Source organism: Perognathus longimembris, chromosome 7 (genome assembly GCF_023159225.1).
Source record: "Perognathus longimembris pacificus isolate PPM17 chromosome 7, ASM2315922v1, whole genome shotgun sequence".
Lineage (NCBI taxonomy): Eukaryota > Metazoa > Chordata > Mammalia > Rodentia > Heteromyidae > Perognathus > Perognathus longimembris.
In genome coordinates, this window is record NC_063167.1 from 9,782,914 (window position 1) to 9,906,630 (window position 123,717).

The window sequence follows — 123,717 nt, forward strand, 5'->3', positions numbered from 1 at the left end:
CAAATTGCGATCCTCAGATCTCAGCCTCCTGAGCAGCCGGGATGACGGGCGGGAGCCCCCGGAGCTCAGCTAAGAGGAGCCTAGCTCCATCTCCCCCTTACGGTCCCGAAGCCTGGGTCTCACCTGGCACCTAGAGACTCCAAAACCCGGGGTGTCAGCTGGTCTGGGTTCTAGTCCCAACGCAGTCACTTCCCAGCTGGGTGGCTCTGGACAAGTTACTTAACCTCTCCTGCCTCCTTCTCTGTGAAACGGAGGTAAAAACCGAGCCTCCTTCAGAGGGCCTTTGTGTGGTCTCGGCGAGTTCACATGAGGGTTCCGGACCAGGCGGGGCAGGGGTGACAGCTTCCTAAGCCTGTGCTGACATTATTACTCAAGTGTTTGCCTTACACATTCATTAATTCGCTCATGCACTCCTTATTCATTCACTGATTCACTGGCTTATTCAAGCCGCCACTCACTCCCACGCGCCTTCCTCCTCACCAGCCATTTGTTGGGCAAGCCCCAGGTGCCAGCCACTCCTCCTGCCTCCCCAGCCCCTCTGCCAGCCCCAGAGGGTGCCGCCACCGAGCTGTTAATGACTGCGCCAATTTCCTGAATTCCTCCAAACCCCAAACAAACACGAAGCTGTCTGGAGCACGGGGCGCGTCCTGCCAAGACCAGCAGGGGGCGGGCTCGCGGCCCCTGGGATGGGCTAGGGGCCAGGGGCCCGCGCTGGAGAGCCCCGGAGAGCCTGTCGGGGCCCTTGCTGGGGAACCTGTTCCTCTCAGGGGAAAAGGTGCGCTGGCGTTGGGACTCAGGGCTTTGTGCTTGCCAGCCAGGCGCTCTACCACTTGATCTACGACCCCAGCCCTTTTTGTTTGAGCTCATTTTTTTTGTGTGCTGGTCCTGAGGCCTGAACTCAGAACCTAGGCCCTGTCCCTGGTTTTTTGTGTTTTTTTTTTTGCTCAAGGCTGGCTCTCTACCACTTGAGCCACAGCGCTACGTCTGGCTTTCTGGTGGTTCATTGGAGAGAAGAGTCTCACTGACTTTCCTGCCTGGGCTGGCTTTGAACCGCAACCCTCAGATCTCAGCCTCCTGAGTAGCTAGGCTCATAGGCATGAGCCACCGCCATCTGACCAGTTATTTATTTGTTTCCGGTTAGTTCTTGACCTGATGCCTGGTCCAGCCTGGACCAGGTTCTTCCTACCTCTCATCCCGAGCCGCTGGGATGACAGGACTGCGTATTGGGCCCTCCCACGTCCCCACCCCCTTCCTCACCCCTCAGACTTCCTGAATTCAGGGGGTCCACATACATTTGGTACCTGGGCCAGCTCTGCCAGAGCCAGGGGCCCTGAGCTGGCTGGAGGGAACCCCAGGACTCGGGAGCTGGGTATGGAGCCCAATGGCTGACTGTTGAGTCATTGCAGACAGCTGAGCAGAAGAGCCCCTGCTTCCTTCTTCCTTCCAGGCGCTGGAAGAGCAAGTCATGTTGGGGAAGACCCTGCTGACGTAGAAAGCCACTTCCTGAACCCCCTCTTACCCCGGGCACCAGTGCTGGGCACTTAGTATTCAATCAGCAGTTGGGGGCAGGGAGGGCCTTGCATAGCACCCATGAGGAAAGCTCAGTTCAGAGCCGTCAAGGGACTTGCCCGAGGACACACAGCCAGGAAATGCGGTCCTGCATTCAAATCCGGACTGCTGACGCTCCCTGTGGGCCTCTGTGGAGTTGGCGGGCCACTGGGCGGGGTGTGAGGCGATGTGTGGGTCACAGGGTGGGGTGGAGGGGAGAGTGAGAGACAGTGCCCCGCAGGAGCCAGGGCGCAGGGCGGGCCACGGGAGCCACGCCAGGCCCAGGCCCCTGGAAGCAGCAGGCTCGGCCTGCAGAGCCACCCGGGCGATACCAGCCTGGTGCGCTGACTCAGCAGCCGCCCGGGCCTTTTCCTGGAAATGCCGCCTGGTGGGGGTGCACCTGCCAGGGAAGAGGGGCGCAGCCAGCTCGGCTTGTCCGGCAGCTCCTTCCCCCAGCCAGTCTGCCTGCCTGGATCCCCCCCCACCCCCCGAGGGTCCAGGAGCCTCTGCTGAGCGCCCAGACCCAGAGCCGCAGCTGCCTCTGGGGCGCGTCCCCACCTGCCTTCGCCCGGCCTGCCCAGCCCCACCCTAGAGGGGACCGGGGTCGCTGGCGTCGGGGTGACACCGCTCCCAGCCTCCTTCCCGGCCCTCAGCACCACTGGACCATGGGTCCCGGGGAGCCAGGGCTCTGGGGGACAGGGACGGGCACCCCCGCCAATGGGGAGGGAGGAGAGCAGCCAGGGTCACGCCCGGCCTGGACACAAGGCGCCTGTCACAGCCTGGGAGAATGGGATCGGGACTCCGCAGCAGCAGCACGAGGCCCGGGGAGAGGGTGCAGCCCCTGCTCAGGCAGCAGTGGGTGACAAGGGGCCCTGGAGGAGGGCGGGGAGGGCCGGGAGAGCTGACAGGTGACACTCCCTGGGAGTGGGCAGGGGGAGCTCAGGGGACACTGGCTTCTGTGGTGTAGGACTCCCACCTCGAGCAGTTCCCCATACCACGGGGACGTCCTCAAGCGTGATACTGGGGAGAATTTGTTGTTGTTGTTGTTGTTGGTCATAGGGGGCTTGAACTCTGGGCCCGAGCGCTGTCCCTCTCAGCTCTTCAGCTCAAGGCTAGCGCTCTACCCCTTGAGCCACAGAGCCACTTCTGGTTTTCTGGTGGTTCATTGGAGATAAAGAGTCTCCCGGACTTTCCTGCCAGGGCTGGCTTTGAACCTTGATCCTCAGATCTCAGCCTCCTGAGTAGCTGGGTATTACAGGCCTGAGCCACCAGCACCTAGCTAAGAACTATTTTTGAAATTAGCTTTTCTTTTTTGGTGCCAGTCCTGGCGCTTGAACTCAGGGCCTTGCCCTCTCACTTGGCTTTTTTTACTCAAGGCTAGTGCCACAGTCTTGGAGCCACAGGTCCATGTCCAGCTTTTGGCTGGTTAATTGGACATCACAGTCTTGTAGACTTTCCTACCCAGGCTGGCTTCAAACTATGATCCTCAGATCTTGGCCTCCTGAGTAGCTAGGATGACAGGCGTGAGCCACAGATGCCTGGCTAATAGTAGCATTTAAATGAGTTGTACCTGGGGGTTTCATTGTGACATTTCCACATATATGGACAATGTATCCTTATGAACACCACCCACACGGAAGAACTCTTCTTCTTGAGAGCTGGTCTATGCAGATCCCAGAGCAGCAGAACAGACAGCGCTGCTGCATTCTCCCTGCCCTTGTCCACCTCCCCCTGCCTGCCTGCCTCCTGGTGCTGGGGTTGGACACACATGCGCTTTGTGAGCTGGGAGCCTGGAAGGGGTGGAGGGGGTGGAGGTCCTGGGCCAGATGGGCCTGGGTTCAATCCTTTGTAAAAATCGGGTAGGTACAAACAGGATCTCTTCATAGGGCTGTTAGAGGGATTAAGGAAGTAGTACTGATGAACCGGCAACTCTCAGTACTTGGTACTGATTTTTTTTGGGGGGGGGGAGGGGGGTGGTGGTGGTACTGGACTTGAACTTAGGGCTTTGTACTTTCTCTTGGCTTTTGCTCTCATAGTTGGTTCTCTACCGCTTGAGACATGACTCTAGTTCTGCCTTTTTGCTGGTTAATGAGATAGAATCTCATAGACTTTTCTGACCAGGCTGTTTTTGAACAGTGATCATCTGGATCTCAGCCTCCTGACCCATGAGCCAATGACATGTGTTTGTGATTTTTCCAACTGTCCCACCATTCTGGTAAGAAATTAGATAGCATCTCCAGTCTTGGGAACCCGAGGCCATGACTGGAGTCTGTTCCTGCCCTTGTCCAGCACGCTGACCCATGGACACACAGCTAATCAGAAAGACTTAATACATAAAAAAACCTAGAGTGCAGGTCCCTGGACCCCTCCGTTCCAGCTGGGGCTCTGCTGCCCCCTGGTGGCTGGACAGGGAAGGGCCTGTTGCTTCCCCAGGGGAAACCAAGGAACAGTAATTACCATAAAAAGACCAAGATACTGCTCATCGTAACATGGTTTGCAAAGTGCTTCTTTAGTCTTAGGGTGCACAGGACAGGGTAGAGGGTCTGGTCTGAAGTCAGATGGGGATTTAAGTTCTGGGTCCTTGGGCAAATCACTTCTCAGGGTTTGGGGTCAGGTGTGGGGACACACTCCTATAGTCCCACATTTGGGAGGTTGAGGCAGGAGAATCAAGAGCTCAAGGCCGGCCTGAGCTTCATAGCAAGAGACTTCCTTGCTTAGATGTTGGAGAGATTGTTACCTAACACCTGCTCAGAGATGGGATAGAAGTCAGAAACAGCTACCACTACCTAAGGACATCGGCCAGTCTGTCCTGGAGACAAGTCCCCTCTGCAGTCCTTTACCAGCTGTCTTCTCTATTGATTTGTTTAGACAGGGTCTCTCCATGAAGCCCAGGCTGGACTCCAAAGTGCAGACCCTCCTGCCTCAAAGCCTCCTAAGCGCGGGATTAGAGGCAGGAACCACCATACCAGCTAGTCTCCTCTTGGAGTTTACACTGTTTCCCCATTTAACAGATGAGGAAATTGAGGCCCAGAAAGAAGTAACTTCCTTGTGCATCGGGTCTCATAAGCTGAAGGCAGACTCCAGGGTGGTCTGCCAAGTACAATCCCAGCTTCCTCCTTAACAACTCACCCTGGACACTGCAAACCTTTTTTTTTTTTTTGCCAGTCCTGGGGCTTGAACTCAGGGCCTAGGTGCTATCCCTGAGCTGCTTTTGCTCAAGGCTAACCCCCTACCATCTGAGCCACAGCGCTACTTCCAGCTTTTTCTGTGTATGTGGTGCTGAGGAATGGAACCCAGGGCTTCATGTATGCTAGGCAAGCACTCTACCACTAGGCCACATTCCTAGCCCTGCAAACCTTTTCATAATCTCATTTCTTTTTTTCTTTTACTTCCAGTCATGGGACTTGAACTCAGGGCTAGGGCACTGTCCCTGAGCTCTCTTGCCCAAGGCTAGTGCTCTACCACGTTGAGCTACATCTCCATTTCTGGTTTTCTGGTGGTTAATTGGAGATAAGAGTCTCATGGACTTTCCTGCCTGGGCTAACTTTGAACTGCAATCCTCAGCTCTCAGCCTCCTGAGTAGCTAGGATGACAGGCGTGAGCCACTGGCGCCTGGCTTAACCTCATTTCAACGAAGCCCACCCAGCTTGGTTCCCCCTGAGCCCCCGTCCGCTCCCCGTCCAGCCCTCAGTGCTCGGGAGCTCTGGGGCCAGGATGTTGCAGGAGGCGGCCGTCCACCCTCCACCCCTCCCAAGGACATAGTCGTCTGTCCTGTTCTTCGTGACAGCCAGGGCGGAGACTCCAGGACTGGTGACAGTTCCCACAGCCAGCAACCTCTACCCACGTCTAACCACAGTCCCACCTGCTGCTGCCTCAGCCCATTTCCTTTTGTTCTTCCAGTAAGGTCAGAAATACAATCTGGGAGGACACCTGAGAAGGGGAACCTGGGACAGGAAAGGGTCACTTAGGGACAGGAAGTAAGAGCTGAGCCCAAGTTCAAACTCAGGTCAAAGGGGCAAGAGTGCCCAGGGCAGCTCAGCCCAATGGGCCAGGGTCACCTACCCCACAGCCTGGGGACCCCAGGCCACGCACCATGGGGAGGGGAGCAGCGGGGGTCTGAGGGGCGATGAAGAGCTCAGGATTCAGGCAGATCAGCGCTCTAGACCCCGAGGCCACAGCCGGGCGGGCCCCTGTGCTCCTGGGTCTCTCAGCCTGAGGGGAGGCCGCGGTGAGGAGGAGACCAGCGAGGGACTGAGCACCAGGGAGACCGGAGGCCACGTCCATGAGGGTGGTCGGGGAGGCCTCAGAGCAGGACATTGGAGACGGGGCCTGACTTGCGGAGAGAGCAAGAAGTGCAGCTGGAGCTGCAGGGAGAAAACACCAGAAAGAATGAACTTCCCAGAACAACAGCCCCACGGGTGGAAGGAGCTTGGTAAGGCTGACACGGCAGCCTTTCGCTGAAGGAGGGAGGGAGGGAGAGGGAGGAATGGATATGAAGGAATTGGGGAGAAAGAGGTGCAGGGGACTGAAGAAAGCTCGAGAGGGGCTGGGGATATGGCAAGAGTGCCTGCCTCATATGCATGAGGCCCTGGGTTCGATTCCCCAGCACCACATATACAGAAAATGGCCAGAAGGGGCGCTGTGGCTCAAGTGGCAGAGTGCTAGCCTTGAGCAAGAAGAAGCCAGGGACAGTGCTCAGGCCCTGGGTCCAAGCCCCAGGACTGGCCAAAAAACAAAAGAAAGAAAGCTCGAGAATGTCCAGGGGATAGCATTTCCCGGGGCAGCGGAGCATGGCGGGGATCCTGTCCACCACCCTGAAGTCTGAGCATATTTGAGAAGCTAGCAAGGGAGAGTATTCTATCTTTTATGTTGACTTTGTCTGTGCTGCTGGGGGTAGAACCTAGGGCCTCGGCTAGGCGAGCTACATCCCTAGCCCAAGGGGGATTTTTGATTTTTTTTTTTAAAGAAAAAAGACAAACAGGATGAAGGTTGCATAAACATATTTTGAAATGATCATTTTAGGACTCAAAGGATCAACACTAGGGGTGGTTTCAGTCTAAACTCAAGCAGATGGCATCTAGGGAGGGCTCCTGGCCCTGCAGACAGAGGAGTGTGAGGCTCTGGTGGTGGTTGTGCAAGGCTGTGGTTCGGACAGTCTTCTGCAAGCTGCTCCTCACCGCGCACGCAGCAGGAGATCCCCGCACAGCCTCCTGCTCTGCCCTGTTGGTCTTCTCTGTTATCTAGCCACCTGTCGGTTTGTATCCATCCACCCATCCATCCAGCTAGGCCATTTACTTTATTTTTGTTGGTCCTGGGGCTTGAACTCAGGGCCTGGGTGCTATCCTTTCAGCCTTTTCACTCAACTTGAGCCACAATGCCACTTTTGGCTTTTTCTGAGTAGTTAATTGGAGAAAAGAGTCTCACAGACTTTCCTGTCCCAGCTGGCTTCAACCCACTATCCTCAGATCTCAGCCTCCTGAGTAGCTAGGATGACAGGCATGAGCCACCAGTGCCTGCCTGTTTATTTATTTGTTTTGGGGCTTGGACTCAGGGTCTGAGCACTGTCCCTGGCTTCTTTTTGCTCAAGGCTAGCACTCTACCACTTGAGTCACAGCGCCACTTCTGGCTTTTTCTATATATGTGGTGCTGAGGAATCGAACCCAGGGCTTCATGTATACAAGGCAAGCACTCTACCACTAGGCCACATTCCCAGCCCTTCTGAAGCTGTTGTGCCAGTGTGTATAAACCCCACAGAGGCAAAGGCAGGCAGGTGCCTTCCTGCTGGGGCCAGGCGGGCAGGGGCCTCAGGAGACAGAGCTTCAGAGAGAAAACTAGGGGCCTGGGAAGAGGGTGGGCGGGAGGGGGGGGTGAAGCCTACAAAGGAAGGGGGGAGGGAAGCCTACAAAGCAACCAGTGCTGTGCCCTTCGCTCTCACTCTCGCAGCTGGGGTCCAGCTGAGGCTGGATGGGGCTCGGTGATTCACACGGAAAGCTCAGGGCTGTGCCCTGGAAGTAAGCAAGGGAGGAGGCCCAGGGTCTGGGTGAGGGAGGGCGGGAAGCCCGGAGGCTGCTCCTAAAGCCTCTGGGCCTGAGGTCTGGAGGTTGAATGGCAGACAGCCCGGGGGGGCTAGATGTCCTACCCGGGTGTACCCCCCAGTGCATCTCCTGTCCTGCCGATGACACCCCCCTCTGCCTCCTGTAGCAGGCTGGGGCGGGGCCCCGCGTCCTTGGTGGGATGAAGCGGGGCACCCTCTCACCCTGCGCTGGCCCGGGTCTACCCACAGGTCAGGGGGCAGGGAGGGAGGGGACGCGGGCTGGCCCTCCCCGGGCAGCACACCCCAGTGCCAGCCCCCGGGCTCCTAATCATCCATCCCAGACCTGGCGCCAGCCAGCAGCCAGATGTGCCAGGGCAGGCCTGGTGCCTGCTGCCAACCGCGGCACTCCTCCTGCAGACTCAGGAGTGGAGGCCGTGGAGAGGCCTCAGTTTCCACTTGGGCCTCCGTTCTCAGACTGTCCAAGGGCCTGACATCCACACAGGATTGTTGCCTGGGCTGGCCTTGAGGCCACAGACCTCCTGATCTCCACCTCTGAGTGGCTGGGATTACAGGCGTGAGCCACCATGCCTGGCTAGCTGGAGTGGTTTAAGCAGTAAACACCATAGTACTAGGTTACAATGCCAAGTACAAAATGAATAGATATGTGAGTCCATGTTGACAGAAAAGAAATCACTGACTGAGGGTAAAGGGCAGATCTTCCTGGCGGAATTAGAAATGTACTCGGAGACACGCCCTCCAGCGGCGGAGCCGGCCCCGCCCCTTTCCCCAGGGTGGCCTCGACTTGCATCCAAAGAAATGGCCGGCGTGCAGCTTAGTGGTGGAGTGCTTGCCTAGCATGCACGAAGCCCTGGGTTCGATTCCTCAGCACCCCATACATAGAAAAAGCTGGAAGTGGCGCTGTGGCTCAAGTGGCAGAGTGCTAGCCTTGAGCAAAAAGGAGCCAGGGACAGTGCTCAGGCCCTGAGTCCAAGCCCCAGGACTGGCAAAAAGAACAACAACAGCAAAAAGTAACTATCCCTCAGACCCCAAAAGAAATTTCCAAAGGAAAGGTCAGCTGGGTGCCGGTGGCCCACACCTGCAATCTTAGCTGCCCAAGAAGCCGAGAGCTGAGGATCTAAGTTCAAAGCTAGCCTGGGCAGGAAAATCTGTGAGACTCTCACCTCCAATAAACTACTAAAAAAGCCAGAGGTGGCGCTGTGGCTCAAGTGCTAGCGCACTAGCATTGAGCTTCTCAAAACGCTCAGCGCCCAGGCCTTGCGTTCAAACTCCAGGACTAGCGCGCACACAGAAAGGGACACCCGCAGCCAGGAATCTGTTTACCTCTGTGGCATTCTTGCATTCTCCCCCAAAGCGCAGCAACTCCTGTCTAGTCATGAGAAAAACATCAGCTACGCCCAAATTGAAGGCTAGGCTACAGAGTACTGACCAGAATGCCTCAAAACCGTCCAAGTCATGAAAACCAAGGAAAGACTGAGCAGCAGCCACAGACCAGAGACCACGAAGACGGGATGACCCAACGCCAAGTGGGATCCTGCGCCCGACAGAGGCCTGTGTGGGGGAACAGCTCTGCGGGTGTCACGTGTGCACTCCGGGCACACGTGGTATTCGTGAGCACACCGTCACCAAGGAGGATACCCAGGGGCACGGGGAGGGGGGGAGGGGGTCACAGCCCTGCACTGGTTCTAAGTCTAAAATTATTCAAAAATGAAAAGCTGCGGGAGGTAGAGAAGAGGATCATGAGTTCAAGGCCAACCCAGGTGACATAGTGAGACCCTTGTCTCAAACAAAACCAAACAAAAATAAAAAGCATAAGCAAGGCTCTGATGGCTCATACCATAATCCTAGCTACTCAAGAAGCTAAGATCTGAGGATCAGGGTTCAAAGCCAGCCTGAGTAGACAAACCTGGGAGACTCATCTCTAATCAATCAGCAAAAAGACAGAAGTGAAGCTGTGGCTCAAGTGATGGTCTTGAACAAAAAAGCTCGGGGACAGGCCTAGGCCCTCAGTTCAAGCCCCAGGAGCAGCATAAAAAATACCAATAAATAAAAATTTAAATTTGGGCATGCACTTAGCTGTAATTCCAGCACTTGGGAGGCTGAGGCAGGACCATCTCAGGTTTGAGGCCAGGTTGGGTTACTTAATATGTTCGAGACCAGCCTTGGTTACATAGTGAGATTCTATCTCAAAACAACTAAAACAACACAGAACAATTAATAAATACTAAATAAAAGTTTAGTCAGTGCTGGGCACCAGTGGCTCGTGCCTATAATGCTAGCTACTCAGGAGGCTGAGATCTAAGGATCAAGGTTCAAAGCCTGTGGAACTCTTGTCTCCAAGTAAGCACCAAAGAAGCCAGAAGTGGAGTTGTGGCTTGAGTGGCAGAGTGCCAGGCTTGAGCACAAAGCTCAAGGACTGTGCCTAGGCCTTGAGTTGAAGCTTCAGGACTGGTTGGCACGTGCACACGGGTGTGTGTGCACACACACAGACAGACAGACAGACAGACAGACAGACACAGTTATTTATTTGAGCATGGTAGCTATGCCAGCTGCTTAGGAGGTAGAGGCAAGAGGATAGAAATTTCAAGGACAGCCCAGACAATTTAGCAAGACCTTGTCTCAAAACAAACATTTTAAAAGGGTTAGGAAGGTGAGGTGTGGTAGCTGACACCAGTAATTCCATTTATTCATCATCAGAAGGCAGAGAGTATTGTGGTACTAGGCCAGCACAGGCAAGACCCAATCTCAATCAATTAGCTGGGCATGGTGCTTCATGCTTGTCATCCTAGCTGCTCCGGAAGCTTAAGTAGGAAAACAGACCAGGCTGGTCCAGGCAAAAACTGCAAGACCCTATTGCAAACCTAATTTAAGGAGCAAGAGTTGGAGATGTGGCTCAAGTAGTAGAGCACCTGTCTAGCAAGTGTGAGGCCCCCAGTTCAAACCTAGTACCACAAAAATAGTGAGACAGGGGGTGGGGGAGAGAACTGGGGTAGCTGGTGACAGAGCTGATCTCAGTCCTCAGCCCCGCAACCAATTACAACAAACAGAACCACACAGGGGAACTAGGATGCTGATGAAAGGCATCACGTCTCCCTAATCCAAGTCATTTCCAGGGCCGAGGGGTGTGGCTCAAGGCAGAGTCCTGGGTTCTATCCCAGCCCTGGCAAAACAGAAAGAACAGCCATCATCCTGGGGACACCTGCGAGGGTCAGCTCCCCACGCCTGCCCCGTGGTTACCCTTGCTTCCTCTGTCCCCGCCTCCTTGTGAGGACCGAAGGCTTCTAGTCCCGGCTCTGTCCATTAGGATCTGGTCCCGGGGTCCCAAGGATGGAGCCCATGACAGCATGACGTTTTGTGTCTTGATGACCTCAAGGCCTGTGGGCGAGGGCTTGTGGGGGCTGGTGGAACATTCAGCAGCTAGGAATGGCTGGAGGAGGCTAGGTCATTGGGGCATGCATTGAAGGGGATAACGGGCCCCTGGCCACTTCCCATCTCTTCTCTGAATACTCGCACTGCGACCGTCCGCGCCGTCACCGGCCCAAAGCACCAGGGGCCAGCGGCCACGGACTGAAACCTCCGACCCGGGAGTCAGAAGAGTTTTTCTTCTTTGCCGGCACCTGAGTTTGAATTCAGGGCTTTGCACTTGCTCTGCTTAGCTTTCTCATGGCTAGTGCTCTACGTCTTTAGCCACCCCCCCCCCCCCGCCAGCTCTGCTTTTTGCTGGTTATTTTGGAGATAGAGTCTCATGTATTTCTCTGCCTGGGCTGGCTTAGTAGCAAGATCCTCTAGATGTCAGTCACTAGGATTACAGGTGTGGCCCACCAGTGTCTTGCTGTATTTTGTTTCTTTTCAAGTTGATTATCTCAGGTATTTTGTCCCAGTGACCCCACTAACATACTTAATAGACTCAAGCTGAGCCAGGAGCCAGTGGCTCACGCCTGTAATCCTACTCAAGAGGCTGAGATCTGAGGATCACCGGTCAGAGCTAGCCCATGGAGGAAAGTCTGTGAGACTCTTTATCTCCAATTAACCACTAGAAAATGAGAAGTGGCACTGTGGCTCAAAGTGGTAGAGCACTAGCCATGAGCAAAAGAGCTCAGGGACAGCACCCAGGCCTTGAGTTCAAGCCCCACAACCTACAAGGGGGGAAAAAAAGGGGGGGCCCACAATTGTCTAATCAAAGGGACTCTTGGGGCTTCAGCACATTTTCCTTTTATGTAGGGTCTGAATGAAGAAGCCCATGGAAGCTTTAGCAGTGAGGTCACACCAAGGACAAGAGTAGAGAAATGGAAAGAGCTGGATCCTTAGTGACGTCAATGAACTGCCGGAACAAGCCCTGCCTGAAGCCCACTCGCCTCTTCACTTTTATTATAAGAACTGTGGGATTAAGCTAGGTGATGGTGGCTCACACCTGTCATCCTAGTTACTCAGGAGGCTGAGATCTGAGGATCACAGTTCAAAGCCACCCTGGCAGGAAAGTCTGTGAAAGTCTTATCTCCAATTAATTAGCCACTAGAAAACTAGAAATGGTGCTGTGGCTCAAAGTGGTAGAGCACTAGCCTTGAACAAAAGGGCTCAGGGGCAGCATCTAGGCCCTGAATTCAAGCCCCAAAACCAACAGGAAAAAAAAAAGAACTGTGGGATTTTTTTTTTTTTGCCAGTCCTGGGGCTTGAACTCAGGGCTTGAGCACTGTTCCTGGCTTTTTTTTTTTTTTTGCTCAAGGCTAGCACTCTGCCACTTAAGGCACAACAGCACTTCTGGCTTTTTCTATATATGTGGTGTTGAGGAATTGAACCCAGGGCTTCATGTATATGAGGCAAGCACTCTACCACTAGGCCATATTCCCAGCCCAGAACTGCAGGATTTATCTAGATGGGCTCCAATACCATGATAGGGGTGCTGGAAATATGGCCTAGAGGCAAGAGTGCTTGCCTCGTATACATGAAGCCCTGGGTTCGGTTCCCCAGCACCACATATATAGAAAAGGCCACAAGTGTCACTGTGGCTCAAGTGGCAGAGTGCTAGCCTTGAGCAAAAAGAAGCCAGGGACAGTGCTCAGGCCATGAGTCCAAGCCCAGGATTGGCAAGAAAAAAAACAAAAACCCATCATATGTTCATAAAAGAGGGGCAGAGTTGTGACACAGACACACAGAAGAGGCAATGGGGCCACAGAAACAGACCAAGAACAAAGTGGCTACAAGTCAGGGAGGCAGCAGTGCCCAGAAACTGGCAGAGATGGACAAAGGAGCCCGGCCCAGTGGTGCTATTTATTTCTCTATTCCTTTTACGTATTTAGGTTAACTTAGCTACCTTTTCTTGCAGTGCTAAACACACTCTCATGCTAACTCTGCCTACGCTGACCTTGAACTCATAATCATCCTGTCTCTCCCCTCTGCCTAGCTGGGCTTACAGGAGTGGACCACCCTACCCAGCTCATTTCCCTGGTTTCATATTATCCAGTGGGTGGCGAACCGTTACAGAACCCAGAGGCCACACACACAGGAACCAACATCTCTTTAATATTTAAGCCTGCTTGAATCTGCTATCTCATTACTTGTAGCCCAAAGCAGCCCAACTGATACACAGACCCACCCCCCACCCCTGGGGTCCCTCCTGAGGAGAATTCTGGAAAAAGGCCACCTCTACAGGGAGACAACCAGCCAGACGCCTTGGGATCGGAGGCAGAGGGACATGTGGGGCAGGGTGGGGTCCCAGCTCCGATGCCCAGCAGGGGTGCCAGGAGTTTATTTACAGAGTGACCACACACTGGCACCCTGTGGGCTCCGGCTGTGGAGGTGGCAGAGAACATCGCGGCCACCCGGAGGGGCCAGCACCCGCCAACCCCAGTACCCACCCCACTGCCTGCACAATAGATCAGGTGGGCGGAAGGCACGGCCTTTGCCAGGGGTCAGCAGCCCCCCGTGTTGGCCCTCAGCCCTGAAGTGTGGGTACCAGGGAGAGTAAAGGCAGGAGAGACCCCTCGGAGGCCCGGCGCCGGTGTCCAGCCCCCCTCCGGGGCACGGAGCGACTGAGGACCCTCTGGATTGACCGGAAGCCAAGCCCGGCGCAGCCATTCCAGGCGACGGCCACCCTTCAGGCGGGGGGCTCCTCCAGCTTGCTGCTGGCGCTGGTCACCCGCTTATTCTCGCGGAGGTTGCGGAGACGGGCACTGAGGCTGCTGATCTCCTCCACGTAGGCCTGGGGCACCCAGCCCTTCTCGCCGTCTGCCAGGCGCACCCCCTCCAGCCAGCCTAGGGACACATGGGCGCCGTCACTGGTGGGGCCACCAGGCCCGACATCAGCCCCTGACCCCCTGCCTCTAGCCGCTCGTCCATGACCTTCTGGCCCTCTGAGGTCATTTTCCTCTCCACCAGCTGACTGCTGAAGTTCCTCTTCTTGTCCAACCTGACTCTCACATGCTGTGACAGATCAACTTTCAAATCTTTCCAAGGAGCTGCCCAGTCCCGCCGGGAGATGGCTCACCATCGTTGGTCCGGGTCTTCACCGCCAGGATGTCGGTCTTCTCCAGGGTCAGCTCATCCGGCTGCAGGGCCTTGTAGGTCCTCACGCACTGGACCTGGGGGCGGTCTGATGGCCAGGGAGGGTCAGGATGGGCGGGGGAAGGCAATAGAAAGTAGGACGGGGGGGGGGCACAGGGCTTGCTGCCCTTCCCAGGCTCCCGTAGGCCTCTGCGCATGCCCAAACCCTGGGTGAACCTGACCCCTCCTGCTTCGGCAACTACTCTGGCAAAGGACCCTCACCATCCCAGCTCAGTTCAGCTCCTTGGCCTCCAGACCCCCACATCCAACCACGCCTGAGGGAACTGCCGCCCTTCACGTGCCCTTGATACCCCAGGGCCCTCCAGGCCCTCATTCTCAGCTGCCATGTCAGCTACACGACTCCCATGGAAACCCACTGAATTTTCCATTCCTCTCAGCACCCAGAGTCCTTGCAGGCCCAGGCGGCCCTGCTCATCTGGCACGGAGCCCTTGCTCACATCACCTCCCTGTCTTTGTCCTCCTCCTGCTCGTGTAGCTCTAACCACTTTCTAGCGTCCTTCTACCTCAGGAACTGGCTGTTCCTTCTGCTAGGAGTTCCCCTGCCTCAGCCTTCAAGGCCAAGTGTTATTTCCCAAGAGCCTTTGCTGGCCACCTGTCAGGAGTAGGGGGATTAGATCCAGCTCTTGTGGGACCCCTGCCTAAGCTAGAGGATCTGTCTCATTTGCAGACCCTTCTTCTCTAGACAAGCTGGGCTTGAGCATCAAAACCCATAGCTTGGGCTGGGAATATGGCCTAGTGGCAAGAGTATTTGTCTCGTATACATGAAGCCCTGGGTTCGATTCCCCGGCACCACATATAAAGAAAATGGCCAGAAGTGGCGCTGTGGCTCAAGTGGCAGAGTGCTAGCCTTGAGCAAAAAGAAGCCAGGGTGCTCAGGCCCTGAGTCCCAAGCCCTAGGACTGGCAAAAAACAAAAACAAAAACAAAAACAAAAAAACCCCATAGCTTTGGGGACCAGATCTGGCTGAATCTCAACTCTGCTGCCTATTGGCTATGTGACCCTGGCCAAATCACTTAACTCTGTGTGTGTGTGTGTGTGTGTGTGTGTGTGTGTGTGTGTGTGTGTGTGTGTGTGTGTGTGTGTGTGTATGCAGGTATGTAAGTCCTGGAGCTTGAACTCAGGGCCTGGGCACTTATCCCTAAGATTTTTTGCTCAAGGCTAGCACTCTACTATTTGAGCCACGGCTCTACTTCCAGATTTTGGTGGTTAATTAGCAACAAGAACCTCACAGACTTTCCTGCCCAGGCCGGCTTTGAACTGTGATCCTCAGATCTCTGCCTCCTGAGTAGCTAGGATGACAGACGTGAGCCACTAGCGCTTGGCCTGCTTAACTTTTCTGAGTTTTGCTTTTTCTCAGATATGAAAAATGAAGACATCAAGTCTAGAGGAAGATCAGGAGAATGAAAGAAGAGGAATGCAGAGACGAAGGGACGGGCCTTGGGTCCGGCACGCAGCGCGTGCTCCATGGAAAGGAGGTCCCTTTCCTGTGCACATCTTAGCCCCACCTCCCCGCCCACTAGAGAGGTATCCACGACGAAGCTGCCGCCTGGCTCACCAGCCTCGGGTCACCCCTAAGGGAGACACTCTGTGCCACCACCCCTCCCCCCCGCTCACCCCACTGTCCTCTTTTTAGCCCATATACAGAGACAGATGTGTGTGGCACATCCCGTCCGGACACTGTCACAGTCCAGCCAGTGATCTTGGGCAGGTCATCCCCTCTCCGACACCTGTGCCCATGGCCACCGTGTCCAACCCCGAGGGGTCCTCAGGGCTATTCTGGGCACTTCAGGGCGCTGGCTCTGCTTCCCTGAAGCCCTGGGCCGCACAGTATTGGGGGGAGGGGGGCAAGGGGGGAGTGAGCGCAGGGCATGTGGGCAAGGCGGGGTGGCAGAGACTACCTTCTCCCTCGCTGATGGCCTCCTTGTCTTCCTGGGCACTGGAGGGGCACAAGGCTGAGATCCACCGCTGCTTCTCACTCCTAAGGAAGGGAGGAAGGTGGCTGTCACGACATGCAAATGACAGTTGCCAGGGCAACTGCGGGAACAAGAGCGGGAAGCAGGAATGAGGTCCAGGCCTGGGTCCCAGGCTGAGTCCGCTTCACTCTGCAGATTGATTCTCCAGACTGTGTCTTTTACATCTAGATGCCAGCTCGGCCTATAACCTGCCTCATGCTACTGCCCTGAAGCCAGAGACAGAAAGGCCCAGTGGCTGACACCAAGATGTCCAGAGCCTGGGAGGTGGGAGGCTCCTTTGCCTACCTGTGTGACCTCTGCCCACCCCATCCTGCTCTGTGCCCACGTGTGCTGTCAGAATCAGGAGAGCCGGGCACCCGGGTCCCCTTCACCGGCTTACTCAGTGCGGGCCCTCAGCAGGAGCTGGTGCTTGGCACGCTGCCCGTGCAGCAGCCGCAGGAGGAACACGTGACCAGGGATGCCCTGGAGCTTCAGGCTCAGGTCCCGCACCTGCAGCTCGGCCATCCGGGCATGGACGAAGACGGCGAACTTCCCGAGCCTGCAGGATGGACAGGGTCAGCCTGGCCTGGACCCGCAGCAGCGCGGGCAGGACCAGTGTGCTGATGGGAAGGGAGAAGAAAGGGCTCTGCCGCTCCAGACACCCTTCCAGTGAGATCAGGGTACCTCCCTCCTACCAGAGGGGCGGGGGGTCCACTGGTGGAGGTTGCAAGTGGTGGAGGCCAGTCCTCAACCCCAGGCGTGCTTTCCACTTCTCTCTGTACCCCCTACCCAGCTCCTCTCCCAAAGGGCCAATCAGACACTTGAGGCCCTGCCTGGCCCCGAAGGGAAGGAAGATTCGAGGCTAGGCAGAGGCCCATAGCTTCTTTATCTCAGCTCCCCTGAACAGGACCCAACATCTCCTGCTCCCAGCCTGGCCCCTTCTCTTCCTGCACTCCAGGGGCCCATCCCACCACTGGGCCTCCAGGAGCTCGGCAGTCATGCTTGCCCTTCCCTCCTGGGCTCCGTTCCCAGGAGAGCCACACCCTAGCCTCCCTCCTCTTTCCTCCGGACTGGGGCAAATACCTTCTGAAAGCATCTGCTACCTGTGGAGGGTCCAAGCTCACCTGGGCCTCCAAGAGCTCCCGGCCTCAGTGATCCCTTGCTCCCCACCCACCAGGTGTCCTCAAAACAAGTCTCACCCGAATTCTCCCGCCCTGTTCCCCAAATCCAGGCAGTCAGGCCAGGTGCAGATGGCTCACGCCTGTAACCCTAGCTACTCAAGAGGCTGAGATCTGAGCATTGCAATTCAAAGCCCGCCCAGGCAGGAAAGTTCATGAGACTCTTATCTCCAATTAACTACCAGAAAAGTGGAAGTGGTGCTGTGGCTTGAAGTAGTAGAGCAGAGAGCTAGCCTTGAGCAAAAAGAGCTTAGGGACAATGCCCAGGCCCTGAGGTCAAGCCCCACAACTGAGGAAGAAAAAACCCACAAGAAAATCCCCCCCCCCCCGCCCCAACAATATGGTTACAGTATGTATTTTTCACTGGTTCAGGGAGGGAGGGTGTCTGTGAGCACAGAATAGGGTGTCAGTCATAAATTGATATCCACAGCGTCCAGCAGAGAACATGGTATAGAGCAGGACTATAGTACCAGACACTGTGGGAGTTCTGTTCCTGTGCCATTAGTTCTACCTTGTGGTCTGTGTTACAGGTGATAGGATAGGGCAGTGGGTGGGAGCCTGGAGCGTGGCATCGGGCAGAGCTGGCCACCTCCTGGCTGGCTCCCAGATCTTGACATGACAAGGGAACCTGCGTCCCAGGGAAGCATGTGCAGGGTTGAAGGGAACAAGCCACACACACTGGGTGCTAAGCAGCAATAGGCAAAGGCCGCTGTTCCGGCTCTGACAGGCTGGGCAGGACTGGGGTCCCTCATCTGACCTCACAGAGCAGCTTCCAGCCCTCCACACAGTCCAGCCCTTGACTGTCCATCTGGACAGCCATCAAGAGCCCCCAAGAAACCAGCTGGGGCTCCCAGACCCAGGGCAAGGGCCTAGGCGGTGAGCCCAGGGGGAGGGAAGAAGGAAGCCTGGTTCTAATGTACACACACACACACACACACACACACACACACACACACACACACATACACACTCACTCCTTCCTCCGGGAGAGCAGAAGGCAGTCATTGAAGAGGTGCAAGTAGACCGCCTTGCTGGACAGCTTCAGCTTGGCAGGTGGGGCTGCGGGCAGCGGTGCCAGCTCCATTAGCTCCCCATGCCGAACCAGCCAACGGGCCTGTGAGATCAGCGGGAAGATCTGGGGGACAAAGTGGACAAGAGAGAGGGCAGGCGAAACTCAGAGGCATTGGCCTAACACAGGATGGGGGATGGGAACAGTGATGGATGGGCCTGAAGGCCGGGAGGGGGAGGGGCAGGGAAGGAGGGAACCAGAGCTACCCCTGCGGGCCCCATCCCACCAGCTGCAGTCCACACCTTGCCCTCAAAGTGGATCTTCTTGCTCAGGTGGATGAGCTCCTCCGTCCTCTTCATGGATTGCACACTGGCGTTGCATTCCTGTACCAGCTGGGGAGGCCATCGGATGTCACCTGCAGCCCCCCCCCCCAACTTGGCCTCCCAGCCCCCTACCTCTGACCAGAGGTTCTGTGGCTGAGGGGCCCTTTAGCAGTACACAGAGTCCAGGCAAGCCTGTTGGGCACCCCAGCCTTGCCCTGCCGAGCTCACCTCTTTGAGTGCATTAAAGGCCTTGGTGGCCATGTCTTCGTCTTGGGAGCCCTGTGTGGTTCGCTTCAAGATGTTCTGAAGGGTGACAGGAGCTCACTGAGGCAGGTCACCCTCCCCCCATGACCTGTCCACCTTTGACAGGGACATCTCCACCAGCCCTCCCCTACAGAGCCTGAGCCCCCAGTACCTCCACCAGCATCTTGAGCCGCGTGATCCTCTGGAAGGGCAGGATGAGGAAGGAGGCGAGGGGCAGCCGCTGGCACGCTGGAGACTCTTCCAGACGGGCCAAAATGCTGGGGAACTTGGGGTTCTCCAAGCTATGACAAGACAATGGGATGGGGGGGTGGGTCTGGAGTCACAGGTGGACCTAAACCCCAGGATCTATTACCCCTGACACCCCACTGGTCTCCATGTGCCCTCTTAACACCTGCTTCAGCCCCCAGGGGTCAGGTCACACTGAAGGTACTTAGAGCCCCTTTCAGGGAGGCTCCCCTCCCAGCCACCCAGCCTCATCCTCTCCTCTCTGCCTACACCTGCCCAAGCCCCCTCCGTCCCCTCTTTCAGACCCCCCCTCCCCCGTACAGCAGGCGCTGGTAGGTGCGCTCCTGGTAGGCCTGGTTGGTGACATAGGGCAGGTAGACACGGCGGAAGGCGGGGCAGTGATACAACACCACATCGCACACGCTGAATCGCAGCACATCGGCCTCCAGACGCTGCTCCAGATCCTGCAGGAACCTGAGGGGCGGGCCAGGGGCCAGGCCCGGGCTAGTGACCCCTGGCCATTTGGAAGCTGCCCAGCCAGAGGATGGGTTTCCACCCAGTCAGGCTAGACCACTTCTTCCCCTCCACCTCTTTTCCTCTCCCCTCTCCCCTCCCTCACCTCTCGCTGGTGCTCTTGACCTCGGGGAGCTTGGAAAATAGCCACTGCTTGTCCTGAGCGCCCAGACACTCACTCAGCTCGACAGAGCCCAAGAAGTGCCCCACGGCCACAGACAGGCTGTGGATGTACGAGGCCTCGGAGGTGATCAGCTCAAACTTGGCCTACACAAAGGGGGATTGCAGGGTTGCCAGTCCACCTGGGCAACTCACATCATCTGCCCCTTCTCCAGCCTCACCCGGCACCAGGTAGACCCGGGTTCCCGCCTCCAGCCTGGGCCCTAGACGGCGCGCTTTCCTACTGCCTGCCCACCGGTTCCTTTCACGTTATCCGGTCCCATCCTCACGACGCCTCCCCCCCTCGGCCCGCCCCTGTCCTTAGCGCCGCCTGATCCCGCCCTCCCACGGCTCCGCCCCTGACGCGCCCTGGGCCGTGGGCCCCTCCGGAGCCCCAGCTGTTTCCAGGCCCCCCACCCCTCCACCTGCTCAGGCCCGCCTTTCCCAGGCCTGTGGCCCCGCCCCGTGGCGCGCAGGCCCCGCCCCCGGCCGCCCACCTCCTGCAGCTTGCAGTCGCGCAGGCTCAGCGTGGCCAGGACGCCGCTGCCGCGCACGTCGGGGATGTCCTGCCACAGCGAGAAGGTGGAGCCTCGCGCCGATCGCTGGGCCCGGAAGGAGCTGCTGGGAGAGAGGTTGGCCCGCGGCGGCCCGGGCCCCTCCTCCGCGCCCTCCGCCTCGTCCCCGGGGCCTTCCTCCTCGCGCTGCTGCCGCCGCAGCTCGCGGGCGCTGGCCACGTCGCTGTATTCCTGGTAGAGGACAGCTGGGCGGGCGGAGAGAGGGGCGGGAGGACCATGGGAGGACCGAGGTGCTGCGCCCCAGCCCGGCTCCTCCTGGGGGGAGCCCCCACCCCCTTAATCCCGTACAGTGGCTCCCCTACGGGGACGCAGCGCGTGCATTCGTCCATCCGCCCTAAGTGAGCCTCCGCCGCGCGCTAGCCCACCTGTCAGCCACTGAGCCCCACCCCTGCCCCCTCCTCCGGGACCCTCCCGACGCCCCTCGGCGCGTACAGTTGAGGAGAAACCGTGACTGGCGCCGCTCGTTGGGACCCGGAGCTTCTTCCTGCGTGTCCAGCCTAGGGAAAGGGAAAGAGGGTCAGTACCCTTCTTTGCAGCCTGCCCCAAGCCTGGGTGCAGAAAGACGAGGATACCTGGGTTCCAGCAGGCTACCCAGGCCCTCGCTTGGGTCACCAACAGGTGCTGGCAGCGGCGCACTGTCCACCCTCATCTCCACACTTTGCGCCTCCCTTCCAGGTGCTTTCCCTGGAGGGGGCGAGAACGAAGAACGCGCGGATCAGAGGCTGGCGCTGGCACCGCAGCCCAGCCGACTGGCAGCCAGTTGCAGACGTTCCGTGGGTGGGTTATGCCCCACCCTGTACCTGGCGGCTATGTTCTCAGGGCCGGGGGCAGTGGTTAACAGCTGGTACCTGCTCCAGTGCCTGACCCCGAGGTCAGTGCCCGGGCTGCTGAACTCCGCCCCAGGCGCAGAGAAGAGTGGAGCCGGGTCATGAGCTCCGAGGCTGAGAAGCGCCTCCGCTCCGGCCCTTCCAAGGCTCCTCGGGTGGTTCCAGACAGTTCCGGCACCCTTGGCTCCTCTGTGCTCGCGGTCTGCTCCTGCACTGTGGGGCCCGGCTCCAGGAGGCCAGGGTGGGCATCAGGGCTGCTCGTGGCCTCTTGGCGCTGGTACACCCGCATCTTGCGCCCTGTGAGAACGCAGGCTGGCATGCACAGGGGTTCCTTGTAACATCCTCCCTGCCGCTGCCCTGTGGCCCTGAGCACCCCCCCGGGGGTGGGGGGGGGCCTGGTATTATGCCCGAGGGACTGGGACCCACTAGAAGAGCTGAGGGGCCAGCTAGACTTGTGTACCCCTAACTAGTCATTGCCCTATGTGTGTACTCCCTAAAATCTACCACTTATCCTGAACTTAGGAAAACTCTGGGTTTGAAGAGGAGCCCCTCAGCCCCTCCCGTCTGCCCCAGTGGGGCACCCTCCCCCCCCCAGGGTGACTCACAGGCTGACTTCTTCTCTGAGCCGTGGCTGGCCCTGCGCTGCGGTTGTGAGTGCTGAGGACCCCAGGGTCTCTCCAGAGTTGGGGGCTGGGCACCAGGACAGTGGGGCCAGCTGCCAGCCCTGCTTGGCCGCATCCCTCCACTGGTGGTCTCTGTGTCTGGGCCTTCTGGGGACAGTGGCCATAGCAGACCTTGGAGGGGAGCAGGGGTCCCCAGGGACCAGCGGCTGCCAGGAGCCCGTGGCTCCTCCGGGCTGACAGGGAAAAGGTCCAGACACACAGGGCTCAGGGACTGCAGGGCGGGCAGCTCGATGAAGGACAGGCTCTCCTGCTGGCATACAGCGACTGGGCGTCGAGCAGTATCGGGTGGCCCAGCCAGGTGAGGCTGGAGGGTTGCTGGTGGCCCACAGTTCATTCCTCCTTTGCTCTGCCACCCACCCGGGCCTGTAAGGGAGAAAGGATCAGATCTAGATGCAGGACAGCAAGGTTGGGCAGTGGCCTGGACAAACCCTGTGTGCACTTGTGCACACATGTCTGCACACACATTGTACATGCCTAACTGAATAGCCAATACTTATAGCCAGTGCTTACTTGGCACTGGTGAACGGCCGCCAACTACCTGCCATATATCATCTCATCTAATCCTCACTGTTATCACCCCTGACTTGTGAATGAGGAAAATGAGCACCGAGAGGCTGTTGTGTGGTAGGTGGGGGAGCCAGGCTCCCCACACACAGGCCGCCCAGCTGTGGCTACCTCCTATTCTCGAACTCACTGACGTGCAATCAGATAGATGGATACAGGCATTGACACAACAATCCCTGTCCCCACACGTTTACCCACGTACACACACACTGTCAGACAAATACAAACTCAGGTTCACAAACCACAAGGTTTTTTACACAGTTACACAGACATTTTCTTCTAAACATATGCACTGATCACTAGAAATTTACACACACATACCAGAGACTTGACACACTCAGATACGTGCACATGCCAGGATACAGACACAAACATGGGCCCCTATGTCCTTGCTGGGGTGTTACCCACCCCCTTCCAGACACAGAGCTGTGGCCTCAGCACTGAGTGATACCCACACCCATGCCAAGCTGGCTGGGAGGGTCACGGACCGGCAGACAGGCCCCACCCAGATCAGGCTAGGCCCTCCCAGGGAAGGGCAGGGAGGTGACCCAGCCCCCCAACTAGTGGGGAGAAAAGGGGTTTCTCCCCATCCCAACTCCTAGCCTCTGGGCCAGGCCAGACTGAAGGGGTCCTTTTTGGGCAGGACGTCATTCTATGGGAGCCTGCCAGGTCCAAGCCCCCAAAGCCTTTGCTTTAAGGTGGTCTGTCTGTCCCCCTCCGGCCCCTCACCTCTCTAGCCTCGGCTGAGACCAGTTGCTGATGCTGTTATGTTGTTCGGCTGCTCCCGGCAGGGGAAGCCCTCTCTCTGCCCAGCTGGCTGGGGAGATCCCACCCAGACAAAGAGTTTGATTCATCAAACCCTGCGGTGTGGCAAGCAGGAGGGAGGGAGGAGAGGAGGGAGGGAGTAGGCAGCAGGCTGGGCGGGGGCCTACCCTAGCCTGGCCTCGTTGTGGGCAGGCTGGGCAGCAAAGACCACCCCCCCTCAAGTTCCTCAGGCCAAAGGGGCAGTGCCCAGCCTGGCGGGGCCAGGAGACAGAGGCAGAGGGAGACCCAAAGATGGAGACAGAGTCAGTGACACTGAAAACTTCAGACAGTCTGGATAGGCAGAGACAGACATGAAGCCCACAAAAACCCGGGGAGACAGATGGACAAACAATTCATGCCCTGTGGGGTTGCCAGTCTAGTGGGAGAGCCAAAAACAAAAGTAGTTATAATCTCAGTTGGCAAGAACCATGGCAGAAGCTACCGTGTGAGTAGGGTGCTGGGCCGGAGGCTCCCTGGATTTACCGAGAAGCTTCTCGGAGGAGGTAACAATAGCTAACTTCTACATGGCTAAAATTTCCAGAGACCCAGTGAACTTAAACGAGGGGGACCCCTGGCCTGAAACAGTTGTGACAGTGCCTGTGACCCCCGAAGAGATGACCCAGTGGGAGGATGGCTGGTTCTCAGTACAACCTACCCCTCAACAACTTCTCTTCTCGTGTCCCAGCCTGGAAGAATGTAGAGGGGCTGGCTGAGCGCTCCCAAGGAATGATACTTTCTTTTTTCTTTTGCTGCTCCTGGGGCTTGAACTCAGGGCCTGAGTGTGGCCCTTGAGCTTTTCTGTTCAAGGCTAGCACTCTACCACTTGAGCTCCACTTCTGGCTTTTTGGTGGCTAATTGGAGGTAAGAGTCTCATGGACTCTCCTGCCCCGGCTGGCTTCTAACTGCCCTCCTCAGATCGGAGCCTCTTAAGTAGCTAGGATAGCAGCGGTAGAAGCCACCAGCCTCCAGCCAGGAACTGTACTTTCACACCTCCATCCTTCAAGCCTCCCTGAAACGCAATATCCTCATCTGGTTTGTAGGACAGCTGCAGCAAGCTCATACTTACTGTGCGAGTTAACAGTGTGAGCATAAACACCTAGGGCAGGCCAGGTGTCGGCGGTACTTGTCTCTAATCCTAGCCCAACTCAGGAGACGATGATCGGAGAATGGAGTTTCGAAGCGAGCCTGGACAGACCAATCTGAGAGACCCTTCTCTCCATGTAACTAGCAAAATACCCGAAATGGAGGTGTGGGGCCTGGGAATATGGCCTAGTGGCAAGAGTCCTTGCCTCATATACATGAAGCCCTGGGTTCGATTCCTCAGCACCCCATATATAAAAACGGCCAGAAGTGGTGCTGTGGCTCAAGTGGTACAGTGCTAGCCTTGAGCAAAAAGAAGCCAGGGACAGTGCTCAGGCCCTGAGTTCAAGCTCCAGGATGGGCAGAAACAAGACAAACCCTGGGGCAGAGTGGAAGCGAGTCATTGATGGTCAGTCCATGGGTTGAAGGGTTATCGCTGCTCTCCCGCCAGTGGACAATGGCTTGGGCCATCACCCTGATAAGGAAGATGAGGACACCCCACATGGCAGGAATGTGAGGGGACACACCCCCTGTCTGTCTACCAGAAGTCACATGTACATGTACACTGCCCCCTGCTCCCTTCTATTCTGGAAGATTCTCTGGACTTGGGTTCCGGAAGCCCCTGGAAAGAATAGACACGGTGGGGCGCCGGTGGCTCACGCCTGTAATCCTAGTTACTCAGGAGGTTGAGATGTGTGGATCTCGGTTCAATGCCAGCCCAGGCAGGAAAAGTCCATTAGACTCTTATCTCCAATTAACCAGCAGAAAACCAGAAGTGGCTCTCTGGCTCAAGTGGTAGAGCACTAGCCTTGAGCTGAAGAGCTCAGGGATAGCACCCAGGCTGAGAGTTCAAGCCCCACAACGGACAAAAAACAAAACAGAGTAGACACTGCCTCCCCCATCATATACAGGGGTAAATAAGCAAAACACTAAGCTCCTGGGGGAAGCAGCACCCCAAATAAGCCCTCAGAGAAGACTGAAGGAGTTGGCAGAGGACAGGAGGGGGGACTGAGGTAGAGGTCAGGAGTGACTGTACCTCCACCTCTACCTCTGCCCAGGTCATGAAGACATGGAAATGACCCACTTCACTGAGAGGCCAGCCCTGTGGCCTTCTAGGAATGTGGCCCACCTGGCCTCTTTGTTGGGGACCTAGGAAGGCCAAAGCTGGGTTTATATTGTATATAGTTCATCTCTGTTCCAGGGAGGGAAAAAAGAGGGGAAAAAGTAGGGGTGGGGGGCAAAAAACCTCAGGAAGAGGTTGGTCCCTGGGAGCAGAGACATTACCTGTGCAGGACATGCTCACAGAAGCGTAGTGCCCACCGGGCAAGGGGCACACTAGACCTCAAAGGTATAAGTTCTGCCCAGACTCGAGATCAGTGTTGACCCTGACCAGCTCCGTGTGGCCTTAGGCAAGTCATAGCCCAGGCCTGAGCCTCAGGATCCCCACCTTGTAAAATGACCACCCTCGCAGGCCCCCAGAGGCTCTTTCTAAGACATCTGTGTGGTCTTACCTGTGTCACTGCAGGCCCAGAGAGAGCCTTGTCCAGTGGGCACTGCTAAGGCTGTGGGTCCACTGGTAAGGCTGGCAGAGCCCATCCCTGGATGCTTCCATGGTCCAGAGAAAGCACCTCAGGCCCCCGCACCCAGCTTTTCCCTGACCCTTGCCTAGTGCCCCTTGCTCTGCTGCCCAGAGGAACAGGGTGCCTCCCAGAGCTTGTTTGCCCCACAGGAGACAAAACCAAGTGGGAAATGGTAGCTGGCAAGGGGCCCAAGGCCAAGGAGCATTTGCAGAGCCCAGGGGGCGGGGGGGGGGGGGGTCAGGGGCCGGAGCAGCGGCCCAGCAGGCAGCACAAAGGGCTCCCTTGGGGAAGACTGGTGGGAGGATGGGCTGGCACCGGGTCGGTCGGGCCCTACCTCAGCCAGGAAGCTCCGTCCAGCTGCCGGCACAGTCCAGGACTCCAGGCCCCCCTGGGGGCTCTGGGGCTGCAGACAAGTCCTCAGAGGGCGATGTCAGCATGGCCCCGGAGCCAGGCAATGCAAGCGGCTGGGCATTGTGCGGGGTAGGGAGGGGGGGAGACGCAGGCGGAGGGAACCTCAGAGGCAGGCGGTTGTCTCAACGTGCCCTGCTCCCCGCCCCCCTTCCCCAGAACCGGTTTGGCTAGTCTAGGGTAAGAGAGGGGGCTGGAACAATGGGAGTCCTATGCCTGAGAGAGGCAATGAAGGCCCCCAGACAGACCTCCGAAAGATGCAGGAAGGACTGTTCGGTGCTGGCCATCTCTCTTCTGGAGTCTCCCTCCCCCCCCCCCCCGGCCCCCATGTAAGATTTGTTCAGGGGACTTCTTGGGACTGGGGAGCCTCCTGGGAACTTCATAAGATTCCTCAGGAACCTTGAGACCTCTGCTCCCCCTCTCTGAACCTGCTGCTACATCTGTAAATTGGGACTGCTCAGCTGCATGTCTGGGAGACAGAAAATCTGCCTTGAAAATTGGCAGTGTACCATGCGGCATAAGCCTCCATTGCGCTCCCAGCATAGCTGCTCCTTACAAATGACCCACCCTTTCCCAGTAACCTGAGAGCTCCAACAACCTCCTCCACCATGAAGCCCACCCAGACTCCAGTCCACATTGACTGAGCTCACAATAAAACAGCTTAAAAGGGCAAAGGCAGGGTTAGAGGCATGGCTCAAGTGGTAGAGTGCCAGCCAATGAGCAAAAGCAAGTCTCAAATAGCAAGTTTGAGTCCTGACTTCAGACCAAAGGAAAAAAAATAGCCAAAGTTCAATCAGCCCTAGAAAGAGGGCTGCTCTATGTCTGGCATGCAATTTTTAATTTTATTTTTATATTATATTATTTATTTACTTTTCCCAGCCCTAGGGCTTGAACTCAGGGCCTGGGCACTGTCCCTGAGCTTCTTTTGCTCAAGGCTAGCACTCTGCCACTTGAGCCACAGCGCCACTTTTGGCTTTTTATGTATATGTGGTACTGAGGAACTGAACCCAGGGCTTCATGCATGGTAGGCAAGCACTGTACCACTAAGCCACACTCCCAGCCCTTGCTATTATTATTATTACTAATATTGCCAGTCCTGGGGCTTGAACTCAGGGCGTAAGCACTGTCCCTGGCTTCTTTTTGCTCTTGGCTAGCACTCTGCCACTTGAACCACAGCGCCACCTCTGGCTTCTTCTATATATGTGGTGCTGAAGAATGGAACTCAGGGCTTCATGTATGGGAGGCAAGCACTCTACCACTAGGCCATATTCCCAGCCCCCCTGCAATTATTTTTATAGTTATTTATTTGGGTCAGTGCTGGGGATTAAATCCAGGACCTCAGACTTGTGAGGAAAATGCTCTACTACTTGAGGTATGTCCCCTGGCATACATGCTCCTGGCATGTAATCTTTATGAACCTGTGGGAGAAGAGGTTGCTTTTCCATAATACGACTGCCATTTACTCGGGCATTCTGCAGTTTTCAAGGTTGAATTAATAATGAGTAGTTTACAGACTCTAGTACTTATGCGGCTCCTAACTCACATCGTGTGCGATGTGTCAGGGCTGATGTGAGTGCATGCACTTCCTTGCTCAGCCTCCACCATGACCTACAAGGCAGAGCCTGTGGCTGCTGTCACTTAGCACGTGAGTCCGTGACACTTGTACAAGTCAATCATGCATAGTACCCTCCTTGAAGTCCTCATTAGTTCTATGAAGCCTCTATTTTACAGAGGATGAAGTTGAGATTCAGAGAGACTAAATAACTTCTACAAGGTTACTCAATTGACGAGAACTAAATCAAGCACTGCTAGTTCTTATCATTCTAGCTACTCAGGAGGCTGAGATCTGAGGACCGTGATTCAAAGCTAGTCTGAGCAGGAAAGGCTATGAGATTTTTATTTCCAATTAACCAGCAAAAAAGTCAGAATTGGAGGTGTGGCTCAAGTGGTAGAGTACCAGTTTGAGGGGGAAAAAAAAATCCAAGCAAGAGCTTGAGGCCCTGATTTCAAGCCCCAGTACCAGCAACAAAATTAGAAGTGGCATTGAAATAAGGTCTGTCCCTACCACTAACCTATGTGTTTAACCACTGCCTGATGCCTCAGGCCTTTGGGAAGTATAAGTCTGCTAGGAGGTATCTAGCTGGCCTAACAGAACCCTTTTACTGTTGTTCATACAGGACAGGCCTTGGTGAAAACACACAGTGGGGATGGGGAGTCTGGGCCCAGACCCCAGTAAAATCTTCCTCAGAGTAGTTGCTTTAGCCATCAACTGATGACCACTGGCTTCCGAGTGATGAAGCCCCTCTGTTCCCTGGAGTCTACTCTGCCACTCAGAACAGTATCATGTAGTGAGGGGACAGTGCAGAGGTGGGTGCTAAGGACAGGGGTACCCTGGGACACAGAGGTTTATTGCTAGCATAGCAAAGACAACAGGAGGCAGAGAACTCCAATTTCTTCCTTGGCAAAAGCACTGCCCAGCACCCTAGCTGGAAACTCAAGGAAATCCAGCCGAAAGTGCATCTTGAGTTGGGCACAGGTGGCGCATGCCTATAATCCTAGCAACTCAGGAGGTTGAGCTCCGAGCATCATGGTTCAAAGCCAGACCTGGCAGGAAAGTCCATGAGACTCTTAGCTCCAATTTACCACTAGAAAATGGGAAGTAGCACTGTGGCTCAAGTGATAGAGCATTAGCCTCGAGCCTTGAGCTCAAGGATAGCACCCAGGCCCAGAGTTCAAGCCCCATGACTGACAAAAAAAAAAAAAAAAAAAAAAAAGAACAAAGCAAAGCAGCATCCTGAAGGAGCTGAGGCCCTTACTTGCCCCAGCATCATGAACTCCGGAAATAGCACCAACTGAAAGCAAAGTTTAGTAGGAAGTTGACCCTCAACAAGAGGACCCCCAACCCCAACCCTCAAGATTATGACAGTGAGAAGTGGGTGGGTGGGTGGGGGGAGTCGGTAGATTTAGGAGATTGGGCAGTAACTGTAGGGAATTTGGCCAGTCCTTTTGTCTGGGCCAGGAGTGTGGGCTAGAGGGCTGAGCTATAGCATGGGGCTGGGGCAAGGGGTGTGGACAGATGGGGAGGATCTGGGAAGAGAGCCTGCAGCCTTGCAGAGAGGAACTTGAAAATGAAGGCATCCTCTTGGGGAGTCTAGATTCTGTGTATCTCTGGGCAAAGGGCAGAGTTGGTCAGAGTTCTACTGTGCAAGGAGACAGCCAGAGCCTATTGGGTCAGCCCCTATCTTCCTGTATCGAACCCATCGTCCTCTAAAGCCAACCATATGCCCCTGACTACCAAGACTGGAACGGAAGGTAGTTCTGCCTTGGGCTTCCAGTTCCCATCTGACATAAATAGCCCTGCAACCCACAGCTTCACTCACTCCATCTCTACTCACATTGCTCAGTCAGTGAGGTGTGAGCCCAGTCCAAAGGCAGGATCCGTGACAGGCTGTCAGCCTGGGCAGTGACAGGCCATGGCTGCGTCCTCTCACAGGGAAGGGTTGGAGGAACCTGAGCAAGCCCACACTGCATCTGGAGCAGAGAACAGTGCCCCTATGCGCCAGAGACCCCTCACTTGGGTATTCAGTGTGGAACATCCAGTTGCTGATGACGCCATGGTGAATTATGGTAGACCCCCAGGGATATCATTCCCCACCCAGTGCTATGGCTTGAGAGGCAGGGTGTTCTGAGCAGGGGTGGACCACCAGGGTTCCAGCATAGCCTGGAGGAGCCAGTCCTCCCAGAACAAGGGCCCAAAGCCCTCTGGTGAGGGTTGCAGAGCCTATAAGTAGGTGGGGAAGACAGGTGCAGTCGGGGAGGGGGTGGGGAGAGGAAGTAGGGTCCTTTAGGGACATTGCTGGCTTCTGGGCCATCTGTAGGGTCAGGAATATACAGCTATGTGGCTGGCATCTCAACTGCCTTTTCCTGCCCAGGGAGCTTCTGCAAGTACAGGAATGAGACTTGATTCATTTTTGACTTTGCAGGGCCTTTTCCTTCAGGGCTGGTTAAGACTGAGAATGGTGGGTGGGTGGGCAGATGGAAGCATCTGTCCGTGGATGGCTGGATTGGTGGATGGATGGCTAGGAGACAGGAGGGTGGATGAATGGGTGAGTAAACAAATGGATGGGCATGTGAAAAGGGCTTAATAGACTGACAAATGGGTGGGCAGGAGGCAGGAAATAGGTGGTTAAACTAGACAAGCAATCCATTAGTGAATCACTGAAAGTGGGCCCACAGTGGGTAGGTAGAAGGCAGACGGGTGAAGGATGGATGCACGGATGGATGGCTAGGTGGTTAGAAGTTGGAAGTCTGCATGGTGGTCGATGGGACAGATAGCCACTTTGAGGAGATGACATTATAGCTGAGACCTAAAAGACAGAAAGGTGCAAAGTATGGGGGCAGCGTTTCATGGAGAGGCTTGGTGGGCTCTTGCTACTGCAGAGGTTTGGGCAGACACAGGGGCCACTCCCTGGAGCTCCGAGTCCTGGTTGTTCCCACTTGGGAGTGACAAGCAGGGCCACCAGTGTCCCTGGAGACCCTACCCTTAGGCTGACCAACCTCCTTTTTCCAGCTGCAGCAGTGCTCAGCGAGGGACATGCCGAGTATGCCGGCATCGCGTAGCGGCTGCTCTTTCCCATTTATTGGGCAGCTCTAGCGTGCCAGGCCCTGGGCCCATTATACATCACAGCCCTTTCATGGGAGACACTAGGAGCAAATTCACTTCACAGAAGAGCTGATTCAGACAGTCCACGAAGCTGCCCCCGGCATGTGCCCCTCCTAGCAGAGCAGCCTGTGCACAGGTCACCAAGTCTTCCGTCCCAGAGGTAAGAGGTAAGGGTGCCAGAGCAAGCTTACAGGAACCTCCTTCTCCTCATCCCTTGCTTCCAGCTCTATACCAGGGGAGGCCCCTGGAAGGGACTAGGGGAGCCAAGGAGCCCTGAGATGGTGGTGCTCTAGGAGGGCACTGTTCACCTCTAAGTTTGGGGTGAAGGTGGCTGAGGGGTGTAAACTTTGACCAGAGCTAATCATGAGAAACCTACAAAACAGCTGGCCTTAAGGTGGGTAGACCTGGATTATTCTTCCCAACCAGCTTCTAGCTCTTGCCTGCATTGGTATCCTGGTGAGTGGTAAACCCAGGGATAACTGGGGGAGACAAGCTAGCTGGTGCTTAAAGCTGCCCTAGTGGCCCATGCCTGTAATCCTAGCTACTCAGGAGGTTCAGACCTGAGGATTGTGGTTCGAAGCCAGCCTGGGCCAATTAACCACTCAGTAACTGGAAATGGCGCTGTGGCTCAAAGTGGTAGAACACTTGAGTGAAAGAGCTCAGGGGCAGAGCCAAGCCCCATGACAAACAAACAAACAAACAAAAACAAAGTAAAAAACTTGCCAGTTGGAGTGTTGGCTCACACTTGTAATCCTAGCTACTCAGGAGGCTGAGATCTGAGGATCGAGGTTCAAAGCCAGCCTAAGCAGGAAAGCCCATGAGACTCTCTCTTTTTTTTTTTTAATTAAGTTTTATTGACAAGGTGATGTGCAGAGGGGGTACAGTTACATAATAAGGTAGTGAGTACATTTCTTGTCATATTTGTTATACCCTCCCTCATTTTTCTTTCCCTTCCTTAGTTCAGGTAAGCATACCAGTGTACAAGAATCATATACCGTAACCACATGGGGTACGCCACAGGAAATTCACCTAGAACATTAAATGTAACAACAACAATAGAATCCTCCTGTGTCCTTCTCTTGGAGATCTTTTTGCTTATCCTCGTCTTATATAATCGTGTGTACATAGCTGTTGAGCTATTGTGATCCTCTGATAGGTCTATCCTAGACCTTTTTATGTTTGTTAAGAAGTTGTTTAGTTTTGGATACATAGTGTAAAGTCACTGACCCAAACATGTGGAAAGAAGTTTGTTATTTTGCAGACCTGGTCTCTACTGTTTCCCCTCTCCCCCTAACAGTCATATATCAAGGAGACCATGCTCCTTTGTTCTCTGTGCTCTAGGCTTGTCTCACTCAACATTATTTACTCAAGTTCTGACCATTTCCCTGCAAATACCAATATTTTATCATTTCTAATCGCTATGTAGTATTCCATTGTGTACAGATACCACATTTTTTGGATCAGTTCATCTGTAGTGGGGTATCTGGGTTGTTTCCATATTTTGGCTATTGTGAATTGTGCAGCGACAACATGGATGTGCAGATATCTTTATGGTATCCTGAGACCTGTTGTTCAGGATAGATGTCTAGGAGTGGTATGGCTATGTCATAGGGTAGGTCTATGCTGAGCTGTTTGAGGAACCTCCATACTGTCTCCATACTGTGAGACTCTTTTTGTTTTATTTTATTTGTTGCCAGTTCTGGGACTTGGACTCAGGGCCTGAGCACTGTCCCTGGCTTCCTTTTTGCTCAAGGCTAGCACTCTACCACTTGAGCCACAGTGCCACTTCCAGCCTTTTCTGTTTATGTGGTCCTGAGGAATTGAACCCAGGGCTTCATGCATGCAGGGTGAGCACTCTACCGCTAAGCCACATTCCCAGCCCCTCCGTGAGACTCTTACTTCCAATAAACTAACCCAGAAAAGCCAGAAGCAGAGCAGTCACTCAAGTGGTAGAGCACCAGCCGTGAGAGGTGAGAGAAAAGGCTAAGGGAAAGTGCTTAGACCCTGATTACCAGCACAAAAGAGAGAGAGACAGAGAGAGAGAGAGAGAGAGAGAGAGAGAGAGAGAGAGAGAGAGAGAGAGCAAGTGAGAAAGAAAGACAACAACAACAAAAACCCACAAGTGCCTGCAGTATCTGGAGGTTCCGTTTCCCCAGAGCTGCCATCACTGGCTCCTGTCTACAAATTGCCGTTGCCCGAGTGTCCTAGGTTAGAGACGCAGAGGACCAGGCCTGGCAGCCTCACCTGCCTGGCAGCAGCAAGGCTGTGGGGAGAGTGCTGCCCATACTCCAGCAATGGGCACTGGTCCACAGACTGAGGCTCAGGGTCCTGCCCAGGCATTGCTCTTCTTGGGGTATGGGTAAGCTCAAGGTCTGAACTCTGAGCCCCCGGCTGGGGGGAAGGGCACCTTCCTGCTCCTGCCCTTTCTGGCCTCCCACAGCTGCCTGTCGGGCCACCTCGCACCCAGGCCCCATCCAGCAGGATGCTGGCTGACTATGTGGACGGTGACCAAGGTAGAGCCGGCCTGGCACTGGATGGACGGCATCTGGCAGCCTCCACGGCAGCATGCCGGTGCTCGGCTGGGTGCTGGCCAGCAGCAAGTGTCCACAGAACTTCCTCCAAAAGACCTTACTCATCCCCCGTCTGCTGACTGGACTCAGATGCTCTGGGACAAACTGGGGATATCTCACGACCTGGATCTTTCTGTGGGTACATGGAGCAGGACCCAAGCACTCCCCTCCTCCTGAGGTTCCACTTTATTTGAAAAAACACATTGCTACAGAGTTAGTGCTGTGGTTTCAGACTTTTATCGGTTACAGAAGATGATGCTGCCTCATCTAGTGAGGCTCCTGGAGAGGTCGCCTTCCTGGTAAGGCCCAGGACCTGCGGACTCCCTCACTCAGTCACCTCGAGTGCAGCTGGGGGCAGAACTGGAGCTTTGGGCGCCCCTTCCTCACTTTCTACTTCAGCAAAGAACGTCCTGCAGGGTGCCCCCCTCCCCCCGGTCTCAAGATGGGAGCAGCCTTAGGCTCTAGGTCCTGCCCTCGGTCCTGGGTTACCTGGGGGCTCTGAGTGAGGAGCATAGGCGCCCACTCATGACGCCGTCCTCCCTAGCCAGGAGCACTCTCTGAGGGGTGGGGCAGCAGGCCGGCTGTCACCTGGTCCTGGTACCACAGCTGCTCGGCGAGACCATTGAGCACATGGGCGACGTCAGCCAGCCCTGCTCGCCCGTCCAGTGTGCGCCCATCAGCTAGCCGCCTCCCTGGCACACTCTTCACCCGCAGCAAGGGCAGCCCCCAGGTCTTCCTGAAGGCTGTGAGGTCTCGCTCGGGCACGTCTGTGTGCATGTATTGATCAAATCTGGAAGACAGTCAAGGAGCCTGGCCAGGTGCCTCTGTTCACTGCCCACTACATCCAGCCTTAGCCTCCTCCCCGAGCCCCATACCCAGCAGCTAGGGCAGATCCAGCAGCATCCCTTGAGAAAAACCCCATGGACTGGACCTCACAGCGTGCAGAGGCAGGGCTCCTGACCCCCCACTCAGGGCCTTTTCAAAAGTGACTTCTGACAATGGCTGAGTAAGGCATTAGACTGTAAATCGTCCCAGGGGCCATCCAAAGGATACTTGGAGCCAACAACCATCTTGACAACTCCAGGTGCCTCACCTGCCATGCGTGCCAGCTGTCCAGGCAGGTCTTCAAAAGAGGCACGGTCCGTGAAGGAGAAGAGAAACAGGAAGGCATCTGTGTTCTCTTTACAAGCCTGAGGATGGAGAGGCTGGCTCACAGAACAAAACACTGACTACATAATCACACACACACACACACACAGCACCAAAGCCCAGTAACAATCCCTTCTTTCTCAGATGGGGAAACTGAGGCCCAGAGCATGGCGTGGCTGTTCCAAGTGCAGAGCTCCAGTTGGAACACTGGTCCCAGTGCCAGTTCAGAGTTCTACTGCTCAGCACTCCACCCTCAGCTCACTCACAACCAACCCAGCGCCTACAGAGGTTCCCACGCCTATACTCAGAAGTCACCACAGGTACCCCCTCACTCCCAGAGCTCACCCAGGCCCGTGTGCCTGCTCACCGGCAGCATGTGATCGAACTTCTTGAGAGCAGACTCTCCACAGTCCCAGAATTCGAACCGGAACATGACAACACGGTCACTGACCTGCAGCTTGGCTGGCCAAAATACCACAGTGGTCTGGATGCCTGAGGAGGGCCAGAGGTCAGCCATTCAGCATGGAAGAAACGGAGGGGGAAGAGACGGGGGCCCAAAAGGTATAGCAAAAAGAGATACATCCCTTTCCTGGTGGGTCACCATGTCCTTGACCTAGGAGAATTCTGACTTATGAGGGAGGCAGATCTGCCCTGAGGAGCAATAAGAAACAAGTACCGGCTGGGAATATGGCCTAGTGGCAAGAGCACTTGCCCTCATATACATGAAGCCCTGGGTTCGATTCCCCAGCACCACATATATATAGAAAATGGCCAGAAGTGGTGCTGTGGCTCAAGTGGCAGAGTGCTAGCCTTGAGCAAAAAGAAGTCAGGGACAGTGCTCAGGCCCTAAGTCCAAGCCCCAGGACTGGCAAAAAAAAAAAAAAAAAAAAAAAAGCAAAAACCCACAAGTATCTACCTGAGCCAGCTTGATACTAAGCATGGGTGTTAACACCACTAACTCCAGTACCAATCCCAGAACACCTCCATGGGAGAAGGGAGCCCAGGGGGGCTCATTTTTCCAAAGTCACAGAAGTAGTGAAGTTGGGTAAAACCCCAGCTTGTGTGGCTGAAGGCGACAGAAGCCTCCAAGGAGAGATAGAGGGGGAAAGCCACTCACCAGTGGTCTCATGATGTACCACCGGCACCTCCAGGCCAGCCAGCTTGGCTACTAGCGCTGTCTTGCCCACACCACTCTTCCCGGACACAAAGATCTTGTAGCTGGCAGTGTCAATGGCCACAGGTGGGGGCAGCACTGGCCGCTCAAGCAGTCCTGGAACAAGGAGGAAGTCACAAAGAGTGGGGGTGATGATCCCACACTCGTTCCATCAGACCCTGGGAGGACAGCCTACCTCATGTCCAGGAGAATCTTCATTCCAATATTGCAGAGGCCTGGGAGAACAGATAGTCTAAGTCTTTGTAGTTGATATGTATCAGCTTACAAGGTTGCTAGACTGGATGTCATTCCCAGAAAGTCCACCCTACCTTCCCTAAATCCTTTTTCTTTTGTTGGTAAGTCAGTCATGGGATTTGAACTCAAGGCCTAGGTGTTGTCCCCGAACTCTTTTGCTCAAGGCTGGCACTCTACCACGTTGAGCCACAGCATCACTCCCAGTTTTTGGTGGTTAATTGGAGATATAATCTCATGGACTTTCTTGCCCAGCTAGGTTTTTTTTGGTTGTTTGTTTTTTGCCAGTCCTGAGGCTTGGACTCAAGGTCTGAGCACTGTCCCTGGCTTCTTTTTGCTCAAGGCTAGCACTCTGCTACTTGAGCCACAGTGCCACTTCTGGCCTTTTCTATATACATGGTGCTGGGGAATCGAACCCAGGGCTTCATGTATATGAGGTGAGCACTCTTGCTACTAGGCCATATTCCCAGCCCCCACCCACCCAACTAGTTTTGAACCACAATTCTCAGATCTTAGCCCCGAGTAGCTAGAATCACAAGTGTGAGCCTCCCAGTGCCCAGCACCCGAAATTCTTTTCTGTTCAACACAACTGATCTATGAGAGACACTTGAGAGCCAATTCTCAGTGAACACCCGCTGCTTAGCGCACTACATGTGTAGTCCCTGCTTATTTCCCCAGAACCTCTATGGAGCAAGGAATGATTCTGTCATTTCACAGAGGAGGACTGTGGCGTTAGCGTCACTTACTGGTCACATGGTGGAGGCTGGGTCAAGCCTGGGTCTGAGTGAGCCCAACCCAACATTCCCAGCCACACTTTGAATCCATTCTAATTTTGGCAGGCACCAGTGGCTCACGTCTATAATTGTAGCTACTCAGGAGGCTAAAATCCAAGGATTGAGGTTCAAAACCAGCCCAAGGAAGGAAGTCCATAAGACTTTTTTTTTGTCAGTCATGGGGCTTAACTCAGGGCCTGGGCGCGGTCCCTGAGCTCTTTTGCTCAAGGCTAGTGCTCCACCACTTGGAGCAACAGTGCCACGTCCAGTTTTCTGATGGTTAAATGGAGATAAGAGTCTCTGGACTTTCCTGCCTGGGCTAGCTTCACACTATGACCCTCAGATCTCGGTGCCCTGAATAGCTGTAATCACAGGCGTGAGCTATCAGCACCCAGCTCCCTGAGAGTCACATCTCCAATGAACTATCCAAAAGCCTGAAATGGAGTTGTGGCTCAAAGTGGTAGAGTGTTAACTTTGAACACAAAAGTTCAGGGATGGTGCCCAGGCCGTGAGTTCAAGCTCCAGGATTAGCACCTCCCCACCCCACCCCCACAAATTGCTAGGTTTTATAGTAGTATATGCCTACAGTCTCAGCTGTCTAGAAGGCAAAGGGGAAATTACTTGAGCCTGGGAAATTGAGGCTTTCCTGGCAACATAGCTGGACCTTTTATTTTATCCTTGTAAGGAAGGTGCTCTATCCCTTGAGCCACACCTCTAACCCTTTTAATTTTATTTTTGAACTAAGCTCATCCCACTTGCAGCTTCCTGAATTGCTGGGATGACAGGCAGGCCCTGTCATGATGCCTGGCTGGCTTTGTTGGGCTATCATCTCATTAACTTCTTACCATGGCTGGCCTCAAGCCACAATCTCTACCACTAGAGTAGCTGGAATTATAGGTGTGAACCACTATGCCTAGCATGACCCTGTCTCTTAAGATAAAAACAAGAAAAGTGGGGCTGGGAATATGGCCTAGTAGCAAGAGTGCTTGCATCGTATACATGAAGCCCTGGGTTTGATTCTTGGTGCTGTGGCTCAAGTGGTAGAGTACTAGCCTTGAGCAAAAAGAAGCCAGGGACAGTGCTCAGGCCCTGAGTCCAAGGCTCAGGATGGCAAAAACAAACAAACAAACAAAAACCCAACAACAACAAACAAACAAACAAACCAAGAAAAGTGATTTACAAATCCAGGTTGGATCTGGTAACCAATGGCTACCGTAGTCTTTTACATATATAGAAGATGCCAAAAAATTCCTGAGACTCTAAAGGATGCTATCATATCCTCCATGTTTTGTTTGGAAATACTATGAGTATATACAAATCTCAGGAGATAGTGGTGGTGGTGGGGATGGTGGTGGTATGTGCACCAATACTGGGTTTTGAACTAAGAGTTTCAAACCCTTTCTTGGCTTTTTCACTTAAGTCTGGTGCTCCATCACTTGTGCTACGGTTCCTTTTCCATCTTTTTGCTCGTCTCTTAGATTTGTCTGTGTGAGCTGGCTTTGAACTATAATCCTCAGATCTCAGCCTTCAGAGTAGCTAGGATTATAGATGTGAACCAGGAGCACCAGGCTGAGACAGGGGTTCTAAAAACCTTAGTCTCTAGCTACTCACAACCTGGTCCATGGGACCAACATGATGGCCCTGGGAGATTATTAGAAACATTTCAATCTTGCTGCCCTGCCTAGATCAGAAACTACATTTCACCAAGACCCTAGATAAGAGCCTATGCCTAGAACACTGGGCTCTAACTGGGTTCTTTTTAAGTTTGTTGCATGAAATAATTTTTTTTGTCAATCATAGGGCTGGAACTCAGGGCCTGGACACTGTCCCTGAGCATTTGTGCTAAAAGCTAGTGCTTTACCACTTTGAACCTCTGCTCTACTTCCTGGGTTTTAGGTGGTTAATTTGAGATGAGTCTCACAGACTTTCCTGTCACAGCTGGCTTTGAACCATGATCCTCAGATCTCAGCCTCATAAGTAGCTAGGATTATAGGTGTGGGCCACCAGTCCCAGGCCATGAGATGATTTTGTGTGTGTGTGTGTGTGTGTGTGTGTGTGTGTATGTGTAAGTACATACCTATACTGAGACTTGAACTCAGGGCCTGAGCGTTGTCTTGAGCTTTTTTGATCAAAGCTGATGGTCTACCATTTGAGCCACAGCTCCACTTCTGCTTTTTTGGTAGTTAATTTGGTAGTCTCACAGACTTCCCTGCCCTGATTGGCTTTCAACTGTAATTCTCAGAGATCAGCCTCCTGAGTAGCAAGGATTACAGGCATGAGCCACTGGTGCCTGGCTACAAGATGATCTTTACTGAAACTATAATATGTTCCTGAGTTCTCATACATAAGATCATGGCATTTCACAGCCCATTCTCTAACAGGCATACATTAAATATGCAAAAGTATTTTCAATTATTACAAATAAATCCTATAGAATCAACATACTGAAATGCTTATGGGTGTTAAGTAAAAACTTACCCCCCAAAAGTCAAAATTATAATATATCCAGAGGCTGAAGTCCTCAGTTGTGAGCTACTCTTTTTTTTTTTTTTTTTTTTTTTTTTTTTTTTTTTTGTCCTAAACCTGTTGATACCCTCCTGGCGGTAACTGGAGTCCTAAGGCTGATGGGGGAATCCTTTGGTGAGACCTGGGTGTGCTGGCTTCATCCTTCACCAGTGTGTAACCCCAGACGGCAGGATCTGGGAGGTTTGTCTCCACTTAGGAAGGCAGGATGCTGTACAAGCATGTTAAATGTGTGGTTGAAAAGGTTAATAGTAGTTCATTGTGTAGAGTGCCCAGCAGAGGGCCGGGCACCCAGGGAGGGCCCCATCAGCAGCGTCTCGGGTGACAGTGGCTGCTGGCAAGGTTTCTGCTGTTTCCATGGTCCCTAATGGCAGAATTAGCTCTAGGGAGATTTGGGGGTGAAGGCCTTAGGGATAGGGCTTCCAGAAGTTCCCGAGATTGAGTGAGGAGTGCGGTGCAATAAGGCGGCACTGTCATGCTTCTATGCGCCCACCTCCACCTAAAGCCACGGTGGCACTGCTCTACCTAAAGGACTGACAGGCGACCAGCCGGGGAGTCCCAGGGCACTTACCAAACACCCGCCGGCGATTCTTACGCAGGATGCAGGTCAAGTACTCTTTGCCCTCCGCGGTCTCGTGCCAGTCTGGGACAATCACTGAACCGTGTGCAGGAGATTTGGCCATGGCTGGTCATGCCAAGGAGGTGAAGAGGTGGCAGAACCCAGAGACAAGGGGGAGAGAGGAGTAACTATCTCAAAGAGCATCTGTGATACTTAACCCCTCCCCCGACTCTCCCAGCCACAAGCTGAAATTCCACAGCCCCAGCTTCTCCATAATGCTCTTAGATGCAAGAGGAGTAGTGCTCCCCTTGTCATCTCCACGCAGTCACGCCTCCCTGCTTTCCCTCTACCTCCTCCATCCGGACTCCCAAGCCACCCACCTGCACCGCCAGCAGTGCCCACGTTGGGTTGCTTTAGGTAGAAACGGTCCCTTTAAAAGTCCACCGTGTGCTCCCGCAGCCCTGCCCCTTCCGCCCGGCCTGCATTTGGCTTCAGTGTGGTGCTTGCGGTGGAGCTCAGGCACTGGTACCCAACGCGCATGTGCACTGTTGCCAAGGAGACGCAGGGGGTGTGGTCTGGTCGGGCCTCTGGGTTCAAGGAGGCGTAAGTCCCTCCCACGGATTCTGCGGTTGACAGCGCAGTAACTTGCTGACAGATCCTCTCCTTCAACGGCATCCTCTTCTCCACTACTCCAGACAGCTCCCAAACTTGATCAGACACGCCCTTCTCTGGGAGCCTTCTACACCTCCCTGTGCCTCAGTGTTGCTTTTGCTATAAATGAAAATGCTTTTGTTGTTGTTGTTGTTCAGAGTTCTCTACAGTATCCAGTCCACAGCAGCGCTCAGTAAACTTGGTTATTACTGTGGCTATCAACATGACTACGCTTTTATTCCCAGTCTGCTGGACCTCCCTCCAGGGAGTTAAATATCTCTGGCTCCATAGATGGAGAAACAACTGCTCAGAGAGGTCAAGGGATTTGCAAGAGATTTAAAAAACGAATCAGAGGCCCCCGGGATTCCCATCACTTCATAGTTGGTTTATTCATTCAACAAATAATCACTGAGCTTCAATTGTGTGCCTAGACGGTTGTAGGTACTGGGAATACACAGCAGGTCAGAAATCCTGCCCTCTTGGACTGGGCCCTCCAGCCGTGGGGCTGTGATCTCCTAGCCACTGTTCTAACCCTGCACCCTGTCAATCATGCAGAAGGTGGCTTCTCAGTAAATGCCCATGAGTTGGACACGGCTCGGGTGGCCATTGCTACATTTAATCATCTCAAGCATCTTGGTGCTCTACCATCAGGCGGCCAACATCCAGTGTTGTAGGGAGGGAATTAAGGCCAGAGAGTGAGGCTTTTCAGTGGTTACTGCACTAAATTCTATTTTTAATTTATTTTTTGCCAGTCCAGGGGCTTGGACTCAAGGCCTGAGCACTGTCCCTGGCTTCTTTTTGCTCAAGGCTAGCACTCTGCCACTTGAGCCACAGCGCCACTTCTGGCCATTTTTTGTATATGTGGTGCTGGGGAATTGATCCCAGGGTTTCATGAATACGAGGTAAGCACTCTTGCCAATAAGCCATATTCCCAGCCTGCACTAAGTCTATAAACATTAAATTCCATGTAAGTAGTATCATCCCTCTATTCTCTTACAGAGGAATAAATTCAGAGACATCACATGACTTGTCTGAGGCCCCACCGCACAGCTGGTCAATGGAAAACTAGACTCAGAACCCGGCATTACCTGGGTACTTATCTAAAGTACCTATCTGTTCTGCCAGATTGGGTTTTGTGTTCTTAAAACTCATCTGCAGCCCCTAGGAGAGCTGTTCTCATTGAAACAAAAAGCATCCAGAGAGCCACAAACCCGCAAGTGGTTGAGTGAGGTTCATTATGTCAGTAGGGAAGGGATGGGATATGGAAGATGCTTTTCTGTAACTTGCTTACACTGCAGCTAGGCAGGAAATCAAGACAACAACCATTCCTACAGGAGCTGCATCTGGAAACCTTTGTTTCAGCTCTTGGGTCACAGGGTTCCCCTATCTGAAATGCTCATTGTCTTACCTCTAACCAGGGTCATTCATAGCTGTAGAGAACTCTCACTGTAGACCAAGTCTACCTCAGTGACAGGGCTCAGGTCTGAATTATCTGTGGGTTTCCAGATTTTACTCCCAGTGCTGCTCTGGCTCTGCTTGTTGGGGGCTTAGTGAGGGGGGGGAATGAATCACCTTGACACAGTGAGCTTGGAATAAGATGTTAAATGCTGTTGGGAGCTGGACACTGTGGCTCACACCTGTAATCCTGGCTACTGATGGGGCTGAGATAGGATGACAAAGGTTTAAAGCCAGCCTGGGCAGAATAGTCTGTGAGACTCATCTCCAGTTAACCAGCAAAAAGCCAGAAGTAGAGCTATGACTGAAGTAGCAGAGGACCAGCTCTAAGTGAAAAAGCCAAACAAGAAGCAAGAGCTCAGCTGGCACCAGTGGCTTACACCTGTAATCCTAGCTACTCAGGAAGCTAGGATCTGAGGATGGTGGTTCAAAGCCAGCCCAGGCAGAAAAGTCCCTGTGAGACTCTTATCTCCAATTAACTAGACTCAAAAATCCAGAGGTGGAGCCATGGCTCAAAGTGGTAGAGTGATAGCCTTCAGCAAAAGAGCTCAGGGACAGTACTCAGGCCCTGAGTTCAAGCCCCACAACCAACAAGAAGGAAGAAGGAAGAAGGAGAAGGAGAAGAAGACAATGACAATGACAATGACAAGGCAGAAGCAGCAGCAGCAGGACCTGAAGGCTCTGAGTTCAAGCCCCACAATGGGCACAAATAACAAAAATGCTGTCGGGCACAGAGAGTGAGGCTGGTATCAAGGGCGCTATTGCCCACGGTGAGCTCACAGAAGTGATGCCTGACAGCCTCAGCCTTCCCTGGGAACCTGTTCAAACCTGGATGCTGGACCTCTGATCCCCTGCTTCAGGGCTGGGGGGAGGAGGCGTCTGCAAACCTGCACCTTTAATGAGAGCAATGGCCAGTTCAGACACACAGAGAGATATCTATTAGCCTGGGTTTCTCTGACTGTAGCCTAGGGCCATCAAACACAGAAGTGCATTTTCTCAGTTCTAGAGGCTAGAAGTTCAAGATCAAGGGCCGCCAGGGTGTGGTTGACCGTGAGGCTGCCTGCTTGCTGTGTCCTTCCATGGCTTCTCTATGCTGTTCTCCTTTTTTTTTTTTTTTGCCAGTCCTGGGGCTTGAACTCAGGGCCTGAGCATTGTCCCAGAGCTTCTTTAGCACTCTACCACTTGGGCCACAGCATCATTTCCAGCCTTTTCTGTTTATGTGATACTGAGGAATTGAACCCAGGGCTTCATGCACGCTATACAAACACTCTACCACTAAGCCACACTCCCAGCATTCTCTCTCTCTCTTTCTATCTCTCTTTCTCATGCTGGGGATAAGCCAGGGCCTTGAGCGCACTGGGCAGGTAGGACACTGAGCTCCTTCTCCAGTCTGCACTCCTCTCAATGTATGGACACTAGTCCTACCAGAGTAGGGCCCACAGTTACCATCTTTTCTAACCTAATTACCTCCTTAAAGGATAGGTCTCCAAATACAGTCCCCTGGGGTTAGAGTTTCTTTTTTTTTTTCTTTTTTGCCAGTCCTGGGCCTTGGACTCAGGGCCTGAGCACTGCCCCTGGCTTCTTTTTGCTCAAGGCTAGCACTCTACCACTTGAGCCACAGCGCCACCTTTGGCCATTTTCTATATATGTGGTGCTGGGAAATCAAACCCAGGCTTCATGTATACCAGGCAAGCACTCTACTACTAGGCCATATTCCCACCCCTAGAGTTTCAACATATGGGCTTCCAGGGGGTACAATTCAGACCACAGCAGGGCCCACAGACCTCAATTAAGCACTGCTGCTGGGGGTGGAGCCAGCCAATGGCTGGAAGTTGTGAAGTCAGAGTTGTAGACAATTCTCATAGGCCATCTTGATCTAGTGGGTCCTACTCTCCCATGTCATTTAACTACTAAATTGTGCCTTTTTCCACAGGGCCTTAGACAAAGCAAGAAGACTATCTTCCTAGAATAGAGCTCTCAGGTTAATCCACTAATTTCTTTTTTTTTTTTAGCTTCCCATAAATTTGTTCTGAGGACCTCTAGATGAGGTTCCTAAGAGGCCTTTGTGTGTGTGGGGGGGGGAGGGGGAATGAGAACTTGAATTCAGGGTTGGAGCACTGTCCCCTACCTTTTATTTTGCTCAAGGCTAGGCTTGAGCTACAGGCTACCACTTAAGCCACAGTTCCACTACTTCTGGCTTTTTGGACTTCTATACCCAGGCTGGCTTCAAATTGGGATCCTAAGATCTCAGCCTGCTGTGTAGCTAGGATTACAGTCGTGAGCCACCAGTACCCAGCTAGCTTCTTTTGTTTTTTGAGGTTGGGGAGATGGAGCCCAGAGCCTGGCACATACTATAGCGTCAAGCACTCTACACCCCTACTCCTCCAAACACATTCCTTATGTCCTTGTTGCCACTGCCCTGGTCCAAGCATTCACCTTAACTTCCTGCACTTCATTCTCTAGATCTGTCCGGTCCACTACAGTCCTAGCCGTCACCTCGAGGTCCAGAAGAGCCTGTCATGAGGATGAGGCTGGGCCCTGCACTGAACTCCTGTCCGAGCTCTTCTAGGACCTGCCATGGCCCCAGGCACCCTACCCGACTCCCTCCTAACTAGAGGAAGCACTTTTTTTTTCTTCCACATCACCAACACAGAAGTTTAAGAAACAGATATTCAATATACATTTAAAGCAAACCAATAGAAATTAAGGGAATCTTATTTACAAAAAATGAAAAGCAGCAGAGCTTCAGGGTATGGGATGTAGTGCAATGATAGAACATGTACCAGGTATGCACAAGGATTGTATTTCCCTGGGACTGAAAAAAAAAATTCATTTCCTCTGACTCAAATTTAATCTGTCTCTGAGCCTCTATTCTCTCTGATGCTGACATTTTAATTCAGTGATTTCCTGGTAAACTTAAGTTCTGCTACTTCCTATTTCTCTACTTTTTCAACACTCCTAGTTTCTTTTCATCTCCCCCACCTCTGGCCCTGGGGTTCAAGTTCAGTGTGGGGGGAAGCTTACCCAAATGCCAGAGAAACATGGCTGGGGCGGGTCACTGGTCCCTCACAGGTCTTCTCCTAGGCCTTCTACTCCAGGGAGAACACTCCATACCCAGGCCCAGCTCTGTTGGTCGCTGCAAGGGGATCTTTTCTGTGTGAACCGTGATCATGAGGTTCTTACCCTGTCACATGACATCTGGCCATTGAGTCCACAGGACATGCCTTGGTCCTCAGCCCACCAGCACCAGCATGCAGCCTCCCCCCCCCCCCCCACAGCTCTTTGACATCCTATCCGACATACAGAGAGTCCATCTTTCTTGTCTGAGGCTGGCAGGTCTCTCAGCATCCTGTAGCACTAACTGCACAGTGATGTGGGGACCTTGCATATCTGGGATATAGAGAAAGGCTTTATACTCATCTGCCCCCTGCCTCAGTTTAGCAGGGCAAGGCTAAGTACGATCACATGAAAGCCCCTCCAAAAGAATGTTTTAAAACTTAATTGCTGGGGCTGGGAATATGGCCTAGTGGTAAAGTGCTCGCCTCGTATTCATGAAGCCCTGGGTTCAATTCCTCAGCACCACATATATAGAAAAAGCTAGAAGTGGTGCTGTGGCTCAAAAAGAAGCCAGGGACAGTGCTCAGGCCTTGAGTTCAAGCCCCAGGACTGGAAAAACAAAACAAAACAAAACAAACCCACTTAATTGTTGGCCAAGCACTAGTGTCTTATACTTGTAATCCTAGCTACTCAAAAGGGTGAGTTCTGATTATCCCAGTTTGATGACAGCCTGGGCAGATAAATCCTTCAAGATTCTAATCTCTGGGCTGGGAATATGGCCTAGTGGCAAGAGTGCTTGCCTCATATACATGAAGCCCTAGGTTCGATTCCCAAGCACCACATATATAGAAAACGGCCAGAAGTGGCGCTGTGGCTCAAATGGCAGAGTATTAGCCTTGAGCAAAAAGAGGCCAGGGGCCGTGCTCAGGCCCTGAGTCCAAGGCCCAGAACTGGCAAAAAAAAAAAAAAAAAAAAAAAAAAAAAAGATTCTTATCTCTAATTCACCAGCAAAAAATCTGGTAGTGGAGATGTGGCTCAAGTGGTAGAGTACCCACCTATCACGTGCAAAGCGCTGAGTTTAAACTAGTACTGCCCAAAATAAAAGTTCCCAATCTATGGTATTTTGCTATGGCAGCATAATGAGCTAAGACACTGAAAGCACAAGGAGGACTAACTCCCAAGCTTTCTGGCTTCCCCCCAACAACTTCTCTGCTCCTGACTGGCTCCATTTATTGCAAATGGTCTGACTCCATCTCCTTTACATCTTTTATTTGGGGGGTATTCCTGGGGCTTAAACTCAGGGCCTGGGTGCTGTTCCTCAGCTTTTTGTACTCAAGGCTAGTGCTCTATCACTTTGAGGCACATCTCCACTTTTGGTGTTTTGGTAGTTAATTGGAGATAAGAGTCTCATGTACTTTCCTACCCTGGCTGGCTTTGAACTGTGATCCTCAGATCGCAGCCTGAGTAGCTAGGATTACAGGTGCACCAGTACCAGATTCCTTTAGATCTTTTTGATGTGATATATCTTTTGACCTTAGAAGCTCAGGATCTATCACCCTTGTCCAGTCAGTGCAACACCTCCCTGGAACTGGGTGTGTGGGGAGAGCTCTCCCTTTGAGTCAGTGTATTCCAGTACTTAGGGGCGGTAGATGCTTAGGTGTTCCCTTGACAAGTGACTGCTCCCTTGGTTGTTCCAGGCTTTCCTTGGATCACAGCCCATGTTTTTCTTTCTTCCATGGTTTCTGCTTGTAAGACAGCAGAAACAGTCTCCAGCTTCTATTCTCTCTCTGATGCAGACAATTTAATTCCTTAATTTCCTGGTAAACTTAAGTCCAGTGATTTCTCATGTTACATTTCCCTGAAGTGGGTGGGCAGAGGCCAGGACAGGGGAGAGGGAGAGAAATACTTGGCTAGGACTTTTAGGCATTTATTTGAGATTTTAGCTTAGCTTTGTGCATGCTGACAGCATCTGGGCCCAAAGCCCAGGCTCATGGGGAAGATACCAACTTTCTCACAGCTGGGGGCTGGGGGTGAAGCAGAAAAGGCACTCTGCCTGAAGAAATGCTGAGCTGGGCCTGCAAGGGCCAGTCTGGTGAGGGAGTGCCACCCTGGCTTTCCTGAGGGAGGGAACCAAAAGAACAAGCCATTTTTTCATCCTGCCCTTCCCCACTACCTCTGACGGAGCACCAGGTGCATGCAAAGTTGTGCGAGGGTGCCCCCTGGTGGACTTTCAGGGAATTATATCCATTCACAGGATTAAGGATTCAGATCCGGTTGCTGCTAAATTGCCCTTTTACTGATACAGTTGAGGTCCAAAGAAGAAAAATGTTTTGTTCCAGCTCAAAGCAGTAACGACATCTTTAGGATCTTAGTGCATTTATGGCCAAAGCCTGTGCTATTTCCTTGTCTTGCTGGGTCTATAGAACCATGTCTGAGTTGAAAGCACATATGGATTCCATTCTTGATCTTCCATGCAAAATGCTTGAACATTTGGTCTGCACACAGCATCCATAAGAATGCTAGCCTGCTTTTGTCCCTGGGTGTACTGTGGGAAGTAAGAGCACATTTCCCCCCTTTGCTACTGAGGATTGAACCCAGGGCTTTGCACATACCAGGCAAGCACATTACCACTTGCGCTATTCCCTTCGTCTATTTTGATTTTGAGGTAGGTCTTGTTGCTAGCTTTGCCAGCTTTACATGTTTTTTCCCGCCGGTACTGTGGTTTGAACAGGGGGACCTTGTGTTTGCTCCACTTGCTTGCTCACTAGTGCTTTTAACGTTTGGGCCATGCTTGACTTTTTTTTTCTGGCTGACTGGGGGAGTGGGGGCACTCCGGGGCTTGAACTCAGGGCCTGGATACTGTTCCTGGCTTTTCCGCTCTAAGTTAGCACTCTACCACTTGAGCCACAGTTCCACTTCCAGCTTTTCTGGTGCTTAGCTGCAGATAAGGGTCTCATGGACTTTCCTGCCTGGCCTGGCTTTGAACTGTGATCCTCAGATCTCAGCCTCCTGCGTAGCTACGATTACCAGCATGAGCCACTAGTGTCCAGTTGATTCTTGTTTTTGTTTTTGTTTTTTGGCCAGTCCTGAGCCTTGGACTCAGGGCCTGAGCACTGTCCCTGGCTTCTTTTTGCTCACTTGAGCCACAGCGCCACTTCTGGCCATTTTCTGTATATGTGGTGCTGGGGAATCGAACCCAGAGCCTCCTGTATACGAGGCGAGCTCTCTTGCCACTAGGCCATATCCCCAGCCCCTGATTCTTGAACTCTTGATCCTACTTCCATATCATAAGCAGCTAGGATTACAGACACACATCACTGTTTTTGTTTTTACAGTACAGGAGATTGAAACCAGAACTGCCTATTAGGCAGGGTCTCTACCACTGAGCAACATCCCTAGCTCAGTAGTGGCTACCAACAGCAGAAGCCAGACCCTATAGCTAGGGATATTGGTCTCTTGCCTGGAGGGAGGAAGAGGTTCAGAGAAGGAAAAGCCCACTGAGTGGCAGCATCATACCTAGGCCAGCCTGCAAGGTTTGGATGTGAAGGTCCCTGTCCTATCTAGATTCATGCTCCAGGCCCACTGCTTTCTTCAAGCTCCTGGAAGGGGTCATTAGACATTGCCTTGGCCATAGAACAGTGACACTGGAGAATGACAGTGATTCCAGCATAGTATCCCCTGCTCTGTAACTTACACCTACTGTGCACAAGCTTCTGGCTCTGAAGTATCCATCAAATCAGAAACTTGGTTGGGAGGGCAGTGCCAGGCCTGCATAGGTAGGCCATGACCACTAGCTTACGATGTCTAGTACATTTCATACACATCATCAGTCCTCCTAGTCCTGTGGGGTAGCAGTGACTAAAGTATAGAAGACAACATTGCTTTATTTATGACCCTGTGCCCTGTGTCTCCACCTTTGCTTAGGAGGCAAAGATAGTGCAGCCGTTGTCTTGACCCTTGGGCCTCTGCTCCGAGTTCACTGCCTTCTCAGGTCTCTCACAGGTATAGGTATGGAGGATCTGCCCCAAGTCCTTCAGACATGATGGACACAGCTGCTGTCCCAAGGAAAAAAGCTCAGCCCTCCAAGAGGAGAGGAACATCTCTGCAAATGCTGTCTCCGCCCCCACCCCCACCCCCGCCCAGGTCCCCTCCAACCTCAACTGCTCTCCTTCCCGTGATTTTTCTCTTCTTTCCTGGACTAATAAGAAAGCTGAGACAATTCAGTCCATTTTGTTTTATTTGTTAAATTGCTAAAAAGTCATCAGGGGGAAAAACATTAACAAAAAATGAGATCGACCAGAGATTTAAATATGCATGGAATCCATGTTCATTCCTACACTGTTATGTGCCTAAAATGACTATCTCAGGGTAAGCCACCCGGCACCCCGAGTTGTGTGGGAAACATCACTCACAGCACCAACTTTGCCAGGGCACAGGGGCGTGCACCGACACAAGCCCTGGTTGGTGGGAAGGGGGGCAGAGCAAGTAGAGAGAGTACAACCAGCGAATACCCCAGTCTGCTCTCACTCACAAGGAACGTGGCAAGAGGAAGCAGGTTACCAGTGACGGGCAGAACACATTTCTAGGGGAGTCATACAGAGCACAGGCTTTCTTGCCCCTGGCCATGGTAGATCCTCCCAACCGACTTGTGTGCTGGTGAGAGACCACAGATAATGCAAAGTACCACACATTACCATGCCAGGATCACCACGAGGACAAGGGCAGACAGGTAAACCAACCAGACATATCACTCTGAAGGGAAAGGAAAAAAGCGAAGCAGAAGGAAGGCTAGAAAGGTAAGGTGAAGCGAAGGGAACTATCCCCTTGTTCTCCATTTGCCAGTGGCTTTCTGTCCTCCAAAGTCAAGACATCTCACAATAATTTTCTTTCTTCCTCCTCCTCGTTTCTTCTTTAAGAGTTCCAACACAGTTCCTGATCAATCATTCATGGTTTCAGCATCAAATCATGGTTTCATCAAATCAACCCACAGAGGACCAGGAGGAGAGCAAGCCCCAGATTGCTTTAAAACACAATTGAAGTTTCTTTCAGCATCTAATTAGTGCTCCCAAGAGGTGGGGGATGATGGGGGGAATAGAGCCCACCCCCAAACTGTGGAAGGAGGGTGCAAATATGTAAAAATACAGACAGCACTGTGCTGCACAATGTGTGAAATGAGAGAACCAGATGTCCAAGAGAGAAGAGACTCAAATTCTTCCATGGCAGTCAACTTGGTGACTAGTGAAGTCAATATGACCTAGGGGCTCTCAAAGGCACACTTACAGGAATGGAAGGGATTAAAGCTTCAAGTAGAAACAAGATGTATTTAAATGTACGTAAATACTGATAAATATTTGCTTTAGGTGCTCCTGAGGGTTTAAAAAAAATACGTAGTCTCATGTCTCTCAGTGACTCTTAAGACAAAGTTGGTATCTCGTCAAAGCAGGGCTGTGGTCAAATCTGATCTGGCGGAGCTTTGGGAATGCTCACCTTAGGGAGAACACAGGGAGGACGGATGCACCTGTCCCCCAAGGGAGCCTGAGGAGACAATCACCTTGACTGTGTTGAGTCGCTTTCCCACAGTACAGGCCCAGAGTGCCCAGGAGCCAACACACCACTGAGACCCATGCTACCTGATGCAGATGAGGCCCATCCTTCTTTCTCTCCAAGGGCTGTAAACGAATGGCCTGGTTACTAGCAGCATGGGTAATACTGGATACTATGTATGGAGTTACAGGAACCACTTTGTTCTCTAAGAGAATCAACATTCATTCCTGTTACCTGCCTACTCGGAGGAAAAAACAAGTACAAGGAATCAACAGGTTAACAGCCAGCTTAGGAAGGCCACAGGACAAGAGGAAAGATTACAGTGGAGATTCAGAACGTTCGGAGTACTTAGTAGGAAGTGAGTCTGGAGGCACTGTCCACACACTAACAAGGGTCAGCACAGCAATGCCAGAATCACACACTGCTGGCTGGCTTCACGCTGTAGAAGACCCCACAAGACAGAACAGTCTTGGCCAAGGAAGGACCAGCCACAGCTGCAGATCAGGGAGCTTGGAAAGCCAAGTGTGCAGCTTTAAGCAGTGGGACGCCATGGGAAGTAGGCACATGGATGTTTCCTCATCTGAGGGAACATGAAGGGATGTTTCTGGAACACATACCCTTCCCCATGAGTGGGCTGACCTTGGCACTGCAGGGGGAGGAGGGGGGTTTTCCTCCAAGACCAAATGGCTAATGGCTCAGAGAAGGATTTAGTGTGATGTAATAGGAGAACACATGCTTATTGGACAGACTGCAAAGTGCTGGCTGAGAGCCAGGACCCCAGGGCCAGCTGCAGCCGGCTTGTGCCTGGGAGACACTTCTAAGATAAAGAGTGGGGGGCCAGGAGACATGAGGTTTTGATATTTAACTCTTAATGGCAAAATAAAAATCCTTTATCTTCTGATGAGTGCTTATTAAAATGGTGCCACTTAAAATAAACTTATCTTGACATCTGTGTCCAGGCCACAGTTTAAGAGACTAAGACTAGTACCTTGTAACTTTTTGTATCAATCAAAGAAGGTTCTACTTGGTTGTACTTTAAGAACCCAAGCCCTGTTTGATGACACATGAACAAGACAAGCTCAAAGGATGGAGGTACTCCCTAGGCCAGCCATATATTATCAGGGTCAAGTACTTAATACTCAACTGGGTCAGCTGGCAGCAGCAGGGCAGAAGATGACATGTCACAAGAGGAAAAACCATTTCTGGAAGGAAGGGTTATCAGGATTCCCTTCTAGGGTTGATTTCAAGCTTCTACACTGAGTGTATCCAATGAAATTTGGAAACCAAAACCATACAGACAAACAAAGCACAGAAGTGGATGCTGGGCGGGGAGGGGAGGGTCCCACAGGGGGAAGTGTCTCTTGAGGCTTCAAGGATTTTTTTTCCAATACTGAAATCTCAAAATTGTCTACTAGCCCCTCGTGACACCAAAGAAAGGAGTCTAAAAATATTTTTGAAGAACATTTGATTTCTGCAAGCACCTGAGCTTTGTGAAGAAAACACAGTGAGAAAAAATTTAGGGCTTAAAAAAAATCTATATGCAACACCAAACCAACCCTAAAACAGGGGAGGGGGGGACGGGGAACAGGCAGGGGAAGAAGCAGTCTAGAAGTAGGAAAAACAGCCTCTGAGGACCCAATTTTAAAAGAAAAGGAGAACAAATATGGTTTTTTGGCAACTTGCAACCAAATCAGATTGTCAGAAAGTTCCCTAATCGGATACCAAATGTGTTCTGAGATGTGGAGGGAGCACTCAAAGACCGTTGGCCATGGCAAGCATGTCAGCTGCGTGAACTTTTGTTTTCTCCATGATCCTGGCAGGCGTGGACAGTCTCTCTCATCGGATGATTTCCACCAGTCATACGGGGCAGAAGAGACCAGGCACAGGCGCTCCTGCCGCGCTGTCACAGGTCCTCTGTGGTTTTGACAGAAGAAGGACGGTTCTTGGTTACTTTACCCTGAAGCACGGGGTGTGGTGCCTCTTCCTGTGCATCCATCCTGTCTAAGCCTGTCTGTCGTTTTTGTAAATTCTGAGAAGGCCACATAAAGATTTACAAGGGTTCTTCAGTTCCTTTTGGAAAGTTACTGCTGTTAGTCTGTTCCCTAACTTTTTGATCTAGTAATCAGCAAAGTAGAAAAAGGCAGCACAGCCTCTACTAAAACAGCAACAATTTTATCTGAATCAGGACGGAGGTCTCTCTTTTTGTGTAAACAGAATTGGCTATATAATATATATATATATATATTTATATATAATATTTTCTTATAATGGAGTGAGGGAGACTGGGAGCTGGAGTTGAGTTTTGGCTACGGGACAAATGCAGTTGTTTTCCCATGTCTCAGTCCAAATGCTTGCACACTGGAAAATTCCAAATTAAAAGCCACAGAAAGGGAAAAGGGTTCTGCACACATTATCTCTTTGCGCGTACAAAGTACAAGGCGTTTGTTTTAGGATAGTACTTCACGTTCTGCTTTTTGTCCATGAGTCCTCCAAATATGATGAGTTCCCCCCTGCCTTGTACCACTGTGTGCAGGCTGGTTTCAGGAGGTCCAACCACAGAACTGCTATTAAATACTTTCCACTTCACACGGCCCCGTTCCTTCGTATCTTTAATGTCCAGTACGTACATCTGCATGGGCTTGCAGTTCATGCTCTGGTACAGGGGTTTGCCAACATTGAGGGACTGTGGAGGATGGTGGCCCAGGCGGCGGGCAATGGGAGGTAGGGAATGTCCATCGCCTTGGGCTGGCCCTGGGCGAGGGATGGGCACTGTTTCTCCACTGCTCAGGTTCTGGCTCCCAGGGGATCCTGGAGAAGACCCAAGAGGAGGACTTAGTGCTGCAGAGGCCGCGGGGCCTTTGGATGACATCGCTTTGATGGCTTCCAGACTCCGCCGCAGGGCACCAGGGGAGACGGCCCCTGCCAGGGCACTGGCCACATGGGGTGGAGTATGCACGCCATTGGTCTGTTCCACAGGGTGTCTAATACTCCCCCCAACTGTCCTGCTGTCCACACCATCCACATGATTGCTGCTAGAAGTAGGTTTCAGGTCCCAATTCAGATCAATTGACCCTAATCTCAGATCCTTCTGATCTGGTAGCGACCCTCTCCGTGGGGCCAGAGGAAGTCCCATCTTCAGATCATACCCTTCAGGGGCAGAGGGGGTACCTGGAGATATGGCCTGCACAGGACTGTCCAAGGAAGTCCCACCAACAGCTGCTGCTCCTGGAGACAAACTCCCACCATTGAGAATGGGAGAGCCGTCTCCTCTGGCCGGGGAGAGGCTCCCTTCCCGAGAACCTGAGGGAGTCTGCCTTTGAGCCCTGGGCCTCAGTGTTCCCCAGCGGCCGTTAACACACGGCACTTCATCCATACTCCTTACTGGAGACTGGGAGCGGTACTCTCGTGTTTCAGGGACCAGGGCCGGAGGAGTGGCACTGATAGGTGATGGGCGAGAGTTCAAACTGGGGCTGAGGGGGGCTCTCCCACTAGGAGCCTGGCTGAAGACCACCACACACTGTCCCACCTGGAAGACAAAGGACCTGTGCTCACAGCCTCTTCTACAATTTGATCATTCAACTCTACAACATCTCGGCTTCATCATCTGGAATGTGCTACAGTTGTGTAGGATACAGAGATGAAATGGCATCTCTGAAAGCTCTGTGCTCTATGCTGGAAGGGCGACAGACATGGGAACATTGGTGTTACAGTGTGACATGCACAGTCACTGGCTATATCCACAGAATGGGAGTAGAATGAGGGGAGGATCAGTTTTTGATTGAGGGACTCTGGGGAACATTTCATAGACAAAGACCTGCTTAAACTTGGGACTTAGGTTGAGTGGAGACCACTTATATCTCCCATTTAGTGGCTTGCTTGCTTATTATTTATTATCAGTCGTGGCGCTTCAACTCTGGGCCTGGGCACTGTCCTCGAGCTCTTCAGCTCAAGGCTAGTGCTCTACCACTGTGCCACTTCCTGTTTTCTGGTGGTTAATTGGAGATAAGACTCATCCAGACTTTCCTGCCTGGGCTGGCACTGAACCGCGATCCTCAGATCCCAGCCTCCTGAGTAGCTAGGATGACAGGCAGGAGCCACTGGCACCCTGATAGTAGGTTCATTTATGTAAGAAATGCCAAAGGAGCTATGGTTAACATCTACATCTTTTGTGACACCAGAGCCCTCTACTTCTGCACAAATTTCCTTTGAAATTTGACGAAGTAATTTTGTTTAGGACCTTCCCTGCTGGTGTGTCAGTTCCCTGCTTACCCGGCAGGCTGGATGGCACCACAGTTCAGGGGCTCCATGATCTTCATTTTCTACCTTGAGTGGTTGCCAGGCCCAGGGACCTGGGTGCATATGCAACAACCAAGCATCCTTGAACAGCTATAGAAAAAGGAGCGACAATAGGGCTCAGGTGTGATACGTGCTATAACATACACACAGAGCTGCAGTCTTAAAGCTGTGTAGCCTGGGGCTCTTCAGAGAGGATAGCATGGTCTTCAGTTATTCATTCAGTTGTGCCTGCATTAGCACTGAGTGTCCTGACATAGGGAATTGTGCTTGTGACACTCGAGTCAACTGTAACTGGGCTTCCTGTGTTTGGGGGGAGGAGCGGAAGTGCAGGGAGAAGGGAAATAATATCTGTAACTCTTCATGAGGCAATTAATTTTGGTGGTACTGGGGTTTGAACCTATGTGCTAGACAGGCACTCCACCACTTTAGTCGCACTCCCTACATACCATGTGGACTTTGGAAATTATTAATCTGTTTTTCTGGTCCACTGTCCCTTCCCCTTTAAAAAAAAAAAAAAGGATGATAGAAGCAGATCTCATTGCTTAAAGAGGAAGTAGGAAGAACAATGATTCAACTGGGCACCAGTGGTTCACACCTGTAATCCTAGCTACTCAGGAGGCTGAGATCTGAGAACTGCATATCAAAGCCAGCCTGAGTAGAAAAATCTCCCTGAAATTCTTATCTCCAATTAACTACTCAAAAACTGGAAATAGAGCTTTGGCTCAAAGTAGTAGAGTGCTAACCTTGAGCCACAGAGCTCCAAGCCTCATGAGTGACCAAAAAAAAAAAAAAAAAAAAAAAAACAACTATTCAAGGAACAAGTGTTTTTGATTAAAGGCATCTCCTCGCACCTAAAAGAAGTGTAGAAAGGGCAGCAAATGCAAAGGCTATACTCCCAAAGTAGGAATGCATTCTCTAAGTGAACATGCCACATGAACAGCTTTTCATACTCTCACAAAGTAAGACAGTGCGAGCAAGTTTTGGACACTGCAGCACAGGCATGAGAATGAATGTGACACAATCAATACTCACAGCATTGGGACCGCCACACCCTCCAAGGATTAAGATAGTTGTATCATCTATGACAATCTGAGGAGGGGGAGAAGTTTAAAATAAAGCCATAAAACAAAGGTATCTGACTTTCCACGCTTCAGTGATACATAAAAACAGAATACCCAGCTCTCAGATAACAGTATTCTAGTTACCACAATCTCTCTTTCTCCCCAAACCATGTCAATTTTGGTCCCTCTGAACAAATTACTGATGATTCACCTGAATGGGTACATTCACACTCTTTGGAGTGAATACACTCTTAATTGATCAAATAGTAACAGGAGAGTATTAACCAAAAAATGCAGGATGCTCTTAAGAAATGAAATAGTAAATAATCTGGGGGAGAAGCATAGTTATAGCCATTACAAATACCTTGACCCCTTAGAAGGTTAAAAAAAAAAGCAGCAAAAAAGAATGATAAATTATCTTTGCCTTAGTGCAAACTAGCATCTTACCTGACTCCCTCCTCCCTCTCCCGTCCTAACTGAAAGATGCTACAGTGTTTGCTGAATAGTTATTTAATTCCTGAGCACCTGAGATTGGCCACCTCGGGGATGAGGACTGGGGCCGGAGATGTTCGGCTTGGACCATGCCCACTGCTCGAGGTCAAGAACCCAGACATCATTGCTCCTGTGAGATAAGGACAGAAAAATGAGCAAGCTGGAGCTAAAGGACCACACTGGTGACGGGGAGTTCCAAATGCCTGTGGCCGGCCAGCCAGCGAACTCACACCGTTCTCACATACACAGGCTGTCTGAGCTGGAGGCAGCTTTGGAGATAGATTCCCCAGAATTCAGCTGCTTCAGAGCCAGAAAGAATGGCTGAATCCCAGCTCCACAACTTCAACAAGAAACTTCATTTTCTTCAACTCTGAGTTCCTTATCTATCAAACAGAAATACTGCTACTCTACAGAGCTGATTTAAGGCTTTATCTGAACTGTGTCTCACACACTAGCCACACAATAGTACTATTGGTCACACTATCATCATACAAAAAACAAAAGCCACAGGAAGAGAAAAAAAAATTCAAAAGGCAGCTTAGGCATTGTCCAGAGAGTTAATAGCTCTTGACTCTGATTACCAAAAGCAATTTCATGATAGCTAACAAGAGCTTCAGTTTTATCAAGGACCAGATGGCATCTCTAGTTCTCCAGACAGCAGCATGGTAACAGAGTTACCATGCAGATGGCAGTCTCTCCTTCCCAGTCACCTCTTTAAGGTCTACTGTTCACACTGGACACAGGCATGAGAGCACCCAGAGTTAAACCCTAGTCCTCTCATCTGGAGGGCAGTGTCTCTCATCTTTCCATACTTCTGAAAATGTGCTGTGGAGAGTTTGGTGTTAGAGAGGATAGGCTTAGGCCTGCAATGATTTTACTACTAACAGTTATTCACCTCCACAGCAAGGGACAAACAAGAACTTCCAAGGCTGCTGCTGCACCAGACAGCCAGGGCTAACTCTGGCCAGTTAAAAGATGGAGAACCTGATGGTTCTCTTGCTTTTATCCATTCTCCCAACCTATCCCGTTTGGAAAGTCTACAATTTCCACTTGTCCTGTCAATGAAGCACCTTACTCCTTGCAAGGCAAAGTTCTTCAGGCACAGTATAGCAATCAAGATGGAGGCTCCATTCCAACTAGATCCTATCACATGTCAAACAGAAAGACATTCTACATAGCCTGGTCTGTGACTAGAGGACCAAACAACTGAATGGGAGGGGAAAATAACTCATTGGGTTAACTACAATCATGCTCAAGAATACCAGTCTAAGTCATATTTCTGACCTGTTATGCCTGGAAGTATTTACCTTCAAGTTAGTGTGGAGCAAACCATATATACTTACATTTGCCTGGATCCTAAAGAGCCACCAAAGACAATCATTTTATCATCTATCACACAGGAGGAGTGGCCAGCCATTGGAGGTGGCCCATGTGTTGTTACAATGCAATTCCACCTAGTATAAACAGATAGGAGAAAGCCCAGAAGTCAGTATCACCTGCCACTGACTTCATAGGCTTAAGGCAAAAAGTGGTTAAGCAGGCAACCATTAAAAATGATAACCCAAGACATGGCTGAAAAGTAACCGAGGGCTGGGGATATGGCCTAGTGGCAAGAGTGCTTGCCTCGTATACATGAGGCCCTGGGTTCAATTCCCCAGCACCACATATACAGAAAATGGTCAGAAGTGGCGCTGTGGCTCAAGGGGCAGAGTTCTAGCCTTGAGCAAAAAAAAAAAGAAGCCAGGGACAGTGCTCAGGCCCTGAGTCCAAGCCCCAGGACTGGCCAAAAAATAAAAATAAAAAAGAGAAGTAACTGTCTTGCAGACTCAGTGGTAAAGAAATTAACCAGATCTACACTAATCATAGGAAGTACATTTCTACAACTTCCACAACTGTTATTAATTTTCTTCGTTTTTGTTGTGGTGTTTGTGTGTGTGTGTGTGTGTGTGTGTGTGTGTGTGTGTGCGCGTGCGCGCAAGTATGTACATAAGTATACATAACAGTACTAGGGCTTGAACTCAGGGCTTCAAGATCTTGAATGGCTTTTTTACTCACAGTTGACTTTTTCCACTCATGGCTGGTGCTCTACTCCCCCACTTCTGGTTTTTTGCTGGTTAACTGGAGATAATAGTCTCACAGATTTGTATACTAAGCTGGCTCTGAACTGAGATCTTCAGATCACAAGACTTTTGTGAGGATTATAGGTAAGAACCACCAGTGGCTGGCTCATTTTCTCTTGGAAGAGAATAAATCTATGTTTTCTCTTTTAAAAAGGGTTTGTAACTTAGGGTCTGTATGTAAATCCTTTGAAACTGTAAGCAAAACTGGGTATCCTCCACCCCCCCCCCCCACACCCTGGGCAACAAAAAGTCCATAGCTATCATCAAATTCTAAAAGGGATTCTGGAAACTAAAAAGATAAAATACACTGATTTTAAACCTTAAGCACAATGTGATGACATACACCATCATATATACAATATGATGACATATATGACATATAATATACCTGCTTCACTTAGGAGGCTGAGGTAGGAGGATTGAGAGTGCAAGGCTGCCTAGACTATAGATGGTAATCTAGCCTTTAAAAAGGAAAAAACAGGCCCTGGTGGCTCACACCTATAATCCCAGCTACTCAGGAGGCTGAGATCTAAGGACTGTAGTTCAAAGGCTGCCGGGGCAAGAAAGTCCATGAGACTTCAATTAACCACCAGTGGATCTGTGGCTCAACACAGCACAGCGCTAGCCTTGAGTGAGCACAAAGGCTCAGGAACAGTGCCCAGGCCCTGAGTTCAAGCCCCAGAACTAGCAAAAGAAAACAGAAAAAGCCCAAAATCCTCCCCCCAATGACCCAGATTTAAAGGAGCTTATCTTTGCAACTTACCAGTTTTTAGATGGAGAGTAAGTGTGTATTTCATCAAAAAATCTCTCTGGTTGATGTAGGGGATAAGGGCTTGGCCTCGTCCAGCCTCCAAAGAGCACTAGCAAGTCCTTGTACACCACCAGGGTTGCTCCAGCTTTAGGAGAAGGATAGGACCCTGAGAGAAGTCAAGAATAATTGGATTAGGATTCAGGACTTCACAGCAACCAATACTGTTCATCTTCCACTTAAATAAAGATAAAATAGGAAGCAAACTACAAAACACAGGGGATAGGCAGAGACAAAGTAATGTTTGCAGGAAATCATTACTGATTTACACATGTTTATTATTAACACAAACCAGAGTTAAAGGTGCTTAGCTTCTCTCAGCTTTAACTTGCTCACCTGAAGTTAGAGATGAAGGTGTCTATCTCATTAGGAAGTTTGGATTATTAAAATTAACAGTCTCCAACTTACCTTGGTTCATTCTTGATATGGTTTGAATCTGAGGTATCCTTCAAAGGTTCCTGTGCGGGAGGCTTGGATGGGAAGTAACTGGATCATGAGGGCCCTGACTTAATGCATTAATCCACTAATGGGGAAGGGATGGAAACATTGAGAGATGGGGACTCCTGAGAGGAAGTAGGTCACTGAGGGGGTGCCCTGGGGACTGTTTCTTGTTCTCTGCTTCCAGACTGACATGCCATAAGTAGCTTTTGCCATATATTCCCCACAGCCATGATAGCCCAAGGCTTCTCCTCAGGCCTAAAATGACAGGGCCAAGGGATCAAAGGCTGAAACTCTGAACCTATTATTTTGCTTCACATATTTGTCACAACAAAAGGACAGAAAACTTTTGTCTCCCCTAAGGGAAGCATTCTAATTAAGATGTTACTGTCCTTCTGAAATGACTTAACTTGGGAAATAATAAACAAAGCTTCAAGTCTCTACCCCATACTTGGACTCATAAATGCTATGCAAGATACCATGCATCTCCCAAAGCCACCAAACATGGTTAATTAACCACCACAAACCAAATGACCATTTTTAATGTGTGCCAGACAATCCGCATACATTTTTTAAAGTTTTATTTATTTTTTATATATGTGGTACTGAGGAATCAAACTCAGGGATTCATGCATGCTAGACAAGCACTGTACCATTAAGCCACATTCTCAGCCCATCAGCATAAAATTTTAAAATGGCATTTTAAAATAATTTTCAGTGATTGCCCTTCTAGAGACTAAAACAATAACTGGACAAATAGTAAGAGCTGGAAAAAAAAAAAGTAAGAGCTGGAAGTCCTGAGTTCAAGTTCCAGTACTGGAACACACACACAAATTATGTAGGCTGGACACTGGTGGTTCATGCCTGTAATCCTAGCTATCCAGCAGGCTAAGATCTGAGGATCGTGGTTCAAAGCCAGGCAGGAGAATCCATGAGACTCTTATCTCCAATTAACCACCAGAAAACTGGAAGTGGAACTGTGGCTCAAAGTGGTAGAGTGCTAATTGTGAATAAAAGAGCTTAGAGACAGAGTCCAGGCTTAAGTTCAAGTCCCATGACCTACCCCCACCCCACCCCCCAAAAAATATGTACTTCTATTAGTGTCCATGGTTGTGAAATGAAAAATGAAAGTAGCAAGAGATAAAATACAAAATAACAATAGCTAGGAGAGTGGCTTAAGTGCTAATACACCCGAGTTCAAACTCTAGTCCCGAACCCCCAAAGTAACAGTTATGTTGACAGGCACTAGGCTCTTGGTATTGTTCTAAGTGCTTCACATGTGATTAAGTCACTTAGTTTTGGCAAAAATTCTACCATCTCTATTATATGGGTACAGAAATACAGACCACAAAGTGGCTAATTTTCCTCCACTGCATATCTGAAGTAAGTCCCTAAGAATTCAAATCTAGGTAAACTGAACCCTGAGCCATTGGTGCCTGGCTATTTCCTTCTTTATAAAAAACATTTGGTATTGGCTAAACTTTCCAAAAGATGACACTTGCTTCTTGTGATGGAAAAAAAGCTACTTCCGTTTTTAAATAAGAAATATAAATTCAACATAATTCTCTTCTTGCTCTATGTCAAAAGTCATTCCATCTGATGAAGGCTTCTTTGAGGCTATGTATAGTGCAGATCCTTAATCTCTCATCTGAAATTCCAAAATCCTCAAAGTTCAGAAAAACAATTAACAACAATAACCCTTGGTGGTTTTATATGAAATGATGAGGCTATATATAGTCTTTATTGAATCAGCTTAGAATGAATATTCATAGGTATTGATACAGAATTATTAAGTCTGCTTTATAAGGTAGTGCTCTAGACTCTACCACAGACATTACAAAGGTAGATGTTTTATTACCATTTAAAATCTGAAAAATTCTCAATTCCAAAACATAATAAACACTAAAGAACTATGATTAACTGTATAAACTCTTGTAGCCACTCATGATAGCATAAATGTAACCCCTGCATTTAAGAGGTTGAGACAAAATGATAGGGAGTTTGATGCCAGTCTAGGTACATACAAGAGACAGGCCAACCCTGGCTACCTAGTAAGACCCTGCCTCAGCAAACATACATACATGTATGAGTGCATGTGCACAAACACACACACACATATGCATACACACATGCTTACCTGGGATTAGATCCCAGCCCTGCCTTTAAAGTGGCTGTGAAACTCAACTCAATACCAGATCTTGCTCTGCCTCAGTTTCCTGATTCATAAACAAACTGTGAGAATTAAAAGTGTTACATCATACAATGCATGCAGTAGGATACTATTGTTATTGAGAAGGTAAAGTAATACACAAGTTCATGCCAGGCCAATTCACCATAGATACATGGAAGTACTGCTGTTTACATACAAAGCTCATGAGAACAGACTGACCCCCCTTAAGTCACCGGCACCAGTGGTTCACACCTGAAATCCTAGCTTCTCACAAGGCTGCCAGCTGAGGAGTGAGGTTCCAAGCCTGTCCAGGCAGTAAAGTCCATTAGACTTTTATCTCCAATTAACCACCAAAAATAGCTGGAAGTGGAGGTGTGGTTCAAGTGGTAGAGCACTAACTTGGAGCAAAAAAATCAAGCAAGAGCATGGAGGCCTGAAGTTCAAACCCTAGTACTGGCATTAAAAAAAAAAAAGAATAGGTCAAAATGTAGAAAGCATGTATCACTATGACTAGTAATTGTGTACAAGCAACTTTATAACTGTGGTCATCTGAAATGTCATGATGGGCAATTTAAGTCTTTTGATGAGATGGACCAAAGAAGTTCTTTGTGCATGCAGCCATCCAAAGAGCTGAGCTCTCAAGAAATTTTTCATTTCACAAATGACTATTTGCAAATAAACATCTCATTTACAGAAAAAGTTTCCATAATTTTACAGACATGTAAAAGCAACATTGTGTTAACTATTGTGCCAAAATCCAGTGGCAGGGTGAGCCACTGATGCCCAAGACAAACAATGTAGAAATTTTAAAAGGAAAGGTGAGAGTTCTTCCTACTCCCTGGAAAATGGTTATCCTCACCACTGTCAAAAAAAAGTACAATCTCAGGGCCTCCTTGCATGCATGAAACCCTGGGCTCTATTCCTCAGTAACACATACACAGAAAAAGCTGGAAGTGGTGCTGTGCTAGCCTTGAACAAAAGAAGCTCAGTGACAGTGGCAAGGCCCTGAGTTCACGCTCCAGGACTGGCAAAAAAAAACAAAACGAAACAAAAAAAGTACAATCTCAAAGAAAATTAGAGGGCATGGTGGCTGGTGGCACATACTTATCCCCAGGGTAATCCTCAGGGTATGAACTGATGAGGACTTCAATTCAAGACCAGCCCAAGGAAAAGCACAGACTATCAAAAACAAATTAGGCTGGACACTGGTGGTTCATGCATGTAATCCTAGCTACTCAGGAGGCTGAGATTTGAGGATTATGGTCTGAAGCCAGCTGGGCAGGAAAGTCTGTGGGACTTAACTCCAAATTCCCCCCTCCCCTCCAAATAGAGCCAGAAGTGGAGTTGTTTCTCAAGTGATAAAGTGCTAGCCTTAACTAAAAAAAGCTCAGGGAAAGCACCCACACCCTGTGTTCAAGCCCACATACACACAAACTAGGAATATATTTCACATACACATAAAGCCAATACATGTTAGTATGGTTTCAGCTCATTAATGAAGGGACAGGCAGGAAGTTAAAAGATGGTTCAAAAGAGAATTTGAGAAACAGAGGCATGCTAAAATAAATCTGTTGAAGTCAAAACTAGTTAATATCTAGGGGACACTGAAACTGTGACCTTTGGGGTTAACCTTTTCTATCTGGTATAAATCATCTATCTTTTACAAGAAAAAAAATACCTATGCCAAGGCCATGGTTATTTATAAATGATAAACTTAGAATCCTCCACAGCAGCAGTTCTCAAACTTCAGCTTTATTGGAAGCACTGGACGACATGCTAAAACACACATTCATGGGCCCACTCAAGCTTCCTAGCAACAAGCAGGCCTGGCCTGGAACCCTATAAGTTGCATTTTTACCAACTTCCCAGGTGACACTGATAGTCTGGGGGTTAAACTTTGAGAACCACTGAAAACCAGAATTTTAGACCCCCAGGCCCAAAGGCCAGGAGTTCATATGTCAGGTCTGGCTATTGGCCTCCATACCTCAAAAAAAGACATGGTGAGGGGCTAGGAATGTGGCTTAGGGGTAGAGTGCTTGCCTAGCATGCATGAAGCCTTGGGTTTGACTCATCAGTACCACATAAACAGGAAAAGCAGGAAGTGGTGCTGGGGCTCAAGTGGTAGAGTGCTAGTCTTAAACAAAAGATGTTCAGGGACAGTGCCCAGGTCTTGAGTTCAAACCCTAGGATTGGCAAATGGGCGGGGGGAGGGGAGATGGACAGACAGACAGACAGACAGACAGACATGGTGAAGGGCAAAGAAAGGAGCCTTATGAGGTAATAGGAAGACAGCATTTCAGCCCATCTTTAGCCATCTTGGTTAAATAGGCAAAGAACTAGGGACCAAGAAGGGAAAGGGGGCTGGGGATATAGCCTAGTGGCAAGAGTGCCTGCCTTGGATACACGAGGCCCTAGGTTCGATTCCCCAGCACCACATATACAGAAAACGGCCAGAAGCGGCGCTGTGGCTCAAGTGGCAGAGTGCTAGCCTTGAGCGGGAAGAAGCCAGGGACAGTGCTCAGGCCCTGAGTCCAAGGCCCAGGACTGGCCAAAAAAAAAAAGAAGGGAAAGGTATGCATAATAATGAAAACCAGTGTGGCCTTTGTTCTGGGAGACACTGTTGTAATTTGATATGGTTGGTATCACTTGAGGGGAGTGAATAAATACATCACTGGCTCCTAGCTGGTGGTCTGTCCACAGCACTTTGGTGCACTTTCACCTTTTGTTACAAGTTAAAAAGACATTGCCAGTCTAAGGGAATTTTGCCTTTTGTCCCAAGGTAGTTATCATGAAGTCCTTCATCCTTCCTGGGCCAAGGGAAAGGCTCAGGGCAAAGAACACAGATACAAAATGGAGTAAAGGATGTCTAACTGTTATCCTGTCTTTGGTTTATTTGTGGGCCCAAGTACATAGTCACTGCTTTTCAGCAAAATGGAGTTTAAGTACCTCTTACACCATGATTTAGAGAGTTTAATAGTTCCTGATAAGCTTATTAAGACGGTGTCCAATACAACATTACAAGGGCATGTAATTATCCTTTTTGCCTTATTTCCAAGTTCTGGGTAATATTTCTTAACATGGAACCTATGTGTTCCTGAATGTACGTGTGGGCCCCTTCATTCTGATTAAGGAAAAAGGTCCAAAATGGCTTTCCCTTGACAAAAACTTTGATTAAAGGGATACTGAAAGGAACAACTTTGACATTTTCAAATACAAATATTTCATCATCGACAAGTCACTGCAAAATAAATAAAAGGAGAAAAAAAAGATTGTTCTAACTACTGGCTTCCAGGAAAATCACTTTACAATTTTTAGCAACTTATGTGATTTACTAATCATTCACCATAAATTCTGAAAATAGATCTAGAATTAGAAATTAGGGACATACAGGGGGTAAAATTTGCAAACAACAGATATAAGAGTGTGAAAATTTAACCTTGGGACTTACTAGCATGCCAGTGAATTACAAGAAAAGTATTAGGCAAATTGTCCAGTCAGCTCTTACAGTCTATGATGCTCTGCTGTGTGATTTGCTTTTTTAAGGGGGCATGGCCTAAATACTTTTATAAACTGTGAGTGAAAAAATTTCCCCTGGATACTTTCCATTTATTTCATGCTACAGTAATAATGACACAAGGGACAGTAAAGAGTTCACAATGGCACCCATGCTTAGTGGCAGAGTGCTAGACTAGCAATGTGGATAGGATGAAGGCACTGGTATGCAGCTCTGGAAGCACCATTCACATGCTTCACATGCAGGACACCTGTCCCTCCAAACAACTGGCCTGCAATGCCAAGACCAGATAGATCAGGTTAACAATGCCTCACGTTTTCATTGTGTGTGTGTGCGAGGGGGGGGAGGTGTTGATAGGAGCCTCTAGCTGGCTTGTATGTGGCTTCACTAATAGGAACGAAGCTGGGTCATAGAAAGCCCTGACCAAGTCTTTGGGGCTTGTTAGAGCTGTCATTATGACACTGTTAAGTACCATATTGCCAGTGAAGAATAGTTTGGAAAGGCATTTCCCAGAATACCACATCAGCATGAGAGTCAGCTGATCTAGAGGGCACACAAGAGCACAACTAGTACTTTTAACAGTCTCCCTAAAGAAAAACAACTAAAACTGAGTGCTAGTGGGCTCACACCTGTAATCCTAGCTATTCAGGAGGCTGAGATCTGATGATAGTGGTTCAAAGCCAGCCTGGGCAGGAAAGTCTATAAGACTCTTATCTCCAATTAATCACCAGAAAACTGGAAGTGGCGCTGTGGCTCAAAGTGGTAGAGTGCTAGCCTTGAGCAAAAAGGGCTCAGAGACAGTTCAAGCCTCATGACCTGACCAAAAAATAAAATAAATTAAAAAAAAAAAAAGAGGAATCCCAGGGATGGGTGATGTGAATGTTCATGCTTGTAATCCTGGCTACTCAAGAGACAGATCTGAGGACAGCAGTTCAAAGCCAGCCTGACTCCAGTTAATTACAACAGGCCCTGGATGCATCATGGTAAATCCAAACATTTCTTAGGGTATTTCCTTCTCCCCACTGCACTTTTCTGGGGGAAGGGAATGGGTTCCTTTTTCTACTTTATTCCTCTTGCAACAAGACTAGTTATTGATCAACAAAAATGTTATTAATACACAGCTCGTCTGGGACATCTGGCTTGCATGGGACAAATTTTATTTTTACAACTACACTCATAGATTTAAAAACATCCTCCCAGTCATTTACAGAATACTCATACAACAGAACTCTTGTAATGGCCATGAGAACTTTTAGGTCCTGTGTAACTATATATGTCACAGGCATAAACAAAAAAAAATTCTTTATTGGCATTGTTCAGTGCCAGTAAACAATATACATGAAAGATTACTCAATGAAAATGAAGAACTTATCAGCTAAAAATTAACAGCACGAACACCAGTAATAGTTCCTTGGTACCATTTCAAGTAGTCTTTGATTCCATTTCTAGGGAGGAGAGGAGATCCAGAGTCTTCCGTTTAATCTGATAACTTGTTAATTGCAGTTCTAATGGGTGAGGGTGCCTTTCAAGTGCTTCTATTTGGAAGTGAAAACAATGCTGTTAGTCATAAAGTTTCTGGCCTGGTGTTGAAACAGGAAAGCACTAGTCAGCCAGGGGAAAGAGCCAAACTGAAATATGGTAGAATTGTGTTTATGGTCTCCCCTGGAGGACCAAAGGTTCCTCTAGATCTGTGCAATGCAAAATCTCCACCTCTTCTCTCCAACAAGGATAAAGAATGGTTTATAACTCCTTGACTAGGAAGGCCACAGAAACTAGATTTTTCTAGAAAAGTAATATATTCTAGAAAATCCAGGATCTGAACTTTATAAATAACAGGAAGAATTTCTTCTTTTCCTAAGGGAACCCACTGGCTCTGCTCTCCTTCATGTCCCCAAACTACCACAGGTGCAGGACTACATAGGGAAAAGTTAACAAGGAAAAACCACCACCTCATAGCGTGAACCAGGAATAGGATCAGGACTCGAGGAGAACAAACACAACAACGAAGTTACTAAAGCACTGATAGATATAACCACATGGATGAACCTCAAATATATTTGGTAAGAAAGAAGTTGCTACAGATGTCCATTTACAGGAGGTTCAAGAACAGACACTGTGGAATACTGTGGAAATCTGAATCTAATTACTTCTGTATGGGTTGGTATTTACAAGAAAGGGACAGAGGAACTTTCTGGAGGTGATGAAGTATTCTGTATTTTGATCTGGGTTATCATCACATGGCTATTATGACAAGAGGAACACAGTCTGGTTGCTGTCCATGGTTCTTGGTTTATAACTCCTTATAACTAGGAAGGCACAGGTAGGAATGCCAAATGCAAAGAGCAAGAAGAATCTACAGATAGATCTTGCTGGGCTTCCCTACACAGCCTATTAGTTTAGATACACAACAAAATCTCCAGAAAACCTCAAAGGGCAGAGTTCTAGAGCATCTGGATATCTAACTATACAGATGGAGGTCCCTGCAGGGTCTCTGCCCACACATGCAGCTCTTCATCTATATGTTTTATAATAAGCTGCTACATATGTTGGTTTTGTTTGTTTTTGGTTGTCAGCTGTGGGGCTTGAACTTGGGGCCTGGGTGCTGTCTCTGAGCTCTTTTGCTCAAGGCTAGTGCTCTACCACTTGAACCACAGAGCTACTTCCAGTTTTTTGAGTGGTTAATTGGAGATAAGAGTCTCACGAGGGACTTTTCTGCCCTGACTGGCTTTAAACCAAAATCCTCAGATCCCAACCTCCTGAGTAGCTAAGATTATAGGTGTGAGCCACCAGCAACCACTGCTGCACGTGTTTCCTTCTGTTTTGTGAGCCACTTGAACTTGAAAAGGGGGTTATGGGAGCCTCAGTTCAGAGCTTGTCAGTCAGAAGCACAGGGGCCTGAAATTAGTATCTGAAGAAGGAACAGGCTTGCAATCCAGCCCTGAACCTGTGGAACCTGACAGCTGTCTCCATGTAGATGGCATTAGAACTGAATTGAATTACAGGCCACCCAGTGCTGACCCTAGCTGCAGAACTGAAGCTTGCTAGTGAGGAGAAATCTCTACACCTTTTAAGGACATAGACGTGTCCTATGCTGCCCCGTGGTGTGAGAGAGTAGAGGAAAATATTATCTTCCCTACACACAGCTGTAGACATCCACAAAAACCTACAAGGTATAAACTTAAAGGAGTTGTCCATTTTACTGAATATGCAATATTCAGTACGCAATACAATATGCAATACAATATTGCTGGGGAAAATGAATGATTTACATCAAAGCTAGTGAACTATCAGCCATGCTCCCACTGTTCTCACATGGCATGGAGTACTTTACCCAGGAAACAACAAAACAAATACTCGTAAAATTTAGATCCCTTCACATGCCTGCCAAGCATGAGGCCCTGAGGTCAAACCCCAGGACAGCAATCCCCAGAAACTTTTGTGTGATGGGATCTACTATAAGAATAGGAAGAACCTATTCCTCAACAAAAATGCAATTACTTTCTATCATACATATGTAAACAGAATAGCAAGTTACATGTTAAGATTGGGAAACTGGATTTGAGAAAGATGGTTATAATGGAATAGAGTCAAAGCCAAGTCCAACACAAAACCACCACCAGACAGAATTATGGAATAGAGGACATCATCGAGGGCACTCCTTATCTGAAAAGAAGAATCAAAGTATTGTTCAAGAACTCAAGGTGAAGAAACGGCTCAGCTATAGAGTGTGTGACTAGCAAATATGAGTTCCTGTGCTCAAATACCAGTACTGAAGAAAGAGGGGATGGGGAGGGGGAAGGAGAGAGAGTTCATCTCTGAAATAAAGGACGAAAGGAAGCTAGCCTTTGCGCTTTTTCAAAGGACAAAGTAGACTCCCAAGGCGGATGCTACATCTGTAATCCTAGTTACTCAGGAGGCTGAGATCTGAGGATCATGGTTTGAAATCAGCTTAGGCAGGAAAATCTGTGACTCTTATCTCCAGTTAACCACCAAAAAAACCTGGAAGTGGAGCTGTGATTCAAGTGGTAGAGCATTAACCTTATGAACAAAAGCTTAGTTAGGGACAGTGCCCAGGCCCCGAGTTCAAGTCCCAGAAAAATGTTAAAAAGTAGCCTCTTAGAATTCAAGTTGATATCTATAAGTCAATAAATGACCTATCATCATCTGCCAGAACACCCTGCAGATTCTTTACAAAACCCCTCAAAGTGACAAGAGTTAGAAAGTCCAAGAAACTGGCTAGATCCTAATTATAAACAACTAGGAATAATAAACAACCACAAGATGATCCAGCAGGAGTTGTTCCCCAGTACTGCTAATTGTACTAAAATCTAATAGGATCACTTAGAGGAACAAGTAGAAAACTCAAGGACAAAGTTGTTTGTTTTCTCCTTTTAGGATTAGATGCCATCATTTCATTTAGGACATAAAATAAAGTTAACAGAACTAGATAGTGTTGGAGATATGCAGAGATAAGGCATCATGGAAAAGAAAGTATATTATGGTCATAAAAAGAAGTGCTGTTACAAGGTGGTAATATGACCTGTTAATGAACAGAAACAGTGCTGGATGACTGGAGAGGTTTACTGCACAGAGAACTTAAGAGCATCCAAAGACTGCTTGTCAAGAAGGCAGGCAGGGTCAACAGTGTGTCAATCCGAAAGCTAAGGGGTCCAAAGAAAGTAACTGCTTATTCTCAAACACACAAGGGGCTTCTTCCTCAAGAAATAGTTTTTGGTGTTTTGGGTTTTTTTGCTTGTGTGTGTGTGTGTGTGTGTGTTTTCCAGTCCTGGGGCTTGAACTCAGGGCCTGAGCACTGTCCCTGGCTTCTTTTTGCTCAAGGCTAGCACTCTACCACTTGAGCCACAGCGCCACTTCCAGCTTTTTCTATATATGTGGTGCTGAGGTATCGAACCCAGGGCTTCATGTACACAAGGCAAGCACTCTACCACTAGGCCATATTCCCAGCCCCAAGAAATAGTTTAGAATAGTAAGAAAGGCTCATGAGTTTGACCAAATGAAAGTCAAAGGATGCTGTATTTTCAACTGGAGAAGGTAAGGATAGGTATTAATATTATACAGGAAATGTTATATGGGAAATTTGATCAGCGAGATACAGAGAAGCCATACTTTAAGAGACTGAATTGGAAATCTATTAAAATGCCAGTGATTGCAAGGGTACTCCCAAAGTCGCAGCCCCAAATGCCGCTAGCACAAAGCTTATATAAGCCAAAACCACATACAGTGTGAGGCATTAAACCTAACAGAAGTGTTTTACATAAGTAAAGCAAACCAGATGAGGACACTTAAACCTAACATATTAATTAATACATCTGTAATTAGTACATTTGATAGTCAAGAAAAAAAAATCCAAAGCTGGGTACTGGTAGCTCATGCCTATAATTCTAGCTACTCAGGAGAGTTGTGATTTGAGAATCAAGGTTTGGAGCCAACCTGGCTACCCAAATCCAAGCGATTCTAATCTCCAAATAACCAGAATAAAGCTGGAAGTAGGGTTGTGGTTCAAGCATCAGCCATGAGGGAAAAGGCTAGGTAGTAGCCTGAAGCACTGAGTTCAAACCAAGGAGGAAAAAAAGGAGGGAAAGGGGAGAGAGAGAAGGAGGAAATTAAGCACATTCACTTTCACCTTACTTTTTGGGAGGCAGGTTTTCACAAAATTAATAACAGGGAAATACTCAGCAGATCACATGATTTAAAATAACAACATTAGTCTGAGTAGGCACTTCTCCACATTAACTGAATTACATAATGAATGTACAGAAATTTTTTTCCTTAAATTTTCACTGTGCTTGGTCAAAACTGAATGTAAAAAATTCATGAATAAGGTTGGTATATCAATATTTGTTTATTAGTTGTCACAGTATACTATACTAATCCAAAATGTCAACAATAGAAAAATGATAAGGGATACATGGCAATTATAAAAATTTATTTGAGCTGGGTGCTGGTGGCTCACACCTGCAATCCTAACTACTGAGGAGGCTGAGATCTGAGGATTTCAGTCCGAAGCCAGCCCGGGCAGAAAAGTCCCATGAGACTCTTATCTCCAAACACTCAAAAACTAAAAGTGGTTCTGTGGTTCAAATGGTAGAGAACTAGTCTTGAGCACACGAGGCACGGACAGTACCCAGGCCCTGAATTCAAGCCCCACAATGAACAAAAACAATTTAAGCTGGGCACGGTGGCCCACACATGTAAATCCTAGCTATTCAGGAGGCTGAGATCTGAAGATCAGTTCAAAGCCAGCCTGGGCAAGAAAGTCCATGAGACTCTTTTTGTTGTTGTTGTTTTGTTTTGTTTTGTTTTGTGCCAGTCCTGGGGCTTGACTTCAGGAGCTGAGCACTGTCCCTGGCTTCTCTTTTTGCTCAAGGCTAGCACCCTACCACTTGAGCCACAGCACCACTTCTGGCTTTTTCTATATGTGTGGTGCTGAGGAATCAAACTCAGGGCTTCACGTATATGAGGCGAGCACTTTCCTGGTAGGCCATATTCCCAGCCCTCCATGAGACTCTTATCTTCAATTAACCACTAAAAAGTGCTGGAAGCAGAACTGTGGCTCAAGGAACAGTGATAGACTTGAGTATAAAAGTTCAGGGACATGGCCAGACCTTGGGTTTAAGCCCGAGGACTGGCGTACATGCACATGCAAACACACTGTCTATTTGAAAAATTAAAAAACTGATAATGGGGGGCTGGGGATATGGCCTAGTGGCAAGAGTGCTTGCCTCGTATACACGAAGCCCTGGGTTCAATTCCCCAGCACCACATATACAGAAAACGGCCAGAAATGGTGCTGGGGCTCAAGTGGCAGAGTGCTAGCCTTGAGCAAAAAGAAGCCAGGGATAGTGCTCAGGCCCTGAGTCCAAGGCCCAGGACTGGCAAAAAAAAAAAAAAAAAAAAAAAAGTGCCAAAAAAACAAAAGATCACAGAGGGAGAACACGGCAAACTGAAACTCAACCTTTGCCGAGGCCTTCATGTGATGCTTGATTTTTGTTTGTTTTTATGTTTTTCCCAGTTGTAGGACCTAAACACAGGGCCTGATAATGGAAAGCTGACCATGATAGTTCATGCCTGTAACTGCAGCAAGAGGGAGGCTGAGGCAGATGGATCTCAAGCTTGAGACCAGTCTGGGCTAAACAAATAGTAAAAGACTGCCAGCACTGCCTCCCCTCCTAAAAAGGAAAATAGTCATAGAAAAACTAAACTATTCACAGCATGAGTTGGAAGAAAGAAAATAAACTTTAGAGACAAAATCTTGGGTTTCAGTCTCTCCTCTATTATTTTCTGGCTGTGTGATTTTGTGGATCACTAGGCAGTTTTGAGTGTCAGTTTCCTGATCTGTAAAGGGGGATAATTGTAGTTCGATCCTAAAGATTCGGAAGGTTAGATAGTATGTATAAAGGACCAACACCCATTCTTTTTGTTTTTTTTTGCCGGTCCTGGGGCTTGAACTCAGAGCCTGAGCACTGTCCCTGGCGCCACTTCTGGCCTTTTCTATATATGTGGTGCTGAGGAATCGAATCCAGGGCTTCAAGTATATGAGGGCATGCACTCTACTACTAGGCCATATTCCCAGCCCTCAACACCCATTCTTAAAGCCCTCTCAAGGTCCATATGTACCGTCTAGAACACAGGCCACCTCTGACTGAGATAAAAGGTGGCCATTTCTACAAAGCTGCACACTCATGAAGCACAGTTGATGAGGCCAGCCTAGCCCATTACACATCTACCTGGTACACTGAGCAAAGTCACAGATGGCACAAGAAAGCAAGTAGATAATCTTGATTTCCAAATTTAGCTATATTTAGACTCATCTGGGACATTTTCTTTCCTTTCAAAATGCAAAGCCAACACCATATTCCCAAGCCTGAGATTAGTTTACTAGGGGGCCAAGGAATCTACCACCTAAGTAACTTCTGGATGATGTAGTTGAAAGTGACCAGTTGTACCTGTTTTCTGGAGAATTGTGAACTTATCTCTTTCTCTTTTTACAGAAAAGGAAATTGAGGCCCAGAGATAGCAGAAGTGAAGTTCAGAGGCAAGTAGCTAAGTGGTAGGGCCAAGAGTGGAACAGGCTGCATACCTCAGGCCTTAAGTGCATTCTTTTAAATAAAACAAAGGGCTTGAACCCACAGCCATCACTTAGATTACATGTGGAAGTGAAGAAACTGAAAAGAAGAAACAGAACCACTAGGAAATAAGATTCTTAAGGAAGAACATGGTGGAAAGACCAACTGTGCTCCAAGACTAAGTAAGAAATTACAGTTTGGGCTGAGTTTTATACCCTTACGTAACCATTTACTGACACACCAACACTTGTGGATGCTTCTAACTGTGGAAATCTTGTCAGTAAACATTTGAAATTTGCTCCCCTTTTGTATATGGGTGTAAGATAATCTCTGAGAAGTTTTGCAAATCAGAAAATCAAAATTTAACTGAAAAAGGCTGTATAACTTATAATGACTATATTAAAAATGGAGGCCAAAATTAACTTCAGTTTGAATAAAGGGTAATTCATTTCAGAAGCTGTGGTTCAAGTACCTGCCAAAATGGCTTATTTGCTTTGGGAATTGAACACAGCTGTGCCAAACAAATCTGATTAAGAATGAAAGGCGTTAACAATGTACAATACTAGAAGGTAAAACATTCAACTTCCTGGAACTACTTGGTAAAGGCCAGAATTATGTACACAGCTTTACATGTACACCCACCGGGAGGATGGACAATGGCTTCTGTTCCACTCTCAGGGACGTTTATCTGAGTGGTAAAGAAACCAGGAAAAAACTTGTACCAGTTCCCACCCCCCTCCTCTGTTCCCACCCCCATCTGCAGTCACATATTCCCTCTTGCTCCTACAAAGGCTCAGTGCTGCGCCCCATCCACCTCCAGTCAGCCCCTCAATGGATCCCACTTTTCTTACCAATGAAGACAGTGGTCTATCAGTTCTCTCCCTTTATCCAAAACTATTTCCTCATCCTAGATCATTTCCATTAGCACATACACAGTTACAAAATCTGTTAAGAAAAGGGTGCACTGGGGATGTAGCTCAATGGTAGAGTACTGGCCTAACATGCACAGGGCCCTGGGTTTGATCCCCATACCAGAAAACAAACAGCCTTCTCAATTACATCAACTTCCAAGTAACACCTCATTTCTTTGAACTTCTTTACAGCAAAATACCTCTAAATCAATAAATGTATTGTTTATACTGTCTTTATACATCTCTTTCTTTCTCTTATTTATTTATTTAGGTGCTGTACTGGGGCTTGAACTCAGGGCCTCACATCTTGCTTAGCTTTTTTCCCAGGCACTCTATCATTCTGATTTTTAGCTTTGCTGGTTAACTGGAGGTAAGAGTTTCACAGATTGGTCTGCTGGGACTGGCCTTGAAACCCTATCCTCAGATCTCAGCCTCCTAAGTAGTTAGAACTACAGGCATGAGATACCAGCACCAGCTCTTTTTATTTTATTTTTTGTGTCAGTTCTGAAGCTTGAACTCTAGGCCTAAGCACTGTCCCTGAGTTCCTTTTGCTCAAGGCTAGCATACCACCACTTGAGCCACAGCACCACTTCTGACTTTTTGTGTGTGTGATTTAATTGGAGATAAGAGTCTCATGGACTTTGCTGCCCAGGCTGGCTTTGAACCTTGATCCTCAGATCTCAGCCTCTTGAGTAGCTAGGATTATAGGTGTGAGCCATTGGCATCTGGCTATTTTTAAAAAATGACTCCAATAGGCTTTTGTCCTATCACTCAACCACTATGCTCACCTTAGTAAGTGCAAGGCATTTCTCAGCTCTCATGTGATGATCTCTTAGCTACAACTAACATGGATGATCATGTCCTCTTTTTCTGGAAATACTTCCCAAATACTGTGTATCCCAGATCCCACACTCTTTTGGTGTTCTACTTGGATGCTCCTTTTCTGGTATCCTGAACTCCAAATGGAGTCCCCTGGACTTAAATATTTAGATGTCTTCTCTATCTTTATTCAGTCCCTTGGTCATTTAAATCCATCTAGAGTTGCTTAATGATAGTGATGCCTAAATTGTGTCTCTGGCCTATGAGTCTCCTCTGAATTCCAGATACTAACTTGCCCACCTAGGCATTTCAAACTTAACTATGTTTCTTCCCTTTTATGGTGGTACTGAGATTTGAAATCTGGGCCTTGATCTCAAACTTCATGTTTCAAACAGAATTTTCAACTCTCTTACCTATGACATCTCCCTTAATGGCAAGTACACCCTTTCAAAGACTTGGGAGGCTGAGATCTGAGATTCATGGATCAGTGCCAACCCAGAAAAAAACAAAAATTAAAATGGTACAAAGATAAACATGTGGGGCTGGGAATTTGGCTTAACGGTAGAGTGCTTGCCTTGCATGCATGAAGCCCTGGGTTCAATTCCTCAGCACCACATATAGAGAAAAGAAATGGCGCTGAGGCTCAAGTGGCAGAGTGCTAGCCTTGAGCAATAAGAAGCTAAGGAAAGTGTTCAGGCCCTGAGTTCAAGCCCCAGGACTGGCAAAAAAGAAAAAAAAAAAAAGGATAAACATGTAAAGAGTCATTTTTAACTCCTCTCCTTCCACTCTACACCTAACCACAGTTAACAATCTTTGGCTCTCTCAAACCTTTTCTTCTCTTCCTGTTGACACCTAGTTTGAGTTGTCATTTCTCATCTAGATGACTTCAATGATCTTCATCTCCGCACCGCCTTCTTATGCAAGCTCTTCTCCAAAACCTGCCTTGTCATTTCACTCAAATAACAAAGAAGTCCTTGCAACGGCCATAATGTTCCACATACATGAAGCTGTAGGGGGTTCTTTGTCTAACCACCTGCTTGTACCATGCAGTCTCTGATCACTGGGCTGGATTCCTCGCAGGATCCCTTCACTATGCCAAACACACTCCCACCTCTGGGCCTTTGCACTCCTCATACTTGTCAAGTCTTTGTTCTGCCCATCTTCTCCATGGGCCCTTAGTTATGATCCCCCTAATGGAACCTCCCTAATCATGCTATAGTTCATCCACAGCATTTATCACTATTTAACATTCTATATTACATATTTTGTTTAGATTTGCTGAGATAAGGTCTTACTATTTAGCTCAGGCTGACTTCTAATTTGAATCCGCTATCCTCCTGCCTCAGCCTCTTGAGTAACAGAATTATAGGTATTTGACACCACATCCAGCTTATTTATCTTTTTCTTTTCTCCATCTGATACTATAGTTTGAACTCAGGGGCCTGCCACATTTGTTGCTTTTAATCTCTGTTTTTCTTCATTTGATTGTGATTTTCATTAAGGTTGGTATTTTTGTCTGTCACTAACTCATGTATGGGCAACATAAGAACAATACTGTTAGTAAGCAATCTAAGTATTTGCTGCAGAAACAAATGTGGGGTGAAGGCAATGTAACTAAATGGAAGAAAAGATAATGCTATATTAGTGTAGTAAAGGCTTCTTTTAATGCCAAACTCTAACAACTAATCACTGTGATATTACTATTCAACTGCTTCATAGGGATCAAAACATTTCTTCTCTCTGGTTTATTCTCCATTTCAGCATATGATCCCATCTCCTATCTCACACACAAGCCTCTCTGATCCCCTTATCAATTCATCAACAAGTTTTGGTAACTTTTAGTTTAAAAGTTCAGCTCAAGTATATATATATATATATATATATATATATATATATATATATATATCAATATATTGCTTTTTATCCCCATTCATATGACTTGATCTAACTTGCCAGTCTCTCACCTCTTTATTTTCAATTCTTCTCTCTGCTTTACTTTCTTGCCTTCCTTGATTTCCTAAACAGTAAAGGTGTTTAAAATGTAAGCCCTACATCTATCTATCTATCTATCTATCTATCTATCTATCTATCTATCTATCTAAATCTAACCTTATTATCCTTTTGCTTGTTGTTGTTGGCCATGAGACTTGAACTCTGGGCCCAGGTGTTGTCCTTAAGTGCTTTTGCTCAACTAGCACTCTAACACTACAAACCACAGCGCCACTTGCAGATTTTTTTCTTTATTTCTGGAGGTTAACTGGAGGTAAGATTTTGAAAGACTTTCCTGCCTGGGCTGGCTTTGAACCAAGATTCTCAGATCTCAGCCTCCAGAGTAGATAGGATTCCAAGCAGAAGCCCCAGAACCCTGGCTATTTTTATTATCCTTAATAGTTGCACAAAGCGTTTTCAATTCAACATGTCAGCTTGTGAGTGCAATGCATCTTGCTCAAGGTCACTCATTTATCATTCTCCCTCAATCTCTCCTAACCCCAGTCATCTATTTACATGGTTCAATTTTCACTTATGTACATTGAATATTCTGACTGTAATTGCTCACCCTTCCTCTCTTCATTCATCTGCCCCTCCCCTTTGGCCTCATTCCCCCAAAACACATGTTCCACGCTCCCCCTTAGTCATTATGCTATATCCACAAAAGTCTGCATTCAGCTCCTCCCATTTGTCCTTGTTGCCCAGGGTCTTTGCACAGGCTCTTCTCACTTAATTCCACTCACTACCTCCACTCTTTATCTGTTAGGCCTCAGGAGGGAGAAAAAGCCTATTTAAAGTACCTCTCACCCCTTTGTACAACTACTTAATGATTCCTTTTTTTTATTTTATTTTATTTTTTGCCAGTCCTGGGGCTTGGACTCAGGGCCTGAGCACTGTCCCTGGCTTCCTTTTGCTCAAGGCTAGCACTCTGCCACTTGAGCCACAGCGCCACTTCTGGCCATTTTCTGTATATGTGGTGCTGGGGAATCGAACCCCGGGCCTCATGTATACAAGGCAAGCACTCTTGCCACTAGGCCATATCCCCAGCCCGATTCCTTTTTTTTTTTTTGGCCAGTCCTGGGCCTTGGACTCAGGGCCTGAGCACTGTCCCTGGCTTCTTCCCGCTCAAGGCTAGCACTCTGCCACTTGAGCCACAGCGCCGCTTCTGGCCGTTTTCTGTATATGTGGTGCTGGGGAATCGAACCTAGGGCCTCGTATATTCGAGGCAGGCACTTTTGCCACTAGGCTATATCCCCAGCCCCCGATTCCTTTTTTTTTAAAGTAGAAAAAAAGCAGCTCTCCTTTATTTTGTATTTCATTTCTCATTTATTGCCTTTGTACTTTCTAATGTTTGCTTGCTATTCCTTTTTTTTTTTTTTTTGCCAGTCTTGGAGCTTGAACTCAGGGCATGAGCACTGTCCCTGAGCTTCTTTTTGTACAGGGATAGCACTTTACCACTTGAGCCACAGCACCACTTTGGGGCTTTTCTGTATATGTGGTGCTGAGGAATAGAACCCAGGGCTTCGTACATGACAGGCAAGCACTCTCCCGCTAAGCCGTATTCCCAGCCCTCTATTTCTTTATTACAATAAGCTCTCTAGGAAGTACTTATCTCTGGAAATGTCTCAGAAATACTAACTATAACTATCATTCTTTACCATTCACCTCTAGAGGGAGCACTTCTAACACTTCACACTGCTGGTCAGAGCCTGACCTTGTAGGATCCCATCTCAGACTGAAGCAAGGTCCATGGGGCTGGGAATATGGCAGCCTTGAGCAAAAAAAGCTCAAGGACTGGTCCATGTGAGTGTGCACACACATTTCTATTGTTTAAGCCACCTAGTATATGATATTTTGTTATAGCAGCTTGAGCTAAAGTACCAACCCAAACTAAAATGCTCCAGGACACTTGAGATATAACCACATACACAAGTAAAAAAGATATCCATGGGCTGAGAAGGTGGCTTAATGGTAGAGTGCTTCCTAGCATGCATGAAGCCCTGGGTTTGATTCTTCAGCACCACATAAACAGAAAAATCCAGAAGTAGTGCTGTGGCTCAAGTGGTAGAGCAATAGCCCTGAGCAAAAAGAAGCCAGGGACAGTGCTCAGGGCCTGAGTTCAAGCCCCAGGACTGACCAAAAAAAAAAAAAAAAAAAAAGATCCACTATACTAACATTCTCTACTAAGACTCCACTCCCAACCCCACTGCCTGCCCAGCCTCTTAACATCTCCCAATGGTTCTGCTTTTTTTTTCTTCCTTGAGGTGCTGGAGACTGAATACAAGGCCCTGCTTGTGCTAGGCAAGAGCTCTACCACTGAGTACATTCCTAGCCTAACAGCTACACTTTTTTTTTGGGGGGGGGGGGCAGTCCTTGGGCTTGAACTCAGGGCCTGGGCACCCTCCCTTAGCTTCTTTTGTTCAAGGCTAGCACTCTATCACTTGAGCCACAGCGCCACTTCCGGCTTTTTCTGTTTATGTGGTACTGAGGACTTGAACCCAGGGATTCATGCACGTTAGGCAAGCACTCTACCACTAAGCCACACTCTCAGCCCAACAGCTACACTTTTGAAGATTAATTTGAAAGGTTCTAAAGCCCAGAGTGTTTGTACAAGAAAGGGCAACACTCATGCCCAGTTACCAAAGGTGAAAAGTACTTGGTTGTTAAAAAACAGTGGCATTATTTTGTGACCAGAACAATCAAGACTACTTCAAATGGAGTCACTGCTTGAACATGCTCACCTGCTACAAGATTGCCTCAAAGAAGAAGGTGGCACCCTCCTCTCAGCTGCCATCCACCCCACCTAGCTCCCAGCACTAAAATGAGCAGGTGACTCAGGCATATCAACACCCACCAACAACTGAGTTTTGTTCGGAAACTCACTGGTGTTTCAGTTAGGAAGTGATTTTGGTCAGGACTCATGACAGCACACAGAAACAATCCCTCAGGGAACCTTCCCACGGGATTTCTGCCTGAAGCAGAATCTCACAGGATTCTTTATTAGACTATTGTTTTTTTTAAAGCTGACATTTGGAAAAAGCTCAGTTTTTCCTCCTCTAGAACTAGGCTCTAATTGTAGATTACGTTTGACATAAACTAGGCTCTTTTTGAGACAATCTGTTAGAAAATGACTTAAAAGGTTGGGAGGCATGGTTTAAGGGCTAGAATATCTGCTAGCCTACCTGTCTAACAGGTTCGAGGCCCCAAGTTCAAACCCTAGGACCTGCACAAAAATATAAAAAAATAACTGAAGTAGTTGGCAGCAGGCTATAAAAGTCCCAAAGCCAGAAATCCAATTGCAACCCTATGCACAATTACCAGGGCAGCTACAAGACAGAAAGGCAGCAGTACTGGTGCCACAGAACACTGAGACTGATACTCATGCTGAGAAAATTTTCACATTCTGTGAGCTTTGACTCCAGGTACAAAGCAACTTGCATTAAGTGCAACAGAGACAAAGGGCCCAAAAGGGAGACTACCCAAAGTACAAAATGCTGACCCTCTAAAATAGTACTAGGGTTGGGAATATGGCCTAGTGGTAAACCCACCTCATATACATGAGGCCCTGGGTTCAATTCCTCAGCACCACATATATAGAAAAAGCTGGAAGTGGCGCTGTTGCTCAAGTGATAGAGTGCCAGCCTTGAGCAAAAAGAAGCCAGGGACAGTACTCAGGCCCTGAGTGCCAGGCCCAGGACTGGCAACAACAAAAAATAAGAATAAACCAAAAAAATAAAATAAAATAGTACTAACCTTCAAACTTTCTCTAGATTATAATTTTTGGGTCCAATGCAGTGGTTCATTCCTATAATCCAAACCACTCTGGGGTGGAGATCTGCATGATCATAGTTCAAGGTCACCCCAGGCAAAAAGCAGTGAGACTCTCACCCTCAAGCCAAGTATGGTGATTCATAACTGTAATCCTAGCTACAAGGGAGATATAGGTAGGAAGACCACAGTACAAGGCCAACCCAAACTAAAGCATGAGCCTCTACCTGAAAAAGGGCTAGAGGTGTGGCTAAAATGGTGGAGCACTTGCCTAGAAAGCACACAAATCCCAGCATGCGCACCATGCTCACACAAGTGCGCACATCTTACATTTTTCATACTTTCGATGTCTTTTTTTTTGGGGGGGGGGGGTGCACTCAGGACCTGGACACTGTCCTTGAGCTTTTTTTTTTTGCTCAAGGCTAGTACTCTACCATTAGAATCACCACTCCACTTCTGGCTTTTTTTTCAGACTTTTCTGAAAGGCCAGTCCCACCCAATCATCAAAGCAGAATCAAGGCCTAAACAAACAAGAAATGGCCTCCAAGGAAAACCAGTTCTCCCTAATCCCACAACTGAGTTTCAATCTTCACAGGCCAAAAGCAGACTGTTTGGGGAAAGCTTGCCAGCAAAGACAGCACAACACTTAAACTCAAGAGGACTCAATTTCTCCCTTGCATTAGCCCCTCCACTCTTACAGCTGTGTTGTTTCAAACTGTCCTGTCTTGTGAGGGGAAAAAAAGCACAAAAGCAAAACAACAACAAAAAAAACCTGTGCTTTAGTTTAACACCTATTCCTAAAAGGTGAAATCATAAAGAAAAAGAGAATCTAGTTTTCTTCAGCCAGAACCCTGACAGAGTAGGGCAGAGCAGGAGCATACCTCCCATGGAATCTTCCCACACTTCTGAGTTGTTAAGAGTGACTAGCAGAGGCATGTCTCATACACTCCCCAAATATCTGAGCTGGCAAGAACAAAAGATATTCAGCGACCTTAGCCCTGGGACAATAGCAACTGTCAGTCAACTACAGTTCTCACGACTCTGTGTTCTGCTGTTACCTCAACTTCATTCCAAACAGCACGTCACACTTGTACTAGAACTTGAGAAAGCCATACAAATGAATTCACATAGTAACAACAGTGGTTTGGACACGACACCAACACTAATGGTAAAGTACGTACATTTTTAAATGCAAAAGACTTAGACAAGCATACTATTTTTGGCATTTACAAAGAAGATCTGAAAGGACCTGGGTCTCCAGTAAGTAACCAACACTCCAAACCAACACCAAAAAGGACCAAAGTGTCCATGTCACATGAAGTTACCGGATAAGAAAGCAAAGGTGAGGGGCTGGGAATATGGCCTAGAGGAAGAGTGCTTGCCTCGTATACATGAAGCCCTGGGTTCGATTGCTCAGCACCACATATATGGAAAAAGTCGGAAGTGGTGCTGTGGCTCAAGTGGTAGAGTGGTAGCCCTGAGCAAAAAGAAGCCAGGGACAGTGCTCAGGCCCTGAGTTCAAGCCCCAGGACTGGCAAACAACAACAACAAAGAAAGCAAAGGTGAGCATTTCTCCTCTTACCTGAAGCCAACGGTCGAATCCACTCTTTGCTATTTAGGTCAAGTCTCCAGAGGTCATTGAAGGCAGCATTGCAGCTGCTCTGGGTGCAGCCTCCAAACACATACATAGACTGATTTGCATCATAATAGCATGCACCTAGGAAAAAACAGTAAATACATAACTGTACTTTAATTCTCAGATTCCCCAATACCTTAATCTCAGCCCATATTTCTCAAAACTACAATATTATACACATTTTTGTGTGTTTGCTGGTTCTAGGGACTGAACTCACTTTGCTCAAGGCTAGCACTCTATCACTGGAGTCACAGCTCCATTTGCAGCTTTTTCTGTGAGATAAGAGTCTCATGGGTTCAGCCACTCTGGCAAGCAGTATGGAGATTCCTCAGAAGGCTAAATATAGAACTCCCCTATGACCCAGCAGCCCCACTTTTGGGTATCTATCCAAAAGACCACAAATAAAATCACAGTAATGCCACCAGCACAACAATGTTCATCGCAGCACAATTTGTCATAGCGAGAATCTGGAACCAACCCAGATGCCCCTCAGTAGACAAATGGATCAGGAAAATGTGGTACATATACACAATGGAATTTTATGCCTCTATCAGAAAGAATGACATTGTCCCATTTGTAAGGAAATGGAAGGACTTGGAAAAAATTATACTAAGTAAAGTGAGCCAGACCCAAAGAAACATGGACTCTATGGTCTCCCTCATAGGGAATAATTAGCACAGGTTTAGGCAAGTCATAGCAGAGCATCACAAGGCCCAATATCTATACCCTATGAACACGTAAGATGATGCTAAGTGAAATGAACTCCATGTTATGGAAACAATTGTTATATCACAGTTGTAACTACTTTCAACGTCCCATGTGTATCTGTAGCTTCTATTATTGATGATGTTCTTGTATCACCTTCCTGTGGTTATACCTACACTATCTCTGTAATCTTATTTGAGTATATTGGAAACCGTGTATACTGGTATTGGAACTAGGAAATACCAAAATTGAGAGACACAGGGTAAAAAAAGACAAACAACTACAAAAGCAATACTTGCAAAACTGTATGGTGTAAGTGAACTAACTGAACACCTGGGGGGGGAAGGGAAAGGGGGAGGAGGGAGGGGGGTATGAGGGACAAGGTAACAAACAGTACAAGAAATGTATCCAGGGGCTGGGGATATAGCCTAGTGGCAAGAGTGCCTGCCTCGGATACATGAGGCCCTAGGTTCGATTCCCCAGCACCACATATACAGAAAACAGCCAGAAGCGGCGCTGTGGCTCAAGTGGCAGAGTGCTAGCCTTGAGCGGGAAGAAGCCAGGGACAGTGCTCAGGCCCTCAGTCCAAGGCTCAGGACTGGCCAAAAAAAAAAAGAAATGTATCCAATGCCTAACGTATGAAACTGTAACCTCTCTGTACATCAGTTTGATAATAAAAATTTGAAAAAAAAAAAAAAAAGAGAGTCTCATGGATGCTTCTGCCTGAGTTGGCTTCAAACAGTGATTCTCAGTTTGCAACCTTCTAAGTAGCTAGGATTACAGGCACGATCTACCAGCAACCGGCTAGTCTACCTTTTGTGCTTATCAGGTACTAAACAAATTTTTATAGCCAGCCTTTTGTCTTCAGATTGATTGATACCACATTAACCTTTAAAACAAAGCTCAGAGAAAAGCAACAAAATTTTTATTTCTGAGCACACTAAGCTGGCAATATGTCATATGCAAACCGAATAAGCCCAGCAAGAGTACACAGGATGTAGATCAAAGGGTGTTCAATGAGTGAAATTTCAGCACAGCTGCACACTTAATCTAAATCGGTATCATTACCCTGTATAGCAAGACAGATTATGCTAGCAGCTGTACTCTATTCTCCCATTCTTCCCCTCTAATTCTCATGTTTTTGTATTTTAAAATGAAACCTGAAGTACAAATGAACACTCAAATATTGACACAATGAAACTATGAAAACAATTTTAAGTACAAACAGGAGAACTCATTAGTATGGTCCTGAACTGTTCCAATGCAACTGAAAGAAAAAGCATGGAAGGTATTGTCACAAGGTGTATCCACAACTACTAAAAAGTGTGCTGGCTGGTACTGACTAGACAAGCAACATAGTGAGAAACACTTAAAAAGTACTGAAGTCACAAGAAGACAAGGCTTTCCTAGTAGATGACTACATATATGATCACTGAGAAAGAGATGAGCTATTCATCTCCCTAAATCAGAAAGATGGAAGCCATAATCTAGCTGACATGCCAGAGTAGTGAGCTCTGCCACACTGCTGCTCACTGGGAACACATCCGTTGGAAAAGATGACCACATTTCTTACAGACTTGCATTTGCTATCTTAGATGTCAGGAAAAGGCCCCAACAAAGCCTTCCTTTCACTCCACTTCATGATGCATGCCCAGGGGAGAAAGTTTTCTCCATTTTTACTGGAACTAGTGGCTGGGACTTCACACAAGAGGAAGGGGAAAGGGAAAAGCAATCGAGGGCATCAGTGCACCAGTGCTTGGCCTCAGTGATCACCCAGCTATTTGTGGGATCAGTTCAGTTTCACACAAGGCTATTTTTAAGATATCTTCTGAACTATGACACCACTTATTCAAGTTCAGGAAAAGGGAAATACTACTACTTTTGACTCATCCAGTGCTACTGATGAAACTACTTTTGAGACTACTAGCTCTGGGAGTACTCTCTCTTAGTGCAGGCCCCTCGTGAGGCCCAGGAAGGAATCTCTACATTAGAAGGCCATGTCAGTTAAAGCAGTGGATCCTCAGTTAAATCCAGCAGTCTCAGAAAGTGGAAGTAAATTCAAATTACCTGACTGCGGACACTGCAATACTGGAGCTGCAAGCTTTTCATCAACAGAAAATACAGGTGTGAAAAAAATGAAATATTACCTAATAACTGTGAGGCGGTATATACCTGTAATATATTTAACTTACACAAAAGTTGAAGTGGGCTTACTATTGTTGTTTTTAAATATACTTTCAACTCTATTTCTACATGAGTGTCTAAATCCATGTCCTACTTCTATTAAGAAGTAGAGTCCTGGGCTGAGAATGTGGCTTAGTGGTAGAGTGCTTGCCTAGCATGTATAAAAGCCCTGGACTAAGTTCCTCAGTACCACACAACAGAAAAAGGCAGAAGTGGTGCTGTGGCTCAAGTGGCAGAATGCTAGCCTTGTGCAAAAGAAGCTCAAGGACAGTGCCCAGGCCCTGAGTTCAAGCCCCAGGACTGGCAAAAAAAAAAAAAAAAAAAGAAGAGGAGGAGGAGTCGTAGCCCAAACTGGAGACATGGCTCAAGTGGTAAAACACCAATTCTGAGCAAAAAAGCTGAGAGGTCCTAAGTTCTAGTCCTAGTACTGACACACACAGAGCTCACACCTGTAATCCTAGCTCCTCAAGAGACTGATATCTTGTACGTTCATATAAGACTACTGTCGACATATTGTCTAATATCGACATTGCATTTAAAGCCCTAGGCGAATTTTCTTGGGCGCGGCCACATGGCTACTGTATAGGTTCTTGATACATTGTATATTGTATATATGTCTACCTGACCTAGAGAAGGGAAAGAAAAACAGGGCGTAAGGTATCACAAGAAATGTACACACTCCCCTACTATGTAACTGTACCCTTTTTGCACAACACCCTGTCCAAAAAATTTGTGTTCAATTAATAAATAAATTAAATTTAAAAAAAAAGAGAGTGATATGTGGAGGTTTAAGAATTTGAAGCCAGCTTGGGCAGAAAAGTCCATGAATCTCCATCTCCAACTAACGACCAAAAAGGAGAGCTGGTAATGTGGCTCAGTGATAGAGGACCCACCACCCACTAAGCACTAGGCTCAGAGATCAAACCCCTGTATTGGGTAAAAAAAACAAAGTAACAAAGCAATAAAATTCCATTACTCACATTTCAGATTTGCTGAACTGCAAATAATTTAAAGATCAAGTTAGAGGACATCAGTCAAACAAAAGGTAATTAGTAGAGCCCCATTTTGATCTCCATTAAAGGAGTTCAACTCTAGCTACCTTGGTTCCTTCAAGCCTATCTAGTACTAGCAACCCCAACAAATGTGGCAATTTTGAACTGAACCAACTGCACTAGGCATAAAATATTCTTCCTTTTGATAATCTAGGGTTTGAACTCAAAGGCGAGAGCTCTGCTTTGCTTGCCCAGCTACTATTCTATAATTTCAGCTACATTTCAAGTCCAGCATTTTGCTAGTTAACTGGAGATGGAGTCTTACAGACTTTTCTGCCTGAGCTAGTTTGAACCATGATCCTCCTCTGACCTTAGCCTCCTAAGTAGTAGTAGTACTAATAATAATAATATAGTTATTATAATGTGATGATCCAGACCTTCAAATGTTCTATAGCTTCCAAAATCTTAAATGGTGCTCAATATAATGATGGTTGATTAGACAAATCAGTGATATCATAACTACAAAGTGAAAGGCTAATTTTCTGACCCTCAAAGATGAACTCTTAGCAGCTGCTCCCTTCATGCAGCAAAGGAGCCCAGAGCCTTTATTTCTCAAAGAGATAGCAAACATTCTTCTCCTCTATTTGGATTGAAAACCAAGTCAGCAGCTGGGCCCCAGGAGGCCCTTACCACATGTATTTTAATACTATACTAAAATAGGGCAATCCGCATTTTCCTGCTTCACTTTAAGCAAGCGAAGGTTTCTGAAAGAGGAAAGTACAGCATGAAGTATGTAAAGCCCGTAGGACTGAAATGGCAAGTTTCATACACAATCCTCCCTCTCCCTCTCCCTCTCCCTCTCCCTCTCCCTCCCCCTCCCCCTCCCCTCCCCCTCCCCCTCCCCCCCCTCTCTCTCATAGGGATTGAACTCAGGGCCTTGGCAGTGTCCCTGAGATTTTTGCTAGGACTATACCACTTGAGCCACAGCTCCACTTCCATTTTTAATAGTGGTTAATTGGAGCCTCACAGGTTTTCCTGCTCAGGTTGGCCTTGAATAGCGCCCTTCTGATCTCAGTCTCCTGAGCACCCAGGATTACAGGTGCAGGCCATCAGCATCTGGTGCACACACTTGTGCACTAAGTACTGGGGATTGAGCTCAAGTGTTTATGTTTGATAGGTAAGCACTCTACCTCTTAATCTGCACATTCCCTTTTCCCCAGTCCTTTTGGGTTTTAGTTGTATCATGTATTAGATGGGGGGGGAGGTCTCTCTAATTTGCCCACTCTGGCCTTGAAATGTGATCTTCCCACTTCTGCCTCCACAGTAGCTGGGATTACAGGTGTGTACCACCACAACTGGCCCCTACACCTGTATTTTTTTGTGGAGGCCCTAGGGCTTGAATTCAGGGCCTGAAGCTTCTTTTATTCAAGCTAGCACTCTATCACTTGAACTACAGATCCAATTCTAGTTTTCCTTTGTTTTTGTTTCTTTGGAGGAGGATAGTTTATTGGAGATAAGAATCGCATGGACTTACCTGATTGGGCTGGCTTTGAACTAGATCTTAGCCTGCTGAGTAGCTAGGATTACAGGAGTAAGCTACCAGTGTTCAGCTACAGCCGTATTTTCAATAACCAACAGTCATGTGTCAACAAAGCTGGAGGAGTATGGGAGTCAATTTAACCAACTATGTTTAGAATTCAAATATAGTAGAATGAGAAAATTATCAATAACATATTCAACTACCTTAAGCATCTTGCTCAACATTGCTCATTTTTTATTTTTATTTTATACCTAGATGCTGAACTTAGTATGAACACTCAAGTGCAAATGGGCCTTTTACTTTTTTTTTTTTTTGCTAGTCCTGCAGCTTGGGACTCAAGGCCTGAGCACTGTCCCTGGCTTTTTTTTTTTTTTGCTCAAGTCTAGCACTCTACTTCTTGAGCCACAGCACCACTTCCGGCTTTTTCTGTGTATGTGGTGCTGAGGAATCGAACCTAGAGCTTCATGTATGCTAGGCAATCACTCAACCATTAAGCCACATTCCCAGCCTCTCAAATGGGCCTTTTAGAAAAAAAAAATTAAGAATTTTAGCAATCCCCAGTTTTCAATTAGTCATGTTTCCTTCCTCAGGTATGTAGCACAGACATACAAATTCATGAGAGTCTCCTCTCCAATTGCCTGAAAAAAGCTAGAATTGGAGGAGTGGTTCCAATAATGAACAAAAAAGCCAAATGAGAGCTCAAGGATCTGAGTTCAAGCTCTAGTGTACCAGCACACATTACATTACAAATACCAATACCATGTAAGAAATATTAGGACCGGGGGCTTAGTAGAGTGCTTGCCTAGCATGCATGTAGCCCTGGGTTCCATTCCTCAGCACCACATAAACAGAAAAGGCCAGAAGTGGCACTGTGGCTAGCCTTGAGCAAAAAGAAACCAAGGACAGTGCTCAGGCCCTGAGTCTAAGCCCCAGGACGGGCCAAAAAAAAGATAAAAGATAAAAAGAAATATTAGGACTGTGGATTCCAGTTGAAGTGGGGTTTGATTGCTCCATGAGTTATTTCAAAGTTATATATCTCAAATTACTATCTAACAATTGCTATTCAAAGACAAGTCAATAGTCATGATTTAATTATATCACATCAAGAAAATAGTTCTTCATAGTTCAAAAAACTTATTTTTGGCCAGTCTTAGGGCTTGAACTCAAGACCTGGGTACTGTCCCGAGCTTCTTTTGCTCAAGGCTAGTGCTCTACCCCATGCACCACAGCACCACTTCTGGCTTTTTCTGTTTATGTGGTGCATGCTAGGCAAGCATTCTACCACTAAGCCTCAAATATACTTTTCTCAAAATACTTTTCTTTATTTCCTTTTTCTTTTTCTGTGCCTAAGGCTTGAATGCAGGACTTTCTTGCCTGGGCTGGCTTTGGATCATGACCCACAGATTTTAGCCTCTGGAGTAGCTAGGATTACAGGTGTGAGCTACCAGCGCCAACTTCAAAATACTTTTCAACTGCACTACAAAGCAGTTCGAATGCAGTATGTTCCAATAATTCCCATTTCCACGGTACATGGAGTATTCCCTATATGCTCCTAGAGCAAATGGTACATTCCAACTTCTTTACTTACAGATATTAAGTACTCCTTTGTTTACCTACTTGTCTCCAGGGAAAGGGCCCGAGGCATTTATCCCATGCTTAAAGAGAATATGCTGTCCTGCATTTCACGTCTACAAGCCAGAACATATTTGATAAAGTCTTATTACGTAACTCAGGAACAGGCAAGAATGGGTATCCAGTCTGGGCCTGCTGACTCTGGCAGGAGCAGGACTGGCTATGTGGAACTTCCTGACCATGATAGAAGCCCAAATACTAAAACGTTTTTCCAAGGTATAATGCTGGGGACTTAGTAACCTGAAAAGGATATCTCATGTCATTCAAGGCTCACCTAATTAGCCATGCACAAGTTTACCAAAAACAAGAAGAAATGACCTTTTCACATCTCCTGCTTTAATTTATTATTTTTTTTTTTTTTTGGCCAGTCCTGGGCTTGACCTCAGGGCCTGGACACTGTCCCTGAGTCTCTTTGTGCTTGAGGCTAGAGCTCTACCACTTGAGCCACAGCACCACTTCCAACTTTTTCTGAGTAGTTTTTATTAGAGATAAGAGTCTCATGGAATTTTCTGCCTGGGCTAGCTATGAACCACCACAGTCCTCAGATCTCAGCCTTCTGGCTCAGCCTGCTTTGTATATGTGTGCCAACTCTAGACTTGAACTCAGGGGCCTAGCACTGTCCCTGAGCTTTTTAACTCAAGGCTACCACTCTTAACACTTGAACCATAGCTGCACTTTCTTTTTAGTGGTGAATTGGAAATAAGAGTACCAACAGACATTCCTGCTGGCACTGGCTTCAAACCTCCATCCTCAGATTTCAGCCACTTGAGTAGCTAGGATTACAGGAGTGAGCCACTGGCACCTGGCTTTGCATGACTTTTTTGTTTGTTTGCCAGTCCTGGGGCTTGAACTCAAGGCCTGAGCATTGTCCCCGAGCTTCTTTGTGCTCAAGGCTAGTGCTCTTATCACTCGAGTCCCCGCGCCACTTCAGGCTTTTTCTGTTTATGTGGTACTGAGGAATCAAATCCAGGGCTTCATACAAGCTAGGCAAACACTCTACCACTAAGCCACATTCACAGCCCCTTTGCCTGCTTTTCTGTCCTAGGCTTCTGTGTTTTGTTTTTTTTTTGTTTTTTTTTCCCCCGGAACCGGGGACCGAACCCGGGGCCTCGCACTTGCCAGGCGGGCGCTCTTCCGCTGAGCCAGATCGGCAGCCCTGTACTAGGCTTCTATCTAGGTAAGCCAGTATTGTACACTTATTTGCCGTGCACTATTGTTGTTGACATTTACTGTTCTTGTAATCACAGTGTCCTTCACTTCCAGGCACTCACAGTTTAGAACAAGCAGAGTCAGTCCCTCACTGACGTTTCATGAGTGCCCTTGTACCTAGAGGTCCAAGAATCACACTTGGAGATCCACTGCTCTAGGCACTTTACAATAGGACAAGTAAAAATAGCTCCTTGAGAGAAAAACACAGCAATAGTTTGGCCTGTTTCTTCAACCTATTTAGATCCAATTCAAAGACAATGAGTAATAATTATTTACTAAACATCTGAATATAGTGAGTAAAACACATGGGGTAGCTAGCTGCTCAGATGATCCTTTGTGATTCTCATCTTGTTATTTATATCCCTGGTCAATCCAATGTGACTAAGAGAACAGAAGAGAGATGTACTTTCTTCTGAGATTACATTGCAAATAATACCATGTAGGTATCTGTCTTTCTCTCTCAAATTATTTGTTCTGTGGTAAGCTATAGCTGCCATGTTTGAGCAACTCTATGGAGAGGACTGTGTAGTAAATAATTGGGGCCTCCTGTCAACAGCTACTTGAACAAACTTGGAAGCAGTTCCCCATTCCTAGTTAAGCTTTCAGGTGACCATGACCTTGGCTGAGATTGATGGCACCCTCATAAAACACTCTGAGCTAGAATTCCTGGACAAGCCACTCCCAAATACCTGACCCTCAAAAACTCTAAGAAACATATTGAGCTTTCTTAATGAGCAACCACTTATACCACACGGGTCTAAGATACAGCATACACTTCTCACATTTGATGGAAGGAAATGAGTTACTAATGGACTGGGATAGGGTCTACAAAAATGAATTAAAATGGGGCTGGGGATATGGCCTAGTGGCAAGAGAGCTTGCCTCGTATACATGAGGCCCTGGGTTCGATTCCCCAGCACCACATATACAGAAAACGGCCAGAAGTGGCGCTGTGGCTCAAGTGGCAGAGTGCTAGCCTTGAGCAAAAAAAGAAAGCCAGGGACAGTGCTCAGGCCCTGAGTCCAAGGCCCAGGACCGGCCAAAAAAAAAAAAAAAAAAAAAAAAAGAATTAAAATAAAGACTTAAAGAGCTGATGGCATCACTCAAGAGACCAGAGTGCCTGCTTAGCAAGTATAAGATCTGACTTCAAACCACAGTGTGTTCAAAGTAAGTAAGTTAATTGTAGATTAAAAGATCTGAATTAAGTATATTTACTAGAATGTTTTCTCTCCTTTTTATTTTTTTTGCTGGTCCTGTGCCGGGCTTCGCTCTACCCCCCCACCCCATCTATGTGGGAGGGGGGTCCTGGGCTTGTCTGCCTCTTCCGTGTGGGATCCTTTCTTGCTCTCTCACGTCCCCCTGGTCAGTAGGGATTAGTCACGGAAGCGGGGACCCAAGGTAGCTTCAGTTCACGTGCGGTTGGGAGACTCCATGCCCGCCAGCCCAAGGAAGACACAGGCACGTGGGAGTCCCAGAGAAAGCCTCTGGGGCGTTCTGGTTTATTCAAATGAGGAGCCAACAGATATACTCCCAAAGGCGGGCACAGGAGAGGGGCCACTGGTTGGCCACAAGGGCTGCCCCTCAAGTGATGTCACGGGACTTCCTCTAGACACATGCTAGCCCCCAGGGGCAGGCGCTTCTCTTCCTGTTAAAGGCAGAAGGAGAGGGGATGGGCTAAAGCCAGCTGTGCCCTCTTAAAGGCACAGCTGTCCCCAACAGTCCTGGGGCTTGAACGCCAGGCCTGGGCACTGTCCTTAAATCTCTGTGCTCAAGGCTAGTGTTCCACCACTTGAGCCACAGTGCCACTTCCGGCTTTTTCTGAGGAGTTTTATTGGAAGGTAAGAGTCTCTCTGACTTTTCTGCCCAGGCTGGCTGGGAACCCGGGATCCTCATATCTCAGCCTCCTAAGTAGCTACGATTACAGGTGTAAGTACAAACGCCCAGCTTAGAATGTTTTCTTAATTTTATTATTAAAACTTATTTTATAATCAATATTCTTCGTTCAATCTTTATGTGACTCCAGTCAAATTCTGTGTTGGTGAAGTACAAAATACTATGTTAAAATAGTAATCTTAAGATTTAGTGCTAAACGTGTGAAAAAAATACAAAAGAGAGGCCCAACAGCTGCAATGGACATTGATGAAAGTGAACTAAGCAACTCAAGGGTGATGAATGACAGGAGGGAGGATATGAGAGAAAAAGAGGGAACAGATGATAGTAAGCAAAAGGAAAGAAAAGTACATATCGCCTGATCTGAAAGAAATTAGTTTTTTTTTTCTTTGTTTGTTTTGCCAGTCCTGGGCCTTGAACTCAGGGCCTGAGCACTGTCCCTTCTTTTGCTCAAGGCTAGCACTCTGCCACTTGAGCCACAGCGCCACTTCTGGCCGTTTTCTATATATGTGGTGCTAAGGAATCAAACCCAGGGCTTCATGTATACAAGACAAGTACTCTTGCCACTACACCATATTCCCAGCCTGAAGAAATTGTTTTATTGTTAATATTCATAGAGTTCTTAAGTTTTGTAAATTAGAATGATAATGTCCATCACTGGGAAGGTTAAAATGTGTATTGTGAAATTTATGTAGTTACTTAATCTCAGTATGAGGGAAAAAATAAAATAAAATAAAATTTAATGCTGAGCCCTGGCTACTCGTAAGTGGGGTCTCACAAACACTCTCCCATGTATGTGCCTTTCCTGTTTCCCCTCACTTGATGTTACATGTTTAAAATTCTAAGCAGAACACCTTGAGCTCTTTGGAATGCAGAAAAAACTAAATTTAAAATTATTCACTGAGCATCACCTATTTGTTCTTATCAGTTCTGATATTGAATGCAGAGTCCCACCTAGGCAAGGGCTCTCCCACTGATCTACATCCCCAGCCTTTACAATAGACTTAGGCTCATTTTTTCCCAATTCTGATTACAAACGTAATATAAATCCACATTTCATATTCTCTGCATTAAAAAGCAGGACAAAATTAAGGCATCCAAAATAGTTTCTAGAAACATGGGCACCGCCGGGATCTGCTCTTATAGCAGACACTTACTGTGTGAGAATCGCTGAGTGATGGGGGTCCCAGGATAAGGGTAGGTTCGGCTCTCCCACTGAATGTTCCCTTCCTGGACAGCCTTCATGAAGCCATGGTAACACTGGTGTGCTACACCTAAAGACAAAAGGAGCAAATGCCTTAGCCTGGATATGTAGTTTGCAGATAAAATTAAAATGCCTTTTTAACTACTTTATAAAATTTTTTGAGGAAGTCCAATTTTCTCTCATTTTTATTCATAGAGTTCCAAATTTTCAGTATCACAGGTTTGCAAATCAGAATCATAGAACTTCAAAATTGGAAGATACAATCCCTTCATTTTACTGTGGTTAAGTGACTTGCTCAAATTAATTCACACTCTAACCCTGGTCCCCCTTAAGTTATATCATGAGGCAATTCATCAAGATAACTGACATTATTTACTTCTAAGTTTTGTGAAAAATATGATGAAACAGTGTATGTAATAAACATTTACTTAAATACCCACATCTAGACCACAATAATCAAGCATTCTCCATCTTAAGCAAGGACATAACAAATTAGCTTAGAACAATATAAAATGATGAATTTCTGCCTATGAAAAGCTTTTTTAAAAAGTAAGAATGTGGGCTGGGAATATGGCTTAGAGGTAGAATGCTTGCCTTGCATGCATGAAGCCCTGGGTTCGATTCCTCAGTACCACATAAACAGAAAGCAGGAAGTGGCACTGGGGCTCAAGTGGTAGAGCTCAAGTGGTAAGCAAAAAGAAGCCAGGGACAGTGCTCAGGCCCTGAGTCCATGCCCCAGGACTGGCAAAAAGAAAAGAATGCCAGTGCACTGGTGGCTCACACCTGTAATCCTACTCAGGAGGCTAAGATCTGAGGATTACAGTTCAAAGCCAGCCCAGGCAAGAAAGTCTGTGAGACTCTTATCTCTAATTAACTACCAGAAAACTGGAAGTGGCACTGAGGCTCCAAGCAGTAGAGTGTAAGAAAAAAGAGCTTTCTGCCAGGCATTGGTGTCTCTCGCTTGATTAAGCATAGCTATTCAGGAGGATGAGATCTGAGGATTACAGTTCAAAGCTAGTCCAGGCAGGAAAGCCTAAGAGACTCTTAGCTCCAATTAATCAAGAAAAGCTAGAAGTGGAGTCGTGACTAAAGTAGTAGAGAGCTAGCCTTGAGCAAAAAAGCTTAGAGACAGCACCCAGTGCCTGAGTTTAAGACCCAGAACTAGCACTAAGTAGATGAATAGTAAACAAATAAACAATAAAGATGAGAAGAAAAATGTGTTACCTACTAAATTTCATGACTATAATACATTTAAAGGCAAAGAAAAGGAAGAGTTTAAAAATAAATCACTCAAAAACTAAAAGAACTTCTGTTCTCACAGTACCTTTGATAAGTCGATACCACTGTTTACAGACAAGAGCAGCAGTTTTGTGCTCCTGATATGGTGAAAGGAAGGACAAGATATACTCCAAAACCTCTTCTGGCAGCTCAGACATGGACCTATTGTGTCTAGCCTCTTCAACCTCCAATACAGGCTGTGGGTCCTCATCTTGCTCCATTGTCCCTTCCAGCACAGTTTCTTCTTGATCCACAGCCATGAAACTGTCATCTTCACTGTCCGAGGAGCTGGCCATGACATCCCACTCGACAGCTACATGTAAAAAACCAACACCAGTATGTGACTGTCAGAAACTCAGAAAAGACTCAGCAAACAAAACACTTGGTAGGAAATCTTTCCAGAACTTTCCCAAACTAGTTGGGAGCCATCTTAATTTCACAGGTAGCAATCAAACACCAACCTGTTGTCAAAGGCTCCTAATGACACATTTTTTTCCTCTCCACTAAAGACTAGAATGAAGCTGGGCACTGGCTTCTTTAGTGGCTCACGTCTTTAATCCTAGTAGGCTGAAAATAAGGATCTCAGCTCAAAGCCAGCCTGACCAGGAAAAGTTTGTGACTGTTACCTCCAATTAACCACCAGAAAACTAGAAATGGCACTGTGGCTCAAAGTGGTAGAGTGCTGGCCTTCAGCAAATAGAGCTCAGGGACAGCACCCAGGTCCTTAGTCCAAACTTCAATGATCCCACAAAAAAAAAAAAAAAAAAAAAAAAAAAAGCCAACTAAAATGATGTATTCAAGGGCTGGGATGTAGCTCAGGGGCAAAGCACCTGCCTAGCAAGTGCAATGTCCTGAGTTTGATTACCAGTACAAAAAAAAAAAAAAAAAGACCTTATTTTTAAAAATAGGATACAGGCACTGGTGACGCACACCTATAATCCTAGCTACTCAGGAGGCTGAGATATGAGGATCAGAGTTCAAAGCCAGCTGGGGCAAGAAAGTCTGAGACTCTTATCTCCAACTAATAATCAGAAAACCCGAAGTGGAAGTGGTGCCGTGGTTCAAAGTGGTAGTGGTTCTCGCCCTTCCTGAGCAAAAAGAGCTTAGGGGCAGCGCCCAGATTTCAAGTTCAAGCCCCATGACTGACCAAAAAAGGGGAAAAAAAATCACTATCATAACTATCAGCTGTGTACTGGGGATGTAGCTCAAGAGATAACACTTGCCTAGTTTTCTTCAGAGTCAGTACCAAAAAAACCAGAAGTCCTAGCTTTTATGCAAGACAATTTGCTGAATGATAAACATTCTATAAGAATAGGCCTAAATGGCTAAAATACCAAGCATAACGTATATTTACAGTAGAAAACATCAGAAAGCTGGGTGCTGGTGGCTTGCATTTGTCATCCTAGCTACTCAGGAGGGTGAGATCTGAGGATCACAGTTCAAAGCCACCCTGACAGGAAAGTCCATGAAACTCTAACCACCAAAAAGCCAGAAGTACAGTGGTGGCCCAAATGGTGGAGTGCTAGCCATAAGCAAAAAAAGGCCAGTGCCCAGGCTCTGAGTTCAATCCCCAAGATTGGTGCATACAGCGCATGTGCACACACACATATCACAATTCAGACTTCAGAAGATCATTTATATTACTATTTTCCCCAAGCAGAACAAATCTGTTTGATTCAATAAAACAACTTACTCCCTTTCCAAATCTTCCAAAAGTACAATTAGCAAGCTCAAACGAAGGCATCTGCACTGTTGTAATACCCATCTCACTGTCCGCAAAAACACCAGGCTTTGTTCCCAAGGGCATGTTTGCAAGGTTGGCCCTGGATACAGATGCCAGGAACACACAGGAGTGGGCTCAGATACAATTTCTTGATAATGACATGCTCTGTACCAACTTACACACACTTCATTTTCACTTCCATGAATAGGTAATGAAATCATCACTCACAGTCCCTGGGGACATAGAGGCATTTTGAAGCTCTGAGTTTTGTTTTCATGCCAAACAGAAGCCCTACAAGACATTTCATATGTAGTATATTAACTCAATCAGTGGTTTTCATAAAACTATTTAAAAGAAATCTTCCTAGAATAAGGAAACTCACCAAAAGCAATTGAGGAAGAGAATAAGAGAGGCAGGGAAAGAGAGCTATCAATGAGATTGATCTGCCTAAACTATATCTGCATGTGTGAATTGCCATGATAAAATCCCTTTATAGAATACTAAAAATGTTTTTAAAGCTGGGCACAGTGGCTCAAGCCTGTAATTCTAGCTACTTGGGAGATGAAGGTCAGAGGATAGTGGTTTGAAGCCAACCCAGGACTCCATCTAGACTAATGGCTGGGTGCAAAGGTATGTGTGTCTGTTATCCTAACTGGGGGAGTGGGGGGGGGGTAGGATATTGATGACACAATGGCTGGGTGCAGTGGTATATACCTGTCACCCCCAGCAACAGAGGGCAGCATGAGAAGATTAGAACCATCACAGCACAGGGAAGACAGGGCATAAAACAACACCCTACCTTGAAAATAACCAATGCAAAAAGGGACTAGAAGTGTAACAGTGTTAGTGTAAAGTGTTCAGTACCTACCAACCAAGTGTTAGTGTAAAGTGTTACAGTACCTACCAACCAAGTATGAGGCCCTCAAGTCAATCTTTAGAATCACACACAAACAACACACACACACACACACAAACACCCACATAGAATCCTAGCTACTTAAGAGGCTGAGATACTGGAGAATCAAGGTTTGAAGCCAGCCTGTGCAGAAAAGTCTTCAAGACTCCTTCTCCAAAATGACAAGCAAAATGCTGGACTAAAGACATGATTCAAATGGTAGAGTACTAGCTGTGAGTAATAAAGCCAAGCAAGAGGGCTGGGAATATGCCCAAGTCGCGAGACAACCACCAAGAAGACCACCGAGAGCCAGACATTCTGAAATGCAAAATCAAGGCTTTATTCAGGTGGGCTGCAGCTCAGGCCTCGTCCTACACTCCGACGCAGTGGAGGTTAGGAGGAAGGCCCCAAGCTGAAATTTCACAGGGCTTATAAAGGCAAAAAACCACAAAGTTACAGCAATCAGGTGTCCAAGCAAGATTAGGATACGGGTACAAATCTGATTGGCTCAGGGTTAGGGGGCTGGATGAGACATTGCCCATGGCTATCAGTCTCGTCAGTCGTTCAGTCCACAAAATAACAAGAGACAAAATAATTCCAATAAAATAGAAAAGACAATACACACAGGCCTGATATTTAAAAGACTTACAAAATGGAGATCTCCCAAGTTGATCCGCTGGCTTCTGTGAAGAAACAGGAGGAACAGACCCAAGATCAAGGTGGGTGGGGTGAGCCTCGGTTAGGAGGCCCTCCCGGTCAGTTCCAGCCAAAAACTGAACTTACTTGCGCCCTACAAGTATCAAGATGGGGTTCCAGGGGTCCCCCTTCAAGGGTGGAGGATCTGGGACGTCTCTGCAGTTCCTCCAGGATTGTCGTGCAAGCGCAACTGCTTTGACAATCCCTTCAAGAAATACGAGTCGGAACGGCCGTCCTCAAGAGGAAAAATGAAAGCAAAACAGACAAACAGACAAATGACAGGACAAAACAAATCAACAGTGCTGTGTTCTTACCTAGTGGCAAGAGTGCTTGCCTTGTATACATGAAGCCCTGGGTTCGATTCCCCAGCACCACATATACAGAAAACGGCCAGAAGTGGCGCTGTGGCTCAAGTGGCAGAGTGCCAGCCTTGAGCAAAACAAAGGAAGTCAGGGACAGTGCTCAGGCCCTGAGTCCAAGGCCCAGGACTGGCCAAAAAAAATAAAATAAAATAGAAAAATAAAGTCAAGCAAAAATGTGAGGACTTGGGCTGGGAATATGGCCTAGTGGCAAGAGTGCTTGCCTCGTATACATGAAGCCCTGGGTTCGATTCCCCAGCACCACATATGGAAAATGGCCAGAAGTGGCGCTGTGGCTCAAGTGGCAGAGTGCTAGCCTTGAGCAAAGAGAGGCCAGGGACAGTGCTCAGGCCCTGAGTCCAAGGCCAGGACAGGCCAAAAACAAACAAACAAACAATGTGAGGACTTGATTCCAAGTCCTAGTACTGGAACAAAAAAGAAAAAGTGGGTGGGAGAGGAAGGAGAAAGATAGAGCAAGTGAGTATGATGACAGTATGTGTATGCATGTATGGAAATGTCACCATGAACCCAGCACTGGTAGCTCGCTCCTGCCATCTTAGCTACTAAAGTCCATGAGACTCTTTCCTCCAAATGACTTCCAAAAAGATAGAAGTGGAGGTCTGGCTCAAGTGATAGAGTGCCAGCTTGAGCAGACAAACCAAGTAAGAGCACAAGGCCCAAGTTCAACCCCTAGTAATAGCACAGACAAAAATAATTCCAGCATGGCAATGAAGTCAAGTACATAAAAGCCACTGAAGGATTTTAGTGCCATACCTAACTTGTGCATTTGGTTTCTATACAAGTAGATACCTGTTAATCTTCTTGAAAAAAACAAAACCGCATCTTTATTAAAGTTCAAATCTGCTTAGTTCACTTAAAAAGAAATGAAGCAGGCTGGGAATATGGTGTAGTGGCAAGAGTGCTTGTATGGTATGCATGAAGCCCTGGGTTCGATTCCTCAGCACCACATATATAGAAAAGGCCAGAAGTGGCATTGTGGCTCAAGTAGCAGAGTGATAGCCTTGAGCAAAAAAGAAGCCAGGGACAGTGCTCAGGCCCTGAGTCCAAGCCCCAGGACTGGGGGGGGGGGGGGAAGGCAATGAAGCATTTAAAATACAATCAATCTTATTAACTAGAGTCCAACTGTCTGTGAGGCACAACATGAACATCAGAAGACAAGTGATGGTGGGCAGCTACAAAAGAGATGGTGCCCTCCAACCACTGTGGCTTGAAGTTATCAGAGGCCAGCACTGAGCTGAGCCTTACTTGCATTTCCGTTGAGAATGCAACAATAAATTAAGAAATAAACACTTTCAAATGACTATTTCTTAAACTAATGTTCTTTGCCACTTACAGAATTACCTTTTGGGACAAAAGGGTAAAAACCATTTTGTACTTAAATGCATATTTTGACCACAGGCGTATTTAATAATTTCTCTACATTAGCAGGTGCTTATCTGGAGTCTCCTTGGTTCCTGACAATGTTTGAGCCAAAAAAAGAAAAAAATCTAGGAATAATTTGGCATAACTAATGTTGCTATTAGCAAACTGTGAGCTATTCTCACATGCAAATGCAGAGCTGGTTCCGTAAAGCTTTCCAAATTTAATAGCAGATGTCAGCTGGAGTTGAGTCAGTTTCTTTTTAATGGCTACCACACTGACATTACCCAATTAAGATTCCCTTTAATGAAATACAAAAATAAAGCACTTCTCCAATACTCCACAGTACACTTTTTCACCATTCCTGACAACGGCTGACAATAAATGAAAGCACTTGATGACGTTCAAAGTAGCTGTCAGAATGGACAGCGTGGACAGTCTCACATACATGCTCCTCACGCATGCACAGCAGTCAAAGGATGTACTATTACTAAATATAAAGGGCAAGAAATAGCCCTAATCATCAGCAGAAATAATATAGGTTCTAAAATTTTCTTATGTTTCATTTGGTAGAAAAAGCTGTAATGCACAAACTCACACACACACACGTATATATTTGAGCTTTAAGAGATGGTAATAATATGCAAAGCACAGAATAATTCTGATTATAATAAGTGTGACATATAATAGTAATTTTAAACAGATGGCTCTTTGTACATATAGAACACACCAAAAAAGAAGTTAAAATATGGTGTCTTTCATTTTTGTTTGTGTGATGGTACTGGGTCTTGAACTCAGGACCTCAAGGTCTTGCTGCTCAGAATTTTCTGCCATTTGAGCCACACCTCCACTACTGGCTTTTCAGAGATAAAGAGTCTCATTGATGTTTCCATCCTGGCTGGCTTCGAGTCACAATCCTCAAATCTCAGCTTCCAGAATTCCTAGGATTATAAGTATGAGAGGCCAGCATCCAGCTTTTTTTTTTTTCCAAATACATACATATAAAAGGATTTCAGAAAGGATAATTTGCCATGGTAATAATACAAAGAATGATAAGAACAAGAATTCCAGCAGTGCAGGAGTTCAAGTAGACTTCTGTGACGTCTTGATTAAGTAACAAGTGGCGCTGTCCATGAACGGGTCTGTGGTGAATGCTCCGGGCAGAGCTATGGTTCACGCTGAAGAAAGCTGACAACGTCTTCTTCCCTGCTGTGCTTGTAAGTCTTAATATTGTTTTTCCTTTTCTTCTAAAGACAAGGTCTCACTATGTAACTCAGGTTGACCTTGAACTCATTATTATTCTGGTTCAGATTCCCCAGTGTTGAGATTACAGGCATTTATTACCATGCCCAGCTAAAAAATGTCTTTTTCTGGGCAAATTTATGGCAAATGCCGTGATTTCCTTTTCCCCTCTTGAAAACAATTATTTAAGAAAGAAGAAGGGGGCTGGGGATATGGCCTAGTGGCAAGAGTGCCTGCTTCATATACATGAGGCCCTGGGTTCGATTCCCCAGCACCACATATACAGAAAATGGCCAGAAGTGGCGCTGTGGCTCAAGTGGCAGAGTGCTAGCCTTGAGAAAAAAAAAGAAGCCAGGGACAGTGCTCAGGCCCTGAGTCCAAGCCCCAGGACTGGCAAAAAAAAAAAAAAAAAAGAAAGAAGAAGGGCTGGGAATATGGCTTAGTGGTCGAGTGCTTGCCTAGCATACATGAAGCCATGGGTTAAATTCCTCATAAACAGAAAAGGCTGGAAGTGGTGCTGAGTGGGAGAGTGCTAACCTTTACCAAAGGAAGCTCAGGGGCAGTGCCCAGGCCCTGAGTTCAAGCCCCAGGACTGGCAAAAGAAAAAAAGAAAGAAGAAAAAAATTCACTTACGAAACATGCAGAAAAAAATGCAAATAACCACAGTACATTCGGAATTGTTCAAGTACAGAAACTGTTGATTCAAACACGTTATTTCTCCCTCTCACTCACTTGGCACCAAATTCTTGCCGGCAAAGTAAGTTACTGAACTGCAGCTGTATGCCTACCTTCTTTTATTTTTCTCATTAAGGCGCAAATGAAAATAATACTGCTCCCTGGGACCTGGGCTATAAGCTTGGTGGCATATCCAGCATGCACAGACCCAGGGTTCAATCCCCAGCACTGTTACTAAAAACAACAACAACAACTATTTCTCCAAAGAATAGCCTTAGCACAAAATAAACTTGCTGAATGAGTAAAGAAGCACAGCTTTATGAACAAATTTTGAAGCAAAACAGACAACTCAAATCTTAATTCCTAAATATCTGATGAAAAGGCTTTATCAAACTGGTTCCCAGCCTTATGAATTTTAATGAACAGTAAATTGCTGGGAGATGAGGGAACTGATATAGTATAGATAACTTTATTTTTCCAAACAAATGAAAAAAAAAAGCCAACTACACACAAAGTTCTACCATCTATTACCACCACAGTTTCATAAAAGAACATTCAAAAGTCAGGCACCGATAGTTCACACCTGTAAACCTAGCTACTCAAAAGGCTGAGATCTGAGGATCCTGGTTTGAAGCCAGCTTAGGCAGGAAAGTGCATGAGACTCTTATCTCCAATTAACCACCAAGAAGCCAGATTTGAAGCTGTGGCTCAAGTGGTAGAGCGGTAGCCACGAGCCAAAAAAAGCAGTAGAGCACCTGATTAACAATCAAGAAGCCCCAAGTTCAAATCCCAATATAAAAAAAAAACAAAACCACTTTAACCAAGGTCAAGTTTTGGAGGCAAGAAGATAGCAGGTTTGGGGCTAGCCCAGGCAACAAAGACCTAGTCACAAAAAAACCAGAAACCTAAACCAAACCAAACCTGAACAGGGACTGGGGTTGTAGCTCAATGGTAGAAGATAAGCTTATTTAGCATGTGTGAACCTTAAATGCCCAGCATTGCAAAAACCCAAACAGATTGGAAAATCACAGTCTCTAAGAAAGGATACCTTATATAGAAGGACTAGAGATGGAATTTGGTGGGTGAATGCCTGTTTACTTGGAACAAGGCAACTAAACAGGTTCAATCCCCAGCACCACTGAATTACACAGATATGTACCCTCAAGACAATATAAACTTGAGGTAGTATTTTTGGAAATCATTTTTATTTTACATTACATTTTGCTATTTACTTTGTTGAAAAAAAATGAAATCAACCATTAAAAATAAAAACATATAATCTGGTCAGGGCATGGTGGCTGATGCCAGTAAGGCTGAGATCTGAGGTTCAAGGGTTGAAGCTAGGCAGAGAAAGAAAACTCTGTGAAACTCTTACTGCCAATTAACCACCAAAAAGCCAGAAGTAGGACTGTGACTCAAGGGGTAGAGCACCAGCCTTGAGCTTAAAAGCTTAAGGATAGCATCCAGGCCCTGAGTTCAAGCCCCAGGACCAACACACACACACACACACACACACACACACACACACACACTCTCACGCACACGAAGGTATGGCCCAGGTGATAAAGTGCCAGCCAATGAGTTAAAGCATAAGATACCAAGTTTGAGTCGCAGTCCCAGACCAAAAAAAAAGAATGAAGGAAGGAAGGAAGGGAGGGAAGAAGGAAGGATGGAAGGGATGTAAGAAGGGTGGAAAGTAGGGAAGAAGAAAGGGAGAAGCATGGGAAAAAGGCAGTAAAAACCTTTCCCTGGGTTTTAAAAATGACTAAAAGAATCACCATTTCATGGCTTCAGTTTTAAGAAGGGCATCTTTCTGGTTCACTCGTCCACTGCAGATCTGTTTCAATAAAAGGAATATGTTTATTAATTTAATGCATTTTACTTTGTACAATCAGTTCTTCTCATAAAAAATTAAAATTAACTTCTGGACACTATTCATTTCTTTCAACGTTCCATATCCTATACAAGTACTTCTGTCACTGCACAAACAGAATGCAAACAGAGGAAGCAAAAGTTAAAAACATATATTAGATGTGATAATATTTAGTGATTTAAATTGTCAAATTAGAGGTAGGGGGTTAACTCAGCAAGGTAATTAATTATCAAGCATCTTTTCAACACAAACATCCACAAATGTAAACAACAATGTGTATGAATGGAGGGTCTCTGCCTCTTTTTTTTTTTTTTCTTCTTTTGCCAGTCCTGGGGCTTGGACTCAGGGCCTGAGCACTGTCCCTGGCTTCTTTTTGCTCAAGGCTAGCACTCTACCACTTGAGCCACAGCGCCACTTCCAGCCTTTTCTGTTTATGTGGTACAGAGGAATTGAACTCAGGGCTTCATGCATGCTAGACAAGCAGTCTACCACTGAGCCACATTCCCAGCCTCTGCATCATATTTATAAGAATAAAAACTTGCTAAGCCCTGTGTCTATTAATGGAAAAATGAACTATGCTATCACAAAGCTACAGAATGGAATTAATCTGCTTTTAAGAAACTATGTATTTTGGCATACAGTGACATGAGATCTCCAAGAAAACATCTTATGTAAAAATACAAATAGTTAATGTTTAATTCCAATATATGTACACACACACATACACACACAATATGCAGGAAAAGTTCTTTAGAAAGACATACATCAAAGCTCAGAACATCATCTGGCCAGATGCAGTGCACCTATATCTTATCTGATATCAATCTTCAATTTAAAAAAAACAAGGTAGTTGGGTGTCTGTGGCTCATGCCTGTAATCCTAGCTACTTAGGATGCTGAGATCTGAGGGTCATGGTTCAAAGCTAGCTGTAGCAGGAAAGTCAATGAGACTCATGTCCAATTAACCAAAAATGCCAGCAGACGAGATGTGGCTCAAGTAGCAGAATGTTACCCTAAGCAAAGAAGCTCAAGGGACAGAGCCCAAGCTCAGGAAAAAACAAAAACAAAAACAAAAAAACAACCACAAAAAAACAGGGTTCCTTGATGAAATGGTATAATCTAGGACTGGGAAAGGAAATGTACAGGGGCTGGGGATATGGCCTAGTGGCAAGAGTGCTTGCCTCGTATACATGAGGCCCTGGGTTCAATTCCTCAGCACCACATATACAGAAAACGGCCAGAAGTGGCGCTGTGGCTCAAGTGGCAGAGTGCTAGCCTTGAGCAAAAAGAAGCCAGGGACAGTGCTCAGGCCCTGACTGAGTCCAAGCCCCAGGACTGGCAAAAAAAAAAAGTATCAGGAAATATACAGGATGAGCAGGAGGTCAAATCAGCAGAGCAGAAAATGGTCTCTGTCTCAAAAAAAAAAAGAGCCTAGAGAATCTAAGACTACCAGAAAGTCAGGATATACTTTTCAAAAAAAGAAAATAGACCATATTGTGTACACAGGTACGAGAAACAGATAAAAGAGCTCCTAGTGGTCCAAAATGAAAAATTCTGAGCACCTAATAAAGTAGCATTCAATTACAACCCCAAATAAAAATGCACATGGACCCGGGTGCTGGTGCCTCACACCTATAATCCTAGCTACTTAGGAGATTGAAATCTGAGGATCATGGTTCAAAGCCAGCCTAGGCAGGAAAATCCTTCAGACTCTTATGTCCAATTACTTACCAAAAGAAAAGTGGGGAGGGGGGCCAGAAATGGAGCTGTGGCTCAAAGTGGTAGAGTACCAGCCTTGAGCACAAAAGCTCAGAGACAGTACCACCCAGGCCCTGAATTCAAGCCCAGTTCTAGCACAAAATGATACAAACAGAAAAAAACACCTATGGATTCATTCTGATATAAATGACTAAATAGAGGGAAAGGAGGGGGAGATCTCTCTTGCACATTTCCAAATACTTCATGTGCACTCCTGCCCTTCCAGCCAGTAGAGCTTAATTTTCCTACCTTTTTAACTTATTTCCATTAAGTGAAATTATCAGAAAATGTAGCTAATGTTGTTGTTGTTCTGTGTTAAACAGGGTCGTAGCCCAGGCTGGCATCCAACTCATGATCCTTCTGCTTTAGCCTGGCTGCTAACACTATTCTACCCATTGTAAAACTGTTCTCACCAGAAGACTGCTGCCTATAACTAGAAGACTACCAACTACAACCAATAGACTATTGTCTAACACCAGAAAATGACTAAAAATAATCAGAAGATTACTGTCAATAACCAGAAGACAACTGCTGACAACCAGAAAGTTACCAACCATCAGAAGATTACTGTCTATAAGCAGAAGACTAGTTATTTTCAGAATAAGGGGGCTGGGGATATGGCCTAGTGGCAAGAGTGCTTGCCTCATATACATGAAGCTCTGGGTTCAATTCCCCAGCACCACATATACAGAAAATGGCCAGAAGTGGCGCTGTGGCTCAAGTGGCAGAGTGCTAGCCTTGATCAAAAAAAAAAGAAGCCAGAGACAGTGCTCAGGCCCTGAGTCCAAGCCCCAGGACTAACCAAAAAAAAAAAAATATATATATATATATATATATATATATATATGGCTGGGAATATGGCCTAGTGGTAAAAGTGCTCGCCTCAGAATAAGGTCTTTTTTCTTAAGCCAGCTGACAAGGAAGTCTCATAATACTTTTGCATGGAGTAGCCTCAGGTCACTATCCTCCCAATCTCAACCCTTCAAGTAGTTGGGGTTACCAGCATAAGCCACCAGGCCCTGCTTTTTTTTTTTTTTTTTTTTAACAAAGTCAGACTCAAATTTACTTTGGCTCAGTGGCTGGCATTCTACCATGCCTCCAACCCCTCTGATTAATTTTTGATGATTATATATCCCACCTAGTCTATACTAGTTCTCTGGTTATCTGAACCCTCACCTTGTTTGTTTTCATTTCTCCTTTCCTAAATGTGGAGGTGATCTATAGGCATCCATCGTTTTGACTTTCTTCCTTGCTACATTTTCTCTTTAAGCAAGTGTATAGTCTCAAATGTAATCTGTGAGCACTAGATTATGATATCCTTGTGTTGTAGGGAGTATAGCTGACTCCATCTTGACTAGGGAAACAAGGTAGGAAATGTTGGGGGGAGTAGAGCTGACTCCATCTTGATTATTGTCAACCTGACCCCAAAATTCTGCTTCTGTAAAATGGCTTGCTTAACTTGTTTGTTGCTTGTTCTACCCCTTGCGTCAACCTCCTACTTGTGGGCCATGCTTGCTTAACTTGTTTGTTGCTTGCTCTACCCCCTTCATCAACCCCCTACATCTGTACTACTCTTTTACCTTTAAAAACCCCAACTTGAGGGCCACTCGGGGTCACAGTGTCAATGTCAGCACCCAAGTCTGCACTGTGTCCCTGGCCAGCCAGCCCACTTTTCACTGTCACAGTGTTAGCTCCCGAGTCTGCACGATGTCCCTGGCCAGTCTGCCCGCTTTTTTTTTGTCACAGTTTCAGCTCCCGAGTCTGTGCTGCGTCCCTGGCTGGTCAGTTTGCTTTTTACTTCCCCAGTAAATCTATCTTTGCTTGAGACTGTCTCTGCGTGGTGGACTCTTGGAGGGAAGTGGAATCTCCTCCCTTGAACCCCGTAACACTTGAGTTCAGGGACTGATATGGTCATTTGATACCTGAACACGGCTAATTTAAATATTTGTTCAGGTGGATGGCTGAATAGATAAGCTGATTCTCTGAACCCCATTAATTCCCTCATTTTCATATTTCTATTTTCCTCTGGACACCTGATAACAAACGACTTATCTTCCTATTCCTCACTCAAAACATGGGAATTATATTTCTTATTTTCTGCCCACAACTAATCAGCTATCTAATTTATCTCACATTCACTCTTCCTTCCAATTTCCTCCACAGCTGCTCTACTTTATCCACACCTTTCCTAATGATTGCCAGAGAGGATAGCATGGTCCCTGACTCCCTCACTCCTTCCTCTTCATTTACCTCTCAAATGGCAAAACACCAGACATGTAAAAACACTGAGTTCTAGGACCTGAGCTAAATCCTCAGTACCAGTATAAAATTAATTAATGAAATATAAAAGACCTTAACTACTTTTTGTGTGGGTGTGTACCAGTCCTGGAGCTTGAACTCAGAGCCTGGGTTCTGTCCCTGACCTTTGTTGCTCAAGGCTAGTGCTTTACCACTTGAGCCACAGTTCCACTTCCAGCTTTTCTGGTTAATAACCAGAGATAAGAGTCTCAGGAGCTTTCCTGTTTGGGCTGGTATTGAACAGTGATCCTCAGGTCTCAGGCTCCTGAGTCGCTAGGATTATAGGCATGAGCCATTAGCACCTGGTTTTTTTTTTTTTTTTTTTGCCAGTCCTGGGCCTTGGACTCAGGGCCTGAGCACTGTCCCTGGCTTCTTCCCGCTCAAGGCTAGCACTCTGCCACTTGAGCCACAGCGCCCCTTCTGGCCGTTTTCTGTATATGTGGTGCTGGGGAATCAAACCTAGGGCCTGGTGTATCCGAGGCAGGCACTCTTGCCACTAGGCTATATCCCCAGCCCAGCACCTGGTTTTAACCAGTTTTTGGTGTATGTTTTTTTTTGTGTGTGTGGCGGGGGTGGGAGGGGTGGTCCTAGGGTTTGAAGTCTGGGCCTGGGCGCAGTCCCTGAGCTCTTCAGCTAAAGACTAGCGCTCTACCACTTGAGCCACAGCACCACTTCTGGTTTTCCAAGTGGTTTACTGGAGATAAGAGTCTTACAGGCTTTCCTGCCAGGGCTGGCTTTGAACCTCGATTCTCAGATATCGGCCTCCTGAGTAGCTGGTACTATAGGCATGAGCCCCCAACGCCTGGCTTTAACTACTTTTAAGTTATCGTTTAGTGACCTTAAGTGCATTTACTTGTTGTGTAACTATTATGGGTATCCCTTACAGAATTTTTATCATCCCAACTCTACACACATCAGCCATAAACTCCCCATTCTTCCCTCCCCAGCTTCTGGCCATCATTTGACTGTCTCTATGAATTTGACTATCTCATGTAAGCAGAGTCAAATATTTCTCCATCTACATCTGCTTTATTCCACCCATAAGTGCTAAAATCTCAAGAGTTTCATCTATCAGCATTTTAAGTACACATGCTAAATGATCCATGATTTTACTTTTTTTTTTTTTTTTTTTTTTGCTGATCCTGGAGCTTAAACTCAGGGCCTGGGGACGGTCCCTGAGCCTGTGCTCAAGGCTAGCGCTCTACCACTTGGGTCTTAGCTCCACTTTCAGCTCTTCCTGAGTAGTTTATCGGAGATAAAGTATCTAACAGACTCTCCTGCCCTTGGCTGGCTGCAAACTGCAATCCTCAGATCCCAGCCTCCAGAGTAGCTAAGGTTACAGGTGTGAGCCACTGGTGCCCAGGGCATGTTTTTACTTCTCAGAATATGTCTGAAATAAACATTGACAAAGCTGGAAGCTGGTGGCTCACCCCAGTAATCCTAGCTACTCAGAAGGATGAGATCTGAAGAACAAAGTTTGAAGCCAGCAGGGGCAAAATCTGTTAGATTCTTACCTCCAATTAAGTAGCCATAGTTTACAACTATGTATCCTTAAGGAAAAGGAATAACAAATCAATCTACCCTGGGTGTTCTCCAAAGAGAACCTTTAACATATTTATGTTGAAGACATCACATTTTTAAAAATTACTTTACTATTTAAAAACAAATCAAAACTGGAATCCTAGGTGCTGGTGGATCTACTACCTAGCTACAACTCAGGAGGGTAAGATCTGAGGATCATAGCTCCAAGCCAACCTTGGACAGGAAAGTCCATGAGATGCATGTGGTGTGGTGTGGTGTGATATGGTGTGGTATGTGTGCGTGCTCATACTGGTTCTGGGGCTTGAACTCTTGTGTGTGTGTTTGTGTGTGTACCGGTTCTGGGGCTTGAACTCATGCTCAAGGCTAGTGCTCTACCATTTGAGCTACAGCTTCATTTCTGGCTTTTTGGTGTTCAATTGGAAATAAAAGTCTCAGAATTTCCTGCCCAGGTTGGCTTCAAACTTCCATCCTCTGATCTCAACCTCCTGCATAGTTAGGATTACAGGTGTGAGCCATTAGCCCCCAGTGGAGACAGATCTCCAACTAACTATTAAAAAGCCTGAAGTACAGCTGTAGTCCAACTGGAGAGCCCTAACCTTGAACACAAAGGTTCTGGGACAGCACTCAGGCCCTGAGTTCAAGCTCCCAGATGGGCACAGACAAACAAAAATCCTAGGGGCTGGGCATGTCATGATATGCTCGATATGCCCATAGAGCACTTGCCTACAAGTGCAAGGCCCTGGATCAGATCTCCAGTGTCTCTCATACTAGTTCACATTAAAAAACAACAACCAACCAACAAGCACCACTCCATAGTTGTCACCACCTAGTAATCTAAGCAACTAATTACAGCAGCAATGTTTGTGTTTGTTGCTTGTAAATATGACTAAGACTACTGGATTTCTGAGAATGCAGAATTCATCACTGGAGCCTGCTATGTGGGAAAGAACTTGTCATGACAGACAGTGAATGAATGAATCAAAGAGGAAAGAAAGCAGGGAGCTGGTGGTTCATACCTGCAATCCTAGCTACTCAATTAAGATTGAGATCTGAGGATTGCAGCTGAAAGTCAGTCTGGGCAGGAAAATCTGTGAAACTCTTACCTCTCATTAACCAAAAATCCCAAAGTGGAGCTGTAGCTTAAGAGGTAGAGCCTTGGCCTTGAGTTAAAAAGCTAAAAGACAGCACCCAGGCCCTGAGTCCAAGTCTTAGTACTGGATGGAACACATACACCCCACACAAAGGTGGGAGGGGAAGAAATTCATGACAGTTTTGTGGTACTAGGATCTAAACTCAAGCTTGTTTGCCTGATGTTCTACCATTTGAACCACATCTCTAGCCCAGATTTTTTGCTGATTACTTGGAAATGGAGTCTCACAGACTTCTCTGCCTCGGTTGGCTTTAAACTTAGGTCCCTCCAGGCCTCATCTTCTTGAGTAGCTAGGATTGCAGGCATGAATCACCAGTGCCCCATTGCATGACAATATATATATTTTTTTAAGTTCTTAAAAGACAGGCATAGTGGTACACCCCTAGGCTGGGTACACTCCAGCACTCAAGAGACTGAGGCAGGCATACCCAGAGTTCAAGGCCATCCTAAGCTAAATTAAAAAAAAAAATTAAAAGTTTCTATGAAAAGCAAGTCACTCACCAGGTGCTGGTGGCTAACGCCTGTAATCCTAACTACTCAGAAGACTGAGATTTGAGACCGTGGTTTGAAGCCAGCCTGTGCAGGAAAGTCTGTGAGACTCTAATCTCTAATAAACTATTTTTTAAAAAGCTGGAAGGAAGTGGAGCTGTGGCTCCACTGGTAGAGCACTAGCCTTGAGAAAAAAAAGCTCAGGAACAGAGCCCAGGCCATGAATTCAAGCCCCAGAACCAACAACCACAAAAAGCAAGACACAAAAAGCACAGTCTGCAGAATAAGAAAGGCTGGGGAGCTCTCTCAGCAAGAAGACCTCCTTGATTCCCCTGGTTGGATTCAGTGACCTTTTTATATACAACAGGCATAGTGGTCACCTTGTCTGGCTCCCAACCTGACCCTGGGCACCTTCAGAACAAAAATGTCTTACTCCAGCATCTCCTTCCCAAAAATACTTCGAACAGAGGGCCCTTCAAAACGTACTGCACAGGCTAGAAATAGTCAACCTTATGGGTTCTTTTTTGCCAGTCCTGTACTTGGACTCAGGGCCAGAGCACTGTCCCTGGCTTCGTTTTGCTCAAGGCTAGCACTCTGCCACTTGAGCCACAGCGCCGCTTCTGGCCATTTTCTATATAAGTGGTGCTGGGGAATCAAACCCAGGGCTTCATGTATTCGAGGCAAGCACTCTTGCCACAAGGCCATATTCCCAGCTCCAGTCAACCTTATCTTTACCTTTTATTTTATATATACAAAGCCCCTTCACAAATATTAGGTCTTGTGAAATAGGAATACAATCACTGAACCAAATGGCTTTCAGTTTTATAAAGAGTTGTCAAGCTGGGTGCTGGTGACTCACACCTATAATCCTAGCTACTCAGGAGGCTGAGATCTGAGGATCACAGTTCAAAGCCAGCCAGGGCAGGAAAGTCCACGAGGCTCTTATCTCCAATTAACCATCAGAAAACCAGAAGTGGAGCTGTGGTTCAAAGTGATAGATCCCCAGCCTTGAGCAAAAGAGCACAGGGACAGCGTCTAAGCCCTAAGTTCAAGACCCATGATTGACCAAAAAGAGAGGGGAAAAAAAAGTTGTCAATTTGGGCTGGGAATGTGGCTTGGTGGTAGAGTGCTTGCCTAGCATGCATGAAGTGCTGGGTTCCATTCCTCTGCACCATATAAACAGAAAAAGCGGGAAGTGGCTCAGTGGCTTAAGTGGTAGAGTGCCAGCTTGAGCAAAAAGAAGCCAGGGACAGTGCTCAAGCCCTGAGTTCAAGCCCCAGGACTGGCACAAACAAAACAAAAACAAAAAGTTGTCAATTCACTAAAACACGCTGAAAACACACAGTGAATGTATTTGTTCTTGGTTTTGTTGTTGTTGTTGTTTTTGGGGGGGGGGCAGATTCTTGAGCTCAGGTTCTGGGTGCTGTCCCTCAGTTGGTTTTGCTCAGGGCTAGCACTCTACCACTTGAGCCACAGCACCACTTTGGCTTTTGGGTGGTTAATTGGAGATAAGAGTTTCACAGATTCTCCTACCCAGGCTGGCTTCAAACTGCGATCCTCAGATCTGGGCCTCTTGAGTAGCTAGGATTACAGGCATGAGCCACCAGCTAGCACCAGCTCATGACCCTTTATTAGCAAGTTAATATACAGAATAGCTCTCCAATTCCCTACTGTTGGTTCTTTACATTTTTAACCAAGGCTCTAACATTTCTATTTAATATATTTAATCTGATGTAATAGGAAAGGAAAAATGGCCAAAGAAGTAGTTAATATTAAATGAAATAGATGCCATTTAACAGTTGGTTTTTTTTCATTTCTTCCCATCCCCCCCCCCCTTTTTTCCAGTACTGGTGTTTTGTTTTTGTTTTGCCAGTCCTGGGGCTTGAACTTGGGGCCTGAGCACTGTCCCTGGCTTCTTTTTGCTCAAGGCTAGCACTCTACCACTTGAGCCACAGCACCACCCCTGGCCTTTTCTATATATGTGGTGCTAAGGAATTGAATCCAGGGCTTCATGTATGGGAGGCAAGCACTCTACCACTAGACCACATTCTCAGCCCCCAGTACTGGCTTGAACTGAGTTTGAACTCAGAGCCTGGGCATTGTCCCTTAGCTTACCACTTGGGCCACACCTCCACTTTTGGTGTTTTGGTGGTTAACTGGATAAGAGTCTCCTGGACTTTCCTGCCTAGACTGGCTTTGAACTGGGATTCTCAGATCTCAGCCTCCTGAGTACAGACACTCAATGAGCCACTGATGTGAGCTTTAAAAGCCCTCAGAATTGCATAACACATCCATGCACAATGTAGGCTGCTTAATGTACTTGTATTGGATAAACAGTGAAGAATACAAAATAACATACAACATAAAAAGCCCGGATATGATCATATAAATGAATAAACTTAAAGTTAGGATACAGACACACATCACTCTTCAATGTAAGAGCTACAGACTGAATTCTAAATAATGAGATCTCTTTTCAAATTCCCTTTGTCCCTTTAAATACATGATGTCATCATTCTTAAGCACAAACAAAACCAATTTGTTACAAAAAGATATTTGGTGTATCTGAGCAAAAGCAATGACCCCAAGAGTCCCCTATAGCACAATTCCACCCTTCTTCAAGGATCAGGTTATCTTTCCTGAGAGAAACCTACACCAGTCTTCCAATTACCACTCGAACAACTGCTACAGAAAGTTCTTCACAGAAATGAGTGACAAACACAGTCAATGTCACTGCCAGGCCATGTATCTGATCTTCATCTAGGACAACCAGGAATCCCACAACAGAAAAGTCCAAAGATTTGGGCAATTAAGAAGAATCATGAAGCTTTTTTTTCCCCACAAGCCCAGAAACAACAGACAAAGCCATCAGTGATCCGGAAGCTTCCCAAGGCAAAGAGAAGTCCAAGAGCGCTGAAGTTATTTGGCCGAGGAACTATCCAGATTTTGCGGTGGTGTCTTCTCCATTTACAAATGCGTTCCCACCCTCCACCGTTCCGCGGGGGTACAAAACCCATCCTCACCTTTGAGAAGCCCTGCAGACTTGTCACAGGAAGATGGCTATCTCAAAGCCGAGGAGACCGGCAGCTCCCACTTCCGAGGTAACCCTCAAAGAGCTGGGGGCTTTGTGTATTTTTAAAAATTTATTTTGACCTTTTTTTTGTAATTCAGTTCCAAATTCAGCCCTTCAGGGAGATGCTGCCCCCCCTCCCCCCGAGCACGCCGCACCCCCATTCTGGAGACCGCCCTTCTCACGGCTCTCTCTCCTCGGAAAGAGTTACGGCTGGGGGGGGCGGGGCGAGACGGTGACACCCCCGAAGCCATCCCTGCCGGGGCCGCAACCCCCCCTCCGGGACACCCCCCTGAGGGACCGGAGCCGCTCTCCTGAGAACACGGGGACGGGTCCGCGTCCGCCTCCAGAGCAGCGGGAAAGGGGGCTCCACGCCCTCCCCAGCCTCGCCCAGGGGAGCGGTGGGCGACGACGACAAGCCCCCGACCCCCGAGCCCGCTGGACGCGGAGCCGGCGCCGGTCTCCGGACGCTCACGCCCGCCCCCGGGGCATAAAGGGCCGGAGGCGCCGCTCCCGCCCGGCCCGGAGGGGGGGGAGAGGCCTCACCTGCCCGCCCGCTCCACGCCCTCGGGCTCGCTTCGCCGGCGACAGCGACGGAAGAACCAGCGACGAGACCAGAGCGGAAGCACCGTGCCGCCCCACACCGCGTTCGCCGTGCTCGGAGAGGGGGGACCCTCACAGCTGGCGGGACCCCGGGCCACCAGGAGCCGCCATCTTCCCCCACTCAAACGCCGCTGCCACCGCCGCTGCCGCCGCCGCCGCCGCCGCCGCCGCCGACACCGCTGCTGTTCTGGCCGGAGGCAGACAGGCCCGAGTGCGCATGCGCCGGAGGAGGAGACGCGCGCGCACTCACGTCAGCGCGGCGGGACGGCGCGGGGCGGCCGCTGGGCGGCGCCATGTTGAGAAGGGCCGCCGCGGACCTGCAGCCGGCCTCGACCTGCGCCGTCGGGCACCTGATCGGTTTTATCCCCGCCGCGTGAGACCGACATAGACGTTTCAGCCAGGAAATGAGCTCGCTCACCTGTACCCCTGGCCTCCCAGAGAGCACAGGAGGGGCTGTGGCGAATGAATGTTGCCGGGGAGGTGGGGGGGGGGCGTCCTATGAGATGGCCTTGTGCAAGTGACACCTGTGAACACTGTAGCGACAAGCCGGATGCCTGTAATCCTGGCTATTCAGGAGGCTGAGATCTGTGGGTCGCGGTTTCGAAGCCAGCCTGGGCGGAAAAGGCAGAAGTAGAGCTGTGGCTCAAGTGGTAGAGCGCTAGCCTTGAGCGAAAAGACTAAGGGACAGCACCCAAGCCCTAAATTCAAGCCCCAGCACGTGCGCGCGCGCGCACACACACACACACACACACACATACACAAAACCAAGCTAGTTCCGAGATCCCCCTCAGATCCCCTGATACTTATTCTCAACACAACATATCCTCCTTTGGTGCATCTGATGGGCATTTTTTGTTGTTGAGTTTAGCACTGGTATTCCTGTGAGAAGAGCTAGAGGTGCCTGGATGCTAAGTGACAAACCTTAGCCATCTCTCAGACATCACAAGAAACCAAACCTCCATGTTAGATTCTCTATTAGTACCTGGATGTCATCATTGTCCCCAGCTTTTGTTTGGGGGTTGTTGTTGTTTTTTGTTGTTTTTTTTTTGGCCAGTCCTGGGGCTTGGACTCAGGGCCTGAGCACTGTCTCTGGCTTCTTTTTGCTCAAGGCTAGCACTCTGCCACTTGAGCCACAGCGCCACTTCTGGCCGTTTTCTGTATATGTGGTGCTGGAGAATTGAACCCAGGCCCTCACGGTATAGGAGGCAAGCACTCTTGCCACTAGGCCATATCCCCAGCCCCGGGTTGTTGTTGTTGTTTTTTTTTGGGGGGGGGGTGGAGGTGAGGTGGGGGTGTGAGATAGTACTGGAGTTTGAACTCAGGGCCTTGTACTTGTTTGCAAACACTACCATTTGGGCCATACCCCCAGCCTGAGCCTGGACTATGCCAACGTTTTGGACTTTCACCTAAAGGATAAAACTGCAAGACATTCTCAATTTTAGAGTTCCATTGGCCCCATCCTCCCACAGGTGTGCAAACAAACCAAAGAGAAAAAAACATTTGACCAAGGTCTCAAAGAGGTCTCTATGATTAACTAGGGCTGGCCTTCTAGTTGCCTGTCTAATGAAAAGCAATTTCATTTGCAGCATTCAAATGATTGCCAAGTTTTAGATCTTTTTGGTCTCCTTTGGAACTCAACCTCAAGGGAAAAATAAATTCAATCCCAGGAATGCCTAATTCCTTTTGTTAAGGCTCATAATTTGTAGGGAATTGTCTCCCTCTGCTGGTGGCATGGTATACCTACAGTAGATCAAACTAGAGGGTAGTCCATTGCATTTAGGAAAAACTAAAGAATCTCAAGAACAAGAGTTCAGAGAATGTCTTGAGAGTTTCATCCATCCTGCTGTCACAAAACTCAGGAGAATTCGCTTTAAAGAATGAGCTCACACAGGGTGCTAGTGGCTCATACCTGTAATTCTAGCCACTCAGGAGGCTGAGATCTGGTGATCATGGTTCCAAGTCAGATTTTCTCCAGGGAAATCTGTGCAACTCTAATCTTCAATTAACCACCAATAAGCCAGAAGTGGAGATGTGGATCAAGTGGTAGAGCACTAGCTTTGAGTACCAAAGTTCAGGGACAGCAACTAGACCCTGAGTTCAAGCCCCAGAACTGACACTCCCCCAAAAAAGAGGCAGGGGGTGTTCACAAGAGAACATATTCCAAATACATAATAGTCCCAGAGAACAGACAAGACACAATCTTTTATCCTTGAAGATGATGAGACATTTAGCAGAATTAGTTGGGTATCAGAATTTGTGTGTATGTTTTAATGTATGTTCGAAATGTTCTATGACTTGAGCCACCCCTCAGTCCTTTAACTTTTTTTTGCTTTTTTTATTGACTTACATTCCCCCATACCACCTCCTTTCCCCTTCTAAGAAATAGCATCACCAATCAATTTTTGTTCTGTTTATTCATAGTTTTAAATAGTCCATTTTGACAGTATTCAATCTCCCCTTACCCCTGCCCCAGTACTGGGGCTTGAATTCAGGAACCTCGCTCTGTACTTTAACTTTTTCCACTCACGACTGGAGCTCTACCACATAAGCCATATCTCCACCTCTGGTCTTTTGGTGATTATTTGGAGATAAGAGTCTCTCGAACTTTCCTGCAAGGCTGGTTTTGAATCTCAATACTTAGATCTCAGCCTCCTGAGTAGGCAGGAATACAAATGTGAGCCACCAACACTAGTCACAATCTTATTCTCTGAGGTACACATCCTTTGCCTAGTCCCTACTGGCCCACAGATTCTTATTTCTTTTCCTCTCATTCCCCTTTTGATGATCAGCTTTGATGAGTTTCTCTGTGCTGCTCTCATACACACCTGCAATATGTTACAGTTCTTCACCCTCTTTCATTCTCCCCTCTCTTTCTTCTGAGTAGTCTCTTAGCTTGATTCATGCTCTGTGTTTAACCATCCAAGTCATTATATATGAATGGATATTGTATTTATGGACTTGTCCAAGAGTATGAATGTTAGGTCTAGCTTCTGCATATAAGTGAAAATATAGGGTGTGTGTGGGTGTGTGTGTGTGTGTGCACGCGCGCCATTCTGGGGCTTGAACTCAGAGCCTGGTGCTATCCTTTAGCTTTTTTTGCTTAAGGCTAATACTCTATCACTTGAGCCATAGCTCTGCTTCTGACTTTGTGGTAATTAATTGGAAATAAAATCTCATGGACTTTCCTGGCTGGGCTGGCTTCAAATGAGATCTAAGGATCTCAGCCTCCTGAGTAGCTAAGATTGAAGGCATAAGCCATAGATGCCTGGCTCTAAAATATCTATGTAGAGATGGCAATAAGGAGCCTAATTATAAGAACTGGAGCCAGGCACTGGTGGCTCACACCTGTAATTCCAGCTACTCAGGAGGCTGAGATATGAGGATTGTGGTTTGAAGCCACCAGAGCAGAAAAGGCCCCATGAGATTAACAACTCAAAATCCAATTAACCACTCAAAAACCACAAGTGGCATTGTGGCTCAAGTGGTAGAGCCCTAGCCTTGAGCACAAAGAAGCTCAGGGACAGTGCCCAGGCCTTAGTTCGAACTCCACAACTGACACCCAGCCCTAAAAAAGAACTGGAAAGGGCTGGACATGTGGCTCAAGTGGTATAGCACCTGCCTAGCAAGCATGAAGCCCTTAGTTCCATCCCCAGTACAGCTAATAAAAGGGGAAAAAATAGTGGACTGAGGATGGATCTGGATACAAACAGTATTTCAGACAAAAAAATGTAAAACTAGAGAATTAGGGAGTATATCACTTTAGCTTCTAAGTAAAGAGTAATATTCAAAAACATGATTACAATTCAAAATAATCACTAAAGAAAAAAATCAAAATAATCACTAAAAATACAAACAGCAAAATTTTACAACAGGAAGTGGTTACTTTATAAAGATTAATGGCATACCAAAAATCTAAGGGAGGGCTGGGGATATGGCCTAGTGGCAAGAGTGCCTGCCTCGGATACATGAGGCCCTAGCTTTGATTCCCCAGCACCACATATACAGAAAACGGCCAGAAGCGGCGCTGTGGCTCAAGCGGCAGAGTGCTAGCCTTGAGCGGGAAGAAGCCAGGGACAGTGCTCAGGCCCTGAGTCCAAGGCCCAGGACTGGCAAAAAAAAAAAAAAAAAAAAAAAAAAAATCTAAGGGAAACCACATGCAATACTACCACAAATCACATATTCCTAATGCTGATAGTGTTGTGCCAAGTCGTGAAATGACCACCAAGAAGGCCACCGAGACTCAGACATTCCGAAATGCAAAAGCAAGACAAGGCTTTATTTAAGCGAGCTGCAACTCGGGCCACGTCCTACCCACCGACACAGCGGAGGTTAGGAGGAAGCCCCGAGCTACGATTCCACAGGGCTTATAAAGGCAAAAAACAAAGTTACAACAATCAGGTGTTCAAGCAAGCAAGATTAGGACACAGGTACAAATCTGATTGGCTCAGGGTTCGAGGCATTCTAGGGGTGGTCAGAGTTAAGCATTCCCAGTGGTTAGAGTTCTAGACTGACTTGGCCCTAATAGGCTTGTCCTGGGTCTGCTCACAGGGCCTGCTTATCTCAGGTTCACATGGTAAAGTGGGGTTCACGTGGTAAGGTGGGGTTCACGTGGTAAAGTGGGGCCTGACTTCAAAGTCTGGCACTTCAATAGGACCTAGGAAGAATGTTGGATGCCAGTGGCTCATGCCTGTAATCCTAGCTACTCAAGAAGCTGAGATATAAGGATACTGGTTTGAGGCCAGCCCAAGAAGAAAATCCATGAAATTCTTTTTTTTTTTTCCAGTCCTAGGGCTTGAACTCAGGGCCTGAGCACTGTCTCTGGCTTCTTTTTGCTCAAGGCTAGCACTCTACCACTTGAGCCATAGCGCCACTTCTGTGTTTTTTCCTGTTACGTGATGCTGAGAAACCAAACCTAGGGCTTCATGCATGCTAGGCAAGCACTCTACCACTAGGCCACATTCCCAGCCTCTCTATGAAATTCTTATCTCCACTTAACCACCAGAAAACTGGAAGTAGTGATGTTGCTCAGAGTGGTAGAACACTAACCTTGAGCAAAAGAGTTTGGAGACGGGCTGGGGATATAGCCTAGTGGCAAGAGTGCCTGCCTCGGATACACGAGGCCCTAGGTTCGATTCCCCAGCACCACATATACAGAAAAACGGCCAGAAGCGGCGCTGTGGCTCAAGTGGCGGAGTGCTAGCCTTGAGCGGGAAGAAGCCAGGGACAGTGCTCAGGCCCTGAGTCCAAGGCCCAGGACTGGCCAAAAAAAAAAGAGTTTGGAGATAGCAGCCAGGCCCTGTGTTCAAATCCCAGGACAGACCAAAAAAGTAGATGGTTGGAGTGCTGTATTATGAGCAGAAAATACTGTGATCAGGCTAGGTACTGATGGTTCATGCCTGTAATCCTAGCTACTGAGGAGGCTGAGATCTGAAGATCACAGTACAAAGACATCCCAGGCAGGAAAGTCATTGAGACTCTTATCTCCAATTAACTGCCAGAAAACTGCAAGTGTTGCTGTCTCAAAGTGGTAGAATGTTATCCTTGAGCAAAAGAGCTCACTGACAGGGACAAGGCCTCAAGTTCAAGCCTCACAATCACCAAAAATAAATCAAAATAAAAATTAAGAAAGAGGCAGGATCATGGAGAGAGAGAGAGAGAGAGAGAGAGAGAGTGTGTGTGTGTGTGTGTGTGTGTGTGTGTGTGTGTGTGTGTGTGTTATTTTTTTGTTTTGCCAGTCCTGGGGCTTGAACTCTGGGCTGGAGTGCTGTTCCTGGGCAACTTTTGCTGACATCTAGCACTCTACAACTTGAACCATAGCACCACTTCCAGCTTTTTCTGTGATTAACTAGAGATAAGAGTCTCATGAACTTTGCTGCCTGAGCTGGCTTCAAACCACGATCCTCAGATCTCAGCCTCCTGAGTAGCTAGTTTTACAGACAAGCGCTACCAGTGCCCAGCCAGGCTCATTGTTTGAGATCCCATCTCAACTAATAAGCAGGGCACTGGTAGACTACAGGAAATGATGATCCTTGTTCTGGAGGAGTTGACAAACAGCTGTTATTTGAAATCAGTGATGATCTAGGGAGGAGGTTTCCACAAGGGAAGCAGCCTCCACCTGGTCCTTGGGTACTAAGTTCATAATGCTACAAAAAAAAGAAGTGGAAGACCAAGAAAAGTTTCTTAGTAGGGGCTGGGAATATGGCCTAGTGGCAAGAGCGCTTGCCTCATATACATGAGGCCCTGGGTTCGATTCCCCAGCACCACATATACAGAAAATGGCCAGAAGTGGCGCTGTGGCTCAAGTGGCAGAGTGCTAGCCTTGAGCAAAAGGAAGCCAGGGACAGTGCTCAGGCCCTGAGTCCAAGGCCCAGGACTGGCAAAACAAAAAACAAAAAAAAAAAAACAAAAACCGAAAAGTTTCTTAGTAGAGCAAAGGAAAGGAAAGATAGTACGCATGAGTGTATGCATGTCTGACAGCAGGTGCAATGAATAACATCACTGGTATTTATGGTAGAAAAGTAGATTGGCTCATGTTTACCCTGGGATGTGTGCTCATTCCCCTTTGATCTGGTACCTGGTATGTTTAATCATTCTTGCTGTTACACTGTTTATCAACTGGGCCCAAAGATTTCAGGGTTGAGTCATTACAACATAGATGTCTGAGCAACCCTTTGAACTTGGGCCCAAAGGCCCCAAAAGCACTCAAAATCACTTGCTACAAGATAGGACAGTCCTGACACATTTGCTTCTTGTTGACTGCTCATGGCCTGTATATTGATCAATAATTTTATCTGGTCTGTGAATAATATTATAAATATCCAAGTGGCTCTTGGCAGAAAAACATTCCCCACCTCTATATGGGTCCTGCCATATATTCCTTTCAGAATAGGTGTTCATCCTTGAGATAACTATTTTCCTTTGCAAACATTCCAGAGGAATCCTTTTCTCAGATTTTTCATAGGACAGCTCCTTTTCTTTTAAGATACCCTTGCTCAGGCCACCCTAATTATTTGGGTAAGCAGAAAAGGTCAGAGGGAGAGAGGTGCCTTTTCCCACTATTAAAAAAAATCTTTTAGTAACTGTCCCAGTTTACTGATAATAATGTCTGGGTTAAATATGGAGAATTAGAGTCTTGAGGAGGATAGCTTTCTGATTAATGGATCTCCTTTCTGTTTCCTATAATGTGCCACTGATTTAGCACCCTGTCCTAATTTCTTCATTGTTTAGTCTTTCTTATTTCCTCATTCCTTCTGTAGCCTTTTACCCCCATTTCATGGTTGGTTTTGGTTCAACAGCTTATGCTGCCACCCACAAGTTCTATAGGCCACAATCCCTTGACTGGTTGCTTTTTTTTACTAACTTCTAGGATGGTCCAAGGCTGGTCCTGGGCAGGAATTCAAGACCATCCTTGAACCATAAAGAACATGGGCTGGGGATATGGCCTAGTGGCAAGAGTGCTTGCCTAGTATACATGAGGCCCTGGGTTCGATTCCCCAGCACCACATATGCAGAAAACGGCCAGAAGTGGCACTGTGGCTCAAGTGGCAGAGTGCTAGCCTTGAGCAAGAAAAAGCCAGGGACAGTGCTCAGGCCCTGAGTCCAAGCCCCAGCACTGGCCAAAAAAACAAACAAGAAACATAAAGAACACAAAGATAAAAGGCTGGGATGTATCTTACATGGAACAGCTTAGTTTTAGTGCCAGGCCATGAGCTTCCCTAGTACTGCCAAAGAAAAACAAACAAAAGAAACAAAAAGTTCTGGGGAAAAAAAAAACCTGATTGAGGAAAAGTGAACCCACTTTATTATTATTATTATTTATGTAGGTTTCTTGAGTCAGGGTTTTTCCCAGCCTGGCCTCCAATTTATATCCATTCACCAGACTAGAGAGAGCCTCACTCTTGCTTGGGGCCCTACCTCTTGAGCCACACTTCTACTTCCAGCTTTTTTTTTTTTTTGCCAGTCCTGGGGCTTGAACTCAGGGCCTGAGCACTGTCCCTGAGCTTCTTTTGGCTCAAGGCTAGCACTCTGCCACTTGAGCCACAGCGCCACTTTTGGCTTTTTCTGTGTATGTGGTACTGAGGAATGGAACCCAGGGCTTCATGCATGCCAGGCAAGCACTCTACCGCTAAGCCACCTTCCCAGTCCCTACTCTCAGCTTTTCACTATTTTATTGGACATAAGGACAGACCTTCCTGCTCCAGCTGACTTTGAACCAGGATCCTCAGAGCTCAGCCTTCCAGAATAGCTAGGATTACAGGTAAAAGTCACCAGTGCCAGCTTATTTTTTAAAATATTTATTTACTGAGTTAAAGTCTCATTAATTTTATTTTTTTGGTCTTTTCTTTTTTGGTACTGGGGATTGAATCCGGGACATCGCACTTGCTAGGCAAAGCGCTTTGCCACTGAGCTCCATCCCAGCCCTCGCATTCATTTTGCCAGTACTGGCCTTGAACTCATGACCTGGCTCCTCCCCACCCCACCCCCGCGAGGAGGCAGGATTACAGGAATGCAGGATTACAGGAATGCTGAGATTGTAGGCAGGAGCCACCGCGCCCCAAGAAACTCACT

General features: G+C 47.6%; 3 protein-coding genes across 4 annotated transcripts; all 3 read right to left on the reverse strand.

Moving 5' to 3' along the window:
• Positions 1–12,975: 12,975 nt before the first annotated feature.
• On the reverse strand, positions 12,976–23,739 carry Arhgef19 (Rho guanine nucleotide exchange factor 19). Its single transcript, XM_048350318.1, has 16 exons — positions 23,163–23,739; positions 21,792–22,232; positions 21,208–21,483; positions 20,932–21,043; positions 20,792–20,856; positions 20,282–20,544; positions 19,732–19,892; positions 19,434–19,586; positions 19,039–19,168; positions 18,852–18,926; positions 18,603–18,692; positions 18,266–18,426; positions 16,514–16,672; positions 16,060–16,139; positions 14,085–14,189; positions 12,976–13,852 (listed from the first exon to the last, which is right to left on the reverse strand). The coding sequence occupies exons 2-16, from the start codon at positions 22,201–22,203 to the stop codon at positions 13,695–13,697; spliced, it is 2,400 nt and encodes a 799-aa protein (XP_048206275.1). The 5' UTR covers positions 22,204–22,232; positions 23,163–23,739; the 3' UTR covers positions 12,976–13,694.
• Positions 23,740–33,501: 9,762 nt separating this feature from the next.
• Positions 33,502–40,415, reverse strand: Cplane2 (ciliogenesis and planar polarity effector complex subunit 2). 2 transcript variants are annotated; one of them, XM_048350320.1, is made up of 6 exons: positions 40,298–40,415; positions 39,960–40,073; positions 35,805–35,957; positions 35,055–35,179; positions 34,592–34,728; positions 33,502–34,328 (listed from the first exon to the last, which is right to left on the reverse strand). In XM_048350320.1, the coding sequence occupies exons 2-6, from the start codon at positions 40,069–40,071 to the stop codon at positions 34,079–34,081; spliced, it is 777 nt and encodes a 258-aa protein (XP_048206277.1). In that variant the 5' UTR covers positions 40,072–40,073; positions 40,298–40,415; the 3' UTR covers positions 33,502–34,078. The 2 variants fall into 2 exon arrangements, with proteins under 2 accessions (XP_048206277.1, XP_048206278.1); XM_048350321.1 differs by having other exon boundaries at positions 40,328–40,413.
• An 8,918-nt stretch (positions 40,416–49,333) lies between these two features.
• Fbxo42 (F-box protein 42) lies at positions 49,334–115,304 on the reverse strand. Its single transcript, XM_048350319.1, has 11 exons — positions 115,093–115,304; positions 104,146–104,204; positions 95,444–95,710; positions 94,073–94,189; positions 82,710–82,844; positions 59,387–59,540; positions 57,847–57,957; positions 56,537–56,633; positions 55,983–56,039; positions 54,924–55,040; positions 49,334–54,180 (listed from the first exon to the last, which is right to left on the reverse strand). The coding sequence occupies exons 3-11, from the start codon at positions 95,691–95,693 to the stop codon at positions 53,065–53,067; spliced, it is 2,154 nt and encodes a 717-aa protein (XP_048206276.1). The 5' UTR covers positions 95,694–95,710; positions 104,146–104,204; positions 115,093–115,304; the 3' UTR covers positions 49,334–53,064.
• Positions 115,305–123,717: the final 8,413 nt, after the last annotated feature.

Excerpts from the sequence above, each read along its gene's own strand:
- Arhgef19 (XM_048350318.1), bottom strand. The coding sequence starts at position 22,203 with ATGAACTGTGGGCCACCAGCAACCCTCCAGCCTCACCTGGCTGGGCCA. Across the intron at positions 18,693-18,851 it reads CCTTTAATGCACTCAAAGAG|CTGGTACAGGAATGCAACGC; the intron begins GTGAGCTCGGCA and ends TGGCCTCCCCAG. Across the intron at positions 13,853-14,084 it reads GAAGACCCGGACCAACGATG|GCTGGCTGGAGGGGGTGCGC; the intron begins GTGAGCCATCTC and ends ATGTGTCCCTAG.
- Cplane2 (XM_048350320.1), bottom strand. The coding sequence starts at position 40,071 with ATGGCCAAATCTCCTGCACACGGTTCAGTGATTGTCCCAGACTGGCAC. Across the intron at positions 35,958-39,959 it reads GAATCGCCGGCGGGTGTTTG|GACTGCTTGAGCGGCCAGTG; the intron begins GTAAGTGCCCTG and ends TCCTTGTTCCAG. Across the intron at positions 34,329-34,591 it reads AAGATGGTTGTTGGCTCCAA|ATTTGATCAATACATGCACA; the intron begins GTATCCTTTGGA and ends ACTGTCTTCCAG.
- Fbxo42 (XM_048350319.1), bottom strand. The coding sequence starts at position 95,693 with ATGGCCAGCTCCTCGGACAGTGAAGATGACAGTTTCATGGCTGTGGAT. Across the intron at positions 57,958-59,386 it reads TACTCTCCATCTAAAAACTG|GTGGAATTGCATTGTAACAA; the intron begins GTAAGTTGCAAA and ends TGTTTATACTAG. Across the intron at positions 55,041-55,982 it reads GGTGTGGCGGTCCCAATGCT|CTGTTCAAGGATGCTTGGTT; the intron begins GTGAGTATTGAT and ends CTTTTTCTATAG.